At 50.4% G+C, this 103,367-nt stretch overlaps 3 protein-coding genes, 2 long non-coding RNA genes and 1 other non-coding gene across 15 annotated transcripts; 4 read left to right on the top strand and 2 right to left on the bottom strand.

Moving 5' to 3' along the window:
* Positions 1-2,199: 2,199 nt before the first annotated feature.
* HIF3A (hypoxia inducible factor 3 subunit alpha) lies at positions 2,200-58,558 on the bottom strand. Of its 6 annotated transcripts, XM_042918423.1 has the most exons (16): positions 58,496-58,558; positions 52,361-52,427; positions 26,770-26,960; positions 25,597-25,742; positions 23,878-23,962; positions 23,499-23,611; positions 22,868-23,076; positions 21,149-21,255; positions 20,783-20,930; positions 16,552-16,670; positions 15,339-15,529; positions 14,696-14,800; positions 8,850-9,121; positions 7,404-7,521; positions 5,868-5,949; positions 2,200-3,093 (listed from the first exon to the last, which is right to left on the bottom strand). In XM_042918423.1, exons 1-16 carry the CDS (start codon positions 58,506-58,508, stop codon positions 2,996-2,998), a joined length of 2,064 nt encoding a protein of 687 aa, XP_042774357.1. In that variant the 5' UTR covers positions 58,509-58,558; the 3' UTR covers positions 2,200-2,995. The 6 variants fall into 6 exon arrangements, with proteins under 6 accessions (XP_042774357.1, XP_042774358.1, XP_042774356.1 ...); XM_042918424.1 differs by lacking the exons at positions 52,361-52,427; positions 58,496-58,558 and adding an exon at positions 31,979-32,034; XM_042918422.1 differs by lacking the exons at positions 52,361-52,427; positions 58,496-58,558 and having other exon boundaries at positions 26,770-27,488.
* On the top strand, positions 27,695-33,426 carry LOC122207974. The gene is made up of 3 exons (XR_006197075.1): positions 27,695-27,885; positions 31,570-31,716; positions 33,105-33,426. It is a non-coding gene; the product is annotated as an uncharacterized LOC122207974 (long non-coding RNA).
* A 31-nt stretch (positions 58,559-58,589) lies between the features above and the next one.
* Positions 58,590-68,170, top strand: LOC122207971 (insulin growth factor-like family member 3). 3 transcript variants are annotated; one of them, XM_042918429.1, is made up of 4 exons: positions 58,590-58,694; positions 67,136-67,189; positions 67,326-67,593; positions 67,783-68,169. In XM_042918429.1, the coding sequence occupies exons 1-4, from the start codon at positions 58,676-58,678 to the stop codon at positions 67,811-67,813; spliced, it is 372 nt and encodes a 123-aa protein (XP_042774363.1). In that variant the 5' UTR covers positions 58,590-58,675; the 3' UTR covers positions 67,814-68,169. The 3 variants fall into 3 exon arrangements, with proteins under 3 accessions (XP_042774363.1, XP_042774362.1, XP_042774364.1); XM_042918428.1 differs by having other exon boundaries at positions 67,780-68,168; XM_042918430.1 differs by lacking the exon at positions 67,136-67,189 and having other exon boundaries at positions 67,780-68,170.
* Positions 68,171-68,929: 759 nt separating this feature from the next.
* Positions 68,930-91,343, bottom strand: LOC122207973. Of its 2 annotated transcripts, none has more exons than XR_006197074.1 (4): positions 90,787-91,343; positions 87,977-88,027; positions 87,125-87,205; positions 68,930-69,203 (listed from the first exon to the last, which is right to left on the bottom strand). It is a non-coding gene; the product is annotated as an uncharacterized LOC122207973 (long non-coding RNA). The 2 variants fall into 2 exon arrangements; XR_006197073.1 differs by lacking the exon at positions 68,930-69,203 and adding an exon at positions 85,295-86,709.
* LOC122207972 (insulin growth factor-like family member 3) lies at positions 83,318-86,949 on the top strand. 2 transcript variants are annotated; one of them, XM_042918431.1, is made up of 5 exons: positions 83,318-83,513; positions 84,650-84,688; positions 86,277-86,330; positions 86,419-86,686; positions 86,855-86,949. In XM_042918431.1, exons 2-5 carry the CDS (start codon positions 84,664-84,666, stop codon positions 86,856-86,858), a joined length of 351 nt encoding a protein of 116 aa, XP_042774365.1. In that variant the 5' UTR covers positions 83,318-83,513; positions 84,650-84,663; the 3' UTR covers positions 86,859-86,949. The 2 variants fall into 2 exon arrangements, with proteins under 2 accessions (XP_042774365.1, XP_042774366.1); XM_042918432.1 differs by lacking the exon at positions 83,318-83,513 and having other exon boundaries at positions 84,592-84,688.
* A 5,521-nt stretch (positions 91,344-96,864) lies between the features above and the next one.
* Positions 96,865-96,970, top strand: LOC122209268. The gene has a single exon (XR_006197540.1). It is a non-coding gene; the product is annotated as a U6 spliceosomal RNA (small nuclear RNA).
* Positions 96,971-103,367: the final 6,397 nt, after the last annotated feature.

The raw sequence follows: 103,367 nt of genomic DNA on the forward strand, positions 1-103,367 counted from the left end.
GCCCCAGGTTGGGCATAGAGATTACTTAAAAATAAAATGTTAATTGAATTTAAAAAAAAAAAAAGATTCCGGGGCGCCTGGGTGGCTCAGTCGGTTAAGCAACAGACTCCGGCTCAGGTCATGATCTGAGTCTGTGAGTTCGAGCCCCGCTGTGCTGACAGCTCGGAGCCCGGAGCCGGCTTCAGATTCTGTGTCTCCCTCTCTCTCTGCCCCTCCCCCGCTCATGCTGTGTCTCTCTCAAAAATAAAATAAAAACATAAATTAAAAAAAAAAAAAAGGTTCCTACATGGGAGAGGAGTTATGAGGTGATCTACGGAGACGGGACGGAACAGGCACACCCAACTGCACGTGAATCTGTAGACACGCAATCTCTCTGTGTCACATGTAACACCATACGCTCAAGTACAGAGAGCACTGTGTCACACAGATCTCCGTCTACGAAATGACGGTGTCAGAACGGTCCCATCCGTGCAAGCAAAATTGCAATACCACAAAACCTCCCACACTCAGGAACGCAGAAACCCCAGGTAGCCAGAAACCCATAAAGCAGAGTCCTTTCACTCCGATGCTAACACATACGGGTAGAAGGGATTAACGATCCCCCCCCTCCGCCCCCGCCCCGCAACCAGTTCACTGAATGATGTCACAAAGACACGTACATAGAATTACAACATCACCGGACATGCGCTGTTACCGACCCACGCAGGAACACAGAGTCACACGGACTCAAAGTGACACAGCCAGCCAGGATACCCACGCACCGCGAAGCGACCCCGCAGATGAGTCAACACACAGAGCTCTGGTGCCTACCAAGGCGAAGTCTTTATGCTGGTGTACAGACTAGCGGGTTTCAGAGCCAGAGTGGCTGGACCAGTCCCTTCCCCTCCCCCAACCCCGTCCAGTTCCCTCCATCGAGGGCCCAGGTCACCCCCTGAGGGAAGGAGGGGCCGGAGCCTTCTTCCCCCATAGCACCAATCTGGACAGGCCATCCCCGGACAAAACAGAGAAGTGCCTTCCAAAGTGGGGGTGAACTGAGCTGAGAGAGGGAGGCCTTTTTGTGGGGGAGACCAAGAGTAGCACCGTCGTAGCAATGGGGTGGGGGGCAAAGGGGGACACACAGGTAGTGGCAGAGTACTGAGGAGTCCCGGCCTCTCTCCCCACCCGTGATATGCAGATAGGGCTGTGCGTGTGTCTGTGCGGCTGGGGAAATCTCCTGGATTGTAAGGGGGCCCCAGGTCCCCCAGGTACCTGGGGCCAAGTAAAGGGAAGTGCGTCTCTGGAGAGCTGGGGGTGGGGCAGTGGTGGTGGTTCTAGGAGAGGGAAACTTCAGGGACATGAGATCAAGAACGGAGGGGCTTAGGTGTAAATTCCACTAGCAGAGGCACTTGGAGGCTGAGTTCTAGAACCAAGTGAATTTTGATCTGAAATCAGAGATGATGGGAGGCTGTGAGGCCTCGAACCAGAGGACTCTATAGACTATACAGAATGGAATTCAGAAGTCTGAGGACCGAGTTCTAGAACCAGAGAGATTTTGGAGTCAAGATCTAGAATCAGGAGCTGGGGGTTGCAGGGTCTAGAACCAGAAATCTTTTAAAGGCAAGATCTAGAATTAGAAGATGTTTGGAGGCTAAGTTCGAGATCTAGGGTAATTTGGAGTCATGAGATCTAGAGAGGGCATTGGAGATTGTGAGGTCTAGAACCAGGAGGGTTTATAGGATGAAGTCTGGAATCAGAAGACATTTGAAGCCAAGTTCAAGAGTCAGGGGAAAATGAGAGCATCAGATCTGGAATCAGAGCGTCCTGGAAATCGCAGGGTCTAATGGTTTTATAGCCTCGAACCAGTGAATGGCGGAGGTCATGAGGTCTAGAGCAAAAGAGAACCGGTGTGTGGTCTGGAAGTATTAGCGTGGTTATAAGATCAAGACGTAAAGCTCGTTTTACTTCTTTTTGATTGGAAAAGCAAGTCTTGAGTGTAGAAAGTTGAAAAGGAAGGAGCTGGGCATCATGAAGCATCATGATTTCGAAGCTTAAGGAGTCTGGATTTGGAACCAAATGTACTACAGGTTAGGAAGACTAGAACCAATATAAAGTTTAGGTTGTGAGGTCCAGAACGAGAAAGAGCTGGCCGTCGTGAGGTCTCGAGTCAGAGGGGTTTGGAGCATGTGAGGTCGAAACCAGACTGTGTCGGGGCGGGGGGGGGGGGGGGGGGGGTGCTGTGCGGTCTAGAACCGGAGAAGGCCAGGGATTGAGTGGCCTAGAACCGGAGAGAGCTGGAAGTCATACGATCTGGAAGCAGCGGAAGTTGGAGGCTGCCCCTGGAAATAGGAAGCCCATGAATGAAGCCAGTGCCCAGGGGAGACTGAGGACAGCAGAAGCCCCCAGGGGAGGGGCAGGCAGAGTGGGGTGGCCACTCAAGAGGCTAAGGGGTTGATCTGAAGTTGCTAGGGGTGAGGTCTGCCCCAGAGGCCCCCCCCCCATTAACACCTGAAGAAGGGGGGGGGGGAATCAGAGTTCTGCATTCTTATGGACCCCGGGCAATTCATAGCGATTAAAACCCTGTTGTGAAAACAACAAAAATGGATGGAAAGAAACGTGACTGTGGTTATCAATACTCCCCAGAGCCCAGAAACACAGACCTGAGCCCCTACCTCCCCCACCCCTAATTACCCAAAATCAAGCCAGGAGAGTGGGAGAAAGGGATGAGGTAACCAGTATAGAGAACCCCAAGGGAAGTCCTGAGAGAAGGAGGAGGAGGGCGCCAGGGACCCCCTCCCAGAGGTCACTGAGCTGAGACCACCCCAGAAAGCCCCCCAGACATGGAGGGGCAGAGGGGTGAGGGCTGAGGTAGGCCCGAGGCGGGCGGGGGCCACTGAAAGGAGAGAGGGAGCCCCTCTCCTGGTGCCCCCATCCTGTGCTTTGGCTGCCGGCGTGGAGTGTGGCTGAGGTCCTTTCTGGGGAGTGGAAGGGCGCAGGGAAGAGGGCCCGCAGAGCTGGCTCAGTTGGCCTGGCCCAAGCCTGCCGCTGGTTGGAAGTGGCTCCTGGGCTCCACGGGGTCCTCGTCCGCGTAGAGAGAGAGCAGCGGGGGACCCAGGCCTGCGGGGAAAGATGAAGGGTCAACCAGTGGGGCTTCCCACCCAAACCCGTTTCTTCCCCTCCTGACATTTAAAAGCGTGCGTGGTGAGGCAGGCACGCCCGGGATCAAATAGCAAACTCTTGGGCCAGTTCTGTCCTCTGAACCTCAAGTGTCCGGGATGTTTAAGGCAGTAGCTAAGAAGGCTGGAGTCACGGGCACCTGGGTGGCTCAGTTGGTTAAATGTCCGACTTCGAATCGGGTCATGATCTCACGGTTTGGGAGTTCGAGCCCCGCATCGGGCTCTCTGCTCTCAGCATAGACCCCGCTTCAGATCCTCTGTCCCCCCCCCTTCCCCCCACCCCGGCCCTCCCCTGCTCATGCTTTCTCTCTCTCAAAAATAAAGAAGCATTAAACAACAAAACAAAAGGCTGGAGCCAGATGCTGCCTGAGTTGGAATGCAGGCCCTGCTGTTTACTTGCTGTGTGACCCAAGGTGGGTGATGTCACCTCTCTGTGCCTTGGCTACCTCGTATGTGAAATGGGCTAACAATACTTCCTCTCCGGGGGCTGTTGTGGGAAGCTAAATGAATCAATCCACGTGAAGTGCTTTGGGCACTGACTAGTATTGGTAAGCTCCTACTGAATTGTTGTTACCTAGAAAACAGGGATGCTCCTATCTGCCTCACGTGTGAGAATTCACCCACTCAGAAAATACTGTTGAGCTCCTGGTGTGTGCCAGGCACCAAGGACACAGCAGTTAACAGGACAGATGAACCTCCCGGCCCTGACATTCCAGCGAGAGGGATCGGTTGGGTCATGTACACAAAAAGAGTGGCACAGAGTGAGCGCCAGGTAAATGTTAGCTCTTCGTTTACAAATATGTACTGAGGCCCTGCTCTGTGCCCAGCCACTGCCCTGCCTCACGCAGAGAGTATGGCAACCACAAGACAAGTCTGGCCCCTGCCTCCCACAGCACACACCCCCGGGGAGAGGACAGCCAAAAATCAAATAATGACATGAACGCTTATGTAAATATGATCTGTGATGAGTGTTATGAGCCATGAGCTTATGAAGTTAGGGAGGGCTTCATGGAAGGGGTAATACTCGATCTGAGATCAGAAGGATGCAATAAATAGGCAAAGAATAGAAGAGAAGGCATGCCAGGCAGAAAGATCAGCGTATGCAAAGGCCCTGAGGCTGTCTCCTCCAGCAAGATTACTTCAAAGTCAGCATGATGCAGAGTCCCCACTGCAGTCAGCCACCCACCTCCCTCCCCTCTCTGCTTCAGCCCTACTGGCCCTGTCTTCCCCCAACTAAGACAGATGCACTCCCACCTCAGGACCTTTGAATTTGCTGTTCCCTCTGCCTGGAGTGCTCATCCCCCCAGAAATTGTCACAGCTCACTCCCTTACTTCCTTCAGGTCTTTGCTCACATGTCACCTTCTCAGTGAGACCACTCTTGATCATACTACTTGAAATCAAAATCCTACCACCCCAGAGTTCCCTTTTCCTTTGCATACATTATTTTTTCCAGAAGTGCTCTGTTCCTCTCTCGCGCCCTTAATTATATGTGTTTCTTCATTCTGGACTGTCTCCCCCGCTAGCATGTCAGCCCTATGACAGCAGGGATTTCCGTTTTGTACACACTCATGTCTCCAGCCCCTAGGACAGTGCCTGGCACGTACTGTGTATTTGATAAATAAGTGTTATATGTAAGAAGGACAGACTGAACCAAAAGACAGTCACTGTGGCTGAAACAAGGATGTGAGGCCGAGTGGGGTCTGTGAGGCCCCGGGCAGACCCTACAGAGGCTGGAGTACAAGGTTGAGGAGCTTGGTCTTTCTCAGAAGGGCAGTAGGGAGCCATGGATGAGTTTGGAGCAGAGGGAGTTCAGGGTCAGATTCGTGCTTTGGAAAGATCTCCTAGCTAATGCCTGGACATTTTTTTGTTTTTGTTTTTAAGTTTACTTATTTATTTTGAGAGAGATAGGGAGAGAGAGAAAGAGAGAGAGAGAGCGAACGTGCACATGTGGGGGAGGGGCACAGAGGAGAGACAATCCCAAGCAGGCTCCGCGCCATCAGCGCAGAGCCTGATGCAGGGCTCGAACTCACAACCTGTGAGATCATGACCTGAGCCGAGATCAAGAATCAGACGTTCAACCCGCTGCGCCACCCAGGTGCCCCTACACGGAGGTTTTGAGTGGAGCTCCGGCTCCTGACGGTTTTGCTGGAAGGTGAGGACAGTCGCTGTGGAACCAGCTTCGCCTGAGGGCGGACATTTCTTGAGTGTTTACTCCTCGGGTCTTGTGCTAGGCTCTCCCTGTGCTGCCCCCCGCCCCCCCCCCCCCCCCCCAGAGATCTTGAAAACCTCTCCGTCAGGTAAAAACTATTGCAATGGATCCTATTTGACGGAGGGGGGACTACTGAGGCTCCAGAAGCAGAAACTGTTTTCCAAAGCCACGCAGCTGGGAATGACCAAGGCGGGACAGCCCCCGAAGTGTAAGCAGACACAAGCTTCGAGAGATCTAGATTGGGCCTGGGCTCAGCTTCCACCCCAACGGGCCGCGTGGGCCAGCCCCTGCCCCCCTCGGAGCCTCTCTTTCCCCCCCTCGGTGCCGCTGAGAGCAGGGAGGGGCTGTGACTACCAAGGTGACAGCCAGGCGCTGACAGCCCCCCACCCTCACCCCTGCCACCTTCCGGATTGCCCCACCCTTCTCTCAACCGTGGCGGGGGGGGGGGGGGCGACCTAGGAGGGAAAGGGACCCAGGTCCTCTGTATACCCAGGGTGCTACTCACGGAGGGGCTCATTCAGTTCCAGGAGGTGGGTGCCGGGATCCTGCTGGCTCCCTGGAGCTGGCCCTCCTGTCAGAAGGAAACTCTGCAGGACAGAGACAAAGCTGCCACCACCACCACCGCCAGCATCGTGAACATCCCAGAAGGCAGGATGGGGCGGTGGTTAGGAGCACTGTGGGGTTCAGCAGCCACGTGTGGGCTATGGGACTTTGGGTTAAGCCAGGGTCCTAGACAGCTCTCCTCTGTGTGTCCCTCCAGAGCCTTGTTCGCCCCTTCCTCTGTGTCCCAGCAGGCCGACCTGGGCGGGTGGATTCCGGCAACATGCAGCCTTGTTCTAGGTATTCCTGTTGGGCTCACATAATGGGAGACGCTCTCAGGAGGGAGGAGGAAGCGGGGCGGTATTTGATCTCGCTGCTTCTCTGCCGGCTTGTCACGGGCTGGCGGTGTCCCTCCATGGAAGGTTTCTGCTCTTACGAGACCTACTCTCTCCAGGATCCGGCGACCGCGGCCCGCCCTGTGCCTTCAGACTGCGGACGGTGCCGGCTCCCCCACGCTGCTGGCCCCAGCGGGGGCTGCACCCCCTCCTGCCGATTCCCTATGCGCTGCCCACACCTTGGCCAGTAGTCCTGTTTTCAGACGCTCCTCCACACCCCCGTCTGAGCGCGCCGTTTCCTGCCCAGACTCTGACCGATGCGGTTGCTTGACCTCTCGTGGGTGAGTGTGAATACCACCACCAATAATAATAATAACCACAACATCTCCAGAGTGGTCATCAACCGCGCCTCTCGCGTTCAAATAGCCCTGCTCAGCGTGGGGAGCCAGAGACCTCTTTTGTGGGCATCAGAGAGCCATGGAAGGTCCTGGAGGGAGGCTCTGTGGAAGTGGCACAGCCTGGGCAGGGTTTCGGAAAGGGTCTCCTGGTTGCCATTGTGCAGAAAAAGGACGGCAGAGGCGAGATGGAAGCGGGGAGATGGGAAGAAGGGGGGCGGGGGTTGCTGCTTCCGTTTGGTTGTTTTTATCCTATTTATTGACAGGCACTAAGGATCAGCTCGGGACCTAATTTCATTTGCTTCTCGTGGTAGCCCTGTGGGATGTCACCACCCCCCTTCCCAGATGAGGAAACTGAGGTTTAGAGCGGTCACCGTACCTGCCCAAGGTCTCACAGTTATCAGGTGCCAGACCTGGGACTTGAACCCAAGTCCGTCTGACTCTAGTTAGTGTCTGGCCTCCTAATGCTACACTAATAATCCAAGGCCAAGACCTGTTCTAGGTCTGGGAGGGAGGCCCATGGGAGTGTAGGACGTTCCCACACCTACTAAACTTTGTCATTTCTCCCCTTTACCCTGCTTAATTTTTCTTCTTAGAACTTACCACCGACTTAGATAAATTTGCATGGCCTCACCTGGACGACTGACCTTCCATTTGACCTTCAGCCACCCCTTGCCCCTCTCTGGTTCCCCCCTCCCCCATACATAAAACAGTAGGTTTAAGCCTGCTAGGTTCTGAGGGCCAGAGAATCCCATTAATCCCCCAACATACCAGGCTGAGGGGAGGCAGCAGGAAGTTTTCGGGTTCTGGGCTGGGGGACCGTTTGGGGGGTTTCACTCCCAGCAGCTCCACCCCCTCGGCCTCGTCCTCTGAGCTCTGAGCCAGGGTCCTGGGGAAAAACAGGTAAGAATCTCAGAATACAACAAACCTGAGCAAGTGTGGGCACCACTGTGAGGAGATGATGAGCATTCATTTATTCCCCTAAGTGTTTATTCCTTTACTCATACACTCACCCATCCATCCATCCACCTATCTGATCATGTACCCACCCATCAATCTACCCAACCATCCATTGATCCATCCATCCATCCATCCATCCTTCCATCCAAACATCCATTCATCCATTCATCCATCCATCCATCCATCCATCCATCCATCCATCCTTCCATCCATTCATCCATCCATCCATCCACCCACCTACCCACCCACCCATCCATCCATCCATCTACCCACCCATCCATCCATCCATCCATCCTTCCATCCAAACATCCATTCATCCATTTATCCATCCATCCATCCATCCATCCATCCATCCATCCGTCCATCCATCCATCCATCCATCCATCCATCCTTCCTTCCATCCATTCATCCATCCATCCATCCACCCACCTACCCACCCACCCATCCATCCATCCATCCACCCACCCGTCCATCCATCCATCCTTCCATCCAAACATCCATTCATCCATTTATCCATCCATCTATCCATCCATCTATCCATCCATCCATCCATCCATGCACCCATCCATCCATCCATCCATCCATCCACCTACCTACCATATTCATTAATTTCCTCCCTCCCTCATTCAATAAGTCTTTATTAGGCACTCACTATACATCCAGCACCAAGCTGAGAGCCTTGGGAAACAGTGAGATGTAGCCATAAAATCTCATAAGGATAGTAAAGGGACCATTCTGGACACTAAATGGGCACATGCCTACCACACAGAGTGCAAAAACTTGAGTATTAGTAATTTAATGTCTCTGGAAGGGGGACACGGACCCTCTGAAGTTATATGCACAGCTGTGCATCTGTACGTGTATGAACGTTCTTGGGAAAGAGTCCATAGCTTTCAATAGATTCTCAAAGGTGTTAGGAAACTTAGTTCTAGACAGTTTCTTTGACACTGTTGCAATGTCCTCTTAACTGTGACGAACATTGTCGCTAGGCCAGATATAAATATGTTCCAAAGGAGAGGGCCCTGGCAGGCTGGTGGGATTTGGATAAACAAGGAGAACAGTGGAGGGCATTCCAGAAGGAGGGCACAGCCTAGGCAAGGAGAGAGGTTGGAACAAGCATGGCATGGGCTGGGGACACTGAGGGCCTGGCGGGAGCAGAGGTCAGCAGGAGGAACGATGAAGGGTGAGGCTGAAACAGGAAGGCAGGAGCAAGACAGGGGTTCACTCCCTTCATACCGTCCCTCTACTGTGGCTCACCTCTTCCGAGCCCCAGCCACGGGGGACGATGCCAAAGGGTCCCCTCTGGAAGGGCTGGAGCAGCTCAGCCGGGGGTCACTCCCCCAGCGGGGCAGCAGGGAGGGCTCAGGGGTTGGGGGCGACAGGCCATGGAAGCTCCGAGCGCGGGGCCGGGGGACAGCGCCTGGAGGTCTGCGGAAGGCCCTGGGTAGCTGCTCGCTGGAGTTGAGCTGGAAGTCATCATCCATGGAGATGTAGGGGGCCAGCATCTCCAAATCCAGAGCATCGACATCCTGCGGGAGGCAGGAGGAGGTTAAGAGCAAGAGCCTTGGCCTCAGGTGGGCCCGGGCTGGAGTCCCAGCTCCGTCGCATCCGAGTTGTGTACCTGAAGCCAAGAGTCTGAGGGGCGCCCGGGTGGCTCGGTCGGTTAAGTGTCCGACTTCAGCTCAGGTCACGATCTCACGGTTCGTGAGTTCGAGCCCCACACTGGGTTCCCTGCTGTCAGCCCAGAGCCGGCTTCGGATCCTCTGTCGCCTTCTCTCTCTGCCCCTCCCCCTGCTCACGCTCTCTCTCAAAAGAAAAGTCTGAGCTTCGGTTTCCTCATCTGTAAAATGGGTGTAAGGACCCTGTGGTAACCAGTCACCGAGATGGCTCTCGAGCATCCCCACCCTTGGTATTTGTGCCCCAGCGTAATCTCCTACTCCGGTGACTAGGGTTGATCTGGGAACAACCCTGATGGTGTGTGACTTCCAATGTTAGGTTGTGAAGAAACTGTGGCTTCTGTTTTTGCTGGTCCCTTGCTCTGGGGGATGCCCTCTGGAGAGGCCCCCATGGTGAGAAACGGAGGCCTGCTGCCTGCAGGCGCGTGAGTGATCTCGAAGGCGCATCTTCTCGCCCCTTTCAAGCCTTCAAGTGACGGCAACCCTGGATGACGTCTCGACTGCAAGATGTCTCGTGACATCTCTCCTGCACGAGACGCCAAGCGAAAGCCACCCAGTTAAGTGGCTCCCAGGCCCCCCGGTCCCCAGAAATGATGTGAGGTAATACACACTTATTATTTTAAGCTTCAGAGTAGTAATCTGTTATCCAGAAACAGATGACAAGGTTTTGCCGCCGTAACGAAAAACCTAAAAGGCGGGGTGGCTTTAGCACAGGGCAGTGGGCGCGGGCTGGAAAGGCCCTGAAGAGCCTGTCAGGGCCTAGACCGCCTCGAACAAACTGTTGGTGGAAGCGTGAGCCATGAGGAGCCAGCCCGTGAGGGCATAAAGGGAGGTGAGGGATGTGTTACGAGAAGCCTGAGGAAAGGAGGTTTTCGTTTTGTGGCAGCTAAAGTTGAACACCGGGCGTTGCGTGCAGTTTTCTGGGACGGAGAACACATGACTCGTGAGCCGGGCCATCTAGCTACGGGATTCCCAGCCACGGTGCGGGATGGCTGCCTGATTTCTTGCCACTTGGGAGTGAAGGCAAGAGGAGAGAAGATCTAAAGGAGAAACGTTAAAACACGCAGGAGCTGGGACTGGAAAGTCTGGAAGATTCTCAACCTCCCCGTGAAGCGAAAAATTAACTTTCCCCAAAGCGGGGTGTGTCCTCTGTCAGGGCTCCTTGGGATTTCCCGGGGGGGCAGGGGTGTCATTGCTCCTGGCGGTGAGCCCCTGGTGCCACGCCGGATACTTTCTGGCAACAAGATGACTCGGGCGGGGGGGCTGGTCGTGCCTGAAAGGCCAACTATGCCATGAGAGGGGTTGAGGCCACGTGAGATCAGCCTGACCTCCGGGGGAAGCATGTGTAGAGATGGAGGTCAAGGTCAGCCACATGGGCAACAGTCCAGCCATGCCGACAGAGTGAAAACTCCGGACACCACAGCTTGGGTGAGCTTCCTGAAGTGGGGCTACTCCGTGTGTGCCCCCCCACACTGGTGCCGGGAGGGGAACACATCCCCGGGGTCATGAAAGGCCTGCATTTGGGAACCTCCTAGTCTCAGATTCCACCCTACGGATCTCTTCCTCTGGCTATAGTATTCTTTTGCTATAAAACGTTTTGCTACAAAACGATCGTCCTGGGGGCGCCTGGGTGGCTCAGTTGGTTAAGCGTCCAACTCTTGATTTCAGCTCAGGTCATGGTCTCGCCGTTGGTGAGGTCCAGCCCCACGTTGGGCTCCAAGCTGATAGCAAAGGGCCTGCTTGGGACCCTCTCTCTCCCTGCCCCTCCCTGGCTCACGCACTTGTGCACACACTCTCTCTCTCTCTCTCTCTCAAAATAAGTAAACCTTAAACAAATTATTAAAAGATCAACCTAAGTCCAGTGCTGTCCTAAGTTCTACAGCCAGCTCTAGCAAATTGTTGACACTGAGGGAGTCCGTGAGAATCTCTGAATTTGTAGGCAGCTGGTCTGAAGGGAGGGTGGCCTCGCGGACCCCCAAGCTTGCGGCCGATGTCACAAGTCTTGGACAGAAGTGGCAGACTGGAGGACGGCGACCTTCACCTTGCATTTGGCTGACCCTGGGAGCTCCCCAGATGGTGAAGGACGCTAAAATTGAGAAATGGTTTCTGAGCAAAGGCAAGTGCTCTCCGGAAGGCATGGTCTAAAGATGAAGCCAGCGTGTGACTATAAAAGTCTCTGGTTAGACTTCAGGAAGATCAAAGGCGTTGCCTAGAACATCCTTCAGGCAGATAAACTAGAACTTAAGGATATGCTAATCGATCTCAGACAAACTTCCTCACTCTGTCACTCATCATCTCTGCAAAATCCCAAGGCAGAGAAGGGCTTATCTCAAAGAGACCTATGAGCGTGGCTTTTGTCTAATGCAGTGCATTCCGAGAAGAGATTCACGTAAGACCCACACCTTTTTTAATAAGGATTATTATATAAACAGAAACACTGCCAGCTTGGACTGGAAGGGACAGAGACCGTGCTAAATGGAAAGAGACCTTTGGGCCACCAAAGTTCCCTGACAAGCAGCAGGTTCTGAACCCTCCCTCCCCCCTGCCCTCAGCTGCAAATACATATCACCTTTTATGAAAAAGGGAGGAGGATTTTGAGGGAGAAGCCCAGCGTCTAACAGCGGGGAACCAAGAACCATGGAGAAAGCCTCTAGGAAGTACAGTTAAACCTTGGACTGCAAGGTAACTTGTTCTGCGAGTGTTCCACAAGACGAGTAAACATTTCTAATAAATTTTAACTCGATAAACGAGTGAGGTCTTGCAACACGAGTGTACATGATGGTGGAGGTCACGTGATCACAACTGAGCCCGGTGGTTCTTGAAATTCACTGATACGCGAGTACTTCGTGTTACAAGCGCGTTTTCGATGAATTATACGCGCAGACCAACGTTCCACTGTAGTAGCAGTGGGTTCTGATCAAGGAACTTCCCATAGTTGCCCAACTGGATTTCAAAACTGCCATGGGCCAGCGATACCTGTGCACTCTTCTCTCCCTCTTTTTTTTTTTTTAACTTTAAAAAATGTTTATTTTTGAGAGACACCGAGACAGAGCACAAGTCTCGGTTAGGGTTAGGGTTAGGGTTAGGGTTAGGGTGGGGGGGAGGGGCAGAGAGAGAGGGAGAGAGAATCCTAATCAGGCTCGAACCCACGAACCACAAGATCATGACCTGAGCCAGAGTCAGACACTTAACGGACCGAGCCATTCAGGTGCCCCTCCTCTCCCTCTTTTTGACCAGGAGGATACGTGGCATCACTCCGTGCCTGTCCCGCCACTGTGTGCGGGGCATGTGGCTGGATCATCACTTATCTCTTTAGTTCACAGGCCAACAGAGGGGGAGCTTCACCACATCCGGACCTGATGTAGGTGATGAGATTCTGGGCTCCAGGCTGACGCTGTCACTGGAAGACTTTGGGGGCACTTCGGAGGGGGTTGAGTGTATTTTGCAGGAGGGAGAGACATGCATTGGTGGGATCCCCGGTGGTCCTTGCCTTTTGGTGTTCACCCTCCCTGCGGATGCCTTCTGCATTGTACCAGGATTGGTCTGTATGACCAATACAATTCGGTGAAGTGATGGTATGCTGTTTCTGAGATTAAGTTATAATCTTCTGTCTTGGGCTCCCTCTTGTTACCTCTTGGATTCCTTGCGTTGGGGGAAGCCAGCTGCCATGCTGTGGGGACACTCAGGCAGCCTGTGTGGTAAGGAATTGAGGCCTCCAGCCAGAGCCAGTGAGGGACCGATGCCTGCCAACAACTACGTGTGTGAGTTTGGAAGTGGGTCCTCTAGCCCCACACGACTCCCCTGACGGGAGAGCTTCACTTCAGCCTCATGAGAGACTCAGCAAAAACCATCCAGCTAAGCTGCTCCCAGATTCCCGAGTCTCAGAAATGGTGTGACATAATAAATGTTAGTCGTTTAAGGTGCTCAGTTCTGGGGTGATTTGTTAGGCAGCAATAGGTAACTAATATATCATGTCACTGTCATTTATCTAGCCACTAAATCAGTCATCCAAACATTATCCATCCATCTATCATCTAATGAACGAATGGCCTGTCTAACAACCCAACCAAACATGCATCATCCATCCATCCAATCCATCCATCCATCCAAATAGCTGTCTAACCATCACCCATCCATCTATCTACCATCATCCACCTAATGAATACAGTGGTCCATTCATTCATCCATCCACCCACCCATCCATCCACCCACCCATCCATCCACCCATCCATCCACCCACCCACCCATCCATCCATCCATCCACCCATCCATCCACCCATCCATCCACCCATCCATCCATCCATCTATCCATCCATCCAAATAGCTGTCTAACCATCACCCATCCATCTATCCACCATCATCCACCTAATGAATACAGTGGTCCATTCATTCATCCATCCACCCACCCATCCATCCACACACCCATCCACCCACCCATCCATCCATCCATCTATCCATCCATCCATCCAAATAGCTGTCTAACCATCACCCATCCATCTATCCACCATCATCCACCTAATGAATACAGTGGTCCATTCATTCATCCATCCACCCACCCATCCATCCACCCACCCATCCATCCACCCATCCATCCACCCACCCACCCATCCATCCATCCATCCACCCATCCATCCACCCATCCATCCACCCATCCATCCATCCATCTATCCATCCATCCAAATAGCTGTCTAACCATCACCCATCCATCTATCCACCATCATCCACCTAATGAATACAGTGGTCCATTCATTCATCCATCCACCCACCCATCCATCCACACACCCATCCATCCACCCATCCATCCATCCATCTATCCATCCATCCATCCAAATAGCTGTCTAACCATCACCCATCCATCTATCCACCATCATCCACCTAATGAATACAGTGGTCCATTCATTCATCCATCCACCCACCCATCCATCCACCCACCCATCCATCCACCCATCCATCCACCCACCCACCCATCCATCCATCCATCCACCCATCCATCCACCCATCCATCCACCCATCCATCCATCCATCTATCCATCCATCCAAATAGCTGTCTAACCATCACCCATCCATCTATCCACCATCATCCACCTAATGAATACAGTGGTCCATTCATTCATCCATCCACCCACCCATCCATCCACACACCCATCCATCCACCCATCCATCCATCCATCTATCCATCCATCCATCCAAATAGCTGTCTAACCATCACCCATCCATCTATCCACCATCATCCACCTAATGAATACAGTGGTCCATTCATGCATCCATCCATCCATCCATCCATCCATCCACCTAATGGACACAATGGCCTTTCTATCCATCCATCCACTCATCCCCTCAACAATTCCACCACCCTTCTCTCAGGCTCATACATGTCCGCCCTCAGAGCAAAGAGGTGAAGACTGTTCCTTCCGTGCCAGCTCTTACCTGAGCTATATCTAGATCTGTCTCCACAGCCTCAAGGTCTTTCCCAGAGGCCAAGAGTTTGTGTGTATTCTCCATGTCCATGAGTGGTTCGTCTGGCAGATCGGCCTGTGGGAAGAGAGCAGACACTGAAGGAAATCTTGAGCCTAGAAAATATTAACAGTAAGGTAGTCCACACATTTGAGCTCAGAGGTAGGAGCGAGGGTCACATATCAGAGAGCTGGGGACCCTCACAATAACCAATGAGATGGCTACTTGTTACCATCCTAATTTTATGGATGAAGAAACTGAGGGCCTGCTTGTCCAGGGTAACACAGCTGGTAAGTGGCAGATTCAGGATTTGAATCCAGGTTTGTGTAATTTAAGACATTAGATGTTCTTGACTCTTTGAGGTCAAAACTCAGAGAGCCTGGATGCTTGGCCACAAGCAAGGAGAGGGGTCACCCATGCCAGTCCCAAATATCCCAGGTTTTGGTCCAGGTAACAGTTGAAGAATCTGGGATCTAGGTCTTAAACCCCAAACCCCATCTCACCCCAACCTCCCCACTGCACAGATGGAGAAACTGAGGCCCAGAGAATAGCAAGATTCAAGCCAAAGGCCAAAGCAGCCTGGATCCCAAGGGTTCACATGGGAGGTACTGCTTACCGGAAGAGGGCTTTGGGGGCGCCGTGTGGCTGGGGGTGCGCTGGGGGTGGCAGCTACTGAAGTCCCATCCAAGATAGGTGCCAGGAGGCGACGGAGGTCAGGGCTACAGAAGCTGCGGGGGTCAGCGGCCAGGGTGGCCTCGCTCAGGGCAGGGGGGTGCAGGAAGGCCAGGATCCGGGGACCAGAGGCATCTATAGGACACATCGGTGGGGAGGACACAGGATGGTCATCCAGGGCTGAGGGGCAGAGCCCCCTCGCCCCCAAACCCCAGGGAGCCTAGTTGACATTTTCAACAACCAATCAGGGTAGACAATGTCCACAGTGCTGGGGAACTGAGTTCTGGAAAACCCTCGTTGGACCAGGTTCTGTCTCTTCAGCTGCCAGATTGTAGTGAGACCCTGAAGGGTCCTAGAGGGGCCAGTGTGGGGGAGGGGGCACGCAGTAGGCTCGGGATAGTAGCAACTGCCCAATGAGGGGGAAACGTTTTAATCTTTAAAATCGATACTGCTGGACCAAGGCACATGACTGACCCGATTCTCCAGTGGCACAGAACAGCAATCAGCCACTCAGCTCTGGGGGGCTTGCATGTTAGGAGAAAAGACTGGCCCAAGGCCCTCAAGGAGGTTCTAAGGTCCCTGGAGGTCAGTTCTGAGCCAGAAAAGGAAAGGATATCAGTGACCCCACACCACACCCAAGAGCACGGGTTGCCAGCAACAGCTTGAAGAAGGTGACGGCCTTGAAGAACCAACAGGAAAAGAAGTTTGTCCAGGATTGAGGAGTCAGGTGGGGGGAAGAAGGAAGAGGTAGAAAGGAGCCGGACTTGGGAGGGTAAGATTACTGGACGCCAATGAGCAGTGACGTGGGAGCAGGGAACGAGCTGAAGGGTGGGGGCAATGGGGAGCCATAGCAGGATTCAGAGCAGAGGGGCAAAAAGACTGAAGCAATCATCCCAGGGACACAGAAGAGGAAGGATAGAAGAGAGAAGAGTGTTCTGGGCAGAGGAAACTGCCAGTGCAAAGGCCCTACGGCATGAGAATCTAGCATATTCCATGAGCACTAAGGAAGCTGGCACCACTCAGAGTGTGAGCGAGAAGGGGAGGGAGGCAGGAGGCAGGTCACACACGGCCCGGTGAGCCACACTATTAAAGCATTTGGGCTTCCCCTCCAGCATCCTGGGGCCACAACCCCTCCCAGTCCCAGCCCTGCCCCATACCAAGGCTGTCCCCAGGATCAGGGGCGTCCTTCTGGGAGGGGGTGCCCCGCTGAGCGGGTCTGCGGGAGTGTCGCTCGGTTTGCTCCAGGGACAGCACCACTCCGGTCTCTTCTACCCGGCTGGGGTACAGGGCAAGAAGAGGAAGTCAGGGAGGGTCCTCGGCCCCAGCCCAGGCAGCCCCCTCAGCTCATGTCCCGTCACGGGGAGGCAACCCCACGCAGGGGCAGGGCGGCATCGTGCAGAAAGTTATTTGCCACATTTACTTATTTCTTTTAAGGATTTAATTTTTGTTGAGTGCTTTTTATTATAATAGCATTTAAAATAAAGTTATGTGTGTCTTCCCAAGCTCTCTCTGTGGAGGGAGACGGAAAAAACGAGTTGGCATTTAGCACAGCCTGGGTAAGGGAGGGGAGACAGGGATGGGGGCGGGGAGGGGGGGAGGAGGGACAGAGAAGGGGAGGGTGAAAAGGCATAAGAACAAAATATTCTCTTCATATTTACTTATAAAGATATTCTCATAGATGGATTGATGAAGTATATATAGTCGATGTTCTTACCTTACCAAATATGAAGAATTCAGAGGGGTACATTTTAATGAATAAGATTTTATTTATGAAGTTTCTATTCCTAGACATTTTTCATATTCAAGGGAATGGGTTTATAAATATATCCTTCTTATGTCCCCCGCGCCTCCCTTCCCCCCAATCGCTAGCTGCCGAGACAACCCAAATGTTCGCTGAGCAAATTGGCTTTTGGAGAATTGGTCTGGGGGCTGAGAACCAGGCCCTCATTTGCATAAAAATACCCAGGATGGCAGGTGGATGGTCCTCCCACGAGCCCGTTTGAGACACTAGGACCCTTCCCCACCCTCACGGAACCCCTTCTGGGCTGGAAACATCCCCATTTAGGCTGGACCAAAGCCACCCCATCCCCTTTGAAAAACACAAGGCCGCACAGCCACACCTATACACACACGGTACACACAAGCGCAAACAGGAACACTCATATACACCCAAGTGTATACACAAGACAGCTGTGCATAAGCCGTGCTCTAAGGCTCACACGTGCGTATTTGGCACAATCGTTCATTCCGTAAACATTTCCTAGACAACGAGTATTGCCTGCTGGCTAAGAACAGCGGCTCGACAGCCTGAGGCCTGGGTTCAAATCTCAGCGGTGCCACGTTCAAGCTGTGCGGCCTTGAGCATGTGGCTGAACCTCTCTGTGCCTCATTTGCCTCCACTGGAAAGAGGCAATAGCAATAACACCTTCTCCCCAGGTCGTTAGGAGGCTTAAATTGACCAACACACATAAAATGCAGAGAACCGGGCCTGGTACCTGGTGAGCGCTACGTAAATATTTGCGATTCTTGTTTGTCGAACACCTCCCGGGTGCCAGGCGCTGTTCTAGGTGCTGAAGATTCAGCGGGGCCGCGTCGGAATGAGTTGTATTTTTTTTTAAAGTTTTGTGAGCATTTATTTTGAGAGAGAGCGCATGCGCACACGCGCGCACATGCGCACACGCGCACGCACACGCAGGGGAGGGGCGAGGGTGGAGAGAGAGAATCCCAAGCAGGCTCAGCACAGAGCCCAACACGGGGCTCAGACTGACGAACCAGGAGATCCTGACGCGAGCTGAAATCGAGAGCCGGACACTTAACCGACTGAGCTACGCAGGCGCCCCTTGAGGCGCATTTTTGGAACGGAATCGCTTACTGCAGTGGAAGGAGGCTCAGCTCTGGAAGGGGAGGGATTTTTACACGACAGAATAGAAGTGCCCGCGTACACGCAAATAGCTACCCAAGTGCACACCACACCACACGTACGAAGAACAAGGATGATTAGTACCATAGGCTCCTTATGTCGCTGATATTACGCAAACTCCCATTCATTCCTCACCCATTTCTGCCAACAAAACTGAGCTTCCCAGGCCTGCTCTTTGCCTAGAGTGCCGAAGACTGGAATCACGGGGCCTGGCCACAGAAAGGCAAACCTTCACAATGAATGAAAGGGGTTTTGAGCAGAGAGGGGGGGCAGGACCCCCTCTGCTTTGCAGTGACAAATGGCCAGACCTCTTTCCACATCTGCAAGTTATTCAAAGGTTCTGATGTGAAAAGGTGTGAAAGTGAGGGCATTCCAAAGGTAATCAGCCCCGTGTTCTTGTGCAACACAAAAGACTTGTGCGGATCACTTCTGTTTTCTACCAGAACGCGTCCTCGATCAAAAAAGACACAGGGAAACTCCTGAGGCTTTAGAAACTGATACCATGAGCTGGAAGGTAATCTTCAGAGAAAAGCTGTAATTCACCCTGTCTTAGGTGCTCCCGTGCCGCCCTCGTCACAATGTTGTCACGGTGGGAAACTTCTAAATGCTTGATGCAGCGGGGGAAAGCCCGTACGCCCGGTAGAATGAAACAAAACGAGACAGGACCAGACAGAACGAAATGCCGGCAGCCGTGCAGAGGAACCTTCACGCTGCAGGTAGGAATGCAAAATGCCGCAGCCTTCTCAGGAGATGGAGTTAAACATACCCTGACCATACGACCCATCCGTTCCACGCCTAGGTGTTTACCCAAGGCAAATGACAACATGCGCTTACAAAATCTCGTAGGAGAACATTTACAGTAGCTTTCTTCGTAATCACTCAAAATTGGAAACGGCCCAAATGGCCTCCAACGGGTGAATGGATAAACCAACTGGTCTGTTCATATTCATACCACAGATCGCCACTCGGCGCGAACACGGAGCCACTGGGGCGCCTGGGTGGTTCAGTCGGTTGAGCGACGGACTCCTGATTCCGGCTCACGTCACGATCTCATGGTTCATGGGTTCGAGCCCCGTGTCAGGCTCTGTGCTGACAGCACGGAGCCTGTTTGGGGTTTTCTCTCTCTCTCTCCCTCTCTCTCTCTCTGCCCCTCCCCCCTGCTCTCTCTAAACAAACATCTTAAAAAAGGAGCTACTGAGGGATGCCTGGGTGGCTCGGTCGATCGAGCGTCCTGAGCATCCAACTTCATTTTTTTTTTTATTTTTTTTTTTCAACCTTTTTTATTTATTTCTGGGACAGAGAGAGACAGAGCATGAACGGGGGAGGGGCAGAGAGAGAGAGGGAGACACAGAATCGGAAACAGGCTCCAGGCTCCGAGCCATCAGCCCAGAGCCTGACGCGGGGCTCGAACTCACGGACCGCGAGATCGTGACCTGGCTGAAGTCGGACGCTTAACCGACTGCGCCACCCAGGCGCCCCTGAGCATCCAACTTCAGCTCAGGTCATGATCTCACGGTTTGTGGGTTCAAGCCCCGCATCGGGCTCTGTGCTGACGGCTCGGAGCCTGGAGCCTGCTTCGGATTCTGTGCCTCCCTCTCTCTCTACCCTTCCCCTGCTCAAACTCTGTCTGTCTGTCTCTCTCTCTCAAGATAAATAAGCATTAAAAGAACTTTTTTTTAAAAAAGGAGCTACTGACAAATATAACATAGATACAATTTAAATATATTATGCTAACTGAAAAAAGCCAGAACCAAAAGGTTACATACTATAGGATTCCATGAACATGACATTCCGCAAAAGGCAAAATTCTAGGGTCAGAGAACAGTTCGGTGGTTGCCAGGGACTGAGGGTGGGTGGGGGGGTTCACTATGACAGAATGTTTTGGGGCAATTTTCTATACCTTGATTGTGAAAGTGGTTACACAATCCCGGGCCTTTGTCAAAACTCAGAACTGTATACCAAAAAGAGTGAATTTATTATATTCCATTTTCAAAATGTTTTTCTAATGTTTATTTTTGAGAGAGAGAGAGAGAGAGAGAGAGAGAGCGTGAGCAGGGGAGAGGCAGAGAGAGGGAGACACAGAATCTGAAACAGGCTCCAGGCTCCGAGCTGTCAGCACAGAGCCCAACGCGGGGCTCGAACCCACGGACCGCGAGATCGTGACCTGAGCCGAAGCTGGACGCTTAACCGACTGAGCCACCCAGACACCCCTATACTTCAATTTTTAAAAGGCAGCAAAGCCCCCATGATTCTGCTAGATTTACTTTGATTTGAACGGACTCTTGTTTAATTTAAATGAACAGCAGGCACACCCACGCACATACCTGTGCGCATTCGGTCACACGTTCTGCGTACACGTACATGTGAATACTCCCTCTCACGGATGTGTGCCTGACACACGCACACACCTATCCACACACACGCAGGCCAGACCCACACACACAGCCGCCCCGCCCCCTCCCACTTACCTGATCAAAAAGTGGACGCAGACGATGCTCTCAGACTGGGGACCCCGGCCCCCTGACACCACTGTGGCCTGAGTCTGGGTCCACAGGTAGCCACCACTCCGGGCCAGGAAGCGATACTGCCCCGTTACCGCCTGGCCCTTGCTCAGCACTGGGGAAGGGGGACGGGGAGGGGTCAGGGCCCCAGAAGGGGCAAAGGGGGAGAGGAGGCTCTGGGAGCAGGGGGGTGGGGATGCGGGAGGGAGCCGGGGAAGAGAAGGTTCCTTGGGGCGTGGGGAGCAGGGAGCTGGTGTCTGGGTTGGGAGCGGGGCTCCCGGGAGCGTGGGGAGCCGGGGGGCCGGTCGCAGACTGCCGGGGAGTCTCACGTACAGGTGTGAATGCTCTGGCCAACGGCGTCCGAGTCCAGAGCGTGGATGTACTCGTAGGCGGAGCAGCCGATCAGGTCGTCGGGGCTGTAGCCGGCCACCTCCGCGATCCTAGGGTGGGTGCAGTGGGGCCTGGTCAGTTGGACTGGCTGAGGTGGACGGTGGGCGGAGGGTGGGGCTGGGGGACGCGGGGGACCAGCCGGCAAGACAGAGAGAGACTGGGTCGTAATGCAGAGAAAGGGAGAGTAAGAAATGGAAAAGGAGGCGTGCTAGGCTGAATGACGGCCCCCGGAGAGATCCACCTCCCCATCCCCGGACCCTGTGACTATGAGGCCTCACGTGGTGAAGGGGACCGTGCTGGGGACAGGGGATGATTAAGTGAAGGATCTTGAGATGTCGCGCTTCACCTGGATGATCCGGGTGTGCCCAGTGTGGCAACAGGGGCCCTCGCAGAGGAATGCTCTGTCCAGGGCAGGTGTTGATGGAGGCGGGGGGGGGGGGGGGGGGGGGGGGGGGGGGGGGGGGGGGGTCGTGTGTTCTGAAGTTGGAGAAAAGGGCCCCAAACCAAGGAATGGAGGAAGATTCCGGAAGTTTTTAAGGCAAGGAGCCTCCAGAAGGAATGCAGCCCTCGACTTTAGCTCCATAAGACTCGTTTCAGGCTTCTGGACCTCCAGAACTCTGAGGTCGTGACTGTGTGTCGTTTTGAGCCCCTTGGGTTTGTGGTGACCGCTACGGCAGCAGGAAATCAGTACGAGGTGGGGGTGGGGCAGGGAATGGGAAGAGTAAAGAGAGGGAGAGAGCGAAGGAGCAGGGAAGAGAAAGGAAGAAAGGAAATCACAGTAAGAGAGGAAAAACCCAATAGAAAGTAATAATGCTGATGATGATTAAACATAGACACGTCTAGGGGCACCTGGGTGGCTCAGTCAGTTGGACATCTGACTTCGGCTCAGGTCATGATCTCACAGTTCGTGAGTTCGAGCCCCGCGTCGGGCTCTGGGCTGACAGCTCGGAGCCTGGAGCCTGCTTTGGATCCTGTGTCCCCGTCTCTCTCTGCCCCTCCCCCGCTCACGCTCTGTCTCTCTCTGTCTCTGAAAAATAAATAAACCTTAAAACATTTTTTTTAAAAATCCAAAAATAAATAAACCTCAAAAATTTTTTTAATCCAAAAATAAATAAACCTTAAAAAAATTAAAAAAAAATAAATCCAAAAATAAACATTAACGAAAATTTTTTTTCAGTAAAACCAAAATACGCTTCTCTAGCACTCTCCCCCAGGCAACACACTGGGTGCTCGGAACAGGGGCTCTAAGGAGACTCTGGTCACTTCCCGGGACAGATGAGAGCGCGGCACAGAGATGCGATGGCCTCCGGCCAAGAGTACACGGCCAGGCTTTAAAGCCAAGCCGTCTGAGCCCAGACTTGCCATTCCCGAGCACAACTCCAGGGTGAGGGAAGGAGGGAAGATGCCGAAACAGGAAGGAGAGGGAGGAACAAAGACTCAGAGACAGACCAGGAGAAAACCCAAGGCCAAAAGACCCACAGAGGATTCACAGACAGCCACACAGAGACAGAGACGGATGGCATCAGAGACAGCCGGAAGTGGACCAGAGGGAGAACAGTGGGGGCAGGGCGGGGGGCGGTGGATGGGCCGGAGCTAGGCATGAAGGAAGAGGAGGAGCTGGGCCAGGGGAGGGGGTGGGGGGGCCGCGGGGCTCCTGCCCACCTCTCATCACAGTAGGTGAACTTCATGTCCAGGCTGTGGCGGCTGAGGAAGGCGCCCCGGCCCAGGGGGGGCTCCAGGCTGCCCGGGTGGGGGATGGCTTCACAGATGAGCACCAGGCATTGCAGGGGCGGCTCCAAGTTGGGGCTCCCTTCGGGGGAAGTCTGCGCAGGGGGCTTGTAGGCCCTCATGTGTCCAGAGCAGTACAGCACCTAGTTGGGATGGGGGGGGGGGGGGGGGCGAGCAAAGGCGGTGATGCACATGGGCCTGGGGTTCCCATGGGCCTGGGAGGTACGTCTGTAGGCGCCCCACCGGGAGCCAAGAAACCCCTGACCTAAGGAGGTTCTGATCCAGATTCTGAGACTCAGGGAGCTCTGAAGACCCCAGATTCCAGCCCCGTGGAGACTCCAGGCACCGAAGGCCGGGGACCCCCAGCCCCAGGCCCACAGGCTCAGAAAGGACACAAGGACTCCCAGCCCTCCGGCTCCACGGACACCCAGCCTTCTAGATTCAGCCTGAGGGTGCCCCACAGGATCCCCGCGCTCGCAACATGCTGGGAGAATTTTCGGGCTCAGGCCCAGCCCCAGCAGGCCCCCCAGGCCCCTCACCCTCCTCCAGGCCAGGCCCTGCCCACCTTCCAGGTGGCCGCCTTGAGGTTGAGGGTGCGCCCGCGGCTGGTGAGGGTACTCTTCATGCGCAAAGAGAAACACCGCTCGGTGGGGGCCTCTGGCTTCTTTTTGGACAGACCTGGGTGGGGAAGGGCCACGGGGAAGGGGGGGGAGCGGGTCGCTGGGCGGCTCTGGACAGACTCGACTAAAGTCTCCCCGGCCTCATTCCCACAGTTGAGACCTGGAACCAGGGAGGGCCCCAGGGCTAGGGAGTGCTCCCTGCCGACACCCCAGGGCCGGGCCGGGTTCCCTCTTCCCATTTTTCGGAGTCTGGAGAAACGGGTTATGCAGGGGGGAAAGCCGCAGCTTCTATAACCAGGGGACAGAGGCCTCCAGGGAACTCACTCGGCCGGGGGGTCAGCGCGTCCTGGAGCTCCTGTTGGTCACAGGGGTGGATGAAATCAAAGATGCTGTGTCCGATGAGCTCCAGCTGCCAGGGAGGGAAGCAGGAGGTGTCTGGGAGGAGGCTCACTTTCACCAGGGCCTCCGACCCAACTCCTCCTTCCTGTCCTCACCGCCCTTCCCCCCAACCCCCCATTCGTGAGCCTGGATTACTTTCCCAGGCTTTTCTCTCACTCACTCAGTCACTGAGCAACCACTTCTTGAGGACCTGCTGTTTGCCAAGCCCTCTTCTAGATGGTAAGCAAAGCTGTGGCCACGCAGGCAAAACCCCTGCCTCTCGGAGCTTACTGGCTAGTAGGGGAGATGGCCGATGAGCAAACACATCAAACGCCACAGTTATAAAGCCAGAGAGGAAGTGATACGAAGAACATCAGGGTTAGGCAGTGCAATGATGGGCTGCTATCTCAGAGGCAGTAGTCAGGGCCCCGTGAGAGTGAAACGAATCGCTGAGCCAAGCCAGCGAGGCGGTCGTGTGGCTCTCTGGAGTGTCCTGGAAAGAGGGAACCGCAAGTGCAAAGGCCCTGAGGTGAGCCCCCATTCAAATCCCACCTGTTTGGCAAGCCAAGGACTCAGCGTGTTGCTTCAGGTCAGGCAATGAGCCTGGCGCTGGCCGGAGGGGCATCAGATGGAGGCAGAGCCACACAGCTCTCAATCCAGTGGTGGTGTGGACCAGGGGAAGAGAGCTCTCTCTCCTCTAACAGCCCCTTTGTAGCTGGATTCAAATCCTGGCCCTGCCACTTCCTAGCTTCGGGGCCTTGGGACATTCACCTCTCTGAACCCCCAAGCTCGGGCTGAAATGGTACCAAGAGTGGGATAACAAAGCAGGAGATAGGCTCCAAGTATGGAGTCCGTTTATGTGAAACAGGAAGAAGAAGGGTAACCCTCCCGTGGGGCATGCTGTATGGATGAGCTGAAATCAGTTCCCCACCCGTATCTCCTGCCTCCCCATCCCCAGACCCCTGCTCAGGCTCCTCTTCTCCTACCCGGGGCCCCGCACCGCTCCCTGTGGGCCCTCGGCCTCTAATCCCAGCCTCCACCTGTACCTCTGGGCACACCTAGAGAGACCTTTCCAAAACGTAAGTCCTATTCTACCTCTCCCACAGCCTCTCCCCTGCTGAAAATCCTTCTATGGCTCCCCAGTGCCCTGGCAATAAACCGCTTTGGTCCTAAATTACCTAGCTCTGTTGACCTTGGGATTTTTTTTTTCCTCTCACCCCTCCCCTCGCACTCTGCACTTAGCCAGGAGAAGCATCTCGATTTCCTCCAAATGCTCTGTTTTATCTCACCTCTGGGCCTTTGCATATTCTGTTCCCTCAGCCACGCACATTCCCAGTCTTCGCTGTTCCCGTCCATTCGCCCTACCTTCTGACTGGCTAAGTCCTTGGGGTTTCAGCTCAGGTGTCTTCTTTCCCAGGAGGCCCTCGATTCCCCCTGAGGCTGGGTCAGGTAACCCCCCCCCCCCCCACCCTTCCCCTGGCTCACACAGCCCCCTAGGGTGCCCCATCCCAGCCCTGATCATTCTGAGTCCTCCTGTCTGGTGACACGTCTGCCTCCCCTCTGTACGGGGAACCCCGTCAGGGCAGGGCTAGGGCAGTCTCGGTCACCTCTGGATCCCGGCATCGCCTGCCCAGGGCCAGGCACAAAGCAGGCAGCGCCTCTCACCTGACTGAGGCCCAGGTGTTTGCTGACATTCTCCGACAGGTAAGCCATGTCTCCCTCGGCAGTGAGCACCATGACGAAGCCCTCCAGGGCCTTCAGGTAGCAGGCATCCAGAGCTTCTCCCCCTGCTCCCGCCTGGTTCCACTCCCCTGGTGTCAGGGCCAGGGTGGATGGGGTGTGTCTAGTCAGCCATGGATCCACCCCGGCCAGCCTCCCTCTGCCTTCCCTCACTCAGAAGAGCTTCCAGGTACCCCCAGGTGAGCAAGAAACATACGCCGGAGGCTTGGAGTCCCCAAGGAAGAGGGCAGGGCCGCCAAGGATTGTAATCCTAAAGGGGCAGGGCTTGCCGGGGACACAGAATTCTAAGGCGGTGGGGGGTCTCCCACGGGAATAGAATTCTAAGGGGGGTAGGCTTCCTAGGAGGGCAGAATTCTAAAAAGATGGGATTCCCAGGAGATCAACATTGAAGGGGCCGGGAGCTCAAGGGCGTCAGAATTCTAAGGGGGCCCGAGACTCCTTGGGGGGGGGGGGAAGGGGGGTTCGGAATTCTTGGGGCAGGACCTTCTAGATGGACAGAATTCTAAAGAAGCAAGGGCTTCCAGGTGACAGAATTCTAAGGGGGCAGTGCTTCCCAGAGCAATAAAATTCTTTGGGGGCAGTGAAGTCTCGTGGGCAGAGCCTGCCAGAGGATGACTCCACATTCCTCATAAATAAAGTCCTGAGGATTCCAAAGTGTGTGTGTGTGTGTGTGTGTGTGTGTGTGTGTGTGTGTGTGTGTCAAAGCCTCCTGCAGGGTAGCATTCCAACTGGGTGGGAATTCAAGAGGATGGCTAAGGGGAGGGGTCATGGACCTTAGGGAGCTGGGGAGGGTACTCTCTCAAGCAGGCATTAGAAATCGGGCAGCTAAGCCTCCCCGGGGGATTCGTGGCAAGAAGGTCTCCCAAATCCTAAGGGCTGAAGCACCACCCCAGGGAGTTAGCCGGCCTCCTATTCCCCAAGGAGGGCCACCTAGAAGGAGGTGGGGCTTTCCCAAGGGGCGGGGCCTCACGTGAGAGACGACGGAGAGGGCGGGGCCCCGCCGGGGAAGCACCTCCCAGGGGGTGGGGCCCCGCCGGGGAGACGTGGGGGCGGGGCCTCGCCGAGGTGGGAACCGCCCCCCCGGGGGGCGGGGCTCACCTGCGGCGCAGAGGCGGTGCATGCGCAGGTAGCTGATGGTGAGGCGCATGATGGAAGCCTTGTCCAGGTGGGCGCTGACCCCGCGCGCGAAGGGCAGCGTGTGCGCCAGCTGGTACAGCACCTCGGTCTCCTGGCTGCGCCGGCTGCGGGCCGCATCCCGGGACTTCTCCTTGCGCAGCTCGGTGCTCGACCTGCGGGCATCGGCAGCGGTCACTGGCGGCGCCCCCGGAAGGGAAAGAGTCGGATGGGACATGCGCGCGGGGCGCTGCCGCACGGGGCCCGGGCTCACAGAGGGCAGGGCCGCGACCGTGCAGGTCCCGCTGTGTGGCCCGGGCGAGTGCCCGGAGCTCTCTAGGTCCGCGAGGGTTGTACTCCGGGGCAGCTCCCCGGCCGCGGGTTTTATCTGCCCCCGCGCCGGCGCTTGCTGCCCCCAGCGCCTTGCTTCTCTCCGAGGCGTGCCTAAGGGCCGCTGTCCCCTCCCTGACGTATCCGCTGTCAATTCCCCGGGCCCGGGACGCCTGGGGGACAGGGTGGCCTCCTGCCGGGAGAGGGCCGGCGGAGCTGGCCCCCAGCCAGGGAAGGGAGGGGGCATGATGTCAGCAGCCTCCAGGCCCCCTACCCTACGGCCTCCCGGAACCCTCTCTGCTGCCCTTTCCCCTCCTCGGCTGAGCTGAATCCTCAGAATCTTAGAACACAGATCTCAAAGTCCAACCACCCACCACCAGGGGCCCTGCCGATGTGACACAGCAAACCAACCCCAGTGTTCTGTGAAGCCAACAGCTAACCACTCACCCCTGCCCTTTAATCCATTTCAAATGCCTGACTTCTGCACGTGGGGTTGGGGGTAGACGGATGAGTACTGTTTTGTCACAAACATCTGCCACTTATCCCGCATGTACTGTCAGCCCCCAGGCCAGGGAGGTAAAAGACCTGAGCCCACTTAGACCTCAGACGACCCCAGCAAGAAGGCAATAACATTATCCCCATTGAACAGACGAGGAAACCAAGGCACAGAGAGGCACAGCGCTTGCCCCTAACGAGTGAAGCCAGGTTTGAACAATGGTGGGCCTGAACTCTTCACGTTTCTCTGTTCTGTGGCTCTGGGTTTATCTCCAGGTTACTGCTTCTCTCTGCTACCGCCACTGTCTTAAGTGTCCGAATCCAAACTGCATGGTTTTTTGAAAAAAGAAAAATTATAGAGTATAGTACATATAGTATATATAATCTTCTCCCTCTCTGAATACACACACACACACACACGTGTATGTGTGTGTGTGTGTGTGTGTGTGTGTGTGTGTATACATATATATCTCAAACTCACAAATTGTGAGATCATGACCTGAGTCGAAGTCAGACACGTAACTGACTGAACCACCCAGGTGCCCCTATAGATATATGTAATTTTTTTTAAGTAGGCTTTAGGCCCAGCACGGGGCCCAGTGCGGGGCTTGAACTCACGACCCTGAGATCAAGACCTGAGCTGAGATCAGCAGTCAGATGCTTAACCGACTGAGCCACCCAGGCTCCCCTAATCTTCTCTGTACTTATCATATTGAGAAAGCCATTAATAAGCAGCTATAATTTGCTAAACATGCACGTGTCTTGCACTGTTCTAAGTGCTCTGCCTATGTGTACTCATTCAATTCCAGGAGGCACTTTAAACCTTCGTGTCACAGAGTGGAAACTGGGGCTCTGGCAGGGAAAGTCCTTTGCCCCAAAAGTCACAAAGCCAGTAACCGGCAGAGCCGGGATTTGAACTTAGGCAGTGAGGTTCCAACGCCTTCATTCCCTGATCCCTTCCTGGTGACCGAGCCCAGGGAAGCAGGACTAACTCTAGGAGGGGAGGTTGTCCCTTCCAAAAACCAGAGGCCACTCCTGGGGATGGCATCAACCTCGCCCCCAAGCAGGAGACCTGAAGCCCCACCCACAGGCACAGATGGGGAGAGGGAAGGGGACTGTCTGTCAGGCTGCTGGGGGAAAAAACTGCAGCCAGTGGGAGGCACAGAAGGGGGCAGGCTGGGTGGAGGGGTGGAGGGAGCCAGCAATCACCCCCCCCCCATTCCCTCCCTCCTGGCTGGTTGGAGGCAGGGGCCTCCAGTCCTGCTCTGCCCAGAGGACATTCCGTCCTGTCCCGTTCTGTTCCAGCCCTGTTTGTCTTCCTGCCCAGAGGGTGGGGGTGGGCGGGCCTCCCTGAGCTGGGGGCCCAGACGGAGGGAAGAGGGAGTAGGAACAGGAATGGGGGTGGGGCTGGCCCCCCACCTCCCGGGCAGCTGGGCTCTGTAATCCTGTCTGTGGCAGACTTCTCCCTCGATAGAAGGAGCCAGCTGGTGGCTGCGGCAGGACCCTCCTTCTAGCTCCCAGCCTGTTCTCTGGATGTTCTTCTGACGGGAAGTGCGGGCCTCTCGCTGGCTTCAGAGCTGCCTGGGTCTCCGGGCCTGGGTCTCCGGCCTTTCGTTAAATGGGGTAGGGACTTGTTCAGCCTTTCATTAAAAAGAGTAGGGACTCGTTCCTCAGGTTTGGGACTCCCACTACGTCCCAGCTGTGTAACTTTGGACAAGTCGCAGGGCTTCCCCGAGCATCGAGCATCGCAACACAACCTCACAGGGTTGTTTTAAAGATGAAATGAATTCCCATACGGCAAGGACTCAGAAGGGGGCCTGGCGATTGGGGAGTGCCAGGAGAGACTTAAACTTTGTGTTATCCCCTCTTGGTCCACATCAGGAACGGAAGGCTGAGGAGCTTCTTGCGTACCAGGGAGGCTTGTGGTGTGTGTGTGTGTGTGTGTGTGTGTGTGTGTGTGTGTGTGTGTGTGATTACACACGTGACTTTTGCACACCTAGGGGGTATCCTGCCCCAAAGATCGGTTCCCTCACTGCTCCTCATCCTGATGTGGTGAAGTGGAGGGGAGGGATGATCCCCATCTTCTAGGATATGTGACTGAGGCTCAGAGAGGCAGTCACTGACACAAGGCCACGCACCCAGGAAGCAGATGAGCTGGGATTCGAACCTGACTCTGGGGCCTGTGCTCTTAGATGCCATGGCTTGGGGGGGCATGTCCACCCCAGGGGCCCCTGCCCTGCCCCTCCTTGGCCCCGTGGCCTCAGTCCCTTCCCCGTGTCCCACCTCTGCTGCCTCCGGATTTCCCCAGCTGGCCAGTCTCCCCAGCTGGCCCCATGCCCAGCCCTGGTCCAGCCCCCTGGCACTCTGCCCGGCTTGGGACGTGCAGCTGGAACCCGGCCACCCTTCCCCTGTGTTCCAGCAGAGAACAGGGGGTGGGGCCAGGGCCTGGAGGCCCCAGGGTGAGGCCTGGGAATGGGGGCTGGGGCGCAGTGCCCCCCCCCCCACACACAACCAAGAGAGGGAGAAGCCCACCTCTGAAGAACTTGCCACCCAAGAACACAGGCATGAGAAAGTAGGGAGACCCTGTGCACACTAAGGGCTGCCCTTGGCCCTCTCGCTTCTGACACTGAGTTGGGTATTGGGGGTCTTGCAAAAAGTGTAGCGGATCTAGGGGGGCTTTGGTTGTATCTGGGCAGGGACCCTTCTTGACACCGTGAGGCCAGAGGCAGGGTTTGGGTTTGAGAAGGGACTCGGGGTGGGGGCCAGTCAGGAGGAGTCTCTCTGCCTGTGCCTCTGCTCATTCCCGAGGATGTGGTAATCCAGTGGGGTGCCTGTACCCAAGGCCCTATCTTCTCCAGGAGCCCTCTGATCTGGGGCGTGGTGGGGGGAGGGCACCCGGGCCCTTATACCCATCAGGAACTTCCCAAGAACATCCCTTCCCCGGGTGGGATGGCAGTAAGCCTGAGCTGGAGGAAGGGAAGGGGGTGACGAGGTATGGGGGCCCACTCACCATCACCTAGGCCCCCTTTGGCCCAAGTGCCATCCTAGGGGTGCAGGAGGGGACGGAGCGTGGCTGGGATCCGGGTGCGAGTTATGAGAGGGTGGTGCACAGCACTGGGATGACACCACAGGAAAGGGTTGGCCTTGGTGGGGAAGGGGAGCGCCCCAGCTCAGCCAAGGGGGCCCCCACCCAGCCAGGAGGGGGCGCTGGGAGGGGCTGGGCTGAGGCTGGCCCAGAAGGGGTGGGATGGAGTTCCCTGGCAGGCCCAGGGCCAGAGACTGGAATAGAACTGAAGGGGGAACGGCTTGGGGTGGGGGGTGGTAAAAAACATGGGGGTGTGGACAGATCCAATCAGACCTGTGAAGCCAGGGAGGAGGGAAGGGGGTGAGGCTTCCCGGATGCTTCAGATTGGACAAGGGAAACCGAGGGCCTGCAAGATTTTCCAGGGTCCCGTGAAAACATGGCCAGATAGACCCCCCCAGGCAGCAGACCCAGAGCACCCAGCGGATCTGCACCTGCTGGGAGGGGATCACGGAAACCTACGCTCCGGCCGGGAGGACCCAGCTGAACACTCCCTGCTTGCACAGAATCAGACACAGCACCCTCTGGGGTGGGGGGGGGGGGAATTCCCTAAATAAGGCTGTGCCATGGTCACAGGCACTGAGTAGGAGTGGAGGAGGGAGAGAAGGGGCTAGGCTTTGGGAAGTGGGTCGGGCTGTTTCCTTGTTATGAAAAGGGGTGCCTCTACCTTTACCAAAAGGTCCCCGGGAAGGTTCCCAGATAGCTTCTGAAAGGAGACCCACCTCTGCTTATTTCTAGGGGACCCGAGGTTCGCAAGACTGGCGGGGGGGAGGGGGGGAAGCATCCAATTATAGGAGATGTCTCTTCTCTTGAACTCGGAGTCTGACTTCCCATTCCAAGGGGCTGTCTATATCTGTAATATCTGTATACACCCCAAGATCCCAGGGATCCGGGTGCAAAGAACCACCTCAATTCTGGGAATTCGGAGGCCGGTAATGTCAACATGTGGAGGGAGAATGCCTTATTAGAAGCCCGGGAACTGCTCGAACACCAGCACCCCCAGTTCCGTGGGGGACCCCGACCAGGTGGGAAAGCGAACTCGGGGCAGCAAGAAAGTGGGGATCACGGCCCTGAAGTCACTCCAGGCTAGAGGGGCGGGGCAGCCGGGGACTAGGAGGAATCCCCCTCGCCTGCACTCGGGTAGGGTGTAGGGTGCGGCGGGGATGTGCCTCCAACCGCGCGTCCCGGGGCGTCCTTGGCCGGCACCCGCACATCCCCCGCCCGGCTCAGGGGTCCCCAGAAGGAAAGCCCCCCGACTTCCATCATCCCCGCCCCGAACCCCCGTACCTTGCGCGCTGCAGCCCCAGCGCCATGGCTCGCCGTCGCCGCTCCGGAGCCCTTCGAGGCCCCTCGCCCCCTCCCCTGGCCCTGCGAGCCCCCTCCCCAGCTCCGCCCCCCGCCGCACCGTTGGCTGCGGCGTGCCCGGCCCGCGGCTCTGGTTGGACGAAGGGTCTGTCACTTCCGAGAAAGAGGCGGGACCAGAGGCGAGGACCTAGAACTCCGGAGGGGGGGGGGGGGGGGTATACCGCGGCACACACCGCCCCCCAGCCACACCCCTCGCCGCGGACTTCCTCGCCAGTGTCGCCCGCAGGGTCCCCGGGCCGCGCCTCCCGGCCCAGCCTCTCTCGCCAAGTTCCCACACCAACCCTCTCCCGAACCCACCCAATTCACTCCGACTCTTACACCGCACCCCCCAACTCTCACCCCCGGCCCGGCCCTCCGTTTCCCACCCCCGGTGGGGCCCCTCAGACCACCGTCCCACCCACTCCCAAGTCGCCCAGCTCTGCCCTTATCCGCTGGCGAGAACCCCCGCCTCTCGCCACCCCCCACTGCCAACCGCACCCCAGCTCTCCAATCCCTCCCCAATGGACCCCACCATTCCCTCTGGTCCGCAGCCCCCTCTGCCCCCATCCCTGCAAGCCAGTATCCCCACCTCACCCCCACTCCTCCAGTCTGGCACCCTCTGCACCCTCAGCCCCTCCTTCTTGCCTCCCTAACTCCCTTTTCAAGTTCCCACTGCTGAATGATCAAGTTCATGTCAAGTAAATATGTACAACTCAATCACACCAACTTTTTAAAAGAGCAGAGAAATGGTATCTACTAGCGAAGTAAGACGGGAAGGGTACAAGGTCACCAAGGAGTGGCTAAAGCATTAGGATCGGATTGGGAACAGACTGTGTGTGTGTGTGTGTGTGTGTGTGTGTGTGCGCGTGCGCGCGCGCGCATGTGTGTCTGTGTGTTGGAGGGGAGCGGTTTACTAATCCTCGGCCGACCAGTATTCCAGATGCAGCTTTGGACAGGGAAAAGGATACTATGGCCCAAGTTTATAGGGTTTGCCCCTTCCCAGCATCTCACTCAGTTTACCAGCGGGGAACCACTTCTCTCCCTTCTTACTGTATTTACATTTGAATAGGGCTGGCCCTAACCCTCCCCTAACCGGCTGGGGAACAGGAGGATCCAAACCTAGCCAATCAGTTTATTCTGTTTCCCTGGTCCCCGTGATTGGTTCAGGGAAGACATGGGACCTAACCCTAGCCCAGTGAGAACCAACCCGGAGACATTTGCTGCAAGGAAAGAAAAAGGTTCTGTATTTCTGCTGGAGTTGCCCAGCTGGTGGGAGGTGACCCTGGAGCAGATGGGGCTCACCCTGTCCCCAGGAAAGAAGAGGCTTTGTGAGATGAAAGTCAACACAGAAGACATGAAAGTTTGCGAAAGACAGTCTTGACCTCAGCATTTGGGTGCCTGGATCCAGCCATTCCTGAACTCCAAGTTAATCTCAGAACCACTACGGTGTTTGGGGCTGTGCCTGTTGTTGTTAAATATAGCCTTATTCGTTGACTTTGTGCTTAGATTCGTATGAGTCGATTTCAGCTGCTTTCACTCAAAAGAATCTTGATAAACAGAGAAAATATCTCCCAGGCTCCAGTGTGGAGGCACGTGGGGTATGAGAAAACAAGAGGCCTAAATTAGAAAGGGCTGCAGGGGAAGCAGTGTCCTACATGCGGAAGCAGGGGCTGTGCAAGTCGTAGCAGAGAGCCAATGCGAGGGATTGACAGAGCCCAAGGGAAGCTGGCACTTGTTAAATACACATCAAAACAGAATTTAAAAATGCGTACGGATGCACTAAGCCTCTACAATCTAGGTTAGCATTAACTTGGCGGTTCCTGGCAGCTAAGGCAATGTTTGAAGTGGACTCCGACTACAACCCGGAGCGTAAAGAGAAGAGGTGGGAGGTGGTGGTGGAGGGGTGCAGGCAGGTGAAATCCAACCAGATCTGAAAACCGTGGAAGAAGGCTGGGCAATCTCCTGAAGGCACTAGGGAGCCATGGCAGAGTTTTGAGCAGGACAGGAACACAATGTGTGCCTTATAAAGATTCCTCTGGCTGCCCTGTGGAGCGTGGATGGATGAAAACAACACAATGGCAATCGTAGAACCTAGGTGGCACGGTTCGTGTTCATCACCATGAAATCTTTCAAATTTTCTATATCTTTGAAAATGCTCATAAAGAAACGTTGGGAGAAACAAATGTTCAGGAGGCCAGAGGGACATGGTTTGGAGATTGATTATTTGGTTGTATGGATGAAGTTGTGGTTTTGTTGTTTTGTTTTGTTTTGTTTTGTTTTGTTTTGAATATGCTCTGCCTTGGGCAAAGGGAATCCTCTGTGTTTTTGTTTGTTTGTTTGTTTTGTTTTTGTTTTTTTGGGGGGGAATCCTCTGTTTTCAAGGTGAGTTGAAGTCTTTTCTGTCCTTCTCTTCCCTCTCCCCTGGATCTATTTATCCTACAATACACCCACCCCCTCATTCATTCATTCATTCATTCCATTTATCCCACACATTTCCACGGAATGACAAACATACCGTTGTAGACATTGGGGATGCAGTGGTGAACAAGACAGGTCAAGGTCTCTGACCTGCCTTCAAGGAATTTACACTCTGGGCAGACAGACTATACAAAGAGACATAAATGAAATACATAGTACGTTATATTGTGACAAGTGCTCTAGAGAGATGTAACCCAGAGAATGGAGGGAGATAGTGATTTTGGGCGGGGGGGGGGAGCTATAATTTTATATAGTTTGATCATGGAAGAGCTTGGTGAGAAGGTGACATTTGAGCAAAGACTTGAAGATGAGGGGGAAAACCCTGTGGATTTCCGGGAGAAGAGTGTGCTAAACTAAGAGAACAGCAAATGCAAAGGTCCTGAGGTTGGACCGTTCAGGGCTCAGCAAGGAGGCCGGTGTGGCTGGAGCTGAAGAATGGATGGGGAGAGTGGGAGATGAAATCAGAGAGGTGGGGTAGGGTGTAGGGTGGGTTTTTAGGCTTTCCCTGGATTTGGCCTTTCCCTGTGAGGGAGATGGGAGCACGGGAGGCTTTCGTACAGGGAAGTGGCATCGGAGTTAGGTCTGAATGAAGTCCTCTTTCCCTTCCCTTAAACGAAGGAACTGTAAGCTCTCTAGTTTCCGAAACAAACCACCGCCCGAGGTTTATTTTGCTCGTGAACTGCCTTCCGAGCAGGGACTGGCGTAGACAGCCGTCTCTGCCCTACCTGGCCTCGGCTGGGGCAGCTCAAGGGCTGTGGGCCGGAAGGATCTGAAGCGTCCCCACCCACCTGGCCGGCAGTGGATGCCGCTGTCAGCTGAGACCTCATCGGCGGGCTGGGGCCGGAACACCTACAAGTGACCTTTCCACGTGGCAGCTTGGGCTTTCTCACATCACGGCTTATTAATTTATTCTGAGAGAAAGAGAGGAGCAGAGACGGAGAGAGAGAATCCCAAGCAGGCTCTGCGCGGTCAGCGCGGAGACCCGGGCGGGGCTCGAACCACGAACCCTGATCAGGTCATGATCTGAGCGGAAATCGAGAGGCAGACGCTTCACTGACTGAGCCAGCCAGGTGCCCCTGCCACACTCTTCATAAGACGGTGTCTTGGGGACTCAGCACGAGCAGGGGAAGGACAGAGAGAGAGAGGGAGACACAGAATCCGAAGCAGGCTCCATCCAGGCTCTGAGCTGCCAGCACAGAGCCCCATGCGGGGCTTGAACCCACGAACTGTGAGATCATGGCCTGAGCTGAAGCCAGATGTTTATCGGACTGAGCCACCCAGGCGCCCCAGAGAGTCGTTTCTAAAAATATATATATATAATATATATAATATATAATATATAATATATATAATATATAATATATATAATATATAATATATAATATATAATATATAATATATAATATATAAAATATAATATATATAATATATATAATATATAATATATAATATATAATATATATAATTAATTAATATATATAATATATAATATATATAATATATAATATATATAATAATATATACTATATAATAATATATATAACATATAATATATATAATAATATATAATATATAATATATAATAATATATATAACATATAATATATATAATAATATATATATTATATAATATATAATAATATATAACATATAATATATATATAATATATAATATATATTATAATATATATATTATATATAATATATATATATATATATATTTGATAGAAAATAATACCACCCGGGATAGATTGGATTATTGTTTTCCAGTCTCCATTCCCTCCTTATTATAGAACCACGCATCCATGATTTTCCTATGTGACCATGGAAGCTCTCCTAAGCAAATCGAACGCATTCCCTGGCCCGTTTGGTCACGTGACATCGCTTGGCCAATCAGAGGGGAAAGGTGCTGTTGTCGGTATACACACACAAGACTCCACGGAATGTGGTGTGCCCCCTGTTGGGAGGACACAGCACCGATGAAATACTTCCACCAGAATAACTGAACCTGCATCTGATTAAGCTCCCGGATGTAACCATCCGTTTACAGGAAAGGCAGTGGACAGATGAACACATTAAACAACACTGTGAAAGAACAATCAGCCAGATGTAGACTGCGGGCAACTCTAGACCAGCGATGCCCAACAGAACTTTCTAAGTTGATGGAAATGTTCTAGATCCCTGACGGCCCAAATGACAGCCACTGGTCCTGTGTGAGTACTGAGCACTTGAAATGTGCTCAGGGTGATTGGGGAACTGAATTTTTTTATTTTCAGTTTCTGGGGTAGCTCTTTCTTTTTCTTCTTTCTTTTCTTTTTTATTTTTTTAATGTTTATTTATTTTTGAGAGAGAGAGAGAGCACGAGCAGGGGAAGGACTGAGAGAGAGGGAGGCACAGAATCCGAAGCAGGCTCCAGGCCCGGAGCTGTCAGCACAGAGCCCGATGTGGGGCTTGAACTCACAAACCATGATATCGTGACATGAGTTGAAGTCCGGACACTCAATCGACTCAGCCACCCAGGTGCCCCTCTTTTTTTTTTTTTTTTTTTCATTGAGGCAAAATTCACATAATGGAAAATTAACCGGTTTAAGATGTATATAGCTCAGTGACATTTAGTATATTCACTGTGTTGTGGAACCATCACCTGTATCTACTTCAAAAACATTTTCATCAGCCCCAAAGAAAACTTGTCACTCTTGTCTCTGCCCTCTCCAGCTCCTGGCAACCACCACCCTACTTTTTGTCTCTATGGATTTATGTATTTTAGATATTTCATGTAAGTGGAACTGTACATTATGTGGCCTTTTGAATTTGGCTTCTTTAACTTAGCAGTATGTTTGCAAGGTTCAGACAGTAACCCATGGTGAGCTTGTATCTCTACTTCATTTCTTTCTATGAGTGAATATTAGTCCATTGTATGGCTACACCACAGTTTGCTTACTCATTCATCAGTTGATAGACATTTGGGTTGCTTCTGTCTTTTGGTTGTTATGAATGATGAACATTCATGGACAAGTATTTGCTTGAACACCCATTTTCAATTCTTTGGGGTATAGGCCTAGAAGGCGGAATTGCTGGTAATTTCTAACCTTTTGAGGAACTGTCAAGCTGTTTTCCACAGTGGTTGTACCACTTTATATTCCCACCAGCAATGAACAAGGGTTCCAATATGTGCACATCCTCACCAACATAAGGACTATGGGTCCATGATGATGAGGAAGGGAGAGGAACCCCCCACCTACTTCTACCTGAAAGTGAGTTGTCCACTGGACCCCACCCCCACAGGGACACGTGCTTCTGGATTAAATTGGGATTAAAGTATATCTACTGGGGCACTCGGGTGGCTCAGTCAGTTGAGCATCTGACTCTTGATTTTGGCTGGGGTCGTGATCTCCGGTTCATGAGATTGAGCCCCACATCTCTGCTTGAGATTCTCTCCCTCTCTCTCTGCCCCTCCCCTGCTCTCACTCTTTCTCTCTCTCAAAATAAATAAACATTTTTTAAAAAACGAAGTGTATCTTTGGTTTCTTTTCTTCCCTGAATTGATGATAGAAAGCTGCTTGCCTTCTGCTCTTCTAGCTTGCTGAGTGCCTGCCCTGGAAGGATGGCAGTGTGTCCCAGGGATTGGGGGAGGGGACTCTCCCCTCACAATTAGAGGCCAGTGGTTAAGGATGCTCGGTTTGGAGTTTGGGAGGCCTGGGTCAAATCCAGGGTCTGCCACGTACATGATGCATGACTTTGGGAAAGTTACGTAGTGTCCTGATAACTCAGTTTTCCTCGTCTGTATGGTGGGGATCATAATAGTCCCTACGCCTTAGACTGTGGTGCGGATTTGGAGGGGGGGGAGGGGCAGAGGGAAAGAAAGAAAGAATCTCAAGCAGGCTCCATGTTCAGCGCAGCGTCCCACACGGGCCTCGATCCCACCACCCTGGGATCCCACCTGAGCCGAAATCAAGAGCCGGAGGCCCAACCCCCTGAGCCACCCAGGCGCCCCTGTGGTGTGGATTTGACGAGAGCAGGCATGTGAGTGTTTCGCACAGCGCCCGCCACCTGGCGAGTTCGCGGTATGAGTTATCATTCACTCGATCGTTTACACGAGCTTTAATGATACATCTACTCTCTGCCGGGTGGAGCGTCGGAGAATTTCACCGGAACTGTCCCTGCTGGCCAAGGGGCTCCAGCCTGGAGGGTGGGCGAGAAAGGCTCAGACGGGCGCTTTCACTACCCATGTACGTGTCCACGCGCATACGTGTCACGTGGATGTCGGGGTCGCACAGGTAGGGGTCACAAGACAGGCTGGCGTTAATGCACGTCAGTAACAAGCCACGTGGCGTAGGCCTTAAGACTGAGATCTGTGCCTTAGCCTTAGACACGCCTTGGTATGAGCAGGCTTGTCGACGTGGGCACGCGGGTGAGCGTTGGCACCAGTGCGCATCTGGGTTCCGTAAAGAAGGGCACCTGGCATCGGTGAAATGGGAGGCAGCTCGCGCGCGTGCCTATATGGTCACACGCACGGAAAGGTCTCACGCACGTCCCAGGTCCCTGTACAGATGCTCGTGTGCATGCCTGTGTCGGTGCAGGTAACTGCCCGGGGCCGTGGGATGATGGGTGGATGCTGTGGCCCAGGTCCCCCTCTGGCTCCCTCAACACCCCGCCCCGAGCCCCCCAGCTCACCTGCTGATACTTCTCACAGCTCAGTGAGCAGCCAGGGCGTCCCGGGAGGGGTATGTACGTGTGTAAGGTTTCTGGCCGTTGGTGGCCGGGGCCAGGGGCTCCCAGCTCTTGCGACGCCGTTGCCCAGCCCTGACGAGGAAGGGTTTCCTGGGTCCTCCTGGAATCGGTCCGTGCGGGAAGAATCTGTGACTGTCAGAGGCCACAGCGACTCCCGTTTCATAGACAAACAGCAGGAATTTGGGGCGCGTGGGTGGCTCAGTCAGTTAAGCGGCTTCCTGAGTCTGAGCCCCGCTGTCAGCTCAGAGCCCGCTTCGGATCCTCTGTCCCTCCCCCCCCCCCCCCCGTGACCCTCCCCCCTCTCAAAAATAAATACACATTAACAAGAAAAAGAATCTGGATCTTTAAAAAAAAAAAAAAAAGCAAGAATTTAGTTCTATTTTTAATATGCTGTGAATTTTCCAGAAAAGCAACTCCACGCGAATCAAGGGAAGATCACACCCTGTTTGGGGCAGCAGTTGCTATTGGGGAGCGTTGACTCTCTCAGAGAATCACATCACCAACATCCCCCCCTCATCATGATAGTTGAATCCCAGACAGCAGAGCTGACCCCTCTGCTTTGGCTTCTCCTGCAACCCACATGGACATACGAATGGTCTTTTTTCGCCCTTATTCCAAAATGTCAACGGTAAAGAAAAAAACAGACATTTGACTAAATCTCGTCCTATTCACCTAAAATCTAAACCTGTAATTCACCAAGGGGCGCCTGGGTGGCTCAGTGGGCTAAGCGGCTGACTTCAGCTCAGGTCATGATCTTAGGGTGCATGAGTTCGAGCCCCGGGTCGGGCTCTGTGCTGGCAGCTGGGAGCCGGGAGCCCGCTTCGGATTCTGTGTCTCCCGCTCTCTCTCTCTCTCTCTCTCTCTCTCTCGCTCTCTGCCCCTCCCCCGCGCGTGCTCCGTCCGTCTCCAACTCTTCAAAAGTAAATAAACGGTTAAAAAAAAAAAGTTAAACTTCCAATTCGCCAAAAGCAGGAGCATCTGGCTGTGTTATGGCTGTGAGCACTGACCTAATGCAGCACCTTGGATTTCTTATAAATTACAGGCTCCCATCGGTCATTCACAATCCCCAGATCCAAACAACTGAACAGGAAAGGCTTGTCTGAGTGGATGGCAAAGCCTGACCTGATGCAGGCTATTTTTGGTAATCGGTGTTTATCCCACTTTGATGTGGCCAGCCCGCATTTCCCTGCAGAAATACTAAAGTGCCACCCTGACCCCAGATGGGCTCTCACGGTATATGCACCGCATATGTGCGACACCTTTCTAGAACCTAACCACCTACCCCCTCAGTTCTTAAACACACGCATCTGTGAAGGACTATACGTTGTAGTTTTTCATTTGCTTCTTTTTTTTTTTTTAATTTTTTTGATGTTTATTTATTTTTGAGACAGAGACAGAGTCTGAACAGGGGAGGGACAGACAGAGAGGGAGACATAGAATCTGAGACAGGCTCCAGGCTCTGAGCTGTCTGTCAGCACAGAGCCCGACGCGGGGCTCGAACCCACGAACCGTGAGGTCACGGCCTGAGCCGAAGTCGGACGTTTAACTGACTGAGCCACCCAGGCGCCCCTCCTTTGTTTCTTTATATTACAGACAACATCTCACAAGGCATTTCAGTTAGAGATGATATGCACGGGTAAATTATGCTGCGCGTGAACTGAATTTCATGATAATAAAAGGGTATCTAAAATATTTTTTTAATTTTAAGTTTATTGATTTATTTTGAGAGAGAGAGCGAGAGATCATGAATGGGGGAGAGAGATCATGATCTCAGAGAGAGATCAGAAAGAGAGAGAAGAATCCCAAGCAGGTTCTGCACTGGTCATCGCAGAGCCTGACGCAGGGCTCGAACTCACAAACCATTAAATCATGACCTAAGCCGAAAAGAGAGCCGGACGCTCAACCGCCCCTAAAATATCTATTTTTTTTAAGAAGGGCACTGGATTGAACGGAGAACTGAAATTCTAACCCAGAGGTTCCCCAAGCACGGTCTGCAGACCCCTGGGGGTCTCTAAGATCCTTTCGTGGGGTCCACAAGGGCAAAACCATTCCCATAATAATTCCAAGATGTTATTTGCCTGTTCTTTTCCCCAGAGTCCAGTGAACTTTGTCAGAGGCCATGTGATTGGGGATGATGTCACTGCTCTGATATTAACACGTAGTGGGTTTATCATTGCTATTTCAAAACGAATAACTAAATCTTTTTTTTTTTTTAACGTTTTATTTATTTTTGAGACAGAGCATGAACGGGGGAGGGTCAGAGAGAGGGAGACACAGAATCCGAAACAGGCTCCAGGCTCTGAGCTGTCAGCACAGAGCCCGACGTGGGGCTCAAACTCACGGACCGCGAGATCATGACCTGAGTCGAAGCCGGCCGCTTAACCGACTGAGCCACCCAGGCGCCCCATCAAAACGAATAACTAAATCTTTTAAAAATTTGTTTAAATTTATGTAAGGTAATTTTCAGGATCCTGGGAGCCAGTTTTTAAAACTTGAGTAGCTTGAAATGGGCCGTGGTGGGAGTATTTACACCGTGGAAACACCGCATCACGGGGTTACTTTTCCTTCTGAGAGCTGGTCCACATAAATGAAAACTCTTTGAGGAGACTCAATAATTTTTTTCAGCTTATTTATTCATTATTGAGAGTGATTTTACCTATGAATCACCATTCGTCGAAAGGTTACATGCAAAGGACTGTTACAAGCTATCACACATCCTATCACTCAATCGTCACATCTCCCCTGCGAGGAAATATTATTTCCTCACTTTTATTTCCTGAACCGTTTGAGAGTAAGCGGCCAGCATCACCCCTCACCGCCTCATCTCTGAATCTCTGGCCTGTAGCTTCTGGAAACAAAGGCCCCTCTCCTATGTATAGTCTTTTGACTTCTACGCCGTCCGGGTCTCCTTCTCTCGTCCTGTCCATCCCAAAACACTCCACTCGAGCCTGTGCTCTCGCCTCTGGGACAGGACGAGACAGAATAGCCTGATTTAAATAATGAAAGAGGGAGGCAGCTGTTAGAAACTTTGAACCTGTCGGGGGAATCACCTGGGTGGCTGTCCTCCTCCCTCGGGGGACCCTCACTGTCCACTATGACCTCATGGCCCTGTCTCAGGGTGGGCCTGGGAGGCCCCACTGGCTGGCCCTGGGATATTCTGATGTTGAATTCTTCTTGCACTGTCATCAGCGAGGGCCACAGGGCAGAGCCCCAGGATCTAAGGACCCGGGAGCTGAGACCTGGGAGTCCCTGCTCTGTTCACCTTCGAGCCGGGGGCAGGGAGGGCGCAGCAAGGCTGGGGTGGCTCAGAGAGGTGAGGCCTCCCTGAGCCTGCACCAGATACCCCACGCTTGGGTGCGAGAGAAGACACACGCTCTGGGCTGAAGTCTTGTTGGGCAGAGAAGGTCAGGGACAGTGAGGTGACAGGTCACTGCCTGGGGTGGGGCCTGCAGGATGGGATGCTGCCTGATTGATAAATCGTTGAATAAAGCCCATGAGATCTTTAAATTTTACTCAGTTGGATTTTATTTCCTTTTTTTTTTTAAGATTTTATTTATTTTTTAAAATTTTTTAAACGTTTTTATTTATTTTTGAGACAGAGAGAGACAGAGCATGAACGGGGGAGGGGCCGACAGAGAGGGAGACACAGAATCGGAAGCAGGCTCCAGGCTCTGAGCCATCAGCCCAGAGCCTCAGGCGGGGCTCGAACTCAGGGACCGCGAGATCGTGACCTGAGCCAAAGTCGGACGCTTAACCGACTGAGCCACCCAGGCGCCCCAGATTTTATTTATTTTGGAGAGAGCACGAGCGAGGGAGGGGCAGAGAGGGGCGGGGGGACAGAGGATCTGAAGCGGGCTCTGTGCTGACAGCAGGGAACCAGATGTGGGGCTTGAACTCACAAATCTGGAGATCGTGACCTGAGACGAAGTCTGAGGCTCAACTGACTGAGCCACCCACGTGCCCCTGGATTTTGTTTCTTAACCCTTTTCTTCCTCCAGGGACAGGAGAGGATCAGACAAGCCCTCTTCCTGTTACGGGATCGAGGAACTAGGTCGGTATTACGAAAATTGGTCCTCCCACCCCCCCGAAAAAAGATAATGAATTCAGCATCTATCCTGCCTTTTACGCAAGCACTGGACCGCAGTGTAGACAATTAGCTGAGAAAGACAAGTATTTCTTTCTAGAAGTAGTCCAAATAGGGACACCTGGGTGGCTCAGGCCGGTTAAGCGTCTGACCCTTGATTTCGTCTCAGGTGGTGATCTCACGGTTCATGGGGTTGAGCCCCACGTCAGGCTCTGTGCTGACCGCACGGAGCCTGCTTGGGGTTCTCTCTCTGCCTCTGCCTCTGCCCCTCCCTTGCTCGCGTGCTCTCTGTCTCTCCAAATAAATAAATAGACTTAAAGAAAACTTAGTCCAACCAATAAAGGTAGAAAAAGGGGGCAGAGTGACATTATTACTATTTTGCGACTCTGAATGAATGAATAGATCTAAGCGGCAGCTCAGCCGCCCTCGCGGCGGCCCACATCGCGGGGGGGGGGGGGGGGGGGTGGGGGGGGGGGGGGAGCGGGGCAAGTGGATGGGATGCGCCTCCTAGTGGAAGTCCTGCGCACTACACGTGATGTGTCCCTCCCTTCCCTGCAAACAGGAGGAATCTCGCTCCGAGCGCAGGCCCTTGGCAGAGGCCGAGATTGTGCTCCAGACTGTGGAAAACCGCAGGACAAACGACCTTGTTCCTTCATCACGTAAACTACTAGGAAACAAACAAAAAAGATGTAGGGGGAATCGACAGGCTAAAAGGCATTTAAGAGACATACTAACTGGGGTGCCTGGGTGGCTCAGTCGGTTGGGCATCCGACTTCGGCTCAGGTCATGATCTCACGGTCTGTGAGTTCGAGCCCCGCGTCAGGCTCTGTGCTGACCGCTCAGAGCCTAGAGCCTGTTTCAGATTCTGTGTCTCCCTCTCTCTCTGATCCTCCCCTGTTCATGCTCTCTCTCTGTCTCAAAAATAAATAAACGTTAAAAAAAATTAAAAAAAAAAAAAAAGAGACATACTAACCAATCACAGCGTCTGGACCTGATTTTGGGGGGGGGGGGGTTGTTTGTTTTTTGTTTCTTTTTACTTTTTTCAGTTTTATCAAGATATAAATGACATCCAGCACCGTATAAACAAGTGTAAGGCATACAGCGTAATGATGTGACTTACATATATCGTGAAATGACGACCACGATAAGCTTAGTTAACATCTGTCATCTCGGGGTCCCTGGCCGGCTCAGTTGGAAGAGCACGTGACTCTTGATCTTGGGATCGTGAGTTCGAGCCCCACACTGGGTGTAGAGATTACTTAAATAAATAAAACTTTTTTTTTTTAATGCTGTCATTTCATATAGATAGAAGAAAAAAATTTCTTTCTCGTGATGAGGAAACGTTTAGGATCTACTCTCTTGGCAACTTTCAAATATCCCATACGGCAGTCTAACTACATAGAACTGTGGTCATGTCCTAGGTTATACTGCAGTACTCATCTGTCTTGTAACCAGAAATTTGAATCTTTTGATTAGCTTCGTCCAACCTCTCCACCCTCCCCTCCCACCATCTGGACCTAATCTGGATTTTGATTTCACACTTGCAGACCGCCGTGGAGGGAGGCTTTAAGAAACACCAACCGGGGCGCCTGGGTGGCTCAGTCGGTCAAGCGGCCGACTTCGGCTCAGGTCACGATCTCGCGGTCCGTGAGTTCGAGCCCCGCGTCGGGCTCTGTGCTGACAGCTCAGAGCCTGGAGCCCGTTTCGGATTCTGTGTCTCCCTCTTTCTCTGACCCTCCCCCGTTCATGCTCTGTCTCTCTCTGTCTCTCAAAAATAAATAAACATTAAAAAATTTAAAAAATAAAAAAAAGAAACACCAACCTTGTCAGCACTTGATCCTGGACTTCCGGCCTCCAGAATCATGAGGAAGTCAGTTTCTGTCGTTTAAGCTCCTCTCAGCCTGTGGTACCTTGTTATGGCTGCCTTGTTATGACTGCCTTGGAAAATGGGTACAAAAGGACAAATGGAAAAGAGAAAGGGGAACCAAGAGCAGGGCCATGACTGGGGGAGGCAACAGCGTCTCCTGTGGGATGGGGTTGGCTTGAGACTCACTGAAATACCACAGGACACAGAGTCCCCTCAGCCCCCAGGAGACCCGTGGGACCCCCCCCCCCCAGAGGGCAAGGCCCTGGGGAAGAGCAGGCTCTGGAGAGAGGCCTCTGTTCTGGATGCCAAAGGAGGGCATGACCTCCTTGTGCCTCAGTTTCCTTATCTGTACAAGAGGGATCACATGGTACCTATTGTCAGGGCTGACGTGAGACTTAAGGATCAAGGAGAACACAGGTTTTTTAACGTTTATTTATTTTGAGAGAGAGAGGGACTGCAGGGGAGGGGCATTGAGAGAGGGAGAAAGAATCCCAAGGAGGCTCCACACTGTCAGCACAGAGCCCAACGTGGGGCTTGATCCCACGAACCATGAGATCATGACCTGAGCTAAAACCGAGAGTTGGACGCTTAACCGACTGAGCCACCCAGGCGCCCCAAGGGGTATAAGCCTCGAATGGCTCTCAGCACGTAATCACTCACTAAACTTGCGTGATAATATTTCCTCTCCCTTGAGAAGAAGGAGAACGAGGTGGGGCGCAACGAAGCATGCTGCACAAAAACTCAACCAGAGACAAGACCCTCCCACAAGTGTCAGGCACAAGGGCACGCTGGAAGTCACATTGTTGTTGTTGTTTTTTTTTTTAATGTTTCTTTATTTTTTTTTTAATTTTTTTTTTTAACGTTTATTTATTTTTGAGACAGAGAGAGACAGAGCATGAACAGGGGAGGAGCAGAGAGAGAGGGAGACACAGAATCTGAAACAGGCTCCAGGCTCTGAGCTGTCAGCACAGAGCCCGACGCGGGGCTCGAACTCACGGACCGCGAGATCATGACCTGAGCCGAAGTCGGCCGCTTAACCGACTGAGCCACCCAGGCGCCCCAATGTTTCTTTATTTTTGAGAGACAGGGAGAGACAGAGCGTGAGCAGGGGAGGAGCAGAGAGAGAGGGAGACACAGAGTCCTAAGCAGGCTCCAGGCTCTGAGCTGTCAGCACAGAGCCTGCCATTGGGCTCGAACTCACAAACGGCAAGATCATGACCTGAGCCAAAGTCAGACACTCAACCAACTGAGCCACCCAGGCGCCCCTGGAAGTCACGTTCTTGACAATGGCCACCGTGGAGCCCCTGATGTAGGCCTGAGGAGGGAGCAGTGAACTAAGGGATGCCACACCCTCCTTGACTTCAGTCACAATGCCTCGACGGTGTCTCAGTTACCTCCTAGCGCGTAACGATACGCCCCAAACTCAGTGCTGCCGAACAGCCACTGTGCTTGCTTCCCACGGAATCACAGCCAAATGGTTAGTGAACTCGGGGTGGAGAAGGCTTTGGGCGGGGGCTCACTGGCCCCTTTGCCCAGAGCCATTGACTCGAAGTCAAGCCTTCCCCCGAAGGAGTCTACCTCTCCTAACCTCTGTCCAGGTGTTTCCTGGCGAGGCTGGAGGTGGGCTGGGCTCCAGGCCTGGTCGTGTTTACCAAAGAAGGGGGTGAGGTCAGGGCACCAGAGGAACCCATGCTACCCAGGACAGGGCTGAGCTTGGTGTCTCTGAGACGGGAGGAGGCTGGCCGGCTTTCCGGGGCCCGGAACATGGTCTCACAGGGCAGCTGAGCGAGGCCCTCGGGGAGGAGGAGGAGGGAGATCGGGACAAGGTATGGAAGTGGGGGTGGGGGTGGGTCTTGGAGGCCGTGCTGGGGGCGGGGAGGACAGCAGGGGCCAGGCCAGGGCTCTCGGACACTGGAGGCCGCCAATCTGACAGCAGTGAGGCCTTGGGGTCAGACAGCCCCGAGTCTCAATCCTGTCCCCGTACCTTCCGAAGGCGCCAAGATGCCGTTCGCAGGTAGTATTACCCGCCTCCATTTTTGATGTCAGGTCCTGACGGCTTCAGGCCCCATACCCCCGGCTTCTGCTTCGCGTGGGCAGACGGACCTATGAGAGAGCCAGTACTCTCCCTCTCTTGGCACCGGCAGGAAGTTCCAAGCGCTTAAACCCGTCCCACATCCAGGAACCCTCATCGGCCCCAAGTCCTAGCCCCAAGGAAGGCCAAAGCCACCCACTTCAGTCATCTCACGTGGACTTCCCTCCGGACTGCTCATGAGCCCTGCCCTGTACCGTTGCTCTCTGTGTGCACGATCAACTCTATTTTGGACGGGTGTCATCTGTCCCACGTCAATATAAATTCCCCGGGCAGGGGCTGTCCGGCCTCCAACAGGAGACACTAGACCCTCAAATAAAAAGTTCCACCACCAGGGGCGCCGGAGTGGTTCAGTCAGGTAAGCCTCCCGACTTCAGCTCCGGTCATGATCTCAAAGGTCGTGGGTTCGAGTCCTGAGTCGGGCTCTGTGCTGACAGCTCAGACCCTGGAGCCTGCTTCGTATCCTATATCTCCCTCTCTCTCTCTGCTCCTCCCTCCTCGTGCACTCTGTCTCTCCCTCTCAAACAAAAATAAAAAACATTAAACATTAAAAAAAAAAGTTTCACATGGGGCGCCTGGGTGGCTCAGTCGGTTAAGCAGCCGACTTCGGCTCAGGTCACCATCTCGCGGTCCGCGAGTTCGAGCCCCGCGTCGGGGCTCTGGGCTGATGGCTCGGAGCCTGGAGCCTGCTTCTGATTCTGTGCCTCCCTCTCTCTCTGCCCCTCCCCCGTTCATGCTCTGTCTCTGTCTCAAAAATAAATAAACTTAAAAAAAAATTAAAAAAAAAAAAAGGTTTCACAACCAGCTGCCTTCTTGTCCCCCATCCCAGCCCTGGCCACTCTTGTCCAGGGATGAGTCCAGGCATGAGGCAACCATCTGTACTGCTCCTAGAGTTCTACGGGGAAACAGACTAGGGCTGCCGTGGCCAACGCCGTGTACCCAGTTGTCGGGACTCTGTCTCTTTCCCCCTCAGGATGCTCAGGGTCTCACAGGAAGTCACAGTATCTCCCACCCCCACCCTGGGTCCCAGGATACGGGAAAGACCCCAGCAAAGGGACCCACCGCAGGCCACAGACAGACACAGTCTGGACTGTCCTCCCGGCCCACCTCCATCAGTCCTTGGCCAGCTCCTCCAGAAAGGACAGGAAGGTCCTGCCCTCAGCCCTTCCCGAGGGAGAGGCCCCGGGTGCCGTGTTCCCACACCTCTTGGGTACCGCTGGCAAATCTGTACCTTCTGGAATGTGCAACAGAAAAGGACATTCCCTTTCCTCCCGTCACCGGCTTCCTACTTCGCTCCAGGAGAAAATACCTGCGTCTCCCTCCTGGCATCCTGAGGGCATTCTTTCCGTCGTGGTTCAGAAGGCCCTCCCAGGTGAAGAGCAGGAAATACCTCCTCCCATCCACTTGTACAAGAATATCTGTAGCAGAATTATTCGTAATAGCCTCAAGCTGGGAACAACCTGAATGTCTATCAGCTGGCGAATGGGTGTGGTGTGGGTCTCAGCCTCTATCTGCTGGGAACGCCTGAAGGGCTCACCCGGGCGCCCATGCCATTGTGGTGAGTCCCCACTGGCATTTCCCCAACCGCAGCCAGCGTGGTGGCTGGATCTGCCTTTGTGGGGTTTTTTTTTTTTCATGTTTATTTACTTTTGAGAGAGAGAGAGGAGAAAGAGTGTGAGCGAGCGAGGGAGGGGCAGACAGAGAGGGAGACAGAGAATCTGAAGCAGGCTCTGAGCTGTCAGCACAAGGCCCAACGTGGGGCTTGAACCCACAAACCGTGAGATCACGACCTGAGCTGAGGTCGGACACTCAACCAACTGCTGAGCCACCCCGGTGCCCCCACCCTTGTATTTCTTATTATGATCCCAGAACACGCGTCGGCAACAACCACCAGGGAACTGTGAATAAGACTGATCATGCACAAGTCATAGAGGGTACGCGGCTTGCCCAGGGACACACGGCGAGGTCCCAGGTAGCGAGAGAGGGAAGATGCACGCAGCCGGGGCTCTGCTTCTACTAGGGGCCGAGGATGCGGTGTCTAGGGTTTCACAGGTTCACTCTTTCTGGGTGAATTTAAAGCAGAAGAGCGGGGGGCACTTGGGTGGCTCAGTCGGTTAAGCATCTGACTCTTGGTTTCGGCTCCGGTCATGATCTCACAGTTCATGAGTTTGAGCCCCGCGTCGGGCTCCACACCGACAATCCAGAACCTGCTTGCGGTTCTGTCTCTCCCTCTCTCTCTGCCCCACCCCGGCTCATGCGCATGCGCTCTCTCTCTCCCTCTCTCAAAATAAATAAAGCATAACATCAGGAGCTGCACTCAACCCGTCAATTATATAGGTTACCCCAGACTTTCTAAAGAGGAATTTCATGGGGAGGGGGGTGGCCTGGTTCCTTATCCGGTTATTTTTTTCCCCTCTGCAATTCCATATTGCAAATTTCATTGTCCCACATAAAAACCATGGTTCCTCCCCGAACATCCACAGATGTTGTCTGTCCGCTCAGTTCTACCCACAAAACGATTATACCATAAAAAGATTTTGGTTTGGATAAGAGTCTGAATCACTGACTTTCTCATATGTCATCACGACGCAATTATTACCACTGTGTTTTAAGCTTATTACCCTGTATTTTCCCCTTTTTTATGTTTATTTACTTCTTTTGAAAGAGACAGAGAAAGGGAGAGAGAGAGAGAAGGAAAGAGTGTGAGCAGGGCAGGAGCCGAGAGAGAGGGAGACAGAGAATCCCAAGCAGGTTCCGTGCTGTCAGTGCAGAGCCTGACTCGGGGCTCAAACTCACGAACCGAGATCACGGCCTGAACCAAAATCCAGAGTTGGACACTTAACCGACTGAGCCACCCAGGCGCCCCAGGAACACAATACACCTTAAAATATTTACTGAGAGATTCATGACCTTGTAACTGGGGAACGTTGTGTGGTACGTTACACTGAAAAAAAAAAGTGAGATGTTTTCATTTCTCTCTCTCCGTATACAGGTGTGGATTTTTTTTAAAAAGCACTTAGTGCGTTTGCAAGCACGTTCTGCACCAGTGGCCACCATTTCATCGTGAAGCCGGGTGAGGGGAGCACGGAGCTCATGAGCTGACCAAATCATGGGGATCTGGATGGAGCAAGGAAGGTCAGCACTGCAAGAGTCTCCCCCGCATCATCCCCTCCCCGGTCACCTCCACCCCTCGAGAATGAGGATCTTCTCTCCAACCCGATGAGTTCATCATCTCACAAGCTCTGCAAGGTTGACTCTGCTATGGTCTCATTCACGGCCCTGTGGGCCCAGAAATGCATCAACCGGGGCCACTTCAAGTCCTGTTCCAAGCCTGGAGACACCAGGACATTTCATCGTCCCGGGACATGCGTCTCTATGTTTTGGTGGTGGCTTTGGAGGGAGTGTCCCCCTCTACCTCAGACATGATGGGGACAGCCCCCTCCCCCCAACCTGAGCCCAGGTTCAGAGTCCCTCCTCCACCCCCCGGCCCACAGGAAAAGAGCAAGAGAACTGAGTGCCAATCCTTAGTCCCAGTGCTTGCCCTTGCCCATAATCCCCCCGCATCTGACCCAGAAGGGATGCTGTCAAAACCCTGATGTGAAATTGGAAACTGGTCGTGAGGCTAAATACGGGTGGATCTGAACCCCGAGGACATAGCATAAAAAAGAGAGGAAGTTGGGAAGGTCACAGAAGTGGCAGGACAAAGGAGAGCCTAGAGAGACTCCAGGGGCTAAATGAAGACTTGATTCTGATTCTGCCATATTCCCAGTCTCCTCAGAGCCCGCCTCACCCCCGCCTGTGTCCGCCCAGCACTTGATCTGCTAGTCTGAGAACTGGCCCTGTGTTTCCTGGGGTGGGGGCCCCATATGGCCACACTCCGAGTGCCCCACCTCCCACTTCTGATCTTCTCCAGCTCAGTTCCGAGCAGAGTTGCACCCAACCCCCTCCCGGAGAGAAGTTCTGGTGAGGGATGGTTTGAAGTGGCGTCCAGATCCCCCTTTTCACTCTGGAAAGAACTTCCTTCCCCTCTCCTTCCCTTCCTGATCCCAGGGTTTGTGGTAAACATATATGATGCACTTTTTAACTCGTGAAAGACATTAGGGACCCTTGGGTGGCTCAGTCCGTTAAGCATCCGACTCATGATTTCAGTGCAGGACGTGATCCCAGGATCATGGGATCGAGCCCCGCGTGAGGCTCTGTGCTGACAGCACAGAACCTGCTGGGGATTCTCTCTCTCCCCCTTCTCTCTCTGGCCCTCCCCCACATGCACACACTCTCTCTCAAAATAAATAAACTTAAAAAAGAATACATTCTGAGACCTTAAAAGTATTTTCTATGTATTAATTTCATTTTTCAACAATTTTATATCAAAATTGGGACAGAAAAGGGAGGTGCTCTGGGTCACTGAGGTGGTGTCTCCCCAAACAGGGTGCAAATAGGCGCCTCCCTCCCGGGCTTTCTCAAAGGTTCCAGACCTTTGGCTCACTGACTGAGCCACCCAGGTGCACCTGAGATGACATTTAGTTCAAACATCCCAGCCTCCCATCCATCAACGTTGATTCAGGAGGGTCCTGAAGAGTCCTCTGAGGGGGAAGGTCAGAGTCTTATGGATTGTCCACTTTGACCCTGTCCTCTATGTTGTGTTACTAAGTCCAGATCTGTCAGTTTCCAGAATCCCATAATGCCGACATGTTTGGTTTATTCCAAAGAAATCATTGTGGAGGCAAATAAGTTCTTCCCGGGTGAGCGTCCAAACTCCCACACCACCGCTTACTGGCCGTGGGGCCAAGGGGTGAGTCCAGCCCTGGGTTTGGGATTCCAGGAGAGGCGAATTTTTGCTCCCTGGGGGTGGCCCTTCCCGCCTGGTCCACGCTCGCGCGGCCCTGCCCCATCCCCGATGCCCGCCAGGGGGCGTAGCGGTCCGGTCCTCCCTCCTCCGGGCAAGAGGAGTCAGGAGGTACTCAGCACTGACCACTCCTCCTTCCCTATGGATGGTGGCCCAACCCCCTGTCCCACACCCTGGCGAGGTCGACGCAAGAACCCCAGGCTTTGTGATAAACGTGGGATTTTACTCACTGAAACCAGGCGACCATGGTATCTTGAAATGCGTTCATACGTTGAAAAAGCGGGCATATCTCGCCACCTGTGAGAGCAGAGAAACGACCCAGGTCCACCATTTATGGCCTTCCCAAACTGTCAAGCTCCCCTGATGACAATCTAGGTAAAACTGTCAGATGTATGGAGTCTCTTGCGTTTTGCATCTGGCCAGAAAAGGGCCTAAGGTCTTGAAAAATATGTCAGGGCAGTGTCCCCAGGGCCAGCCTGGGGATTGTACCTAATGATACTGTGTAGGGGTCAGGGTGGGGGGTCAGGGCCCTGGGGACTTCCCAGAGCACAATAATCTCTCAGGATCGTCCAGAATCATAGAAAGGGGACGAGTCACCCTACGCAGGAGAGAGTCAGGCTGAGCGTCTCCTGTCCCCAAACACAACTCCATGTTCCACACCCAACTCAACAACAGACCCCTCTCTCCAGGACCATTCAGGAAGCAGAACCCAGCAGTGAGCGGACACTGAAGAGGGACAGAGAAAGTGAGCAGGAGAGAGACAGACAGAGATGGAGGGACAGACAGAATGTGGGCAGAGGAGTGGAAAAGAGAGACCTGAGCAGGAAGCTCTCCTCTCCCGCCCCACATCGCCCCCTTTCGGGCCTGCTTCCTCTGGCAGTGGCATTCTCCAAACTGGGGGTCTCACCACCTCGGTAGCGGGCTGTACAACCCCTTGAGTTCGTCTTGAATCATATGTTTTATAATCAAAATAGATTAGAAAATGGTTATTAGGTGCCCCACAGAATCGTATCAAATGCTGTTTACTGAAACTCCTCAGGGCCGTTGTAAACCTTGGCGGCCAAATGGTTCGATGCTCAGTAACGGAGCGGGCTCCAGGCGAGAGCCCCGCTTTCAGACTGGGCTGCCCGTCTTGTTTCCCAGTTGAGGGCCCATCTCTCGCGGCCTGGATTCAATGCACTTCCTGGGGAGACGCAGGGCAGGCCTGGACACAGGCCTGGTTGCCTCACCAACATCCGAAGTACAGTAGAGGCATGGAGACCAGCCAGGGTGACGGCGACAGCACAGACCACGGGGCATGGCTTGGAGAGGTCTCTGGGGAGGGACAGCCAAGCAAGGCCCCAGCCACATGCTCCAGGGCCCAGAGCCTCATCTCTCCAAGGAGCTGAGTCACAAAAGGGCAGGAAGGTGGAGGGAGATCCGGACAGGACTGATTTGCCTATTTTTGATTTTTCATGCTGTTAGAATAATACTGGGTGGCTCGGTCGGTTAAACATCCGACTCTTGATTTCGGCTCAGGTCACGATCTCACAGTTCGCGAGATCAAGCCTTACATTGGGCCCTGCGCTGACCGCGCCGCGGGAGCCTGCTTGGGACTCTCTCTCTCCCTCTCTCTCTGCCCCTCCCCCAGGCTCTCTCTCAAAATAAATAAATGAACTTTAAAAAAATACGATTACAATATGTGGTCCTCTGCTTTGTCTGGCTTCTTTCACCTGTTTTCAAGAGGCATCCGGGTTGTTGTGTGTATCGGTATCTTGTGTATGTTGTGAGGAACAAGATTTCATTATACGGATACGTCGCATTCAGTTCATCCACCCGTCAACTGATGGGCACTCGTGATATTCGCACCTTCTGACTCTTGTGAGTCCTGCCACTGTGAACGAGTGACTGTCTGAACAACTACTTCAGTTCTTTTGGGTATCGACCCAGGAGCATAATTGCTGGATCACGCGGTAATTCTCTGCTTAATAACTTATTGAAGGACAGACAGTTTGCCACAGGGGTTGCACTGTTTTACTCTCCCGCTAACAAAGTATGAGGGGTGCAATTTCCCCAAACCCACTAACACCTTTCCCCCCACTTAAAAAATCATCACCATTCTCGTGGGTGTGTAGTGATAGACAATTCCTAGTAGTTTTGATTTGCATTTCCCTAATAAAAGTGACTTTGCACATCTTTTCATGTGCGTGTTGGGGACATTTGGATATCTTCTTTGGAGAAATATTTATCCAAGCCCTTTGCCAATTTTTAAATTGTCTTGTCTGTCTTTTTGTAAGAGTTCTATATATACTCTGGATATGATATTCTCGATCACTGTCAGATTATGATTTGCAAATATTTTCTCCCATTCTGTGGGCTGTATTTTCACTCTTCTTGATAGAGGGAGGTCCAGTTTCATTATTCTGCCTGTAGATATCCATTTGACTCAGCACCACATGTTGAAAACTATTCTTTCTACACTGAATGGCCTTGGTGCTCTCATCAAAAATCAACTGGGGGCGCCTGGGTGGCTCAGTCAGTTGAGCATCCAACTCTTGATTTTGGCGGTCATAACCTCCCAGTTGTGGGATCAAGCCCCCAAGTCAGGCTCTGCGCTGAGCATGGAGGCTGCTTGGGATTCTCTCTCCCTCTGTTCCCCTCCCATGCTTGCTTGCTCTCTCAACATAAACAAACAAACAAACATTAAAAAAATCAATTGGCCATAGGGGTACCTAGCTGGCACAGTCAGAGCGTGCAACTCTTGATCTTGGGGTTGTGAGTTAGAGCCCCATGTTGGGTGTGATGATTACTTAAAAATAAAACCTTAAATCAACTGGCCATAGATGTATGGATTTATTTCTAGAACCTCAATTACATTCTGTCGATCTGTATGTCTTCCCTTATGTCAGTACCATACTGTTTTGATTACTGTATCTTTATAGTGAGTTTAAAATCAGGATGTGTGGGGTTGTCTGGGTGGCTCAGTCAGTTAAGCATCTGACTCAGTCGGTTAAGTGTCCGACTTTGGCTCAGGTCATGATCTCTCAGTCCGTGAGTTCGAGCCCCACAGAGCCTGGAGCCTGCTTCATATTTTATCTCCCTCTCTCTGCCCCTCCCCCACTCACACTATGTCTCTGTCTCTCTCTCTCTCAAAAATAAACATTAAAAACAATTTTTTTTAAATAAGTAAAATCAGGATGTTTGAATCTTCCAACTTCGTTCTCCTTTTTCAAGATTCTTTTAGCTATTCAGGGCCCCTTGAAATTCCATATGAATTTGAGAATGAGCTTTTACATTTCTGGAAAAAGAAGGAGGAGGAGATGGAGAGGAAGAGAAAGAGGAAGAGGGAGAAGGAGAAGGAGAAGGAGAAGGAGAAGGAGAAGGAGAAGGAGAAGGAGAAGGAGAAGGAGAAGGAGAAGGAAGAGGAAAAGGAAGGATGAGGAGGAGGAGGGGAAAAGGCCATTGGGATGTTGCTAGGGATTGAATAGAATCTATAGATTGCTTTGGGAGGCAATAAGCTTAACAATGTAAATGAAACTGATTTTGGGGGTGAGGATGGGACTTTGCTATGGAAGGAGATGAGGGCAGGGAAAGGAAGAGCCTGGGGTAGAAGATGAGGTTCGCTTGGGAGTGGCTGTGACTGGAGATGGGGTTCTGTCCTCTGTCCCCTGGAGGCTGCATTGGGATAGTCACATCTCTGGAGTTGCCATTGGTTCAGTCAATGGTCAAGCAGCAGATTCCTCAGGTCCCTTTATCTCTAGAGAACGAATGGTGATGGCAGATCTCCAGTCCTCTTCCCTGGCCCCCCCAGGGGCATTGCTCAGCTCTGGAGCTGGGGCAGATGTCAGACAGGATAGCTATCACTTTGGAACTTGATGTCAGATTCTTTAAGAGCCAGGAGAGGACAGATGACCCCTTCATTCCCCTAAATGCCTCCAGTAATAAGGCCACTTGAGCAAAAAGGAAGGTGTGGCATGTACTTCAGAGCCATCCCCATTCTCCCAAGTTGAAATAGTGAATAATGCCTTATCGATGTGACCCTGCAAATCTTTTTCCAGGTTCTTCTGTATGTGACTACCTGCCCTGCCCGTCCACTCCCTGACCTCACACTCCCAGCCCAAGGACCAGAGTGTAGTAACCGCAGCTGATATTATTCAGGTGCAAGAGACTGTGGCAGGCAGTGACATTTTCTTTCCAGATTTGGAAATTCTTATTTGAATGAGTCGGCAAAACGGGAAATTTGCCGGGTTTCTGGGGGTCACTCGTGAAGCCAAGACAGGGACTCAAATGCCACAGGGATACCATGTCAACTTCCATATCAGCTTTTTAGTCATTTATTCGAGGACACACAACTTGTACCTCGCAGGCACTGATCTTAGGTTCAGGATGTGAGAGTCAGTGTGGAGGCTGACCCCGCAAAACTCACTGTTCTCATTAGGCTCCGAGGGGAGAGGGACTGGGAGAGGTGGAAGGGCCCAGGAGAGGAGAGAGAATATAAATGAGAGAACGGGAAGAAGTCGTGCTGGGCACTAGGTGAGTGAGCAATGGCTTTGGAGTTGATTGATGTGACATCAGTGTCATTATCCTACTTGTTTCATTGATGTGCTGGATGAAAAAGCCCACAACTATCGCTAGGCCCTCAGGTAGACCATGGCCTCATTAGAATGAAGACAACAGGACGGATAAATGTTTTCACTCATCTCCTTCATGGAAATGAACCAGCTTTGTGCCTGACTATGCTTGATCTGAGAGACAGAGGAGTAGCTCTTCCCCAGTGAGAAGCCACTTGGGACCAGAACGTGGAGTCACTTCCCTTAGGGAGGCTGACAGGGCATTTTATTGCCTATTTTTCTTTTCATTTTCTTTTGAGACTGAGTGTAAGCTGCACAGTGATGTACAATCTATTTTCCCCAGTGGACACAGGCCAGTGGTTAGTAAAACCAGGAACAGAGAAGGCTCTGAGCCCCAGATCAACTCCCTCGGTCCTGGCAGGGCCCCCATGCTGTTGGTGGCCTGAATTTCTGGCCCCCAGCACAGGGCTGGGTCTGATGTGTAGGGGGTGGAGGAGCTGGGGAGTAGGGAGTTGTGAGGGAGGCTACCCAGGAGAGAGGTCCTGAGACCGCCCCCGGCGCATGAAATCCCACAGGACCCACATGAGCAACAGCATTACAGGCAGGGCGGAGAGGCTGCCTGGGGTGGGAGAGGCTCGAGCTTCAGGCTGATTTCTGACCAATTCACAGAAAGCCATTATGTCAAGACAGACATGTGGAGTTAGATACACCCTGAACACAGGGCTTTCATCATGCATGCATCCATTCATCCATTCATCCACCCATCCATACATCCGTCCGTCCATCCGTCCGTCCATCCATCCCTCCATCTATCCATCCATTCCACATTCCTCAGGCACCTGCTCTGTCACCAGCCCTATGGTAATCAGTGCTAAAGACACAGTGGTGACTTAGTCCCAGGACCTATCCTTCTGATACTTATGTCCAATGGGGAACATAAATCATCCCAAACAATAGTGACTCACAGTGAGTAGGGCTGGAACAGAGGGTCAAGGGGATCACGATGGCTTCCTGGAGGAAGGGACATCAGAGCTATGACTCTAAGAATGAGCGAGAACTGACTGTTTCAAGGAGGCTCAGCCCTGGGAGGGCAGAGGGTGGGGCCAGTCACCCCGTGGGCCGCTGAGAGGATTCTGGACTTAACCTCATGGGGTCCTATGCAGAAATGGAAGTGGTGAGATTTGAGTCTGGAAGATCCCAGCATTTGTCTCCTGTGAGGGGGGTGGTCAGAGGGTTGAGACCGGAGGCAGGAGGCCAAGGAGGAGGCTTCTGAAGCAGACACTGTGGAGTAACCAGAGTCCTAAATGTCTGCTCCCTCCAAGGGGTGGGGGATGGCACGCTGTCCTCCCAGTACATTCTCCCCCGCTCTTCAGGCCTCTCCTCTCCTCAGCGAGCCGCAAGGTAGAGAAGTGTTCTCCAAACTGTGGATCATGACACTTGCCCAGGATGTAAGACCGACGAGTTTGTCACAATGGGTGCTTTAAACATTAAATTCTTGACTTGGATTCAGGTCATGATCTTGTAGTTCGTGGGTTCGAGCCCCGGCACCAGGCTCTGCGCTGGCAGCAAGGAGCCTGCTTGGGAGTCAGTCTCTCTCTCTTCCTCTTCCTCCTCCTCCTCCTCCTCCTCCTCCTCCTCCTCCTCCTCCTCTGTTTCTGTCCCTCCCCCGCTTGTTCTCTCTCTCCTTCTGTCTTTCTCTCTGCCTCTGAATAAATAAATAAACTTTTAAAAAATTGAAAAATAAAAAATGGATTCAGCTCCGCCATCGTTCGTCCCAGGTGTTTCCTGGGGAGGCTGAAGGGAGGCTCCACTCACCTGAGGTCTTCATGCCCCTCCCCTTTTAGCAGCACTGCAGCTACACTCCTGTGTTGCAACGTGAGATGAGTAGGTTCCCCGGGTGTGGGTAAGGGTGTCTATCGAAGTCTCTGTATAAGGCCCCAGACCCAGCTCTTCTGCTGCCCTGCCATCGACTGCCCTGGAGCTGAACCGAGAACCATGGTGCCCAGGACCTTTGGTAAGGGCACTCCAGCCCCAAGCTTCTGTGACATCACACCCCTAATGCACCTCTGGACCTCAGACCTAATGCTCTCCTGCCCACCCATCCTCGGCTTCCTACTTGGTCATCGCCCCCAGGTTATCTCTGACTTCATCGGTCCTAACCTGCAAAAATATTAGACTCCGCTCTTCCCCTGGCCCTCCCTGCCACCCTGAGTCAACATCCACCCTGAGCTGTTCCCAACGGTGAAAGGAGGTCAGTGACGTCACGTTGTGCACCCCGGTGGCGACCAGAAGGCTCCTCTCTCGCATTATTCGCGTTCCCCTTCTGCTTCTCAGCTGCTGTCTGGATTTCTGAACTCCTGAGCTCAGGCTCAGAGGGAATCGCAGGTGAGAGCAGGCATAGCGAGAAGGGAAGAAGGGACCGTACTATGGATGGAGGTAGGGGCTCCAGAGGTCCCAGACTAATCCTTGGAATCCAATCCAGCTCTGAGTCCCCCAGATCCTGGACTGTGGATGTCACAGCTGGTGCTCCGGTGTAGAGACCCCTGTTACCCCGTGGAGCAGTGCTGTGGTGAGGGGGCCTGACTCGGGGGTTCCAGGTGAACCTGCTGACTTGGCTTCCAGCACTGTTTTCCCAAGTCCTTGAGCTCTCTGAACGGGCTGCTGGGAGGTTGAAGGTCCCAGGCGTGAGGCTCGATTGCACCAGGATCTGTGCCCACGTGAGGGGTCTATTCACATTCAGGCTCAGGGAGGAAGGAGAAGTGGATGGAGTTTTGTCATCTATGGTCCATTCAGATGAGCAATGCCTGCTGTGTTCGTAACACTTCCTTTTGGGTAACTACGAGTCTCTAGCATCTCCTTCCGTGTATTTCCTGCCCCTCCCCCCTTCTCCTTCCCCTCTCTTCTCCTCTCGCTCAAGTTGAATGAAGAGTAGCCCAACCACCTTCCAGAATTGCTTTTTATCCAAGCCACCCTAGGAATCAAGCGAGAGCCCGCCCCATACCCATTTCGCTGCTCATTCGCTCTCATCCCCACCCCTGACAACCACCAGTGTGCATTCTGTCTCCATGGATTTTCCTACTAGTTTCGTTTAAATGGAATCAATCAGGGGCGCCTGGGTGGTTCAGTCGGTTGAGCATCCGACTCTTGGTTTCAGCTCAGGTCATGATCTCATGGTTTGTGGGTCCGAGCCCCACATCGGGCTCTGCCTAGACAGTGCAGAGCCTGCTTGGGGTTTCTCTCTCCCCCCCCTCTCTGCCCCTCCCCAGCTTGATCTGTGTCTCAAAAAATAAATAAAAATTGGGGTGCCTGGGTGGCTCAGTCGGTTAAGCGGCCGACTTCAGCTCAGGTCACGATCTCGAGGTCTGTGAGTTCGAGCCCCGCGTCGGGCTCTGGGCTGATGGCTCAGAGCCTGGAGCCTGCTTCCGATTCTGTGTCTCCCTCTCTCTCTGCCCCTCCCCTGTTCATGTTCTGTCTCTGTCTCAAAAATAAATAAAAACGTTAAAAAAAAATTAAAAAAATAAATAAATAAATAAATAAATAAAAATTAAATAAATAAAAAATAAAATTAAATAAATTTAAATAAAATTTAATATAATTTAAAATTTAAATTATAATTTAAATATTATATATAATATATATTATAAATATTATATAATAAATATATATATATTTAAAATAATTTAAATTATAATAATTTAAATAATAATTTAAAATAAAATAAAATTAAATTAAATTAAATAAAAATTAAAGGGAATCAATCATACCATACATGACTTTTTATGTTACTTTCATGTTCCCCTTTGCATAATATTTTTGAGGCTTATTGACACTGTAGAATTTACCAGTACTAATTCCTTTTTTAAAAAGTGTATTTATTTTGAGGGGGGGGGGGGTTGGGGAGGGGCAGAGAGTGAGGGAGAGAGACAGAATCCCAAGCAGGCTCTTTGCACTTAGCACTCGGAGCCTGACGCGGGGCTTGAACTCACGAACCATGAGATCATGACCTGGGCAGAGATCAAGAATCAGATGTTTAACCAACTGAGCCATCCAGGTGCCCCTACTTCATTCCTTTTTATAGCTGAATAATATTCCACCCTGTCTATATACCACAATTTGTTTATCCATGCGGGCATTTGGGCTGTTCCCATCTTTTGGCCACTGGAAATAGTACTGTTATGAACATGTGTATATGTGTATTTGAGTACCTGTTCTCACGTCTTCAGGGTATATACCTAGGAGTAGAATTTCTGGGTCAAATGGTAATTCTATGTTTAGCTGTTTGAGGAGCTGTCAAACTGTTTTCCACGGTTGCTAAACCATTTTATATTCCTATCAGCAATGCACGAGGGTTCAGATTTCTCCACCTCCTTCCCCATCCTTGTGATTTTCCACTTTTCTTTTTATGACAGCCACCCTCGTGGATGTGAAGAGATAGCTTATAGTTTTAATTTGCATTCCCTTAATGAACAGTGATGAGCATCTCTTCATGTGCTGACTGGCTGTCTGTATGTCCTTTTGGAAAAGTGGACACTTTTTCCACTTTTAAACTGGGGTGTCTTTTCTTATTGAGCTGTAGGAGTTTTTCAACAAATTCTGGATACTTACCTCTTATCATATATGTGATTTACAAATACTTCCTCCCATTACGTGATTGTCTTTTCACTTCCTTGATATTTTTGTGTGCAGCACACAGGTTTTCATTTTGACAAATTGTATTTTTTTTCTTGGTCTCTGGTGCTTTTTGATGTCATAGCCAAGAAAACATGGCCTAAACCCAAGGTCATTAAGATTTACTCCACTGTTTTCTGCTAATGATTTTATGGTGTTAGCTCTTATATTTAGGTCTATGATCAATGTGAAGTTAATCTTTGTGTATGGTATGGGAGAGATCCTTCTTTCTCTCCTTCTCCACATCCTTCTTATTCTCTTTTACACACAGACACCCAGTTTTCCCAGCACCATTTGTTGAAAAGATTATTCTTTTCCCTAGTTCATTGTCATAGCACTTTTGTTGAAATTTAATTGACCGTAATTACACTGGTTTATTTCTCGACTGTCGATTCGGCCCATTGATCTACATGTGAGTCCCTTAGGTCAATACCACACGGAATTAACTAGTACAGCTTTGGAGTAAGCTTTGAAATGATGGCGCATCAGTTCAACAACTTTGTTCTTTGCTTTGGCTACTCTGGGTCCCTTCCATCTCAGTATGAATCTTAGGATCAGCTTGCTCATTTCTGCAAAGAAACCAGCTAGCATTTTGACAGGAATGGCGTTGAACTTATAGGTCAATTTGGGAGCACTGGCATCTTACCAGTATTACATTTTTCAACTCATGTACATTTATGGAGCTCGATTTATTTACACGTTCTTGAAATTCTTTCAACAGCTGTATTGTTTTCAGTGTGCCCGTTCTGCACTCCCCTTGTTAAATTTATTAACAAGCATTTTATTATTGTTGGTACTATGGTAAGTAGAATTTTTTTTAATTTTTAATGTTTATTTATTTTTGAGAGAGAGACAGAGTGTGAGCAGGGGAGGGGCAGAGAGAGAGAGGAGGGGGGGTAGACAGGATCTGAAGCAGGCTCCAGGCTCCGAGTTGTCAGCACAGAGCCTGACACTGGGCTCAAACTCATGGACCATGAGATCATGACCTGGGCTGAAGTCGGATGCTTAACCGATTGAGCCACGCAGGCGCCCCCGTAAGTAGAATGATTTTCTTAATTTCAATTTCAGATGGCTCTTTGCTAGTGTGTACAATGGGCTTTTATATGTGGGCCTTGCATCTTGCAACCTTGCTTAATTCATCTGTTAGTTCTGTAGTGGCCTTAGTAGCTTCCTTGAGCATTGTTAATGTACTAGATGATCATGGTACTTGAAAACAGAAATCGTTTTACATCTTCTTTTCCAGTTTGAATGTTTTTTTTTTTCTCTTTCTTGCCGAATTTCTCTGGCTTGAACTTCTAGTGCAATGTTAAATCGAGTGGTGAGGGTGAATGTACTTGCCCTGTTCCAGACGTTGGGAAGAAGTGCATGCAGTCTTTTGCCATTAGGTACAGTGAGCTGTGGGTTTTCTTGTGGATCAGGTTGAGGAAGATCTCTGGATTCCCAATTTGTTCTTTGTTGTTGTTACTATTTTAGTCACAAAAGAGTATAAATTTTGTCAAATGCCTTTTCTGTATCATTTGAGATAATCATGTTTCCCTCTGCCCATATTCTCCTAATAAGGTTTATTACATTGAATGATTGTCATATGTTGAACCAACCTTGCATTCCTGGGATAAATCCCACTTGGTCATGGTGTAGAATCCTTTATATAAGCTGTTGGATTTTGTTTGTTAGTATTTTTTCTCGAGAATTTCTTAATTTATATTCATAAGAGATGTTGGTCTATAGGTTTCTTTTCTTGTGATGTCTTTGGTTTTGATAGTAGGGTAATATTAGCCTCATAAACTGAGTTGGGAAGTTCTGCTGTTTTATTTTTTGAAATTTATGGGGCACCTGAATGGCTCAGTCGGTTAAGTGTCTGACTTCAGCTCAGGTCGTGATCTCATGGCTCGTGAGTTTGAGCCCCATGTCGGGCTCGGTACTGACAGCTCAGAGCCTGGAGCCTGCTTCGAACTCTGTGTCCCCCTCTCTCTCTGCCCCTCCCCTGCTCATGCTCTCTCTGTCTCAAAAAAGCAAAAAAACAAAAAAACAACCCAACATTATTTTTTGAAGTTTATGAATGATTGGCATCAATTTAAGGATGGTTTTTTTCTTGGTCATTTTAGCTACAGTTTTGTCGACTCTGTTAGTCTTTTCAAAGAACACACTTTTAATTTTATTGATTTTCTGTGTTGTTTTTTCTATTCTCCATTTCATTTACTTTCCTTGGTATCATCACTGTTTCCTTGGTTCTGCTCCCCTGGGTTTGTTTGCTCTTATTTTTTCAGTCAGAAGACTGAATTATTGCTTTGAGATCTTTCTTCTCTTATCAAATAGGCATTACGTCTATAAGTTCTCTGCCATCACTGCTGTAAGCTGTACGCCATATGTTTTGATACATGGTGTTTTCATTTTCATTTGTCTCAAACCATTTTTGAATTTCCTTTGTGACTTTAGATTTCCTTGACCCACTGGTTATTTTACTTAGGAACTGGCTCTTATATTGCTGCATATTTGTGAGCCTCCCAAATTTCCTTCTGTTGTTTACTGATCCTTCAATTCCACCGTGGTCAGAGAACGTATTTGGTATGGTTTCAATCCTTTTACATTATTGAGGCTTTTTCTATGGCTTAGAATATGGTAGAGCTTATAGAATGTTACACGTGTACTTGAAAGAATGTGTATTTTGCTATTTTGAAGTGTTCTACAGATGTTTGTTAGGTTTAATTGGCTTCTAGTGCTTTTACAAGTATCCTATATTCTTTTTTTTTAAGGGAAAGAGAGCAGGAGTTGGGGAGAGGGGAAGAGGGAGAAAGAGAGAGAGAGAGAGGGAAAGAGAGCACGACAGAATCTCAAGCAGGCTCCACATTCAGCTCAGAGGCCCATGCAGGGCTCGATCCCATGACCCTGGGATCATGACCTGAGCTGAAATCAAGAGTCAGACACTCAACAGACTGAACCACCCAGGTACCCCCAAGTATTCTATACGCTTGATGACCATCTATCTGCTGTTTTGTTCTATTCTTGAAAAGGGGGTGTTGAAGTCTCCAGCTATTGCTGGATTATCTATCTTTTTTTGTTTGTTTAGAACTCAAAACCTTTATTTGCACTGTAAAAGGGAAGAAAAGTGATTGGTAACCGCGTGTGTGATGCAACAGAATTAGTTCTTACCATAGAGAGCAACACATCAGCACTCTAACCACCTACTCTTATAACTCGGATTTCACAAGAGCATACATACCCAAACATATTTCCCCACACGTGCATGACTAATACTCGCTAAGTTCCAGTGACAATAACTGTATTACACCTAGGTCACTGGTAAAGAACTGAACTATCAGGCCAATATATTTTTTTAATTTTTTTTAAGTTTATTTATTTTTGAGACAGAGACAGAGCAGGAACGGGGGAGGGTCAGAGAGAGAGGGAGACAGAATCGGAAGCAGGCTCCAGGTTCTGAGCCATCAGCCCAGAGCCCGACGCAGGGCTCGAACCCACAGACTGCGAGATCATGACCTGAGCCGAAGTCGGACGCTTAACCGACTGAGCCACCCAGGCGCCCCGAATATTTTTAAACATTAAAAAAAAAAAAAAAAAGGCCCAGAAGGCAGAAAAATCCCAAGGGAAAAAAGTATTGGGGATTTTAAAATTTTTAAGTGAAATTTGTTTAAAAATTTTTTTAATGTTTATTTACTCTCTCAATAGAGACAAAGAGAGCGTGAATGGGGGAGGAGCAGAGAGAAAGGGAGACACAGAAGCTGAAGCAGGCTCCAGGTTCTGAGCCGTCATCACAGAGCCCGATGTGGGGCTCGAACTCACAAACTGCGAGATCGTGACCTGAGCTGAAGTCAGACTCCCAACCGACTGAGTCACCCAGGTGTCCCAGGCGCCCCAGTTTTTAAAATGAAATTTAAAGGGATGAAGGACATGACAAAAAGCCACTGGTATTACTTTACCAATTCAATAAATGCATCTCAGAAATAACTGTTATTATAAAGGGGTTTCAGATCTTTCCCTGAATTTTTATAAGCAGACCACATCTAGTAAAGGTCCCTCCTCCCCAGTTTTGCTTTACTCCCTAAAATGATTTTGGCCAGTAGTTTCCCCTCTAGTACTGGGTCATCTCGGAAGTACCTTAGGGGCACCTCGGTGGCTCAGATGGTTAAGTGTCCGACCCCTGGCTTAGGCTCAGGTCATGATCTCACAGTTCATGAGTTCGAGCCCTGCATGGGACTCTGCACTGACAGCACAGAGACTACCTGGGATTCTCTCTCTCCCTCTCTCTCTGCCCCTCTGCCCCCTCTGAAAATAAATAAGTAAACATTTTTTTAAAAAGCACATTAGACAAACAAGCTGACAGGTGGGGCCCATCGGGAGTGTCCAGATCCAAAGACCTCAGTTTACCCTAAGCTTCCCTCTACCTGGGCCGCCCACTCAAGGTCACCTCACATACCATCCGTTACTTACCGTTAACATTATTATGATCTGCCCCTGAGCCATATGCTCTTTGGATCCTCACCACGATCCATGGGGGGAGAAATCCGCAAACTGTCACTCTCCTCTGGTTCCCTTCCTCGAGTTCATGGAGCCTGCGCCCTTCTGCTAGATCACGTGATAACCGTGAGCATGGTCCCAAATAGCTCTCCAGGAGTAAATAAAGGGGTTTGGGACAGAGTTGCTTGAAAGTTCTAAGGATAAGGTACCTGGGAGATACAGAAATGGCAGGTGTTTTGCAGGGGAGGAAACTTAAAACAAATGGAGAAGCCATCCTCTCTGCATTCTCACTAATGCTGGGGCCACCACACGGAGGAAACCGCACTCACTATCTGATATGCGGTAGCCCAGGAGGTGGGGGCTCAGGTTATGGAGTAAGAGGACACTTTCCACCTGCAAGTCGTAGAAGATGAACCCAGACCTTTGCCTCCTGTTTTATCCATATGATCTCATGGTTACCTGCCTCTGTGTGCTTTCAAAGCAAGGACAGCTGCGGAATGCGTGAACTTGGTAAAGCACTAACCCGGTCACGTGATTGCATTTAAATTTTTTTTTTCAACGTTTTTTATTTATTTTTGGGACAGAGAGAGACAGAGCACGAACGGGGGAGGGGCAGAGAGAGAGGGAGACACAGAATCGGAAACAGGCTCCAGGCTCCGAGCCATCAGCCCAGAGCCCGACGCGGGGCTTGAACTCACGGACCGCGAGATCGTGACCTGAGCCGAAGTCGGGACGCTCAACCGACTGCGCCACCCAGGCGCCCCATGTGATTGCATTTATAAACACCCTTCGGGTCGCCTCCCTTCTTTCCCATTTCCTGCATCTCTCCAACTCCATTCCTAGTCGGGGGGGTGGGGGGGCAGAAGTCGCAACACAGGTAAGGGGAGCTCCAAGTCCAAGACCCTTTCAAGCCCAGCCGTATCCCCAAAGCAGCCCTGCACCCAAATTCTCTCCTTGTCAATCTTACCCCAGCTTCCTTCCTCTTCCTTTCCATCCTCTGGATATCTTTAACACCTGCCCCACCCCCCACCCCCCACCTGGGAAACTCCACTGCATTCTTAGAATCCTAAGCTATGGCATCCCAAGTTTTTCCTGCATTCACTCCCCTTTAAAGGGTCCAGGCTGCTCGGACCCAGCTGTCTAGACTCTTACGTGCATCAGGAACTAGCCCTTAGGCAGAGGTGGCCCCAAACCCAAGCCTGTAGAGCAAATCTGGAGCCAAGCCTTCCCCATACTGGCCTGCCCTCCCTGAGGCCAGTCAACCCAGTGGCCGCACTCCAGCCCCATCCTCAACCTCCTTTCCCTCTCCTCCAGCTCCTGTGTGTGTATTAGTCTTTCTTCTCCTCCAGCAGTCAAAGACTGTCACAGGTGAGTACCAGGATGGGGAAGAATGAAGAGGGACGAAGCTCCCCTTGGGAAGTGGGGTCACGGTTCACAGAGGGCTTCTGACTGGGGGAGTTAGTGCCGGGACCTCCTTGGGCTCACACCAGCAATCTCTGCCCAGATGCCCCCATGGGCCCAGGGCTGTGGCTATGTCAGCAGGCGCCCAGGTGTGGGGACAAGATCTACAACCCTTTGGAGCAGTGCTGTAATGATGACACCATCCTGCCCCTGAATCGGACCAACCTCTGTGGCCCTAATTGCACCTTCTGGCCCTGCTTTGAGCTCTGCTGTCCTGACTCCTATGACCCCAAGAAGTATGTTGTGAAGTTGAAGGTTCTGGGTGTGAAGTCTCGATGCTATTCCTCCCCCATCTCCGGGGACTGTGCCAGGTGAGGACCTTGCCCCTGGCTGAGGAAAAGAGGGTAGGGATGAGGAGAAAGGAGGAAGGGAGTGTGGGTGTCTAGGCCATTCCTTTTGAGGACACCCTGCTCACTTAATCTCCAGCAGTGACTCAAATCTTATCATTCATCCCCTTGTCTGTGCTTCATAATTTATTGGTTCCTCCTTCTTTGCAGCAGAAAGATGTTTTCTCATTTGGAAAGATATTGAAGAAAATAAATTTCCACTAAGGCAGCTTGGAAAGGAAGGCTGGGGCAGGCATCAGCGTCTGTGCAATGAAGAGCCTGGGATTTCCACCTTGGAGAGACCTTAGCTGACTGCCACTTGGTTTTCCCAGTGTGCTCCATTTTGACGTCCGCCCATCATCTCTGTCATTGCTCCCTTGTCCTTCGGTCCCTCTGTCCTGATTCACCACCCTTGCTGATACGTGTTAGTCAATCAGCTCACGGAGGTGCCGTGTACCATAGGCACCCATGGTTCTATGGTTGCTCTATGAAACCCCTTTTGCTATTAAATATCCATGGGATTCTGTTGCAAAAATAATGTGCTCTTCAGACTCGTAACTTCTCTGGAGAAGATTTTCCAGCACGTATCAGACTTGCTTGTGCTTCTGTATGGCCTCCTAACTTAAGAGATATGACAGATGCCAGCAGGCCTATTGGGCAACTCCTAGCTGCTGAGCTCATTATGCTTCAAGTTGCATGTGGGAAAGAGCCTTCATTCTTGCGAGAGCAGAGTAGAAGGATCTAGTAAGGCTCATAGGCTTCACCCTTAGAGATAACGCCCAAGAGAGAGTACTACATTGTTCTGTGTCCAGCCCTTGGGAAAGAGGATTTCTGATTGCCTTAAGTTACCTGAAGGAGTAACAGAAGTGCATCAAAATGGTGAAATGGAAGTTTTCTACCGTCTTCCCCTCAAAGAGCATTGATTTTGACGATCACCCACCATTCAAGAGTTTAGCGCAGCCACTCCACGGTGTTGGTGCCTCAGAATCCTTTTTATTTGGCCAAGCAGCCTGCAGGGAACCTTAAACTGGCACCCTCCCCCATTCCCCCGTGCAAGTGCATACCCCACATAAAAGCCCGCTGAGTCAGAAGCAAATCTAAGTTCCTGATTTCCCCAACAGCCCTTAAGGTCAACAGTCTCCCTTACCCCCCAGGGCCTTCCCCTGGGTGCCCCTCAGATAAGATCCCTGTGGACCTTACCGAAACACTGCCCTTTATGGTTTAAACTGACCAATCTGGCCTTAGCCCAGGGACCCCAAAACATTCCACTCATAGACCTAAATAAAGGCATGTGCCCAGAGTCCTGCCTCTCTCTCTCTCTCTCTCTCTCTCTCTCTCTCTCTCTCTCTCTCTGCCTGCACCCTGCCTTGACCACCTCATGTGGCCCCTTGCGTCTTGCCATGTACTTCTTCTAGAACCTGTAACAAATTATTTATTTCAATTTCTCTTGTGATCTTTAATTGAACCTTGGCTTACCAGCTAGTTGGCCCTCCATGCTCCGCTTAACAACTGTTAATTTAACAAAGTCGTAACACCCACAAACAAGAGTGCCTTTGTGGAAATCTGGGGTCCAACACAGAAGTTCCAGCACACCACTGGAGGGGAAAGAAAAAAAGAATGAATGAATGAATGAATGAATGAAAGGGAGGGAGGGAGGGAGGACACAAACTTGGGCATTCAGCACTGCCCAGGGAAAACAAATGGGAGGCTGTCAGCACCTGGCCTGCCTTTGCAGTATGGAGAGAAAGCACCCAATTTTAAGAATTCCACCCAGGGGCGCCTGGGTGGCTCAGTCAGTTAAGCGTCCGGCTTTGGCTCAGGTCATGATCTCACGGCTCGCAAGTCTGAGCCCCGCTCAGGCTCTTTGCTGACAGCTCGGAGCCTGGAGCCTGCTTTGGATTCTGTGTCTCCCTTTCTCTCTCTCTCTCTGCCCCTCCCCCCACTTGCTCGCTCGCTCTCTCTGTCAAAAATAAATAAACATTGAAAAAAATTAAAAAAAAAAAAAAAAAGAATTTCACCCAAAGCAGGAACAAGTAGTATGGAGCAGGAGTAGCCATAGAAAAGGTCTAGGGGCACCTGGGTGGCTCAGTTGGTTAAGCGTCTGACTTCGGCTCAGGTCATGATCTCACGGCTCGTGGGTTCAAGCCCCGCGTCGGGCTCTGTGCCCACAGCTCAGAGCCTGGAGCCTGCTTCGGATTCTGTGTCTCCCTCTCTCTCTGCCCCTCCCCCACTTGCGCTCTGTCTCTCTCTCAAAAATAAATGAACTTAAAATAACATTTTAAAAACATAAAAAAGAAAAGGTCTAAGAAAGCCTCAGAATCCCTAACAGGATCGATGGAAGGTATTTCCCAAAGCCAGTCAGTAAGACTGGAAGAGGTGACTGCTTCTTCCAATGCAAAGACAGCAATGCCAGGATTCAAGAGACATGGAAAGTCAAGGAAACAGGACACCGCAAGTGGAACACAATGACTTTCTAGTAACTAGTAACTGACCACAAAGAAATGGAAACTGCTATTTACCTCACAAAGAATTCGAAATGGTTGGGCTTTTTTTGTTTTAATTTTTTTAACATTTATTCATCTTTCAGAGACAGAGACAGAGCATGAGCGGGGAAGGGGCAGAGACAGGGAGGCACAGAATCCAAAGCAGGCTCCAGGCTCTGAGCTGTCAGCACAGAGCCCGACACGGGGCTTGAACTCACAGACTGTGAGATCATGACCTGAGCCGAAGTCAGACACCCAACTGACTGAGCCAACCAGGTGCCCCGAAATGGTTGTTTTAAAGAAGCTCCATGAGCTACAAGAAAACACAGAAAGACAATTCAATGAACTCAGGGAAACAATACACTATCAAAGTGAAAAGTTTGACAGAGAAATAGGGATCATAAAAGCCAAACAGAAATTCCAGAGCTGAAGAAGTGAATGAATGAAGTGAAAAAAATGGAATAGAGAGCATCAGTGGCAGACATGATCAAGCAAAGACTCTGTAAAGTGGTAGACAAGTCAGTCAAAATTATCTAATCAGAGGAGAAAGAAGAAAAAAGAAAGAAAAAGAGTTAAAAAGTTTTTTTTAGGTTTATTTATTTGAGAGAGAGAAAGCACACGTGGGTGTTGGGCAGAGAGAGGGGAGAGAGAGAATCCCAAGCAGGCTCCACACTGTTAGCACAGAGCCCGATGGGGGCTCAAACCCATGAACTGTGAGATCATGACCTGAGCTGAAACCAAGAGTCAGACACTTAACTGAGTGAGCCACCCAGACGCCCCCCAAAAAGAGTTTTAAAAACTAAATTGTGAGGGGCACCTGGCTGGCTTAGTTTGAGGAGCATGCAACTCTTCATCTTGGGGTCATGAGTTCAAGCCCCACATTGGGGGTAGAGATTGATTTAAAATAAAATTAAAAATTAGAAAAAAAAAAAACCTTAAAAGCCTAACCTGTGAACAACGGGATGCCATCAAAACAAAACAAAAAAATGCATCATTGGAGTAACAGAGAGGGAGAAAAGACCAAAAAGCTTATTTAACAAAATAATGGCTGAGAATTTCCCAAATCTGGGGAGAGATTCACGCATCCAAGTTCATGAAGCTCCTAACCAACCCCCCAAAATTTCAACCCAAAGAAATGTTCTCCAAGATACATTATAATAAAACTGCCTAAAATCAAAGATCAAGAGAATTTTAAAAGCAGCAAGGGGAAAAAAACTCCTCACAAATAAGGGAAATTGCCTAAGTCTATGGTGGATTTTTCAGCTTAAACTTTGCAAGCCACAAGAGAATGAGATGACATATTCTACGTTCTGGGGGGAAAACAATCTGCCAAGCAAGAGTACTTTACCCAGCACAGGTGTCCCTCAGAAAAGAGTGAGATAAAGACTTTTTCCTAGACAAACAAAACTGAGGGAGTTGAGCACCAGTAGATCTGCCTTCAAGAAATGCTGAAAAGAGTATTTCTTTTTTGTTGTTGTTAAGTTTTATTTATTTATTTTTAGAGACAGAGTACAAGTGGGCGAGGGGCAGAGACAGAGGGAGAGAGAGAATCCCAAGCAGGCTCTGTGCTGTCAGCACAGAGTCCGACTCCAGGCTCGAAATCAGCAACCGTGAGATCCTGACCTGAGCTGAAATCAAGAGTCAGATCCTTAACCGACTGAGCCACCCAAGTGCCCCGCTTTCACTCATGTTAACTAAACTCAGTGCAGTAGCTGTTTGACAATTTATGTAAGTCAAATCATTATGCTGTACACCTTAAGCTTCTAGAGTGATGTACGTCAATTATATCTCAGGAAAAGTGGGGGGGGGGAATGTAACTATCTTGAGACAGACAGAAATGGAGACACAATATACCAACACCTATGGGATGGCAGCAAAAGCCGTTCTAAGAGGGAATGTGATAAAAGCCAACATTAAGAAAGTAGGATCTCAAGTAAACAAACTAACTTTACACCATAAGGAACAAGAAAAAGATGAACAAACTAAGCTCGAAGTTGGCAGAAGGAAGAAAATAACAAAGATCAGTACAGAAATGAGTGAAATGGAGACTACAAGGACAATACAAAAAAAAATCAATGAAACTAAGAGTTGGTTTTTTCGGAAAACAGACACAACAGACAAACCTTTAGCTGAACTAATCAAGAAAAAAAAAAAGAGGACTCAAATAAGCAGAAGTATAAATGAATGAAAAGGCATTGCAACTGACACCAGGAGAACACTGTGGTTCTTAAAAGACTACTATGAACAAGTATATGCCAACAATTTGAGTAACCTAAAAGAAATTAATAAATTCCTAGAAACATACAACCTACCAAGACTTAATCGTGAAGAAAGAGAAATGATGAAGAGACCAATAATGACCTGATGGTTTCACTGGTGAATCCTAGCAAACATTGAAAGAAGGATTAACACCCATCCCTCTCAAATTCTTCCAAAAATCTGAAGGAGAGGGAATTATTTCCGAACTCATTTTACAAGGCCAGTGTTACCCTGATACCAAAACCAGACAAGGACACTAACAGAAAATTACAGATCAATATCCCTGATGAAACAGATGCAAAAAATCCTCAACAAAACATCAGCAAGTTGAATTCAACAACACATAAAAAGCGGGCACCCGGGTGGTTCAGTCAATTCAGCCTCTGACTCTTGATCTTGGGTCATGTCACAGTCTCACGGATCGTGAGTTCAAGCCATACATCTGGCTCTGTGCTGACAGCACAGGACCTGTTTGGGATTCTCTCTCTCTCTGCCCCTTCCCACTCACACACTCTCTCTAAATAAATAAATAAACTTAAAAAAAAAAAAACACATAAAAAGACCACACACTATGACCAAATAGGATTTTTTTTTTAGGTTTTATTTAAGTAATCTCTACACCCCACGCAGGACTCGAACCCATGACCCCAAGATCAAGAGTTGCGTGGTCTTTCAGCTGAGCCAGCAAGGCGCCCCAGATGGGATTTATTTTTGCACTGCAAAGGTGGTTCAACATACACGAGTAAAAGATGTGATACACCACATTAACAAAATGAAGGACAAAAAAGGGTAGATATACATACTTACACACACACACACACACACACACACACACACACACACGCAGAGAGAGATTTCTAAGAGAACCTCTGGTAGGAATGGTGGTTCAACAGGGACACAGGTATCAAGACAATGTGGAGGTCCTCTCGCGGAGGACTTAAACGGATGATTCTGAAAAGAGCCGTTTCCGTCTTGCAAGATGCCATGCAGTGTGGTTTCCGGAGCCAAGAGACTGAGACGGAGACTGAGACACCCTTAGAACACATTTGTGAAATGTGGTCTTAATTTTCTGTGGCTCTTTCCTCTTTTTTTTTTTTTTCAACGTTTTTTTTTTTTTAATTTATTTTTGGGACAGAGAGAGACAGAGCATGAACGGGGGAGGGGCAGAGAGAGAGGGAGACACAGAATCGGAAACAGGCTCTAGGCTCCGAGCCATCAGCCCAGAGCCTGACGCGGGGCTCGAACTCACGGACCGCGAGATCGTGACCTGGCTGAAGTCGGACGCTTAACCGACTGCGCCACCCAGGCGCCCCTCTTTCCTCTTATTTTCATGGGAAATGTATTTGTGGTAGAATTCTGTGTAGGGAAGATACAGGCAGTTCCTTTACTCGACACATTTGTTGATCTGTCAACAGTGTGTAATGCCAAGTAAACCAGACCAAGCAGATTCACAGCGTGGTGGAAAGACAAAAGACGCTGACAGGCCATCTGCGAAATTACATACAATGAAGACAGTGGAGGCGGTGACAATGGGGGGGAGGGGCTCTCAAGGTAGGGCAGGAGAGGGAATCTGGAGGACCAAGGGCTTTTTCGTTCTGAGGAACAGGTGAGAGAACATTCTGGGCAGAGGAAGCAGCAAGTGAGGAGGCTCTCAGATGAAAAAGGAAGACTGGACATCAGGAGAACTAAGAGGAGGCCAAAGACACTGCTGAGGCACATGATTAGGCAGGGCCTTCTAGGATGATGAAGGGTTTGCCTGATTTCCAAAAGGCAATGGGACACCAGTAAAGGCGTTCAGGTGGAGTGAAGCGGCCATTCTGGCTGCCGTGCGGGGGTAAGATGTGAGGAGTAGAGTATTGTCAGTGTGAATGGGTTCAAGGAGCCTTTGCAATTATTGAGGCAGTTGTGCATGGCTTGTTTGAATCCAGTGGCAGAGGTAACAAGGAGGAAGTGCTAGCGGACTCAGAAAGAATTAGCACTGAAGAAAAAAGGGGGTGCCTGGGTGGCTCAGTCGGTTGAGCGTCCGACTTCGGCTCAGGTCATGATCTCACGGTTCGTGAGTTCGAGCCCCGCGTCGGGCTCTGTGCTGACAGCTCGGAGCCTGGAGCCTGCTTCCGATTCTGTGTCTCCCTGTCTCTCTGTCCCTTCCCTGCTCTCGAGCTCTCGCTCAAAAAGAAATAAACATTAAAAAAGACAAGGACTCATGTCGCAGCTTAACTTAATAGAGAAATTTGTAGTATTTGCAGGTTATCACAAACTTTGTTTGTTTGCTATAATAGCAGCAAACATTTACCAAACCACTAGGTTCTTGGCTGCAGGAGTCCTCATTATCAGGGTTCATTATCTGAGTCTTGCAATTACCAGATTGCATGGGGAAATAAAAGCTGTTGTCACAAAAATATTAAACTGACCCTTAATGCAGTAGTCCCCACCAGCACATATGTCCCTGTTTACCACCAGTGTGAATCCTCTCTCATCACAGAAACTTCCTTATAGGCCAGCCTCTCTGTGACCCTCTGATGCAAGGTGAAATTGCAGATCTTACAAAAGACGCTTGGTTACAAAAAAGTCTTTGAAAGCGAAGTGGGGGGGAGGGGTGGGGAAAGTGATGGAATCCCACCCAAATCCCTTGACCAACTGGGATCTGACAGAGACAGACCAGTTAACTTTTTTTTTAAGTTTATTTATTTATTTTGAGAGAGAGAGAGACAGTATGAGTGGGAAGGGGCAAAGAGAGAGAGAAAGGAGAGAGAGAGAATTCCAAGCAGGCTCCTTGCTGTCAGCATGGAGCCCAATGTGGGGCTCGAACTCATGAATCTTGAGATCATGACCGGAGCCAAAGTCAGAGACTCAACTGAATGAGCTGCCCAGGCACCCTGACTAGTTAACTTTTGAATAAACTATCATCCACAAGGATAATGGCATGACGAGCCTTCAAAAAGGTATGATACAGAGATCAAAGGAGTAAGAGAGGTCTCTGGGGACCTCGTCAGCGCCCTAGAATAATTTTCCAAAAATTAACTTTACGACTTAGGTTATAAAAGCTAGACGTGAAATAGTTTTGTAGGAAAAATTCTAATCTATCACCCTCCTCCCCCACCAAAAAAACCATCATTTGATTCACTGTTTATTTGAAGAATGAATCTCATACTGCTGTTATAGTCTGAATTTTGTTCAGTTAAAGATAGGCCTATTTTTAAAATAAAGGTTTTTTCCCCCGATTTTTTTATGGTGGTAAAATACAAATAACATAAAATTTGCCACCTTATCTGTTTAAAAGTGTACAGTTCAGTGACATTAAGTACATGCATGCTGCTGTGTGACCATCACCAAACAAAAAAAGAGAGGGGGGATAAAATTATATGATCATCTCAACAGATAACAGAAAAAGCATTTGACAAAATTCAACACTCTTCCATGGTTTAAAAAAAAAAAAAAAAACAACTCTCTGGGCACCTGGGTGGCTCGGCTCATTAAATGTGTTTTTTTTTTTCAACGTTTTATTCATTTTTTGAGAGAGAGAGACAGACAGATTGCAAGTGGGGGAGGGCCAGAGAGAGAGGGAGACACAGAATCCAAAGCAGGCTCCAGGCTCGGAGCTGTCAGCACAGAGCCCGATGTGGGGCTTGAACTCATGAACCACGAGATCATGACCTGAGCCGAAGTCTGACACTTAACCGACTGAGCCACCCAACGCACCCCAAGTGTCCAACTCTTGATTTTGGCGCAGGTCATGATCTCACAGTTCATGGGTTCGAGCCCTGCATAGGGCTCTGCACTGACAGTGCAGAGCCTGCTTGGGATTCTCTCCCTCCCTCTTTCTTTGCCCCTTCCCCATCCCCTTTCTCTGAAAATGAATAAATAAACTTAAAACTCTCAACACATTAGGAATAGAGGGAATATACCTCAACATAATGAAGGCTGTAAATTACAATCCCAGGGATAACATCCCATTCAACAGTGAAAGGTTGAAAGCTTCTAAGATTGGGATCATGAGAAGGATGCTCACTCTTACCAGTTCATTTCAACATAGTACCAGAAGTCCTAGCCAGAGCAATTAGGCAAGAAAAAGAAATAACGGGCATCCAAACCAGAAAGGAACAAATAAAATGGTCTCTGTGGATGCCATGACCTCATATATAGAAAACCCTTTTCTTCATTTCTACCAATACAACTAATCACTACATGTCTATTTTGTGTACTTAAAGCTATCTGCAGTAGACCCTTCAACAACACAGATTTGAACTGCACGGGCCTACCTACGTGTGGATTTTTTTTATAGTACTATAAAATTTATACAGTACTATAAATTTTTTTACAGACATTATAAATGTCTTTTCTGTTCTTCATGATTTTCTTTTTTTCTACTTTAAAAAATTGTTTTAATGTTTATTTATTTTTGAGAGAGAGAGAGCACAAGCAGAGGAGGGGTAGAGAGAGAGGGAGACACAGAATCTGAAGCAGGCTCCAGGCTCTGAGCTGTCAGCCCAGAGCCCAATGTGGGGTTCGAACTCACAAACCACGAGATCATGACCTGAGCTGGGGTCGGACGCTTACCCATTGAGCCACCCAGGCGCCTTCTTCTTCATGATTTTTTTAAATGACATTTTCCTGTCTCTAGCTTATTTTATTGTAAGAATACAGTGTATAATACAATGAACATACAACATATGTGTTACCTGTTTATGTTATGAGTAAGGTTTCTCAGTCAACCACAGGCTATTAGTAGTCAAGGTTTGGGGACATAAAAGTTATACATGATTTTTGACTGCACAGGGGGTTGGCATCTCACCCCTGCATTGTTCAAGGGGCAAGTGTAGTTACATTCTGGAACTGAGTCTTTTTTTCTTTTCTAAGTTTATTTACTTATTTTGAGAGAGGGAGAGCGCACAAGCAGGGGAGGGGCAGAGAGAGACGGGGAGAGAATCCCAAGCAGGCTTACCAACTGCGAGATCGCGACCTCAGCTGAAACCAAGAGTCAGACGCTTAACTGACCGAGCCACGAGCCAGCCCGGGAACTGAGTACTAAAAAGCCAGTCTTCAGAATTTTTAAAGGAGGAAGCCATAAAGGAAGTAGAGCCACAGGGGAAAAGATTGCATTCTGCACTAGAAATCGGTTAAAAATCTCTTTCAATAGGGGCCCCTGGGTGACTCAGTCAGTTAAGTGTCCCACTTCCACTCAGATCATGATCTCACAGTTCACGAGTTCAAGCCCCGTGTTGGGCTCTGTCCTGACAGCTCAGAGCCTGGACCCTGCTTGGGATTCTGTGTCTCCCCTCTCTCTGCCCTTCCCCCACTCACACTCGGTCTCTCTCTCTCTCTCTCACAAGTAAACATTAAAAAATATATATTTTTTAAATCCCTTTTGGTAAGGTGGTTCTCTTTTGGTCAATTTATTCTATCCTTGCAGTGTTATTTCAACAAAGTGGTCCTGGGCATAATCCAAGCATTCATAAACGGTTGCTACGTCCTGTTTCAGCAAGAAACTTGTAATTGTGCATAGCTTTCTTACATTAATATCTTACTGCTTTGGCAGTAATGGCAAAAATAGAATTTCTGTATTCTTAAGTACCATAAATGTTTGGTTTTGTTTTTTTAAGGAAACATTTTCCATCTGATGAAATACAAAGCCCAAGTTTCTGCTAGTATTCATACTTGAACCAATATATTGAGGCTTGCTTCACTTAAATAAATATACGAATGAGGCCGCCAGTCGGTTGACTACACTGATCTGGAGGCTGAGGACCCAAGTCTGTGGTCCCAGGGACACCTGATGGACAGAAGTGCAGTGTGACCCCCTACCCGCCTGCAGGCCCCGGCAGAGGTCTGTCCCTGCCACCTCCTCTGGTCAGCTGCAAGTAACACTGACCCAGGAGGCATTTTGTTGAGCAAATCTGAGAAACCGTGAAAGACCGTATCACGGGTACTTTCCTATTGTTTTCACAGCCCACGAATCGGAATCTATGTTCTATAAAGGTTGACACAGATTCACGTGGATTCTTGATCAGTTACCACCACCAGCATTTGGGAGAAACAGAAACTCTCTTCTCCAGAAATAGGGACCCGCTGGGCTCATGTTTTTTAAATAGAGTGTTTTTTCCTTCATGAAAATGAGGCCCAGATGCTCACAGGGCGTCTCCCACACTGCTGGTAAATCGGGGAAGAGCCAGAAGAGGCTGCAGGGATGTTGCTTCTCCCCAGGGACTCAGCGCCTCCTTCTGGTGAGAGATTTAAAGAACACCAGGCAGGACCAGGGAGAGGCCTGCTGGCCGGTCTGGGAGCAACCCCACCTGGGTTCTGAGTGTCTGGTTCTTCCTTTCCTTTATAAGAAATAGAGAAATCTGGGGCATCCGGGTGGCTCAACTGGTTGAGCACCCGACTTGGGCTCAGGTCATGATTTCGCAGTTTATGAGCTCGAGTCCCACACTGGGCTCTCTGCTGTCAGTGCGGAGCCTCCTTCCGATCCTCTCTCCCTCTCTCTCTCTGCACCTCCCCTGCTCATGTTCTCTCTCTCAATTAAAAATAAATAAGCATTAAAAAAAAAAAAAAGAAATAGAGAAATCCTACAGAAATACACAAGTAAATCACAATGTGAGGAAAGCTTCCAGGAAGGTTTGAGTGCTGAGACCTACCTTTCCCAAATTTTTATAAGCTTACGCGTTACAAAAATGAGTACACAACAGAATAGAAACATGGGGAGAAATATCCTTAGAATAGGAAGGCCTCTCCTGGGAGCTGACTAGCTTTTAAAAGCTAGATCCGGACGACAATCCAAACCAGAGACTATGACTCAGGGGAAGGGAAATAGGTCCCAGAGAAAGGGATTCCTTAAGTCACTGACTTGCCTCTGAATGTGGTTTAGATCCTTCCATTGTTTGATTAGATTTTTCTCTCCGTTTTCCCAAGTGTTTAGAACTTGAGTGGATTGAGAAAGGGGGGAGGCAGGGAGTAAGATTCCAAAACCCCTTAACCCAAGCTTGCGGGGACAGTGCAGAGCCGGCTTGGGATTCTCTTTCTCTCCCTCTCTCTCTGCCCCTCCCCTGCTCACACTGTGTCTGTCTCTCTCAAAATAAATAAATAAACTTTAAAAAAAAAATCTTTTAAGTGTTAAAAGAGAAAATTATAGCTTTGAGTTATACTTCATTAAATATTAATGTGATCTTCCTTGCTTTGCTTTATATTACATTTACCCCATGTATCTGTATTTATAGCTATGTATTCAGCTTTCTTTGTCTTTTTTTAAACAACCAGAGATATTTCACAGAATTTGTTTTATTCACATATTGTGATAACCAATGTGTCTGGTCTTATTTAAGGCATTTAACTTTTTTTCTACATAGTATGATTTTTCTTGTTTTTTTTTTTTTTAATGTACTTACTTTTCTTGAATAGACCATATCTGTGGGTCTGTGTGTGCACGCGTGTGCTCACACAAATGCACACGTCTTTTACCTTTTTTCTCCACTATGATTATTTGGAAACATACTATCTGTTCTTTTATTCCGTGGGTTTGCTATATACAAATGCCTCACAAAGGTAATAAAATACAGTTCTCCCTTTCTTTATCAATAGAAAATGGAACAGTAGCTATACCTCTTTCCTGACCTGCACCCATAATCTCAAACCCCAATATCAAGCTTTAAAATTGGAAAACTTTGGGGGCGACTGGGTGGCTCAGTCGGTGAAGCGTCCGACTTCAGCTCAGGTCACGATCTCACGGTCCGTGAGTTCGAGCCCCGCGTCGGGCCCTGGGCTGATGGCTCAGAGCCTGGAGCCTGCTTCCAATTCTGTGTCTCCCTCTCTCTCTGCCCCTCCCCCGTTCATGCTCTGTCTCTCTCTGTCTCAAAAATAAATAAACATTAAAGAAAAATTTAAAAAAAATTGGAAAACTTTGCAGTTATATTTACTATTTTAATTTATCCCAATATTTCAGTATTCTGTTTTTGAACATCTAATGATCAACACACTGATGTTCTGTAACCCATCAGTATCAGGCACCGTGATAAATTGGGGTCAATTCTCAGCTTCAAGGACTGCCCACCACTAGACAATCTGCCTGTGTTTCTTTTTTTTTTTAAGATTTTATTTTATTAAAAAAATTTTTTTTAATGTTTATTTTTCAGAGAGAGAGAGAGAGAGAGAGAGAGTCAGAGCACGAGCAGGGGAGGAGGAAAGACAGAGAGACACAGAATCCGAAGCAGGCTCCAGGCTCTGAGCTGTCAGCGCAGAGCCTGATGTGGGGCTCAAACCCACAGACCGCAAGATCATGACCTGAGCTGAAGTCCAATGCTCAACCCACTGAGCCACCCAGGAGCCCCTTAAGATTTTATTTTTAAGTAATCTTTACACCCCATGTGGGGCTCGAACCCACAACCCCCAGATCAAGAGTCGCACGCCCCACCAACCGAGCCGACCGACTGAGCCAGCCCCTGACTGTAAGTTTCCTAATTCACACAACTGAAGAGTGGTTTTGCATGGAGTCCAAAAGCAAGATGTGTAAGGACCCGTCCTCCCATCCTAACTTCCGGAAGGCTTACAGCAACTTGTGGAGTCCAAAACAATTCTGTGACACAGCAGGAATGTGTGAGATTAGCATAATAACAAGATGAACCAAATTGTAAGAAATTCAATTAAGCATCCAACCACCCACCTCCAGCATCCGCTCAGGGTGTGGCCTCCCCCCACCCCCCCAAGTCCAACATCAACTTTTTCTCGTTTTAAGCCTTGCAAGTGACATACCTCTGTTTCTTGGTTTGTCTGTAAGGCTCCCTTCTTCCTTCTCATTTTTATGAGCTATTTGTAATTTTTTTTTAGGAGTAATGACATTTATGACCATTTCCCCCCTACCTTTGTTTTTTCTCTATTTTTTTTCACCCAGGCAAAGCAATACAATGTCCCACACCTTCAGTTAGTTTAGCTCATTAAAGTCCGTTTGGGATGCCTGGGTGGCTCAGTTGTTAAGCATCTGACTTCAGCTCAGGTCATGATCTCAGTTGGTGAGTCCGAGTCCCCCGTCGTCGTTTGAGCATGAGCCCTGCATCGGGTGAGCTCCAGGCCTGCATCGGGTAAAAACACGGGCCCCGGGTGAGCCCCCCTACCCTCTCTCCCTCCTTCTCTCTCTCTCTGCCCCTCGTTCACTTGCGCCCTCTCTCTCTCAAACCAATCAATCGATCAATAAATAAAGTCAGTTTGGGAAACCAATTTTTATTCAGCAAGATCTTTCTTTTTTTACGCCGTCTATAAATGTTACTGGACTAGTTATATCTTTGGGGCAGAGACTCATTAGGCTACTTGCTGGTGCTGAGCTGGCCTGTTTTACTTGCCACTTGCTCCCGCATTTAGATAAAAATAAGCTCTGATGAATTTTTCCCCGTGGCATGACATTTCTCTCTCAAGAGTCTTTGCAGAACACTTGTCCTGGTCATAATCCAGCATCAGCTACCTTCTATTTGCGCGCGGTCTCGAATTTCTGGCTCATCACGGGCTTTTTTCGGTCTCGGATTTTGAAACATCTGTTCTGGTTTATTTATGCTCATGGACCAATGCACCATTCCAAACCAGCAGAGAGCTTCTCTGAGCACAGGGAGGGATTGTGCTTCCCAAGCTTCCCGACCACGTGAGGCAGATGAGGGGGATGAAGATCGCAGACGGCATCTCCCCCTCCGGTTTCTGCCCCTCCCGAACCCTAGATTCACACCTGAGCTCCCTCCATCCTGAATGATGCTCCTGGCCAATCTCGTTCTAGGGCCAGATCTGAAAGCTCCGGGTTATTTTAGGTTTTGTTTTTCTCCGTCCTTTCTTTTTCCCTTTCCTTGTTGGAACTTAATATTCTCTTAATGAAATTCATCTCACATTTGTTGTTGTTCTTCCCCTGTAAATTTCCAGCTTCCAGACACGGGATGGATAGTAGTAATTCCAGTCATGTCCTAGGAAATGCTGAATGAGGACCCGTAGCAGGGCAATAAGATGAGTTCAAGGCCAGCCATGATAAATGAGAGTAACTTATTATTTTTTTATTGAAATGTTTATGTATTTATTTTTGAGAGAGAGAGAGAGAGGACAGAGGATCGGAAGAATTCTCTGCGCTGACGGCAGTGAGCTGATGTGGGCGGGGCTTGAACTCAGGAAATATGAGATCATAACCTGGGCTGAAGTCTGACGCCCAATCAACTAAGCCAGCCAGGTACCCTATAGCTCTTGTTTTTAGGAATGGGCCTAACATTTACTATCAGGACGCAGACACCTGTCAGTTTCTCTGACCGGAGCTGCTCCTCCCTGGTCCTGCTCAAAGCAGCCCCTGCGCCTCACCCAATGCCCACCAGGGGCACTCTGGTCCCATTCGTCCAGTCCAGACCCACTACCTGTGACTTGGGCTCACCCCTTGCCAGAGCCTCTCACCGTAAGGGATGTGTCCCTCTCCCACATCATCTGTGAAGTCGACATAGGCACCTGGAACCTCGAGACTGGGATGGGAATTTTACTCAGTTGGATCCAAGGGATTCAGGGTGCCCATGCTGAAAACGTGCGGGTGAACACACACACACACACACACACACACACACACACACACTCGCCCCTGTCTCACAGATTCTGGATTCTAGAATATGGGAGCCAGATCTCCCTTTATATACCTTCTCAGCACACCCATGATAGTATTAACCTCTAGCCCATACCTGGCAGAGAAATGAATCTGAGGAGGAGGAGGAGGAGGTGAAGACCACCCACTCCCTTTTAAGAGGGAGGTATGGGCAGATCAGCTAGAGATTGTGGCCTCCATGACACTGGTCATGGGGAAGCAAGAGGGATTTGGTGGCCTTGTCCTCCTCCAATACCTACACAGCATCCCACCAAGGCTGCCCCCCCACCCGGGGCAAATCTAGACTGAGGAGGGGGTCTCCACTTAAAAGAGACACAGGTCCTGACCTCCCAAGAATCCTTCTCCATTTCTGCCCTAAACAGACGTCAAGCAGGGATGCTCATCTGTGACAAACCCCTCCCCTGGAGGAGGGGACAGAGAGTGACCTTCACCTTAACCATGAAGTAATTCTGGGAGCCTAAGGCTGGGGCAGCATCGCTTGGAGCAGACTGTGGATGAAGTTTACACAGTGCTGCATGGAGTCAGAACTCGTCCCCCCATCTCATGTGTGGCTGGCACAACACTAGGTGAGTGCCCATCGGGGACACTGGAGGAGACAGAGCTGGTGTGGCCCAAGCAGCAGGGCAGGTGGGTCCAAGCCTGGGCCCTCTGGGAGCCACACCCCACCCCGAGTTTCCTGGTCCCTTCTGGACTCACCTAGGGCTCCATGTGGGCAGACGAGGGTGAGGGTCTAAGACAACAAACGAGAGCCAGTGGAAGAGGAGAGGGATGGGGGGGGGGGGTCGATGGGGCAGCCGCAGGTCCACCTGGGAGCCCAGCCTGAGGCAGGTGAAGGCTGTGGGGGTCTCTGTCCTCACTGAGGCTCAGGGAAAGGTTAAGAGCAGATCCAGGATGAAATCAAGTCCCCTGTGTTCAGGTGCCTTGGGATATAGGTCTCTGGCTGGAGAGGGGATGCATCTCTTGGGAGAGATGGGTTTAGTGTTCTCAGGAATGTGGGTATTTCCTGGGTAGGAGGAACGGGAAGAGGGTTCTTTAGATCAGGCGGCTCAGATGCAGTCAGGCTATAAAGGGGGCTGAGCTCACACGTGTTGCATTATGTATATGACCAACAGTAGTATTTAGGGAATTAGGGGGCTCCCAGCTGGCTCAGTTGGAAGGGTGGAGGAGTGTGAGACTCGTGATCTCAGGGTCGTGGGTTCGAGACCCATGTTGGGTATAGAGATTACTACATAAGAAATAAATAAACTTAAAAAAAATTTCAGAGGGTTAGGTTTGGAGTGGGAACCAAGAGAGGTATGGCACCGGGCACGAGTTTGGAAACTGAAGCAGGGATGTGGATGGGGCTGGGCCTGGGGGCGTGGAACGGGTGTCACTATGATGGAGGGAGTCTTCACTCCCCTCGTAGCCCAGGATGGAAATCGTTGAGAAGCTCAACCTAGGGTAGGGCCATGCTGCAGTCCGCCGAAGTCTGGAGCAGCCCAGGAAGCGAGCAATGAGTCAGTCTTGAGTAGCTCACACCTAAGGGCAGACCAGCCAATCAATCCCCTCCTAAGGAAACTATGTGCTTGCCGGTGATTCTCAAACAGTCTGCTGGGGAGCTTAGGAGTGGCCTGATCTGAACTGCCCAATCAGGTGAGTAAAGGCTGGGCCGGCTGGCTGCAAAACATTCCAGTCCCGATCATTCTCTTTCATTGGCCTACAGCCTCTTCAGAAGCGATGATACCACGAAGGTGTATCTTAGGTAAGGAGGACCCCAAATCTCACCCCATCCCCCACGCAGTTCCCACACCCCAACGTCATCCCAGTCTCCTCCCCACCCCTGGCCAACTTGGAAGCATCTGTGACAAACAGCTCCATTCTTTTTTTTTTTTTTTAAATGTTTATTTATTTTTGAGAGAGAGAGAGACAGAGCATGAACGGGGGAGGGTCAGAGAGAGAGGGAGACACAGAATCAGAAGCAGGCTCCAGGCTCTGAGCAGTCAGCACAGAGCCCGATGCGGGGCTCGAACTCACGGACCGTGAGATCGTGACCTGAGCCGAAGTCGGACGCTTAACCGACCGAGCCACCAAGGCGCCCCAAACAGCTCCATTCTTTAACAAACCATAAACCTTCTGTCTGTCTGGGAGCCCAGTCTCCCCTTAACACTCGTCCCCCAGAAAGCCTCAGCAGCTCACAACCTGTTTGAGCTAGATGCCTTGCAGGGATAGCCCCAAACCAAATTCTGCACCTTTATTATTATTTTTAATGTTTATTTATTTATCTTGAGGGGGGAGGGGCAGAGAGAGAGAGAGAAAGAGGGAGAGAGAGGATCCGCGCTGTCAGCACAGAGCCGAGGTGGGGCTCGAACCCACGAACCATGAGATCATGACCTGAGTTGAAATCAAGGGTTGATCGCTTAACTAAGCCACCCAGGTGCCACCCCCCAAAATCCGTACCTTTAAACCATCCTAACCTGGCCTTCTTCCCTACTCATCTGCCTTCCCTGAGGATCCCACGGCCATTTTCCCCACCCCACTTTCCTCCTTGAGATATAATGATTTATAAGAAATCCGTATTTGCTCATTCAGATAACCGAAACGTATTTCTCATGTACATTTGGTCTTCACAAATTCCTGAAAATGACTCAGAGCCATAAAGGTGAAAGGAAGGCGACTTTTGAACCCCACTGAAGCATGGGAGCTGGTAGCCAGGAGGACCAAGCAGGCAGACGAAGCAGGGGAACATTCATTCCCACCTTCCCCACCTCCTGGGAGGGGAGAAGGGCCAGAGACCGAATCGGCCAATGGCCAATGATTAATCGGTCATGATTATGCAACGAAGCCCCATAAAAAGCCAAAAGGACTGGGTTTGGAGGGCTTCCAGGTCGGTAAGCAGGTGGAGACTGGGGAGCATGGGATGCCTGGAGAGGCTCAGGAACCTTCCCCAGACCTTGCCAAGTGCATCTCTTCATCTGGCTGCTGATTCATATCCTTTATCAGAGCCTTTAATAAACCGGTAACATAAGCGGGGGTTCCCCCAAGTTCTGTGAGCTGCTCCAGCAAGCCGGACGAACCTCAGGAGGTCACTGGAACCTCCAATCTGCAGCCGGTGAGTCAGAGGCACAGGTGACAGCCCAGGTGGGATTGTGACTAGTGTCTGCGGTGAGGGGTGGGGGACAGTCTTGCGGGACCGAGCCCTTAGCCTGTTAGCTGATGCTATCTCTGGGGAGACAGTGTCAGGACTGAGTTGAATTCTCAGACACCCGCTGGTATCTGAGAATGGCCTGGTGTTGTGTGGGCGTGAGTTGGGAATTCCGACTGGAAAAGAGCCCACTTTATTTTTCCCGTAGGAGTTCCTGTCTGCGTAACAATTTTCTTCCTCCAGGGTTCAAAGGCAGTGGCAGGTAAGACCAAGGAGAGAGAATGGGGAGGGAGGAAGCTGCCCTGGGCATCTGTCCCTCCTTGGACGCCCACCATCGGTGTCTCCACCAGACGCCCCCATGGGCTCAGGTCTGTGGCTGTGCCAGCCCGCCCCTCGGTGTGCGGACCAGGTCTACGACCCCTTGCAGCACTGCTGTAGCGATGACACCATCCTGCCCCTGAACCGGACTCGCCAGTGTGGCCCCAACTGCACCTTCTGGCCCTGCCTGGAGCTCTGCTGTCCCGAGTCCTTTGGCCCCAAGAGGTTTGTTGTGAAGCTGAAGGTCCTGGGTACCCAGTCCCAGTGCCCTTCGTCGCCCATCTCCAGGATCTGCCCCAGGTAAAGGCGCCAACTGCTCGCGGCTGAGGGAAGGAAGCAGGGATGAGGGACACAGAGGGTTCTAGGGGGATCCCCTTCCTGTTATTTTTATCTCCGGCCATTTCTGGAAACTTCCCACTCTTTTCCTTGTCTCTGCCTCATAATTTCCTAATTTTTCTCTCTCTGCAGCTGAAGGAGCTAGGCGAGCTCCTTACAAAAATGGAATGTTTTGCATTTGCCAGCACAGACCCGCACGTATCACCAGCTTCCCGCCCTCCCCCCCGCCCTCCGCCACAGCCCCCTGCAGGGTTGGCAGGAAAACAGAGAAGCCAACTGACCTGACCTGCAACCTGCCTGCTGGTCCCTGTGCTGCCCATCTTTGAACGCTCAGAGACTCCCCCACGACCTTCAACTCCTTGTGCCTCAGTCCCTCACCTGTAAAATAAGCATGTTACCCACCTCCTTGATGGACGTTTTGAGGAAGACGCGCAGGATTTGAGTATTAGGGTGAGCAGGATGAGATGGAAACTCTTGAAAAATCTGCATGTGTATTTTGAAATGGAGACAAATAAAAAATACAAATTAGCCAAAGGCCTGTGTAATTTAGAAAGCTCCTTCTAGAATATCAGATGGCTTAACGTTGCATACGTGTATATATAACTGAAACTTCTCATTTTCTTATTTTTTAATCTCTTCTGAATCTGAATAAAGGAAACCTCATTTAAAATGGAGTCTGGGGTGGCCGGGGTGCCTCAGTCGGTTAAGCGCCCGACTTTGACTCAGGTCATGATCTCACAGTTTGTGAGTTCGAGCCCTGCATCGGGTTCTCTGCTGACAGCATGGAGTCTGCTTGGGGCTCTCTCTGTCCCTCTTTCTCTCTCTCTGCCCCTCCCCAACTTGCACGAGGACGCGCGCTCTCTCTCTCTCTCTCTCTCAAAATAAATAATTACACATAAAATAAAATATAAAATAAAATAAAATAAAATAAAATAAAATAAAATGTCAGAAGCCCAGATGAGGAGGGGAGGAGAGGGGTAAACTTTCAAGCTATACCTCACAGAGTCCTTCGAAGAACCAACTGGAAGAAGCCCACCTCACTACCTCAGCAAGAGGAAGATTCTGTCCTGGCAACAGCCCAGCCAATGAGATGATCGCACCCCAGCCAATCAGAAGATCGCAGCCCAGCCAATGAGAAGCCACTACACTCAGAACTCCCAGTTTACTCCAATGGGCTTTTCCTTACAACAGTCCCTCCCACCTCCCGGCTTTCGTCTCTAAACAGTGGTTCTCCCCTTTGTTTTCTAGACTTACCTGTGGTTTAGCCATGGCTTGTGTGTGTCGAATTCCAATTCTCTGCTACTCCTGAAAAAAAAAAAAAAATTGGGGGGGGGGGGGGCTGGTAAAATAACTGATAAGTTTTATTTCTAACGTCAACATTACATATCCAAATGAGATGAGGTCACTATCTCAGAACAGACACACCCATGTTCGCTGTGGCATTATTCGCAATAGCCAAGATATCCATATCCAACAACCGAAATGCCCAACAGATAAACGGATAAGGAAAATGTGGTATACATTATAGATACAATGGAATATCGTTCGGCCATAAAGAAGAGGAAATCTTGCCATTTGTGACAATATCGATGAACCAGGAGGGCGTTATGCTAAGTGAAAGAATCCAAACAGAGAAAGGCAAATACTGTACAATATCACTTATATGTAGAACATACAACAACAAAAAGGTGATTTCGCAGAAAAAGAGCATAGACAGAATGGTGGGTGCCACAGGGTGGGAAGGGGGAGAAATGAAGCGCTCTGTTTTAAGAATAAGTTCTGTGGAGGTGCCTGGATGGCTCAGTCTGTTAAGCATCCGACTCTAGGTTTTGGCTCAGGTCATGATCTCACGCTTTTGTGAGTTCAAGCCCCATGTCAGGCTCTCTGCTGGCAGCATGGAGCCTGCTTGGGATTCTCTGTCTCCTCTCTCTCTGACCCTCCCCCACTCGTGCTGTCTCTGTCTCTCTTAAAATAAATACATTAAAAAAAAAAAAAGAATAAGTTCTGTGGACCTCAGGAACAGTATGGTGATGATAGTTAATAATATGTATGGCAACATGTACTTGAGAGTTGCTAGGGACAGATCTTAAGCAGTCTCAAAACACACACACAAATGTTTGCTATATGAGGTGACAAGTGTGTTAATTATCTTTACCTTAGTTATCATTCCAAAACCTAAATGTATATTGTGAAAATCAGTAATGACAAATCTCATTAAAATGGAGTTGGGAGGGGGCGCCTGGGTGGCTCAGTCGGTTAAGCGTCCGACTTCAGCTCAGGTCACGATCTCGCGGTCCACGAGTTCGAGCCCCGCGTCGGGCTCTGTGCTGACAGCTCAGAGCCTGGAGCCTGTTTCAGACTCTGTGCCTCCCTCTCTCTGTGACCCTCCCCCGTTCATGCTGTGTCTCTCTCTGTCTCAAAAATAAATAAACGTTAAAAAAAATAAAAATAAAATAAAAAAAGAAAAGAAAAAATAAAATGGAGTTGGGAGATGTGGGTAGGGGGAGCTCTCATGTCCTAGCACTCATCGTCAATTGCACACCCAACAGGAAGAAATGAACTTGACCTTGTATGGTCTTGACCTTGCATGTGGCTATTACTCTTCCACTCTGGCCCAAGGAAGTTGCTTTCCTCGGCACCCCCAGGCACCAGCTCCACTAATGAGAAGCCACCATACTTAGAACTCCCAGTTTCCTCCAAAGAAATTTTAATTCAGAAAGCTTTCTCGAGTTACCCCTTCTCTCCTTAAAAAAAGTGTGCCTTGGGGCACCTGGGTGGCTCAGTTGGATAAGTGACCGCCTCTTGGTTTCAGCTCAGGTCATGACCTCACAGTCTGTGAGTTCGAGCCCAGCGTCAAGCCCTGCACTGACAGTGTGCAGCCTGCTTGGGGTTCTCTCTCTCCCTCGCCCTCTGCCTCTCTCTCTCTCAAAATACATTAAATAAACTTTTTTTAAAAGTGCGCCTCTCCTTTGCTCCCTGGACTTGCCTGTGGCTTTCCCACAGCTTGTTTGTCTGGGATTGCAATTCTCTTTTATTCCCCCCAATAAACCCATCTTTTGCTGGTAAAGTAACTGACAGCATCTACTTTTGAGGCTAACGACACCAAAAATGTTAACTTTGTGTGAGGTGATGAATGTGTTAAGTATCTTGATCTTGGTAATAATTCCGCACTACATTGTATATCAAATCATTGCGTTGTATACTTTAAACACATAAATACGTTTGTCAATTATCCCTCAATAAAGCTGAAAAAAACCCACTTAAACAGGACCGTTTCAATGAACAAAGCATGACATGAAACATAATTACAAAGCAGCTTTTGTTTTCACACCTCTTTCCTTTTCGATTTTTTTCTGATTCTTCCCCCGCCCCTGGATAAAAAGGTGAAACGCCATGAAATTTTCTGGCCTCTTTTATTTTTTTTTTAATTTTTCTTTAATGTTTACTCATTTTTGAGGCAATGCGAGAGACACAGTGCAAGCAGCAGAGGGGCAGACAGAGCGAGACACAGAATCCGAAGCAGGCTCCAGGCTCTGAGCTGTCAGCACAGAGCCCCACGCGGGGCTCGAACTCACGAACCGTGAGATCATGCCCCGAGCCGAGGTCGGACGGTCAGCTGACTGAGCCACTCAGGCGCCCCGAATGGCCTCTTTTATTTAATAAATATCCTCTTCTGACCAATTGAAAATGTCCAGAAGTATGTAAAAGTGAGAGCAACCATCTTGACTTAAGCTTACATGTCACGCTCCCTCCTAGCTCTGGCCCTCCGCAAAAGTGGAAGCCTGCGTACAAGGGACGTGGGCGCCTTTTCTTTTCCCTAACACGCGCTTTTATGCACCTCCTCCCAGTTTTCTGACTTGGTTTCCGAACCCACCAACGTAGGAGCTCGGAACCCTCTGAGCTTCACTGCTATCGCTCCCCAGGCTCCTACAGCGGTGGGTCCTCCTCCATCGGGACCATCATGGTGACCCAGCACTGACACTCCCTGAGCTTTGCAAATATTTAAAGCTGCTTCCTCCCCTTCTGGGTGCCTTCTGGCTTCTACCCACACACACATCTCTCACCTGAACTTCCTTCGATGGGGGGCAAGCGCCTCAATCCCGCTTGCGTGTTTACATTCCTTCTCAACCTTGCAAGGTCAGCAACCAAAATCCAGCGGCAGCTAGGCTGGCGGGCGTCATGCAGATGTCCAGGCAGCTACAGCAGAGGGGCCGCTGCCAGCCACGGAGGTGTGGGCTTATGCAAAGCGAGGGCTACTGCCTGGGGACCCCAGTGCCTGGATGGGGCAGACGCAGGTATGAGGGCCCGAACCTCACGTGTGTAACTTGGGGTCTGTCTGGGTAAAGGGGTGCAGGCTGGCTCCATCCCCATGGGAGATGCACCTGTGCAACCCCCCCCAGGAGGCAAAATCAGGTGCACTGCGCGCGGCACGACTCTCCCCGGACTCCAAGGGGCGGCGGAGCCCTGACGGGGCCCGGGGGCCGCCAACGGAAACCATTAAGGAGGATCACAGCCCCATGCGAGGGCAGTCGCAGCCACTAACTCAGCAGAGTCCCAGAGTCCAGGAAGCCCCAGGGGCAGCAAAACTGACCGCACTGCGAGCCTAACGGCGCGACCTCGACGGAAACATGGCAGCCCCCTCCGCCGCAGCAGTGCGCATGAGCGAGCTCTGCTGGAGGCGCCTGCGCACTGCGGCGCCGCGCCGCACCGCACGCTCGGCGTCCTCCCGCCAGAAGGAGGGACTGCTGGGGATGCTGGGCTGCGAAATCCCAGGAAAGGGTGCCCCGCAGGCCTTTTGAGTGACAGGGTAAATGCTATATGCTGCTGTGTTTGGTGCATTTTAAACCCGCCCTTGATCCCACCATTGGATGCTGTTATAACCCCTATAAAAACGAAATGACCCAAAACACAGACCAATCCAAGGCGTGACGAGTCCGTTGATGCCTCTTTGGATAGTAAGGTCCTGGTGATGTGTGTTACATTTGCTCATCCAAGTTCACGGTTGGGGCGGGGGTGAGTGCAAATAGGTTCAGGATAAGTTTTACCCCCTTCTCCTTGGGAAGTTGACCTCAGGCATGTTCTCTGGATAGTGTTTCTTTGGAACCACCGTGGTTTAAGATAAAGGCGTAGTGTCAGCTGTGTTATCAGGCAACATTGTTTATCATTTAAGAGCTCGCCTGATCCGCACTGGAAGAACTGCGACTATGTGACCGGAGTTAGAGATCCCTGGAAAAGGAATGACAGACATAGCTTTCTGGACACAAGGAGAGTCATTTTAGGCCCCCGGGCCATCTTATGAAACAATGTAAGAATAAACAGCCAGGAGGTTGACTAATCCTATCAGGGCAATAAATCAGAGTTAAAACTCCCAGTGTTCATTCATATGTGAAGACAGCCTTGTGCACACTAAGGAGTAATCTTTGTGGGATCTAAGCCCTTTTGAGCACTCAGATACTAGACCACAAGGAGCCAGAGAATTGATAATGCTGACCCTTGCCAAACCTAGTGGCTTTGACCTGGACTCAGTCATGTTAAGATGATTTTTCCGCCGCGGGGCACCTGGGTGGCTCAGTTGGTTAAGCGTTCCCCCAGTTTTGTTCAGGGAGACACTACTTTGGAAAAGATCCACCGCATTTTCCTCGTTGAAAATAAAACCCTTTCTTTCCCTATTCTTTGGCTTCATTGTGTCTTGTGGTTCAACACTACCAAGAGGCCAAGATGTGAACCCAGTTTCTGGTAGCAAATGGACCCATGGGTCCAGAGGGCCTGCATAACCTGCGGACTACTTAAGAGAGAAGTCTCAGTTTTCCTGGGTGGATTTTCTTGTTTCTGAGCACAACGCTTGCCTGTCTTGGAAGCTACACTGAGTTTCTCTCCTCTAGTCTGTTTTCCATTCACAACAACTATGTGTCACAGCAGCCGATTTCTTCAGTTCACATACACAGGTCACAATAGGCTTCAGCTCAGCAGAGCAGAGTTAAGAGGACATAGGAGGGAAACCCAACATGCCACCATGACAGCGTTAGACACATCTTTATGGGGATGCCTTGCAACTATCTAGGTGGTCCTTTCTGGCCTCCCAAACAGGCAGCCCAGTTGAAAGGGGTAGGCCACGTGGTTGGAGATGCAAACTATCTCACATGTAGATCCTCATACGGGACAGGAACCATCAGCTTGTATCAGCCCATGAGCGTGGCTTCCAAAGTATACAAGTGTCATATTCAGAAAAAAGAAACTTCACCCAGGAAAACAAAAACTTATTTCTTAAACCTTTTTTAAAAAATTTATTTACTTTTGAGAGAGAGAGAGAGAGAGAGAGAGCGCCATCAGGGGAGGGGCAGTGAGAGAGGGAGAGAGAGAATCCCAAGCAGGCTCCACACGTCAGCGCAGAGCCCATGCAGGGCTTGAACTCACGAACTGTGAGATCATGACCTGAGCTGAAATCAGGAGTTGGACGCTTAACCTACAGAGCCACCCAGGTGCCCCCTTAAACCATTTTTTTTTTTAAAACAGTCCAGGCTACGTAGGCTATGGGCCCAATGACGATCCACTTAGTCTGGTCAGGGGTCTTTTCAATGATAAACAATGTTGTCTGATGACACAGGTGATGAGGGAGCATAAGGCAGGCTGACACCCCACAAACCACCCCCACAAGGTGGGATGTGTGTGATACATCAGTCACTCCTGGCTGCCCAAGGACAAAGGAAAGGGAGAGAAAACCAATGGTTAACTGATAGAGGTCACAGTCATGCAGGACTTGAATCTCCATCAGTTTACAAATATCTTAGTAAATGACAAGAAAAAGGCAACCTTATCAATAGTCGAATCTCCAGGAACCCCCTACTGTCTTAATGCTAATGCTTTGCTAGAAGGAAAAACAACCTTAGCTTGACAATAGCTAGGCCTCCAGTAATCTGTGTCTCCTTCAGCATATGGAAATCCCTTTAAGAAACTTCCTCTTGACTTCACCTCCCCCCAACTCCACACTATATAAGCAGTCACTCCTCACAACCCCAGCACAGCTCTTTCTGCCCATGGGTCCTGTCCCCGTGCTTTAATAAAATCACCCTTTTGCACCAAAGATGCTTCAAGAATTCTTTCTTGGCCATCAGCTCTGAACCCCCATCACTCCAAAACCCCATCACAGGTGACACCCCACATTTATCTTAACCCCGGATGGTTCCAAAGAAACAATACTAAGAGAAGGTCATTAAAAAAGCCCTGTGGCGGGGCGCCTGGGTGGCTCAGTCGGTTGAGTCCGACTTTGGCTCAGGTCGTGATCTCACCGTCTGTGAGTTTGAGCCCCGCGTCGGGCTCTGTGCTGACAGCTCAGAGCCTGGAGCCTGCTTTGGATTCTGTGTCTCCCTCTCTCTCTGCCCCTCCCCTGCTGATGCTCTGTCTCTGTCTCAAAAATAAACAAAACATTAAAAAAAAATTTTTTTTTAAAGCCCTGTGGCTACTGTCCAAGATTCTTGGGATACTTGCTCAAGGAGCTCAGCTGCCAGGCTGTGAGGAAGCATCAGTAGCCACGTGGGCAGGAACTAAGGTCCCTACCCACATGCCTAGACTGAACTCCTAGGTAGCACCCGGAAACAGCTTCCCAGGCACACAAATGAGATGTTCTGGAAGCAAATCCTCCAGGCCCAATCAAGCCACCCTAGCTAATACTGTGGGAAGGAGAAATGAGCCTACCCACATTGTATACTTGTGAAGAAAAGAAATGATTGTTGTTTTTTTTTAAGCCATGAATAAAAAGAAAGGAGACACTTTGTGTTAGAAATAAGCCCACCGACCCAATCAAAGGAGGGACACGGAGACTTGGAGTACAGTGAAGCAAGTCTTTAATCAACGTTCTTGCAAAAGCAGGTGTCTGAGGGACAGGTGCACTTGGGGCAGTTACAGCAGACGATTTATTTCCTAGCATATAAGCCCCTCCCCTAGTTCCTCATTGGCTGAATACTACAGAGGTTAAAGCCTTACCCAGATGTTGCCAATGTCTATGTAAGGCACGTTTGGAGGGCTTGGAATTCGTGCAAACTGCACATTGGAGGCCATCCAGAATGTGTTTAAACACTTGGAACTAAAACCCTGGGCCCATCCTACCTCATATTTCTTGATAATGTAGGACATAATCAATTGGTGTATTGTTTCAATGTTCCCTTTACATATGACTCAGTGTATCGCACACAATTTGCTTCAGAGTTTCCCCTTTTAATGTTGTTACTGGCAAAGCACTCTAATATGTACACAAAGACTTAAGTGTAAGAATATTTATCATCTCAGGGCGCCTGGGTGGCTCAGTCAGTTAAGCATCCGACATTGGCCCAGGTCATGATCTCACAGTTCGTGGGTTCAAGCCCCACATTGGGCTGTCTGCTGTCAGCACAGAACCTGTTTTGGATCCTCTGTCCCCTTCTCTCCCTCTGCCCCTCTCTCTCTATCTCTCTCTTTCAAAAAAAAAAAAAAAAAAAAAAAAAAATATATATATATATATATATATATATACATTTTTAAAAAGTCTATTGTCTTGTTTTTAGGGTAAGACTGGGAAAGCTTAGGTGGCCTTCAAAAGGAGACAAATGAAATAAGTTACAATTTATTTGTAAAATGGAAATGTAGGCAGCTGTAAAAAAATACCTGTGTGCTTTGGGATTTTGAGGGGATATGTATCATACTATCTTAGTTTAGAAATGGAAGGGCACCTGGGTGGCTCAGTCAGTTAAATGTCCAACTTCGGCTCAGGTCATGATCTCACAGTTTGTGGGTTCACTTCCCGCGTCTGACTTCAGCTCAGGTCATGGTCTCATGGTTCGTGAATTCAAACCCCGCATTGGGCTCTGTGCTGACGGCTCGGAGCCCGGAGCCTGCTTCGGATTCTGTGTCTCCCTCCCTCTCTGCCCCTCCCCCACTCACACTCTGTCTCTCTCAAAAATAACTATTAAATTTCTTTTAAAATAAATAAATAAACAAACAAAACTCCGACTCCCTTCCTTTTAAAAGACCTCCACCCCCATTGGCACTCCTGAGTCCAATCCTGTTACCAGTTTCCAGCAACAGCCGCTTCGTAGTTTTATATAATATGCTTATAATTCTCTCTCATGGGTTTAGGGGCCCAACTCTACCATTTACAAGCTGTGGGATTTTTTTGCCAAGTGACTTGAGTGTCTCAGAACTTCAGCGCGCTCCACCCACGAGGAGGTAACAACACTTCCCCCGGCCGATGCTTGTAAGCGTACAATAAAGTAAATGCATTTGTAAATACCGTGGGAACTGGGGGCTCCAGCGTATTTCTTATCCAAGTCGAGTCCATCCCTGGAAACATTTTGTTTTTAACTGTTTAGTTAGTTTTGAGAGAGAGAGAGAGAACACGAGTGTGGGAGGGACAGAGAGAGGGAGACAGAGGATCCGAAGCAAGCTCTGTGCAGACAGCAGAGAGCCCCATATGGGGCTCAAACTCACGGACCGTGAGATCATGACCTGGGCTGAAGTCAGACACTTAAGCAACTGAGCCCCCCCTGGGTCCCCCTGGAAACAGTTTGGATAAAAACGTTTGAGGACATAAGAACTTGGATTCTATTTTTTTTTTTAAGATATTTTTAAAGTTGTGGTGTTTTTTTTGTTTTTGTTTTTGTTTTTTTTTTAAGTAATCTCTACACCCAATGCGGGTTCAAACTCATGACCCTCAGATCAAGAGTCACACGCTCTTCTGACTGAGCCAGCCAGGTGCCCCCGCTTATGGTTTTTTCGTTTTTGTTTTTGTTTTTGTTCTTACTGGCTGACTCAATCAGCCTTGCCTCTTGCTTGACCCTAGGTTTCATGGGATTTCTATGAAGATAATTTAATGATACAGAGACTCGTTCTCCTGCTAACAACGTTTATGATTTGGCTTTCCAGTCAGTTGTACGGTTTATCCAGAACATTCTCTTCCATGTGGCCAGGAACTCCTTGCTGGTAGGTTCAGAATTATGAATGAAGCACCCAACTAATTCATTGAGAAGACAGGAATGGAGTTCTTCTGTGTCTGTGTTCCCATCAGCTGTTCTGTGTGAGCGGTGTGTACCCATAGATGAGTCTTCTGGTAGGGTGCCATGGGCACGGGCAGGCATTGCAGAAACCTGCGTGTGCAAATACCAACCCACACAGTGCTTGCCTGGGCAGCACATATACTAAAATTGGAATGATACAGAGAAGATAAGCAGAGCCCTGCATGAGGAACACACACACATCCATGAAGCGTTCCTTGTTAAAAAAAGAAAAAAAATTGGGGTGCCTGGGTGGCTCAGTCGGTTAAGCGTCTGACTTTGGCCCAGGTCATGATCTTGTGGTTCGTGGGTTCAAGCCCCGCATGGGACTCTGTGCTGACAGCTTGGAGCCAGGGCCTGCTTCAGATTCTGTCTCCCTCGCTCTCTGCCCCTCCCTCCTCTCAAAAATAAGTAGACATTTTAAACACATTAAAAAAAAGAAAAAGAAAAAAACAGGGACACTTGGGTGGCTCAGTCAGTTAAGCATCTGACTTCAGCTCAGGTAATGATCTCACGGTCCGTGGGTTCGAACCCTGCATCGGGGTCTGTACTGATAGCTCAGAGCCTGGAGCCTGCTTCCGATTCTGTATCTCCCTCTCTCTCTGCCCCTCCTCCACTCACTCTCTGTCTGTCTCTCTCTCAAAAATGAACAAACATTGAAAAAAATGTTTAAACAGAAAACAGAAAAAGCAAATACCAACCCACACAGACTCCTGCCAAATTAGGGGAGAAGGGCTCATTTATATGCATGCATCAGGCTGTATGTAACAGCCCTCCAGCCTGGCCAGTCTCAAGGATTAACTTGCTTCCAGGTATCACACTCCTTGCCTGTTGACTCAAGGCCCTTGATTTGTTAACAGAACTCATTTGCTTTCTTTGAGACCGCTGGCCTTGGGCAATAAGGGACCAGGACTTTCTCAGGCCACAGAGGCCAGCAAGTCTTTTTGAAGCCCCCTTAAACTTCCTGATTAGCTCAGCAACCTTTTCGCGAAATGTTTCTTTTTAAGGTCACACAGATGACTTCACTGATCTCCCTTTCCGCATCTGTAGACCTGGCCCTCCTTTGCAGAAAGAACAGAGTACGGTCCTCTCACACAAGCCCTGGAGACTAAGGAATGACCTTTTTGTACAACCTGCCCAAACCCCAGGCACCAAGGAACTAGAACTTCTTGTACAACGTCTGGGCACTGAGCTGACTCAGTAGCTGGCATCACGGACTCTGTGCCTAAGCCAGAAATGTCACAGATCACTGTGCTCCCTTAACTGATTAAACCCCTTTAAAAATCTCCAGGCCAGGCAGAGACCTGGGAGTTGGACTTTGGGCAAGAAACCGCCTTCACCGCCAAGTGGCCCTTCATGTGATTTTCTCAGAAACCCAAATCATCGACTTCCTTAGTGTTGTATCAAACACCAACAATATCAGTTCAAGTTAGAGGAAATCTATGCCAACACCGGCTTCTTTTTTTTTTTTTTTTTCACTTTTGCATAATACAGATTTTTTTTTTTTTTTTTTAATTCTCACGATAACATACAGTGTAGTCTTGGCCTCAGGAGTAGAACTAGTGGTTCATCCCTTACGTACCACACCCAGTGCTCATCCCGAAAAGTGCCCTCCTTACTGCCCACCACCCATTTTCCCCATGGATCCCCACCCCCCCCACACACCCCCCCCCCCAGGATCACTCTCCTTAATAATGACTTTCTGAAGTTTTCCTCATAAGTTGGCGTCTCATCCTTAAAATACTCGGGTCCCGGCTGCTCCAAGGCCTTTTGTGGTGGGGCCGCCACCCCCCCCCCCCCCCCCCCCCCCCCGTCCTTTGGTCTTTACCCCTGTGGGCCCATCTCCCTGTCAACCAGGCCACTCTTCCACATCGGTCTGCTTAGGAGCCCACGCAAGAATCAACTGTAGCTGCAAAGTTACTTGATGGCCGTTGCATTTCCATCCTCTGCCAAATCTGCATACTAATCCCTTAGGAATGAGAAGGCGCTGTTGCATGGCAGGTACAAACATTAAGTCAACGAATCACTGACGGCCCCGGGTGGAAATCACGACCTGCCCTATCCTGCCAAGCCGCCCCGAGCTGTTCCATACACAAGACACAAACACTCATGCTTCACCGATTGGGTTTTGGAAGTTAAGCACACCCTGGGCTGCCGGGTTAAACCTCATCTCGTGACGCACTTTGGGTCCTGGTTTGTTCGTACTTTGCTCCGGGTTTTTGCATCTGGGCGCACGTGGGTGGCACGTGAGCGTCCAAAGTCGGACGCTCAACCGACTGAACCACCCAGGCGCCCCCAGGACGTGGACATCTTTGAAGAGGACCATTTCTGCACCCTCCATAGCCATTAGATCACGCAACCTTTCAGAGATACAATAAATCCAACAGTCCTAGTCAGTTGAGAGGCTGAAAGAAGAAATTAGTAAAAATCTATCTAACTTACCGAGTGTCAAAGGGCAGAAGAATCTCCTAAGAGGGCTGATACTAGGAGAGGCTAGATCCGGAGGCCCGGCAATATTGTCACAGACTCGCTGCATCTTTTCTGCCTTTTCAAGAGTTGACCACACTAATTGTGGCTTCCCTCATGGTGGAAAACTGGCTTCCGGAAGTTTCCATGGGTGTAGGTATAGGCCTCCAGGAGTGTCTGCTATTGGGGCACTTGGGTGGCTCGGCGAGTTCAGTGTCTGACTTGGGCTCAGGAAATGGTCTCATGGTTCGTGAGTTCGAGCCTCACATTGGGCTCTGTGCTGTCAGTGGGGAGGCCGTCTGGGATTCTCTCTCTCCCCCTGGTCCCCAATCTCACGCTGGTCCCTCTGACCCAACAGCCTCCTCTCTGCATCCTAGCTGATTGTGCCTATAGGCATTGTGGGATCAACATAATTTCAGTAACTCTTGGCTCTTAGTTCTTCATGGTTTGGGTTGCTATTGCTGCTATTAGCAGCAAACCACTCCCTGGGACAGGCAGGCCCCCAGGAAAATCACAGAACAGGTCCCACGCGAGGCTAAGAGGCTGCCCCGCTGCAATTAAGATTAGGGAAAGGCGCGCGGCACAGAGTGAGGACAGGCGGGGGCGGCGCGCCCTCTGGCGGTGGGAGGAGGGAACCGCCGAGAAGGGTGCCGCGTCTTTTTCCCAGCGCCAAAACCAAGCCCAAGGTCAGAGCTGATGATGATGTTCCATTGGGTGCGCGCTACCTGCCAGGCCTAACGCTAGTCGCGCCACCTACGTGAAACACAGTATATGTGAAACTGCTTTAAATAATTATTAGTTTCTTTATTTACTGTGTGACTTCTCCACTGGAAAGTGCGCGCAAGAACTTCCGTTTTACTTACGGCTGAATCGCCCCCCCCCCCACCCCAGCAGATGCTTCTGGACATTTTATGGAACCCTGAGACCCCAGAATTCCCTGAATGGGCAGCCCCCAGTCTCCTGCCAAAACCTGCCTGGGGCTCTTCCCTGGGTCAGTGTTGCAAGGGGATCGGGTGTGCACCTCTAGACCCCAGGGGCGCCCTGTCTCCGAAGCTGTGGACAGCGCTGGGGCCAGCAATGCCAGGCGCGGGAGGCCTGCATGGTAGGAAGGGGAAGAGGAGTTTAAAAAGAGGAGGGATGGGCTACAACTTGGGAGCCAGGGCCCTGCTCTCTGGTAGCCTCCGTGTTCCTGGCAGAATTCCAAGAGGTGTGAAAATTCGAAATTCCAAGGGAGTTACTTAAAAGGGTCTCGGTGGCAGGTCAGGGGGCTGTGATCACCTGTGAGCAGAGGTGGCCTGAATGAGCCCACGTAAGGGAGGGGACACCTGTAGGAAGTCCTGGATGGGGATGGGGGCAGACTGAAAGCAGTTCCCGTCCCCAGAAAAGAGGAACAACAACGGGGGTGCCTGGGGGGCTCAGTCGGTTAAGCCTCTGACTCTTGATTTCAGCTCAGGTCATGATCTCACGTTTCGTAAGTTCGAGCCCCACTGTGAGTTCTTTGCTGACAGCATGGAGCATGCTTGGGATTCTCTCTCTCTCTCTCTCTCAAAATAAATAAATAAACAAACAAACTAACTAACTAACTAAAAAAGAAAACGAATAACATGAGGCGCCTGGGTGGCTCAGTCAGTTAACCGCACGACTTTGGCTCAGGTCATGATCTCACAGTTCGTGGGTTCGAGCCCCACATCCGGCCCTGTGCTGACAGCTCAGAGCCTGGACCCTGCTTCCTATTCTGTGTCTCCCTCTCTCTCTGCCCCTCCCCTGTTCATGCTCTGTCTCTCTCTGTCTCAAAAATAAATAAAACATTAAAAAAACTTTTTTTTAAACCGCATTTCACAGATGAAGAAACCAAGGATGGCTTAGTATGTGATCTTATCACCAACTGTGTGCAAGGAATCAGGGACATAATGGTATGTGACAGAGAGAAAAAAGCTCCTTCCTTATCTTTAAATGGGGTGGTTATACATCCTGGATTGTTTGGGACAGCCCACGTGGGCCTGTTGACCCAGCAGAATTATCAATAGCTCCCTCTTTCTCTCTCGAGTGTCATGGTTTGAACAATACTTATAGACTTCACTGTATAGCAGGAGAGACAGAAACTAATCCGAGAATTGTACAGATAACTTAATAAGTACCCTTGTGATAAATATGGAGAAGTTGATGTGGGGAAAGCAAAGAGGGGGACTTGTCACCTCTGAGGAGGCAACACAGAAGGACAGTCAGGATGGGGTGTGTGAGGGGGAGGTGAGCATTCCAGGCCTGGGAATGTCAAGGAAAAAAAAAATGGGGATTCTGCATTGTCTTTGTCTTTGCTCTAATCAGCATTTTTTTTTAATTTTTTTTTAATGTTTGTTTATTTTTGAGACAGAGAGAGACAGAGCGTGAACGGGGGAGGGTCAGAGAGAGAGAGGGAGACTCAGAATCGGAAGCAGGCTCCAGGCTCTGAGCTGTCAGCACAGAGCCCGACGCGGGGCTCGAACTCACGGACCGTGAGATCATGACCTGAGCCGAAGTCAGACGCTTAACCAACTGAGCCACCCAGGCGCCCCTCTAATCAGCATTTAATTAGTCTTCTTTCACTATTGATACAACGAAGACGAATGCTTTTTTGCTAACCGCCAGAGACTCTGAGGAGTTTTTATAATGGCTGAATTAATTACAAGATCAAATAAAGGCAGTTGGTGAATTAAATAGTTAAAAAATCAATGTCCTAAAAGGTACAGGGGGTAGATTTAATTTCCTATTTAAAAAATACCCTAGTAATACAGTTCTCAGGATTAGGGGTAATATAACAATTACCCATTGAGGCTCTTGTAAATGCTCACAAGGGCATGTCCCACTCTGAGGCTGACAAGATACAGAATAAATAAAATTCTAACACAGGAATACTTCACCCTACCTGGCTAAAGGCTATATTCTTAGTAAGCAATCCGATGTGTACATATTCCTGCTTTTTTACAAAAGGCGCCCTCATGTTTTGTAATTTTAAAGGTAAGGTACAAAGTTCCTGAATTTCTTAAGGTTCCCCATTTATTTAGGACTTGTACAGGGGCTCCCGGGTGACTCAGTTGGTTGAGTGTCCGCCTCTTGATTTTGGCTCAGGTCACAATCCCAGGGTCGTGGGATCGAGCCCCACGTCAGGCTCCATGCTGAGTGTGAAGCCTGCTTAAGATTCTCTCTCTCCCCCTCTCCCCTGCTCTCAGACTTTCTCTCTAAAAATGTAAATAAATAAATAAATAAATAAATAAATAAATAAATAAACCTTGCACACAGTGCGGACAAAGTCCCCTGGGGACAGGGTAGTCAAAGCCTCCTCAAGGGCGGCAAGAAGGGCAGGGAAGCTAGGGGAAGAGGGCCTCAGGAGTGAGTCGGGTGAGACTAGGTTGAAGGCAGGCCGTGGCGAAGTGCTTGGGATCCATCCTAAGAGTCGTGAGAAGCCACAGAAAACGGTGACTCACGTTTGAGGGTCGCTTGATCAGATCTGAGCTTCGGCCTCATGGGGGCCAAGGTGCATGCTGGAAAGTCACCGAGGGGGTGGGAGAAAATCCAGGTGCAAGGAGACGGTGACTGGACCCAGGTGGGGAGAGTGGAAATAAATCAGGGTGGTCTGATTCATAAGATATTTGGGCGATAACAGCAACATGACCAGGGAGTGAGCTGGATACTTACCATTCAGTATATATTCAGCGCCTGCTACGGGCTGGGGTACTCAACACAAGAGGGGACACACTAGAGTTTGGTCAAGGATGATGCTCTGATGCATGGCTTTTGTACCTGGAAGACAATCATGTCATTCCCTTAGACAGGAACTCCTGGAAGAGGGCTGATTTTGGAGGAGAAAAATCATAAACCATTTTAGGAATATTCATGGGAGGTCCCTGTGGGGCATCGAAGTACAGGTGTGAACCAGGCAGGAAGATACACAGTTCCAGAATTCATCTGAAAACTCCAGGCTGGACATAAACACCTAGAAGTCACTTGCATTTTAGTGGTGGCTGAAGCCATTACCTGGATGAAAAATCACCCAGCAGAAAAAAGAATAGTCTAATGGTCAAGGAAGGAAGAATGAGTCAAAGAGGGAGAGGAAAAGACCAGCTGAGAAGCAGAAAGAAAATCAAGACAGTCTTACGACACAGAAGCTGAGGAAAGTGAAC

Source organism: Panthera leo, chromosome E2, assembly GCF_018350215.1.
Source record: "Panthera leo isolate Ple1 chromosome E2, P.leo_Ple1_pat1.1, whole genome shotgun sequence".
NCBI lineage: Eukaryota > Metazoa > Chordata > Mammalia > Carnivora > Felidae > Panthera > Panthera leo.

Bases quoted from the DNA above. Each gene is read 5' to 3' on its own strand.
- HIF3A (XM_042918422.1), bottom strand. From the start codon at position 27,361: ATGCCCCCTCCCTTCCCTGGCTGGGGGCCAGCTCCGCCGGCCCTCTCC. The intron at 23,077-23,498 runs GTGGGCAGGGCC...CATCCCAACTAG, and splicing joins TCAAGGCGGCCACCTGGAAG to GTGCTGTACTGCTCTGGACA. The intron at 9,122-14,695 runs GTAAGAGCTGGC...TGCCTCCCGCAG, and splicing joins CAGATCTAGATATAGCTCAG to GATGTCGATGCTCTGGATTT.
- LOC122207971 (XM_042918428.1), top strand. The intron at 67,190-67,325 runs GTGAGTACCAGG...ATCTCTGCCCAG, and splicing joins GCAGTCAAAGACTGTCACAG to ATGCCCCCATGGGCCCAGGG. The intron at 67,594-67,779 runs GTGAGGACCTTG...CCTTCTTTGCAG, and splicing joins ATCTCCGGGGACTGTGCCAG to CAGAAAGATGTTTTCTCATT.
- LOC122207972 (XM_042918431.1), top strand. From the start codon at position 84,664: ATGATACCACGAAGGTGTATCTTAG. The intron at 84,689-86,276 runs GTAAGGAGGACC...TTTTTCCCGTAG, and splicing joins ACCACGAAGGTGTATCTTAG to GAGTTCCTGTCTGCGTAACA. The intron at 86,331-86,418 runs GTAAGACCAAGG...TGTCTCCACCAG, and splicing joins GGGTTCAAAGGCAGTGGCAG to ACGCCCCCATGGGCTCAGGT.